Raw genomic sequence first — 144,179 nt, forward strand, 5'->3', positions numbered from 1 at the left:
TTCAAGTAATCATCAACATGATCTAACCTAGATCTTTGTGATTTCTTGCCAAGTGGATTTATACTTCTGAATCTTTGAACTAGCCAAACAGATTCAAACTTATTTCACTTTGAGTAAATAAACCTATATTCGCTCAAATCTATGTGAAATAATAAAGTCATAAAACCTTTCTTTAGCTTTGAACTCTATTGTCTAGGCGTTCTAACAATAGTTCATATCTTTTGTTACTTACAACAAGTAAGACTAGTTGTCCTAAATTGATCTAGAAGTCAATGAACTTTCAAAAGTCCATCAAAATAGAACTTTTGAATGTTAACTTGTTGATATGGTCTAAGAAACATGCCAAAGATTAGTGGAACTCAAATCAAGGGGTTGATTTGAACCTAGTAAAGTTCTTATTGTTAAAGAGTTGTTTGTTTTAATCAAGCATATTGACTCAACCCGTAATTGACCATTTCATTCAAATAAACAAACAAACATTATTTTTGTTTTTCTTGAATGTGAGTCTTTCTGTGTTTGAAAACTTAAATTTAGGTATGCTGATTATGGAACAAAATAGCCATTAAGTTCCAGCCTTGAAAGGACTTAAAACAAACTAGATGACCCTACAACTAATGTAGCATTGCCATGCTTCATTTCCCACTTGTAGGCCACTAGTGTAGCCTAGCTTCCATTGTTTGAGTTATTATCGAAGTAAGAACCTCAAGCGGTATATGATACCAAGGAAGTTTGATTTCTAGGTCACTGCTCTTTAAACATAAACTTATAGGTAGAAACGGAATTGTAAATTCCTTTCATTTGTCCCTTTGTTTTCCTATTTCTTGTACCCTTTCTAATAGCCTTAAGAATTGAATTCTCTAGTGTTGACTTTTATACTTTGTTTAGACATGTCCAATGTCACTCCAACAAAGTTCTTACCATTTATGTTGAATATTCTGTTCAACTAGATGATCTTACCAGAAGCTTCTTAAGTTCTCTAAGCATCGATCTATTCGAATGTCTAGGGACTAGATTCATTCGAGAATTAAATGGAAAAAGGATTTTAGGTTGTTAACCATTGGTAAAGCTGAACGCTTAAACTCAATGCTTTATGATCTCAAAACTACATTATATTTTGAATTCACAAGCACCAATCGGTTTGCCATTCGACTTTGATATTCGAAAACAACCATAAAAGTCGCTAAAAGAAACGTACATTTTAAATTGCTCATTTTCTCTCATTTCCGTGAATCGTTCTTGGATTCACTACCAATCGAGGAAATTTACTGTTACCTTTCTAAAAGGGTTTACTGCAGTGCAAGATATTTAATTATAAACAATAATTAAAACATACATTGAAGCATGCAAAGTCTAAACATTTATCATGAGTAATAACTTGAAAATTAAAGCAATCATGCAATTTGAACAAGTTATTGGCATTTTATTCGAATTTATTGTTCCGGAAGGTGTGAATAAAATGATTCCAAGATCCTAAAATCATTGAAGAATTAAGCACATTATGTATTTTGACTCAATTCTAAAATATTTTAGGTAAGCAAAAGCCTTTTGCTAATAGTCTAGAAACTACTCTTGGTTGATAGGTACGTCTAAGAACTTATTAGGTAAACCTATCGATTTTGCCACGACATAAAATGACTCCTTACTTATATCGTTGAGTTTCACCAAAACTAACATGTACTCACAATTATTTGTGTACCTTACTCCTTTAGTATCGATAAGTAACACCTCGCTATGGCGGAAAACTATTACTAAGATCGATGTAAAGGATATATAAGTAAGTGTTATTTTGGCATGGCACCTTTTAACTCAATTTTTTTAAGTTTGGAACTTAAGGCTCTTACTATGTTGGTTAGATTTTAAATGAAGTAAAATCCTTAATCATGCAACATAATCAAGCTTTGATCACATGCATATTTAAGACATATTTAATAGCAATAAATAACTTAAAGCATGCATAAGATATAAATGTGATCTAGTATGGCCCGACTTCATCTTGAAGCTTCAACTTCAAAGTCCGTCTTGAAAATGGATTGGAAACTCCGTCTTGAATTTCATCGTGGGATGCGCCATTTTCTTCAAGTAAGATAAGCTATAATTAAACTAATTACAACTATTTGATGGTACGCAGACCATATTTTCTATCCTATTTGGGCCATATTAGTCACTTCATAACCTGCAAAACAGTACATATACAATATATACCATTCACCCATTCGTTATCATGAATGGCCCACATAGCTGGTTAGTAAAACACGTTATGCATCACATAAATATTTGTAGCAATTAATCAAGGGCACCAATAATCTACCAATTATTCAGTCTTTATTAATTCTAATCAAGTTGTTTAACCTTAAAGGATTTGTAGACCTAATCAAGAGTTTATGACTAAAATTGCTCCACTTAAACCAATAAATTCATATGCTTTACTAATTTTAAACATAAATATGTATTTCTAGTCTAACCGGAAACATACAAATTTGATTAAAATTTAAAGCTCGTATAAATTTATAATTGAATCCACTTATTTAATTTATTTTCAGTCGAATTTAAATTAATTCAAGGTTTTTAATTTTAGTAAAATAATTATAATAAATTAAAATTTATAATAATTATAATATTCAAAATTAAAATCCAAGAAAACAATTTAAATTATTAATTTTAAAATTAATTAAAATTACTTGAACTGAAAACCTCAAATTAAAATTTAAAATGCGACAATCGTAACACGACGAGCACTTGGGCTTGCGCCCAAGCCCCGTCGAGTGCACGAGGCTTAGCGCCCCTCGACTCTTCGTGTAGCAGGCCACACGCAACGCAGCAGTGCAGGCCACGCTGCGCGCGCCCGCTCGCTCGTCGCGCCTGCTTGCCTCGCGTCTGCTTGCTTGCTGGGCGTGGCAGCGCACGCTGTGGCGCAGCACGCTTGCTGCCCACACGCGTCTGTCCGATGGCTTGCGCCTTGGCCCTTCGCCCTTGCCCACTCGCCCATATGCGCACAGCACTCGACACAGGGCAGCGTGCTGCCTTGTGCTCGTGTGCCATGGCTCTTGCCATTCAAATCTAGGTAATAAAAATTAAAAATTTAACATCAATTAACAATTTTTATGGTGGATTTTAATCATGGATACCTAATTAAATTATTAATTAATTATTAAAATCAAATCAATTCTAAATTATTCGAATTTCAACAAATTAATCATAGTTACAAATTAGTTTGTATAATTAACAAGTCTAGGCATTCATAATTGTTAAACATATACAGTAGGTCAATCAAAAACTCAAGATTTATCAACAAAAATCGTAAATACTTAATTTAACATCTTAAATTTACAAACTTTTGCGTTCGAAAAACTAAAACCTCCGAAAAGTCATTGTTACGCTTCGAATTTGGGAATTCTGGGTTCGGCCGAAAAGTACTATTTTTGTAAAATTTTTAGAATGCCTTTTACATGCGGAATTGACACAAAAATCACTCGATTTGGATGAGTAACGAAGAAACAGCCGAAAAACTGCGTACATATAATTAAATAAACGCAATTTGCAATTAATTATGAAAATTAATCACCCCTTTAATTCTTTGCAAATTTGTAAAATTTAACCATGTTCATGCAATTTAGATTATGAAAATAATAAGAGGCTCGTGATACCACTGTTAGGTTATGATACATATGAATAAACATAAATCATGCGGAAAAACCATAAAGCCAGGAAACATATTATTTACAAATAATCATTTAGCATAATTCAGATGCATACACTTTGTAGCGTGCCCTCCCTAGCTGCGCCCGAACCGAACAAGAAAAAGTCTTTAGGACTCCAAGTGTCGTCCCTCCGTAGATAGTCCACAGCACGTCCGGATACGCCTTAAGTTTGACCAACTAGAATCGCCCTTAAGGATACTAGGAATTTCGGCTATTTGGGTTGCAAGTGTTTGGCTGATTTTTGCTTGAAAATATTACCTTTTGAATACTTCAAATCTCGATGTAAATATGTGACCCTAGGCACCTATTTATAGAGTTTATGGAAAGGAATTATAATCCTACTAGGATATGGATTTATTAATTAGAATCCTATTAGAACTCTAAATAATAAATTTAATCTTTTAGGATTAGGATTTAATCAATGCACGAATTCCGATAGGATTAGGATTCGTTACGAACACAAGCGTCGCACGACCACGAGGGAAGCACGCTCCGCGCAGGCCTTGCGGCCCACACGCATGAGCGCTGCCTCGCAGCCCACGAGCACGCTCAGCGCGCGCGCCAACAGCCTTGCTGGGCCTGGCCTTGCACTGGGCCTGGCCTTGCGCAGGGCTTGGCGAGGCTTGTGGCCTTCGTGTTGGGCGCTCGGCTTGCTGGGCGTGGGCCTGGATTCGTGTTGGTCCTTCGTCTAGCAAGCCTCGTCCGATGCTAATTCGTATGATGCGCTTCCGATTAAATTCCCGGTTCCGTAATTCATTTCCGATACGAACAATATTTAATATTTCCGATTCCGGAATTAATTTCCGTTTCGAACAAATATTTAATATTTCCGTTTCCGGAATTATTTTCCGATTCCGATAATATTTCCGATTCTGACAATATTTCCGTTTCCGGCAATATTTCCGATTCCGACAATATTTCCATTTCCGATAGTATTTTCCGATACGTACCATGTTTCCATTTCCGGGAACATCTACGACTTGGATAATATTTATATTTCCGGTACGATCCATATTTTCGTTTCCAGCAATAACATCGTTTCCGGAGTATTCATTTCTTGCTTGTGACGATCACAGCTCCCACTGAAACCAAGATCCGTCGATTCCGAATATCCATAGATGGAGTATTTAATTCCATTAAATACTTGATCCGTTTACGTACTATTTGTGTGACCCTACGGGTTCAGTCAAGAGTAAGCTGTGGATTAAGATAATTAATTCCACTTGAACTGAAGCGGCCTCTAGCTAGGCATTCAGCTCACTTGATCTCACTGAATTATTAACTTGTTAATTAATACTGAACCGCATTTATTAGACTTAACATAGAATGCATACTTGGACCAAGGGCATTATTTCCTTCATATACCAGTCAGACCCAGGAGAGGCACATTGGACTGCTGCCAAGAATATTCTAAAGTACCTGAAAAGGCACAAAGATGATTTCCTGGTCTATGGTGGAAATAATGAATTAATTGTTAAAGGCTATACGGACGTAAGTTTCCAAACCGAGAAAGATGATTTCAGATCACATTCTGGGTTTGTCTTCTACCTCAATGGAGGTGCAGTAAGCTGGAAAAGTGCTAAACAGAGCACCATTGCGGATTCTACAACTGAAGCGGAGTACATTGCTGCACATGAAGCAACAAAGGAAGCTATTTGGCTAAGGAAGTTCATAGGTGAACTTGGTGTAGTCCCCTCCATTAAAGGACTAATAGCTCTAAATTGTGATAATAATGGAGCTATTGCACAGGCAAAGGAGCCTAGACACCACCAGAGAGTCAAGCATGTACTTCGTAGATTTCACCTTCTACGAGAGTTCGTTGAAAGAAAAGAAGTCGAGATAAGCAAGATTGGAACTGACGACAATATCTCAGATCCATTGACTAAACCTTTGCCGCAAGCGAAGCACAACTCGCACGCTGCAGCTATGGGAATCAAGCATATTGTAGAATGGTTGTGATGTCCTTAAATGTTTTAAAGTTTTAGAGCTTAATACTTTATAAAACATTTTGGTTAACCATTTATATAAATAAAAAGAATTCATTTTTCCATTTAATTTTGTGGTTTATTAAATGATGTGTCCTTTCAAATTGACGATATATTCAAGATAGACTGTCAAGACCAGTCATGTGACTAAGAAATGTCTATCAAGTGAACTTGAATGTCAAAAGTTGAAAAAGGTCCCTAGTCGGAAGTTTTCTATAAAGGTGGACGCATAGAAAACGGTAGACGACTAGAATGCAAGATGACTAGTAGTTCTGTTTCTTGAACTCACTACTACAAAAACACCTTATGGAGTCGGACTTTTCGAGTCGCCTCAAACAAATAGGCGACACATAAGCTTTTAGAGTCCCCTGGTATAGAGCAGGCGACTCATAAGGCTCTATAAATCGAAATAAAAACCCAAATAAAAGGCTTACGTGTCGCCTGCAACTTATCAGGCGACACATAAGCTTGTAGAGTCGCCTTTTATTTAGTAGGGGACTTGAAAAGTACACTTTTACGAGTCCCCTCTCCTATAAAGAGGGACACATATACTTTATGTGTCGCCTTGTACATTGCAGGGGAGACATATAGTTTACGTGTCGCCTCTTATATTGTAGGCAACACTATAGAGTTGACCTTATGTGTCGCCTTTTATTTATAGGCGACTTGTTAGATAAAAATTAACTTTTTTTATTAAATTCCCTCCTCGGATAGACTATTGAACGCACTTAAAAAAATTATAAAAAATACTTTTTTTTGAACGTAATTATAAAAAATACTTCAAAAAAAAGGAAGCACATCCTTGACTCATTATGATGTAAACTGATTCATCAAGTCAGAAAAATTTCCCCAAAATAAAAGCCCTTACAAAAATTGAAAACCCTCCATCAACCTAAACCCTCATCCGCCAAAAACCACCATCAGCGAAAAACCTCCCCCACGAACAACCTCCATCAACAAATTGAGAACAAAATTGCTGCAAAATTTTCAGACACAATCACTTGGGCACCGCACGAAGCCGTCGGAGAACCCTTCCAAAACCGTCTTCGTTTTCGTCCTCTTCCTCTTCTCTATTTGTAATTTGATTTAGTGATTTGGTTTAGTTTTCTAGGCTTGTATTTGTGTTAGTAGGTTCATTATTGCTATTTACAATGAGGAGTAATTTTATGATTTGTTGCTTAAAGCTTCGAATTTTGAATTTAAATGGATTAATAAGAGTTGAGGGGTTGCTATATTGTGTACATGATTAACATTGTTGGATGATTTAGGCTTTAAATATATGTTCTGTGTTTTAATGTACTTGGTTGTTTAGTTTGAGCTTAATTAATCCTACGGTGATGGTTATTTCTGTATCTGAAGCACCTTATTAGTTGTTTATTTGTTATTTGTTTTATGATGAATGAAGTGTGTGAACTTTGGGTTTTATGTAACGTTGTTGCAGTGGCGATTGAATACCGGAAACAATCTCTGAGTTTTATCGAATTTTCTTCACTCGAGCATATAGGTATTTTGCCTTGTGCTTCTAAATTTCTGTTGTTGAACATAGGTATTTTGAATATAGTTATGCTTCTTTGATGGTATAGAATATATTGTTGCTTGTCCCTGGGGAAGGTTTCCTTCCTATCTGCGTCTCTCATGGTCCTGTTATGTATCAATATTGTTCCCCTTAACCTTTAGCTTCAGGAAAAATATTCTTTGGGTTAGTGAATAATATGATCATAAGGAGTACTTTGGAATTGGTCATATGATTCTTCCATCTCCACCCATCTTGCTTTATTTTCATGTATAATGAGAGTCATTGTCGTTACCTCTGTTCCATGTTGAAGGTTCAATATCGACGTTAGTCGACTTTGATTTTGACATAACCTTGTACACAAAACTTCATAAGTGTTAGGTTATGATACATATGACAATTCATAAATCATGCGGAAAAACCATAAAGCCAGGAAAGCATATTATATTCACATAATCATTTAGCATAGAATTGATGCATACATGTTGTAGCGTGTCTTCCCTAGCTGCGCCCGAACCGAACAAGAACAAGTCTTTAGGACTCCAAATGTCGTCCCTACGTAGATAGTCCACAGTACGTCCGGATCCGCCTCAAGTTAGACCAACTAGAATCGCCCTAAAGGTTACTAGGAATTTCGGCTATGTGTTTGCAAGTGTATGGCTGATTTTTCTTTCAAAAACTTACCCTTTGAATACTTCAATCGTACCTGCAAATAATGACCCCAGGCCCTTATTTATAGAGGTATGGAAAAGGAACTGGAATCCTATTAGGATACTAATTAGTTAAACTAGAATCCTAGTAGGACTCTAACTAATTAATTTTATCCTTTTAGGATTAGGAATTTAATCATCAAACAAATCCTATACAATTTAGGTTTCGTATGTGAACACAAACTCTACACGAGCATGACCCACGAGCGTGCAGGCCATGCCCGCGCACAGCCCACACGGCCGCTCGGCCCACGCGAGCCGCAAGCCCACGCGAGCAGCAGCACAGCTCGCAGCCCATTGCTGCGCGCGCTGCCATGGCCTGCTGGGCCTGGCCTTGCGCTGGGCCTGGCGTGGCCTTGGTTGTTCGTGTGGCGCGCTTGGCTTGCTCGGCGATGGCCTGGCTTCGTGCTGGGCCCTCGTCCGGCAGGCCTCGTCCGATGCTTATTCGTATGATACGCTTCCGATTAAATTCCCGGTTCCGGAATTCATTTCCGATACGAACAATATTTAATATTTCCGATTCCGGAATTAATTTCCGTTTCGAACAAATATTTAATATTTCCGTTTCCGGAATTATTTTCCGATTCCGATAATATTTCCGATTCTGACAATATTTCCGTTTCCGGCAATATTTCCGATTCCGGCAATATTTCCATTTCCGATAATATTTTCCGATACGTACCATGTTTCCGTTTCCGGCAACATCTACGACTTGGATAATATTTATTTTTCCGATACGATCCATATTTCCGTTTCCGGCAATATCATCGTTTCCGGAGTATTCATTTCTTGCTTGTGACGATCTCAGCTCCCACTGAAACCAAGATCCGTCGATTCCGAATATCCATAGATAGAGTATTTAATGCCATTAAATACTTGATCCGTTTACGTACTATTTGTGTGACCCTACGGGTTCAGTCAAGAGTAAGCTGTGGATTAACATCATTAATTCCACTTGAACTGAAGCGGCCTCTAGCTAGGCATTCAACTCACTTGATCTCACTGAATTATTAACTTGTTAATTAATACTGAACCGCATTTATTAGACTTAACATAGAATTCATACTTGGACCAAGGGCATTATTTCCTTCAGTCTCCCACTTGTCCTTAGGGACAAGTGTGCATTTCCTAATTCCTTTGTCGCTCGATGCTTGCTCTTGAACATAAGGTAAGAGTTGTCATCCTTATTATGTCCAGAGGTGTTTCTCGGTTTCAGAGTTCAACTGATCAAATAAACAGATAATCATAGCCTACGATTCATCCGAGCACGGCCATGCATTTCACAGTTTCTAGCTCTCCGAGTGGCCTTGTACAACTTTTAAGCATCTCATCCCGATTTATGGGAGGACAATCCCAATCTTGCGATCTTGAGATTAGACTTCGTTTGATAGGTGATTACCTGAGCGTTGCCTTTATAGCCTCCTTTTACGGTGCGACGGTTGGTCAACGTCAAAGCAACCAGTTCTCAAACAAGTAATCTCAAATCACTCAGGTATTGAGGATTTAGTGTCTAATAATTTTAATGAAATTTACTTATGACAGATTTTCATCTCTTACAGTAAAGTTTCATAGGTCTTGTCCGATACTAGTCTTCCCAAAGTAAGTATCTATGCAAATGATTATGACATTGCCATGTCCACATAGTTCAAGAAACAGAACTACTAGTCATCTTGCATTCTAATCGTCTAACGTTTTCTATGCGTCCAATTTTATAGAAAACTCCGACTAGGGACCATTTTCAACCTTTGACATTCAAGTTCACTTGATAGACATTTCTTAGTCACATGACTGGTCCTGACAGTCTATCTTGAATATATCGTCAAATTGAAGGGACTCATCATTTAATAAACCACAAATTAAATGGAAAAATGAATTCTCTTCATTTATTGTGAATGATAAACCAATAATGTTTTACAAAGATTTAAACTCTAAAACTTTAAAACATTAAACAAGGATATCAAAGCCATTCTCCAATATGCTTGATTCCCATAGCTGCAGTGTGCGAGTTGTGCTTCGCCTGCGGCAAAGGTTTAGTCAATGGATCTGATATGTTGTCATCAGTTCCAATCTTGCTTATCTCGACTTCTTTTCTTTCAACGAACTATCGTAGAAGGTGAAATCTACGAAGTACATGCTTGACTCTCTAGTGGTGTCTAGGCTCCTTTGCCTGTGCAATAGCTCCGTTATTATCACAATACAGGGCTATTGGTCCTTTAATGGAGGGGACTACACCAAGTTCACCTATGAACTTCCTTAGCCATATAGCTTCCTTTGCTGCTTCATGTGCAGCAATATACTCCGCTTCAGTTGTAGAATCCGCAATGGTGCTTTGCTTAGCACTTTTCCAGCTTACTGCACCTCCGTTGAGGCAGAAGACAAACCCAGACTGTGATCTGAAATCATCTTTGTCGGTTTGGAAACTTGCGTCCGTATAGCCTTTAACAATTAATTCATCATCTCCACCATAGACCAGGAAGTCATCTTTGTACCTTTTCAGGTACTTCAGAATATTCTTGGCAGCAGTCCAATGCGCCTCTCCTGGATCTGACTGGTATCTGCTCGTAGCACTGAGTGCGTACGCAACATCCGGGCGTGTACATATCATAGCATACATTATTGAACCAATCAATGATGCATATGGAATCCCACTCATTCGTCTACGCTCATCAAGTGTTTTTGGGCACTGAGTCTTGCTTAGAGTTATTCCATGAGACATGGGTAGGTAGCCTCGCTTGGAGTCTGCCATCTTGAACCTATCAAGCACTTTATTGATATAAGTGCTTTGACTAAGTCCAATCATCTTTTTAGATCTATCTTTGTAAATCTTGATGCCCAATATGTACTGTGCTTCTCCTAGATCCTTCATCGAAAAACATTTCCCAAGCCAAATCTTGACAGAGTTCAACATAAGAATGTCATTTCCGATAAGTAATATGTCGTCGACATATAATACTAGGAAAGCAATTTTGCTCCCACTGACCTTCTTGTATACACAAGATTCGTCTGGGTTCTTGATGAAACCAAAGTCACTGACTGCTTCATCAAAACGTATATTCCAGCTCCTGGATGCCTGCTTCAATCCGTAGATTGACTTCTTTAGCTTGCATACCTTTTTAGCATTCTTTGGATCCTCAAAACCTTCAGGCTGTGTCATAAACACAGTTTCTGTTAAAACGCCGTTTAAGAAAGCAGTTTTGACATCCATCTGCCATATTTCGTAATCGTAATATGCAGCGATTGCTAACATTATCCGAATAGACTTTAGCATTGCAACTGGTGAAAAGGTTTCATCGTAATCCACGCCGTGGACTTGCCTGTAACCTTTTGCAACCAATCTAGCTTTGAAAACTTCAAGTTTCCCATCCTTGTCCTTTTTCAGTTTGAAAACCCATTTGCTTCCAATGGCTTGGTAGCCATCTGGCAAATCGGCCAAATCCCATACTTGGTTTTCAAACATGGAGTCTAATTCAGATTGCATGGCTTCTTGCCATTGCTTGGAGCTAGGGCTCGTCATAGCTTATTTGTAAGTCGCAGGTTCATCACTTTCAAGTAATAGAACGTCATAGCTCTCGTTCGTCAAAATACCTAAGTACCTTTCCGGTTGAGATCTATACCTTTGCGATCTACGCGGGGTAACATTTCTAGATTGACCATGATTCTCACCAGATTTTTCTAAAGATCTCTGAGTTTCATCCTGAATGTCATCTTGAGCATTCTCTAGAGTTTGTTGTTCGACTCGAATTTCTTCGAGGTCTACTTTTCTCCCACTTGTCATTTTGGAAATGTGATCTTTCTCCAAAAAGACACCATCTCGAGCAACAAACACCTTGTTCTCAGATGTATTGTAGAAGTAATACCCCTTTGTTTCCTTTGGATAGCCCACAAGGATACATTTGTCAGATTTTGGATGAAGTTTGTGTGAAATTAATCGTTTGACGTATACTTCACATCCCCAAATCTTAAGAAAAGACACTTTTGGAGGCTTTCCAAACCATAACTCATATGGAGTCTTTTCGACAGCTTTAGACGGAGCTCTATTTATAGTGAGTGCAGCTGTATTTAGTGAATGTCCCCAAAATTCTAATGGAAGTTCGGCCTGACCCATCATTGACCTGACCATGTCTAGCAAGGTTCTGTTCCTCCGTTCCGACACACCGTTCCATTGTGGTGTTCCAGGAGGAGTCAATTCTGATAGAATTCCACATTCTTTCAGATGGTCATCAAATTCATAGCTCAGATATTCACCGCCTCTGTCAGACCGCAGTGCCTTAATCTTCTTGCCTAATTGATTCTCTACTTCACTCTGAAATTCCTTGAATTTGTCAAAGGATTCAGACTTATGCTTCATTAGGTAGACATAACCATATCTACTGAAGTCATCAGTGAAAGTGATAAAGTAGCTGAAACCACCTCTAGCATTTGTACTCATTGGTCCACATACATCTGTATGGATTAAACCCAATAGTTCATTTGCTCTTTCTCCAACTTTAGAGAAAGGCTGCTTTGTCATTTTGCCAAGTAAACATGATTCGCATTTACCATAATCCTCTAAGTCAAATGGTTCTAGAATTCCTTCCTTTTGAAGTCTTTCTAAGCGTTTCAAGTTTATATGGCCTAATCGACAATGCCACAGATAGGTGAGATCTGAATCATCCTTTTTGGCCCTTTTGGTATTTATGTTATAAACTTGTTTGTCGTGATCTAATAAATAAAGTCCATTGACTAATCTAGCAGATCCATAAAACATCTCTTTAAAATAAAACGAACAACTATTGTCTTTTATTAAAAAGGAAAATCCCTTAGCATCTAAGCAAGAAACTGAAATGATGTTTTTAGTAAGACTTGGAACATGGAAACATTCTTCCAGTTCCAAAACTAACCCGGAGGGCAACGACAAATAATAAGTTCCTACAGCTAATGCAGCAATCCGTGCTCCATTTCCCACTCGTAGGTCGACTTCACCCTTGCTTAACTTTCTACTTCTTCTTAGTCCCTGTGGATTGGAACATAAGTGTGAGCCACAACCTGTATCTAATACCCAAGAAGTTGAATTAGCAAGTATACAGTCTATAACGAAAATACCTGAAGATGGAACGACTGTTCCGTTCTTCTGATCTTCCTTTAGCTTCAAGCAATCTCTCTTCCAATGCCCCTTCTTCTTGCAGTAGAAGCATTCAGATTCAGAAGTGGGTTGACTGACCTTCCTCTTTACAGATTTCGCGCCAGTTTGCTTAGTTGGGCTGGCCTTGTTGCCACCTTTCTTAGCATTCCTCTTCTTTCCAGATTTCTTGAACTTGCCCCCACGCACCATAAGCACATCTTGCTTATCACTTTTGAGCGTCTTTTCAGCGGTTTTCAGCATACCGTGAAGCTCAGTGAGCGTTTTGTCCAGACTATTCATACTGTAGTTCAGTTTAAACTGATCATACCCGTTATGAAGAGAATGGAGGATGGTGTCTACAGCCATTTCTTGAGAGAATTGCTGATCCAGCCGACTCATATTCTCAATGAGTCCAATCATTTTGAGAACATGTGGACTTACGGGCTCGCCTTTCTTAAGCTTGGTCTCAAGAATTTGCCTATGAGTCTCGAATCTTTCGACTCGAGCCAGATCTTGGAACATGTTCTTCAACTCACTGATGATTGTGAAAGCATCTGAGTTGATGAACGTTTTCTGCAGATCTGCACTCATGGTGGCGAGCATTAGACATTTCACATCCTTGTTGGCATCAATCCAACGATTGAGGGCTGCCTGAGTGACCCCGTCGCCTACGGCTTCGGGCATCGCCTCTTCCAGGACATACTCCTTTTCTTCCTGCATAAGAACTATTTGCAAGTTCCTTTGCCAGTCAAGGAAGTTTTTCCCGTTCAACTTCTCCTTTTCGAGAATTGACCGAATGTTGAATGAATTGTTGTTTGCCATAATTAAAACTACAATTGAAAAGAATAAACAAATAAATAACCATTCACAGTTTCTCTTAATAAACTTTAAAATCCAGCATACGTGCATAATTCAATGTTCATTAAGCATTTTATTCAAGTTATGTGTTCCGGCAGGTGTGAATAAAATGATTCCAAGATCCTAAAATCATTGAAGAACTAAGCACAGTTTGTCGACTTAATCCTAAAACATCTTAGGTAAGCAAAAGCCTTTTGCTAATAGTCTAGAAACAATTCTTGGTTGATAGGTACGTCTAAGAACTTATTAGGTAAACCTATCGATTTTGCCACGACATAAAAGGACTCCTTACTTATATCGTTGAGTTTTACCAAAACTAACATGTACTCACAATTATTTGTGTACCTTGCCCCTTTAGGTCCAATATGTAACACCTCGCTGAGCAAAAACTATTACTAGATTGATGTAAAGGATATCCAAGCAAGTGTATATTTTGGCATGGCACCTTTTAACTCAATTTTTAAGTTTGGAACTTAAGGCTCTTACTATATTGGTTAGATTTTAAGTGAACTAAAATCCTTAATCATGCAACATAATCAAGCTTTGATCTCATGCATTTTAAGACATATTTAAAAGCAATAAATAACTTAAAACATGCATAAGATAAATGTGATCTAGTATGGCCCGACTTCATCTTGAAGCTTCAACTTCAAAGTCCGTCTTGAAAATCTCCGTGGGAGGCACCAAAATAGGATAAGCTATAATTAAACTAATTACAACTATTTGATGGTACGCAGACCATATTTGAATTGAAAAACAATTTTGGTACTTTAGACCAATTACATTCAAATTAATGGTACGCAGACCATATTTTCTATCCTATTTGGGCCATACTAGTCACTTCATAACCTGCAAAACAGTACATATACAATATATACCATTCACCCATTCATTAATCAAGGGCACCAATAATTTACAAATTATTCAGTCCTTATTAATTCTAATCAAGTTGTTTTAACCTTAAGGATTTGTAGACCTAATCAAGAGTTTATGACTAAAAGGGCTCCCACTTAAACCAATAAATTCATATGCTTTACTAATTTTAAACATAAAAATGTATTTCTAGTCTAACCGGAAACATACAAATTTAATTAAAATTTAAAGCTCATATAAATTTATAATTGAATCCATAAATTTAATTTAATTTCAGTCGTATTTAAATTAATTCATGATTTTAATTTTAGTAAAATAATTAGAATAAATAAAATTTATTATAATTACAATATTCAAAATTAAAATCCAAGAAAATAATTTAAATTATTAATTTTATTAATTAAAATTACGTAAACTGAAAATTTCAAATTAAAATTTCAAAACGATCTAATCGCAACGCAACAACCCCACGCCACGCACGCCCATGGGCCACACGCACACAGCCATCGCTGGCCATGTGCGCGCAGCCCATGCGCTGCGTCGCATCGCTGCTGCTCCCCATCGCAAGGTGCGCGCCAGCGCTTGTCGCAACAAGCATGCTGCTGACCATCGCTGGGCGCAGCGCTCGTCGCACATCGCAACAAGCACGCTGCACGCCATCGCTGGGCCCAGCGCTCGTCGCACGTCGCAACAAGCACTTGCTGCGCGCGAGGCTCCGTGCGCTTGCGCGAGGCAGTGCGCGCTGTGGCGCAGCACGCTTGCTGCCCACACGCGACTGCTCGTGCCTTGCTCTCGCCCTTGCCCATGCGCCCATTGCTCACAGCCCACGACACAAGGCAGGGCTGCTGCCTTGTGCTCGTGCACCATGCCCTTGCTCGCTGCATTCGTACCGCATGGGCGACGAGCTCCCTTGCTCGTCGTCGCATGCCCGCACTATACAACACCCCTTAAGGGTAACATGTAGCGTCCATTGCTTTGTGCGTGCAAGTTATATGAGCGAATCGCATAAAAATTTAGAATTTATTTTCAAAATTAATGACAAATTAATAAATAATATTAATTTCATAATTTTAGGGCGAAAAATCAAAAATTTATTATTTAATTGATTTTCGATTAACATGGATTCAAGTCTAGGTCATAAAAATTTAAAATTTAACATAAATTTACAATTTTTATGGTGGTTTTTAATCATAGGTATCTAATTAAATTATAACTAATTATGAAAATCAAATTAATTCTAAATTACTCCAATTTTCAACAAATTAATCATAATTACAAATTAGATTGCATAATTAACAAGGCTAGGCATTCAAACTTGTTAAAAATATACAGTAGGTCAATCAAAAATTCAAGATTTATCAACAAGAATCGCAAATATTTAATTTAACATCTTAAATTTACAAAATTTTGCATTCGAAAAACTAAAACCTTCGTAAAGTCATAGTTAGGCTTCGAATTTGAGAATACTGGGTTCGGCCGAAAAATTCTATTTTTGTCAAAATTTTAGAATGCCTTTTACATGGGGAATTCACACAAAAATCACTCGATTTGGATGAGTAACGAAGAAACTGCCGAAAAACTGCGTACGTATAATTAAATAAACGCAATTTGCAATTAATTAACAATTACGAAAATTAATCACCCCTTTTAATTCTTGCAAATTTGTAATATTTAACCATGTTCATGCAATTTAGATTATGAAAATAATAAGAGGCTCGTGATACCAATGTTAGGTTATGATACATATGACAATTCATAAATCATGCGGAAAAACCATAAAGCCAGGAAAGCATATTATATTCACATAATCATTTAGCATAGAATTGATGCATACATGTTGTAGCGTGCCTTCCCTAGCTGCGCCCGAACCGAACAAGAACAAGTCTTTAGGACTCCAAATGTCGTCCCTCCGTAGATAGTCCACAGTACGTCCGGATCCGCCTCAAGTTAGACCAACTAGAATCGCCCTTAAGGTTACTAGGAATTTCGGCTATGTGTTTGCAAGTGTATGGCTGATTTTTCATTCAAAAACTTACCCTTTGAATACTTCAATCGTACCTGCAAATAATGACCCTAGGCCCTTATTTATAGAGGTATGGAAAAGGAACCGGAATCCTATTAGGATACTAATTAGTTAAACTAGAATCCTAGTAGGACTCTAACTAATTAATTTTATCCTTTTAGGATTAGGAATTTAATCATCAAACAAATCCTATACAATTTAGGTTTCGTATGTGAACACAAACTCTACACGAGCATGACCCACAAGCGTGCGAGCCATGCCCGCGCACAGCCCACACGGCCGCTCGGCCCACGCGAGCCGCAAGCCCACGCGAGCAGCAGCACAGCTCGCAGCCCATTGCTGCGCGCGCTGCGCGCGCTGCCATGGCCTGCTGGGCCTGGCCTTGCGCTGGGCCTGGCGTGGCCTTGGATGTTCGTATGGCGCGCTTGGCTTGCTGGGCGATGGCCTGGCTTCATGCTGGGCCCTCGTCCGGCAGGCCTCGTCCGATGCTTATTCGTACGATACGCTTCCGATTAAATTCCCGGTTCCGGAATTCATTTCCGATACGAACAATATTTAATATTTCCGATTCCGGAATTAATTTCCGTTTCGAACAAATATTTAATATTTCCGTTTCCGGAATTATTTTCCGATTCCGATAATATTTCCGATTCTGACAATATTTCCGTTTCCGGCAATATTTCCATTTCCGATAATATTTTCCGATACGTACCATGTTTCCGTTTCCGGCAACATCTACGACTTGGATAATATTTATTTTTCCGATACGATCCATATTTCCGTTTCCGGGAATATCATCGTTTCCGGAGTATTCATTTCTTGCTTGTGACGATCTCAGCTCCCACTGAAACCAAGATCCGTCGATTCCGAATATCCATAGATAGAGTATTTAATGCCATTAAGTACTTGATCCGTTTACGTACTATTTGTGTGACCCTACGGGTTCAGTCAAGAGTAAGCTGTGGATTAATATCATTAATTCCACTTGAACTGAAGCGGCCTCTAGCTAGGCATTCAGCTCACTTGATCTCACTGAATTATTAACTTATTAATTAATACCGAACCGCATTTATTAGACTTAACATAGAATGCATACTTGGACCAAGGGCATTATTTCCTTCAATAAGAGCAGTAAAGTATGATTCATGGATGGTTTACTTATTTGAAGCTGAGTTTTTGTCTCGAATAGGTGCCACAAAATTTCTGAAGGTGATTATATCTTTTTCTAAAAATATTCAGTATTCTAATATACTCTTGCATATTGACTTGAAGAAGGAGGAGCACTTATTCTGCAATCTACTAATATGTTTAAGAACCTATGTTATTTGAGTTCAACAGGTTTGACATATCAGAAAATAGTTGCATAGAGGTAAGGTTGTCATAGTGAGCTTTGAAGATGCTGTGATCACACTATGTTTGGACTTGCTTCGAGCTCTCCTGTTCTGAAACCATACAGAGATATGTCGAGTTCGAGCTGGCCAGCAATCCGCTGCTTTGTTTATGACCCTGCTCCTCACTAAATCTTCTCTTGTTGCAGTTCTTATTTGTTTGCTTCGTTGCTACAGGATCAGTATCCATACCTGTGGCTTGTGTGTGTTTGTGTGGCTAATTTGAATGTTGATTTTGTTTTAAGTGGTTAAGACCTTGACAAGAGATCCATGTGCTTCGTTGCTACAGGATTAGTATCCATACATGTGGCTTATGTGTTGCTCATGACTCCCTTCCTAATGTTTTAAGTGGGGGGGGGGGGGGGGGTGAAGGGTTGTATGCTTGTATCAACCATGCTCATGAAGTGATGAAACCCAAACCCGTTTACAGGTGACTTTCGTTTGATAAGATGAACTAACATATTAGGTTCTAAGGAAATGAAATGTTTTAGGCTGCCAAAGAATATTATTTCTTACTTGTTTCTAGTGTGTGCAAATAATTTGATTCCCATGCTTGTTTGTGTCTGTTGTACAGTTTCTCACTAGTAGTTTGATACTTTGTCACTGCAGAAAAAGCTGGATTTGACTCTTAAGGTGGAGACATTTCTGCAATCCCAGGGATGTCTGATGCTATTGAGGTTTGGTGTTTTTACTTTTTATTTATTTAATTTATTTATTGTTATTTAGTTCTTGTGGTCTGGCTGTGCGATATTAGGTGCTGAAACTGGATTGTATGTTGAATGCTCTTTGCTCCCATTTCCTCTTTGTATGTGTTCATGCGAGAGCTTAATTTTACCTCTTATTTGTATATGGCACCAGATTACCAGCCATACGAGCTAACTTTTATTTTCCCTCCTCTCGCGTATGTTCTTCCACTTGACAAATGATTGTCTGGTGTCAGATGCACAATGGGGGCACAGGTCTCTAGATAACATGTCCATAACAATTACATAGTACCATTTAGTTAGAATCATGCTATAGGCAAAATTTGTGGATATTCACACGTGTAGGCTAATCAAATTAGGCCTCTAGAGAAAAGACATGTGTATTGTGTCAGTAAGTAATCATAAAGATACTACGAGTATTTACAAGGAAAAATCTAGCGGTCTGGCCAACTAGTTGTCACTTGTCTGTGTTAGTTATCCCGAATTTGGATATGTGGGGTGGACCCAATAAGATCTTGGGTGATCTTGGTATGGCTGCATTTTTTCTTATTTGCAACTATAATCTAGTAGGATATTAATTTTAGGTTCATGCTAGTAGTGTTTTAGAGTTTTGGTGTTCTAGGAATCTAGTGGTACTGAACAAAATATTCTTTTTTCAAATGTATTACTCCTCTAGCTAACTCACTTATCTTTCTCCTCGAGATATTACTAACTGAATTATATGGCATTACCCAATATGCCCCTCCCCATTTGTCAGTTCAAGCAGATAATGACATGGAAAAAAGTACTTTGGTCTCTACAGGTTCTGCTACGCATCTTTCTTTCCCAATAACATTTCACAAAAATATTTTTTGAAGACATAGTACAATTACAGTGCCTGAAGTTCATGAAATTCTTAGGAGCTGTTGCATATTTGTGAAAAAGAAAAGACTATGTTGTCAATTTGTCATGATACCAATCCTTGCCCTGAAAAGACCTGGATCTGCCTTCAGAAAACTCCATAGAGAAGGGAGTGGGCAATGAAATCACAGTTACTAGGAAAAGAAGATGCAGCCTACCTGCATCGTGATATCAACAAGTCTTTCGCACCGAAAGATGGACTGAAACTTGTTGAACATACAAATCTGGTATTCAAACCTCCACACTCTGATGGCTTTTTTGGTGTCGGCAATGGATAGGTAATGGAACAGCTTTTGTCTAAACTTAGTTGGAAATCTGCTAATGGGTTCCTTTGCACCTAATATTTAGTTAGTACATGAACCTATACACATCTGTTGGGTAATAGTTTGGTTGCATTTTCCTTATTGAATTGTAGCCTGGATAATTGGATATACCAATGAAGCCTTCAACTGTTAAATTAACCAATAAACTACATGAGGTAGGTGAAAAAAGAATGCTAGGACTCGAAGTAATGGCCTATTAACCTGGTGTTATTCTTTTTCCTTTGATGTTCAGCGCATATAGGACTTTAATGATCCCGGAAAACAAAGCTAACGTGGAAGGTGGTTAAGGTACATTTTTATTAGATTATATTTTTTGCTGTGAGAATAAAAACTTTATTTATTTATGTGTTCGATATCATTTTTTTATTTTTTTTATTATATGTGGTTAAGTGTCCTCGTTCTCAACAAGTTGGGGTAGTTGAGTCCGTCTATTATGTCATGAAGTATATGGATCAAATAGTATCACTTGTATCGAAAAAGGAACGTAAATTTCAAAAGGTAATTACCGCTTCATATTTTTATCTTTAAATTGGCACTTGTTTGTTTGAGTGTACTTGCATCGTTTCTAATATGTCTATGCATTTGGTTTTGTGTATGTAGCATTTCACTCTAGAGGAATATACTCAAGAAGTTATCGATGATGTTCGTGAAAGATGATGTAGATTTTTCATTGATAATTGTCTGTAGTTAATTAATTTCAGTTTGACACTTAGTTGACATAAACTTCTTATATTCGTGTCCGGTATTTTCTAACATGTAAAAATACAAAAGTATTACGTATGACTTTTATCAATGTTGGAGATTATATTGTAGTGGCTTGAATTTTTATTTATGCCATTTAATGTCGATAGGTCAGAATGTGGCCAATTAGAAAAAAATGTGGCGCATCTACAACATCGTCGACATCCATTTTCGTCGCTTCTCAACTTTATAGGCAACATCGTAAATTACTGTATACGTCGCCTCTTAAAAAACAGGCAACACCATAGCCTACCATATACATCACCTCAAATGAAGTAGGCGACACTATAGAGTATCATATGCATCGCCTCGGATAAAGGAGGTGACACCATAGAGTATCATATGCATCGCCTCGAACAATGGAGGCGACACCATAGAGTATCGTATACATCGCCTCAATGAAGTAGGTGACTCTAAAGAGTACCATATGCGTCGCCTCTAACCAAGTAGGGGACTTCATAGACTACCATTTGAATTGCCTCAAACTAAGCCGCTGACACCATAGAGTACCATTTGAATCGCCTCAAACGAAGCAGGCGACACGATAGAGTACCATATGCGTCGCCTAAAACGACGTAGGCGACTCAGAAAAGTACATACAAATCCATAGATTTCCTCTATGGAGTCGCCTCCAACATAAGAGGCGACACATAAACCGACCTACAGTGTCGGGTCACACGCGACACGTAAAGGGGGTACCTATAGAATCTCCCCCTGTGAAGTCGCCCATGAGGCGACTCCATAAGGTGTTTTTGCATAGATACTTACTTGTGAAGATTAGTTTCGGACAGACTTATGAAACTTTACTGTAAGAGATGAAAATATGTCATAAGTAAATGTCATTAGATTATTAGACACTAATCCTCAATACCTGAGTGATTTGAGATTAGTTGTTTGAGAACTGGTTACTTTGACGTTGTTAAACGTCGCACCGTAAAAGGAGACTATAACAGCAACGCTCAGGTAATCACCTATCAAACGAAGTCTAAACTCAAGATCACAAGATTGGGATTGTCCTCCCATAAATCGGGATGAGATGCTGAAAGTTGTAGAAGGCCACTCGGAGCTAGAGCTAGAAAATGAAAAATGGATGGTCGTGCTCAGATGAATCATAGGCTATGATTATCTTTTTATTTGATCAGTTAAACTCTGAAACCGAAAAATACCTCTGGACATAATACGGATGACTACTCTTACCTTATGTTCATGAGCAGGCATCCAGCAACAAAGGAATTAGGCAATGCACACTTGTCCTTAAGGACAAGTGGGAGACTGAAGGAAATAATACCCTTGGTCCAAGTATGCATTCAATGCTAAGTCTAATAAATACGGTTCAGTATTCATTAAACAAGTTAATAATTCAGTGAGATCAAGTGAGTTGAATGCCTAGCTAGAGGTCGATTCAGTTCAAGTGGAATTAATAATATATATTACTCCAAAATTTACTCATGACTTAACCCGTAGGGTCACACAAATAGTACGTGAACGGATCAAGTATTTTAGTGAATATGTTATTCATTAAATACTCTATTTATGAACATTCGGAAACGATGGATCTCGGTTCCAGTGGAAGCTGAAATCGTCTAAAGGCAAAATATAGAATGCTCCGGAAATGATGATATTGCCGGAAACAGAAATATGGATCATGATGGAAATATAAATATTATCCAAGTCGTAGATGTTGCCGGAAAAGGAAACATGGCTCGTATCGGAAAATATTATCGGAAATAGAAATATTTTTTCGAATTGAAAATGAATTCCGGAATCGGAAAACAAATTGGAAGCACGACGTGCAAACGCTCGACGAACGAGCTTGCGAGACGCAAGGCCCTGCGCAAGCGCCAGGCCCAGCGACAAGCAAGCCCGCGCACAGAGCAGCGAGCAAAGGGCCGAGCAGCAGCACCAAACAAGTGGGTCGTGTGCTGCTTGCTGCCAACGCCCAGCGCGCATGGGCCGAGCAAAGCAGCAGCGCCCACTCGTGGGCTGCGGGCTGCATGCTACACGACCAAAGCAACGTGGGCTCAAGGCCACACGAGCAAAGCCTTGGCCCGGCTAGGATTGCTTGCTTGTCAAGTAATCGTGTTTTCCTAATTCTACTAAAATTAGATGTTTTAGTTAAATCTGAAATACTTAGTATTTGATTAAACCTAAAATTCTAATGTTATTAATTAACTAGAATCCTAATGGATTTAGTTAATCGATTCCTAGTAGAATTCAAACTCCTTTATTTCCACCCTATAAATATATGGTTCATGATCACAATTTATAATGCAATTCAATATACTATTCTAACATATTAGATTAAATAGAGAATTTAATACTTGCCTAATATTATTGTGAGTTTTCCGAGTGCACATAAAACTTTAGAGAATATTCTAGTTAGTTGAATCTAAGGCGGATCCGGACGTGTTGTGGACAATCTACGAAGGGGCGATATTTGGAGTCATGTACTTGTTCTTGTTCGGTTCGGGAGCAGCTAGAGAAGGCACGCATCACATTGTATGTATACTAATTATGCTAATTGACTATGTGGCAATTAATTTGGATTCTTGGCTTTGTGGTTTTTCCGCATGAATTATATTGTTTATATTATTCATAACCCTACACTTTAATCAATCCCAGCCACGATCTTGACCATCTAAGTATCAACCCATACATGCTTTCCCTGTGCTCCTACTCCATGAACCGTCTACCACCATGACTCCCGTGGCTATCCCTCCCCCTTTATCGCAGAGAACTTCAATTAATGGTATGAAAACAATGATATTTCGCCCAAAAGCCCAAAGGTGTCTAGTCAATCAAAATGACATTTTCGTATATTTTATCTTTATATAAAGGAACGATGGGAGCGTCAAAATGTGAACTCCCATAATTTAATTTCTTAATCAAAAAAAAATTTTAAAAAAAACCTATATTTTGCTAACCATAAAGTGGTTGTTGAATAACTTGAAGTTATGGTCTGTTCTATTCGTTTTTTTTCGTAATTTTTATATCTGAAATATCTTATCTGAATTTATCTTAATACGAAATATATGTTAACTTATCTGAACTTATTTTATTTGAAAATAACTTATTTTGTCTGAAATAAATATTTTTTTGGTTGTTTGACATTATCTTAACATACATAAGAAAAGAGTGATACACAATTACATACTACAAACTATAACAACACTGAGGTTTTTAAAGAACATCACACTATTATAATAACGCTAACAAAATACACATACCTAAACTTCGGCAGGGCTATGGCCTCTTCTGGTTGATTGGAAAATTATTCTTATTTTTTCTAAATTTATCTTATTTAAACTTATCTGAATTTATATTTATCTTATATGAACTTATTTTTCCTGAAATAAGTAAGTCAAAATAAACTGGAATCAAAGAAGTAGTAGGCGAACTCGGAAAACAATGAATCCAAAGCAATCAAGTCGCTCGTGTTAGGTTATGATACATATGACATTACATAGATCATGCGGAAACAACCATTAACCCAGGACAACATATTATTTACACATAATCATATAGCATAATTTAGATGCATACTCTTTGTTGCGTGCCCTCCCTAGCTGCGCCCGAACCGAACAAGAACAAGTCTTTAGGACTCCAAGTGTCGTCCCTCCGTAGATAGTCCACAGCACGTCCGGATCCGCCTTAAGATTGACCAACTAGAATCGCCCTTAAGGTACTAGAAAATTTCGGCACTTTATGAGCAAGATGTGTGTTTTAATTTTCTCTCAAAAAACTCACTTTTTGAATACTTTGAAACTTATTATAAATTGTGAGCCCTAGCCTCATATTTATAGGGGTATGGAAAGGGAATCGAAATCCTATTCAGATACAAATTAATTAAACCTAGAATCCTACAAGAACTCTAATTTAATTAATTTAGGAATTTAATCATTAACCGAACTCTGCATGTTTTAGGAAACGTGCACGAACACAAACACTTGCACACACACGCACGGCAGCCACGATGGGCCCCCATGCGTGCGCGCGAGCAGCAGCCCACGCAGCGCCCGCGCGCGCTGCGCGCTGCGCGTGCTGTGCGCGCTGTGCGCGTTGCGCAGCCTGCTGGGCCTGGCCTTGCGCTGGGCCTGGCGTGGCTGTTTGTGCGGCGCGCTTGGCTTGCTGGGCGATGGCCTGGCTTCGTGTTGGGCCTCGTCCGGCAGGCCTCGTCCGATGCTTATTCGTACGATGCGCTTCCGATTAAATTTTCCGATTCCGGAATTCATTTCCGATACGAACAATATTTAATATTTCCGATTCCGGAATTAATTTCCGTTTCGAACAAATATTTAATATTTCCGTTTCCGGAATTATTTTCCGATTCCGGTAATATTTCCGATTCAGACAATATTTCCGCTTCCGGCAATATTTCCGATTCTGGCAATATTTCCATTTCCGATAATATTTTCCGATACGTACCATGTTTCCGTTTCCGGCAACATCTACGACTTGGATAATATTTATATTTCCGATACGATCCATATTTCCGTTTCCGGCAATATCATCGTTTCCGGAGTATTCATTTCTTGCCTGTGACGATCTTAGCTCCCACTGAAACCAAGATCCGTCGGTTCCGAATATTCATAGATGGAGTATTTAATGCCATTAAATACTTGATCCGTTTACGTACTATTTGTGTGACCCTACGGGTTCAGTCAAGAGTAAGCTGTGGATTAATATCATTAATTCCACTTGAACTGAAGCGGCCTCTAGCTAGGCATTCAGCTCACTTGATCTCACTGAATTTATTAACTTGTTAATTAATACTGAACCGCATTTATTAGACTTAATATAGAATTCATACTTGGACCAAGGGCATTATTTCCTTCAGCTCGGCCCAGAATTCTTCTTCGTTCTCCACTAGGCGAACCCGCCGGGTTAACTCAACTTAAAGAAAGCTCATTTACTCTTCCTAATGCGCTATGGGTTGAGGTGTTATGTAGTAAATACATGAGAAAGAAGGTTGGTGTTCCTCAACCCGGACGCCGTAGCCAAAACGAATCCTATTTCGGCTATTACCTTCTCTATTTCAATTCCTAAAGCGTTGTGGGAGGCGATGTTAGCCTGATTGAATTAAGACGAAGCAGTCTCCTAATCGCTAAGCATTTCTTGGACTAATGGCTTAAGTCGCTGTTCCCATTTCCTGAAAAATGACTTGATAAAGTGTTCCGTTTGCCAAACTGAAATAGGCAAACCACATCCTCCACGGAAGACCTTCGGATAGAGTGAAGTCAAGTTATATCTTGGAGGATGAAAGTTCTCGGGCCGCCTAAGTACCATGGGAAGCGCGACGCTAGGGAATAGGGAAGTCGACAAAAAAGACTCGCATTTCCCAGTCGAAAAGAGGGGTTCCTTTTTCGTCTCGAATTTTTCATCGTTTGCATTGTATACGTGGGTAGGGCCGACCTTACTCAGTCAGTCATTTCGCCAAGGAAAGCTGATTGATTTTCCATCCACTCAATCTATCTCGAACCCTATCAACAATATATTTCGAATTTTCACGATCTACTAAAGGTATCGGAGATTGATTGGTTCGAATCCAATCCGTGAGATGTCGAACAAAATGACCCTTATTTTGCTAACCATATATATTCAATTTCTCATAGAAGTATCTTTAGCTTTATATAAAAAATGTATTTGATTATAAAAAAGAAAATCATGATTAGTTAATTAAGTTATGATGCTTGGAAAGGGTATTTAACCATTGATTAGTGTTCAAAAAGGGAAAAAAGTAGTCATTCTTCGATATGGTTTTAGGATAAAGACAAATTTACCAAATACTCTTATAATCAAATAGTTAAGCATTTTGGATCAAATAGTTAGGATCTTAGTATTCTAATTGGAAATATACTTTCCAATCAATACTATACTTTCTAGTCTAACAAGTAGTTGAGTAGTTTCAGATACTATATATAAAAGGGAATTGAAAGTTTCAGCCTAAAACCCAAATGTACAGTGGTGACTTTTCCAAAAATATCTTCCATGTCCCTCTTGTGAATAATCATAAGTTCATAACATCATGTGAATTTGTGGGCCTTGTATTTATGTAAGCCAATGATATCTTATCTTTTTACTTTGTGTTTTCATTTTTTAAAGAAAAATTCATTCGGAGTACTATTCTTTGTTCTACATAATCGGATATTATTACTCCCTCGAATTTTGTTAGGAGTCACTTACTATTTTTGTCCATATTTTATTAAGAGTCTCACTTTAATTTTTAGTAATTTTTTTATCTCACTTTCTAATTATTTAATATATCTAACTTTCATTAGGGACCACCACTAGAATAAACGCCCTTACTACTTTGATTAAAATACTTTTCACATCAATTTTTTACGGAGTATTTGTTTATTAATCCCTCACTAAACTAAAATATTACCCAGAAAATATTATTTGAAGATGAGATATAACCTGAAGCTTGAAATTGTTTAAGTACTTACATTATTCGCTATAAGGGATGGGGGTAAATGATTCATTATTCCTTAACCATTGAATTGTAATGGACAACGTTATAATATCGTAACTAGATTAGATCTCGTGCACGCACAGATTATGAACAGTTTTTTCAAAAGTTTTAACTTAATATCTCCAAACTACTGCATAATTATAAAGTTTTGAATATACTTATTTAAATTTATTTATCTAATGTGACCAACATATCGAGTGAATATGTTTTCCATATTAATATACGGATTTGACTAAAATATTACCAAAAAATATTTAGCAAAATTATTATTACGTAGTATCTATTATTAACGTAATTTGTAAACTAATATTTTTTCCATACATAAATAGTTTTTAAAAAAGGATAGAGAGTAAAAATAAAATAAAACATATTTTTTTTTAGGAAAATGATTTTTGGCGGGAAAATTTTACACCAGAAAGTGACACGTATCATTCCTGGTATCTGTTTATTATAACGGTTTTTTCATGAAATGCCCCTGAGGTTTGCAAAAACGCACCAAATACCCTCGCGTCTTTTGAATCACATAATATACCCCTATTTTTGCCTAAGTTTGCACCAAATACCCCTAAGCCGACCTTCCGTTAGTCCTCCGTTAAGTCATGTTTATAATTCATCAAATGCACCTATTTATAAACGTATTACACAATATACACCTACTTGTAAACTTATTTGCACGAAATACCCAAACTGCTTTTAAACGGCAGAATTTGATTCAAATGGCTAGTCCAGTAAGTTTTATACTATCAAAAGAAAGAAAGTTGCGTAACAACCATGTTTAATACAAGTGGTCTGCAAAGTAGCTTCTACCAGTAACATTTTGAATTCTAAGCAAAGCTACAAACAAAATGAATTCACTAGTAATTCGGCCTGCTGTGCTAGGATAAAGAGTAGCAGGAGATTGTGTATTCCAAGTTGGAAAATCAAACTCACTGCTGCTGCTAGAAGAGTAAATATTTTCATAATTTGATGCAGCATTACTTAATTGGTACTGAGCATATTCCTCTGTCAAAGTATCCCCAGAAATGAAGAGCAAAAGTAACATAGCCAGTGACATATCGGCTCACCATCACCTTATAAAAATTCTAGAACTGCATATTGATTTTAAGGCCAAAATTCTAGAGCTGTATATTGACCACCAATCCACCAGAGCCACCAGCATGTTACAACAAAAACATCAGACCACTCGTTATTGAAGCTTGGGTTCCTGTTATCAAGATTAGATATAAACCAATCTCTAAATGTACCCCCCAACCTTATATCTTTGTCACTCCAATTCAGCTTCCGCCACACCAAGCGTGCAGCAGGACAAAATGAATCTCAGGTTGCACCCTTGCAAACTTTGCAATCAATCTCAATAGTTGCACCCTTGCAGACTTGCAATCAATCTCAGGAGAAAAAACCAAATCCATCCCTAGAACAGATATAGAATTCAAATTCTGGCAATTTTGTAAAGCAAAAGCAAACCCAGTTTGAGTCACGAAATTGCAATTGTTTACTATAATCTCCTCCAAATTTAAGCATTTCTCAGAAAGATTAATAAGAGATTTATCAGAAATGAAGTAATTACTAGACAAATTAACTTTTCTGAGATGAGGGAGCTTCGAAGCAATCAAATCAACGCCTTCATCAGTGATCCCTAAAGCAGCACCACCACCACCAGAAACACCAGTAACGCAGTAATCATCCTTTGGATTACTTACATCCAACTCCTCCAAATTTGTGATGAACTGGGAAATAACCCCCAAATCGGAATCAGTAACAATTGAAAAATTGTGCAACTTGAGCGATTTAATCGACTTGAGAGATGAATTGGGAAATTGTTGAATCGAATTCGAAGGGAAATCGGTGTGATTAGATAGGCCAAGGAAAGTGAAATGAATTGAAGAATTGAAGTGGGTTCGCCATGGAAATCGGAAAGGGAGATATGTTTGAGGTTAGGGAATCGAAGGAAGAGTTTGGAGAGAAGTTTGAGATTTTTTTTTTTTTTGATTTTAGGTCGAAAAATATATATTAAGGGCAAAATGGTAAACTGCAGCTAACGGAGGACTAACGTCCGTTAACTCCAAGTGCATCTCATGAACAGTATGAAAAAATAGGGGTATATTATGTGATTCAAAAGACGCGAGGGTATTTGGTGCGTTTTTGCAAACCTCAGGGGCATTTCATGAAAAAACCGTTATTATAAAGTAACAGATATATATCTCATTAAACTACCTGCATTTTTTTAGGGACTTTGGGTTTTTTTTCTTTAGGTAATTTCATGGGATTTCTTATTTAATTAATGTGTGGATTTTTTTTTAATATTTATTAATTAATTATATTAATTAAAGTATTGTTAATGATTAATTATGATGGGATTATTTAAACTGTTACTAATTCAACTTAACATCTGTTCTTATTTACTTTGTTGTTATATTTGGTTGACGATGTATTGACTATTGAGATTAAGGATTAGGGTAGATTTATAATTTAAACTATAAACTTTATTTGAAGGTGAATTTGTATACTTGAATATATATTAATCGGGTAAATGCATGTTCAACTGATACACTAGAAATAACAAGGTGTTTAATATGATAGTTTTTTTTATATATAGATGGTAAACTAAGAGTACTTAACTATAAGTTAGCCAACAAAGACTTAGTATATATTGAGATAGATTTTTTTGTGAGTAGTGGAGGAAGTAAGAATATTAATTAATTTGTTTTGATTTTCTACTTAGAAGACACTTTGTCATGAGTCATGTTGCCACAACGTAACGTACGTGTAGATGTTGCAGAATCAAAAGGAAGATACGTTATACATAGTTAATCAATAATTTGGTCATTCCTATCCAATTTACTAATACACTAAAAATAACGAGATGTTACATGATAAACATGGTGCATAGAATTTTGGTAAACAATAAACTAAGTGTATTTAATCATAAGTTGACCATCAAAAGACTTAGTATTGAGATATATTTTTTGGTAAATAGGGGAGAAAGTAAGAACAACAATTAATGAGTTTTGATTTACTACATACAAGACACTTTGTCATGAGCCGTGATGCCACGTTGCGAAACCGAAAAGAAGACATATAAAGTATAGTTCTAATACGGTGTTTATTCTTATCCAACTTTAATTTAAAAGTACCTACATATTGATAGATGGTGTGATCAGAAAATAAAGGCAATATTTCGACTGTATTTTCCAGCAAAGGAAGGTTTAAGAGCGAGAACAAGAGACCATTTTTAAAAAGTATACTTTTTTTCTTCAATAAGAATTTGGTTTGCTTGAAACATAAGATTTAAGTTTGCGTAAACCACACGATTCTCATAGGTACAACTCTAGAGTGTGTGAAATATGTGACATTAAGTCTTGCAGTCAGGGCCGGCTCCGGCAATTTGGTGGCTCGGTGCTAAGCTTATCAATGAAGCTCATATGAGGCCCCTAAAAAAAAAAAATTTGCGCAATTATTAACTAAAAGCATTATTTATTTATTTACTTTGTAAATAAGACATACTCCGTGTTTTTATTACACAAGCAAATGCAAAACACTATCCAATCAACACAAAATACTAAACTGTAGTGGACACGGCTACTTAAAAAAAATGCAGTAGAGCACGCAACATAACACACAGCAGTAGCCAGTAGAGCAAGCAGCAGTAGCCAGTAGCCAACAGAACACGCAGCACAGCAGTAGAGTACGCAGCACAGCAGTAGAGTACGCAGCACATCAATTAGCAGAGCAAGCAGTCAGACTGCACACTAAGCAAGCAGCACTGCACAGTACACCAAGCAAGCAGCAGAGCAGTCAGCACAGCAACAATAGAGCACAGCAGCAGTAGTTAGTAGAGCACAGCAGGCCAGCCTTTACACAGTGCAACAGTTGCACCAATCAGGCAGCCTGTGCACCAGTCAGGCAGTAGATGAGCAGTACAAGCAGCAGATGAGCATCAGTAAGCCTGGCAGCCTGCACAACATGAACAAATCTGAACAAGAAGCCTGCACAACAACTGGCGTACACAACAACAACACTACAACAGATTGGCCTAAGCAAACCAGAATCTAAGGCAACAAAACCAGAATTATGTCATATGCTAATTAAAACCAAGACCAGAATTATGAAGTATGTTTGACGAATAAAATTTAACCAGTTTTTGCTGAATTTCAAAACATTAAATCCAATTTCCACCTACAACACTAAATCCAATTTCCACAATCTTAAAGAAAATGAAGAAGATTACAGAAATCTCAGAGTATAAACGAATCACAGAAATCTCTGGAGCACGATCACTACACCACTACAAATATGCATTTAAGTTAATAACAATAGAGCAAAGAAGAAAATGGTGTGATAATTCCGGTTAAGAATGCATGCATATGAATTATGATGAAAGAAAATAGAAGATTACCATCACAAGTGTTTTCAACAGCAAGGGTAAACCAAGACCAAACTACAAAACCAAAGAGATTGATCTTTTATTACTTAAAAAGACACATCCTCCTAACATTCTTTGAAGCAAAATCATCAATTATATCTTCATAATTAATTGTTTCCAAAATATCGTTCTCAATTGCCATCATCGCCAATCCATTGAGTCTTTCTTGTGTCATCGTAGATCGCATATATGACTTCAACAACTTCAATTTGGAAAAACTTCTCTCGGCTGAGGCAACAGTCACAGGTACAGTCAACAAAATTCTGTATGCAACAAATGTGTTCGGAAAAAAATCATGACCTTTCAAGAACATTAAGATATCTAATGGTCCCATGTTTTGTTGAGGCAAAAATTCTCTAAGTAACCTTAACTCGACATACAATTCGTCCCCATTAATATCAGATTGCCCACTATTATCCTCAAGTGCAATTACAAAGTTAGCACAACATGACTTCAAACTTTCATCATCAAGTGACTACAACTTATAAGAAGTAAATAGAAAGCCAAATAGATTTTCATATTCTTGAAATTGCTCAAATCTCCTCTTAAGAGAAACAATGGCTTGATCAATAATGAATAAAAAATAATTCACTCTAAATGACTCCTCTGCAGATTGTGAAACAGATGGTGCATCATCTGGATTCTCATCAAAAAAACGTTTTCTTCTAATTTCACGTTTTTGAGGAAAAACAGGGTCAACATTCATCTCTATAGCAATCTCCTTGGCAGTGTTAAGGGCATCTTTAAAACCTGTTTCTCTATATTTCTCAAAAAAAGAAGCCAGACCCTTTATTTTTTCAATAGCAACATCAAGTAGCATATCATCCGATTGTAAATTTTTACTAACCAAGTTAACAGCATATAGTATTTCATACCAAATAACTATTGCTACCAAAAACTCAAAATCACAAAGCTCATTTTCTACTAAAGATTTAGCTTCACTCAATCCTTTGTTATCATAATCAGGGGTTTCTTCTGCTACTTGGAGTAAAGCTTCACGTATATCAATCATTTGAAATCTAATGGCTTTAACACTATCAACACGACTTTCCCAACGAGTGGATGATAAAGACTTAGGAGTCAATCCTTTAACATTATCTTTCAAAATTTTCCACCTTTTTGTGGAATTTGCAAATATCGTATAAATTCGTTGAATGATCCCAAAAAAATCCCTAGCTTTACCACAAGTATTAGCCATATCACATAGCAACAAGTTTAGACTATGGCAACCGCAAGGAGTATAAAAAGCTCTAGGATTTATATCTAAAAGTCTCTTTTGTACTCCTTGATGTTTTCCTTTCATATTAGCTCCATTATCATAACCTTGTCCACGCACATTATCTATGTCAAGACCAAGATCTTTCAACTCTTTTTGTAAAACATCAAAAAGCCCTTGACCACTTGTGTCATTCACAGTTAGGAATCCTAAAAAAGACTCTTCAATAATAACGGGTTTTGAAGAAACATCAACATATCTTATTATTAAAGACATTTGCTCTTGGTAGCTAATATCAGGAGTACAATCAAGAATAACAGAGAAATACTTTGCTTGTTTAACTTTCTTGATAATTTCAGATTTGATTGCAGAACCAAGCAAACGTATTAACTCATTTTGGATGTTATGGCCAAGATAATGAATATGGATTTCATCGTTAGTAATACGCCGAGCATGCTCTTGGATAACAGGATCAAATTCTGCCAACGTTTCAACAAAGCCCAAGAAAATTCCATTATTACTTTGATATAGTCGCTCATTTGTACCACGAAATGCTAAATTATATTTTGCTAGAAATTTTGTAATTGCAATGATTCTTTGTATAACTTTTTTCCAATGTTCTTTTTCTTTATTAAGTTGTTTTTGAGCGACTTTATCAATAGTCTTATTCTTTTGCAACCTCAAACGCAAATCATACCAAATTCCCATGTTCTTAAAATGCTCAGGACTTGTTTCATGCTCTTTTAGTCTTATACTAACATGTGTCCAATCCCCAAAACCTTCATTAGTTAATTGACTTCTTCCATAACCTTTTTAAAACAATTTGCAACAAAAACAAAAAACTCTATCAAGCTCTTTCGAATAAACAAGCCACTCTCTATCGCACTTCTCTCCATTAGATAAGACTCTATAGTATAAAGTTGCAGAAAATCGCTTAGATAATCTATCTTTGGGACCTTTATCAAAGGACAAATCTCTTTTAGGGCCTTTGACTGCCAAAATATCAATCATTTTAGAATCAAGACCATCCCAATTTCTCGGATCAAATATATCTACTGTATAAAAAAAATCAGATTGGTTTGCATTGTTTTCTTGCCTCACATTATCATCCACATTATTCCCACCATCATTATTTTCATTTTCAAGGTCCATTTCATTGTCAATAGGATGATTATGATCGGATTCATTATTTTCATCTCCACCAACACTATTGTTTTCGTTTAAAAGCACATCATCACCATCATTTCCATTAGCACAATTATCATTTTCATTTAAAGTTTCTACATTCTGCTGCTCTATACCACTAGGTCCACCAGTATTATCATTCTCTACAGGTGGTTCCCTTACAACAAACTTATCCAGAGATCCTCTTAGAGACAAATCTAACTCTTCCATTCTTTTTTTCCATTTACGTTTTTCAGAACCAGATTTATATTTTCTGATTTTAGGAGGCATAATTGATAATTCAATAATCGAAAACTTAAATAGAATAACTACAATTTAACAATTACAAATACATATTAAATATTTCAGCATTGAAAAATCAAACAACAATTCAAAAATACATAAAAATTATAGCAATAAAATTAGAAAAATATAAACGATTAAAATCATTAAGAACAGAAGAACGAAGAACGAAAGAATTAAAGAAAGATACAACCTGGATTCCTTGCCAAACGAAGAACGGATTAACGGAAGAAAAAAAAGAAATCCGAAATTGCCTTCCCGCAGATGCTTCAGGCCCAGTTCAGTTTCACACAAATTTCCCCAATTCGTCAATTCCCCTCTTTTGAATTGAAAAGAATTCGAAATTTTGAATTGAAAATAATTCGGAATTGTAGATGAATAGATCTTGAATCTTGATTCATATATAAATATATGAAATTGATCCGTTGAACACCACAAATTTAGGTGGGTATTCTCAAAAAATGAATTGAATGGGTAGATAGATCTGTAAACGAAGATGAACGGTATTTTTTTCATAATTGTAGGAGAAGAAATCGGTGTTTAGGAGAGATAATTAAGGAAATTAATTGTCTAATTGACTGATTTTTGGGAAATCAAAGAATGGGAAGGAGAGAGAATTTGAAGCGTTATTGAGTTTGAGGAAGAACTGGAATCACGGGATACGGGGAAGGGAAGTTAGAAGGAAGGTGCTCATTTTCTTTTTTTTTTTAAGCTTTAAAACCGGGAAGAAAAAAAAAATTTGGGCCCCCTAAAATTTTGGGCCCGGTGCTGTAGGTCCGACCAGACCTCCTAATGGCCGGGCCTGCTTGCAGTATTCTCTAGGTCTCCACACTTTAATAGAGTTTGATTTGATTTAGGCTTTGTTCTCCACATTTTAGTAGAGTTTGATTTGATTTAGGCTTTGTTCTGTTGGATTTGTTTTGACTTATTTTAGACGAAATAAGTTCAAATAAATTCATATAATATAAAGTTTAGAAAAAATAAGCTTTTTTCAAACACTTATTCACACAAATAAGTTTATTTGATCAGTCAAAATAAGTTTTTTTATCTCCAGATAAAATAAGTTTAAAGTTAAGTTAAGTTAAGATAAGTTCAGTTAATTTCAAAAAAGTTCAGATAATATAAGTTCAGACAAAATAAGTCGAATAGAATAGAGCCTTAATAAAATATTCGGTTGATCTTTCCCTAAAAAGTAGTGCAATATTGGGTTAATTTTTAAAATTATTTTATTTCTAAATATTAATTAACTTATTACTAACAATTTTATTTTGTATGGACATATACTGAGTAGTTGGAACTTGGAAATTATTTGAAATAACATTCTTACAAATTATAAATGCGCAGGGCAATTTGAACCTGAAACCTACGCATGCATAAGCCTTTTAGTCTTAACCACTGATCTAATGCTTATTATTAACATTAGACTCTTGAATATTTACTTAATAACCATACGAATTAAATTTATTACTAGGAAACCAAGTTGGCTACCGCGTGCATAGCACGCGGATGCTCAACTAGTCTATTCAAGAGTTGGATTCTTAATGTTAACTATCAACGGTCTTATGCGTATGCCGTTATTATAGGTACTTAACGACTTGTTTTATAATCGGATATATGGTGTCAATAGAAATGAATTTGTATGTAAATTTGTAAGAAAAGTCAGAAAATTCAATATTCATTTCCATGCTAATGATATTTCAATTAAAACTAGTTTTTGAACCCGTTCAAAGAACGGACTGTTGTATAGTGATTGTTCAGCTGTCTTTTGAAATTTAATTAGTGAGGACTTGTGATTTTTTATACTATATGAATTAGATAGATGTGTAATTTGAAAGATGAAAAAAAATATTATAATTATATGTTGAATTAATATTGAATGCTTGGGTGGAGTGGAAGAGGCTAATGAGTATATTGAAGTAATTGGACTATTGGTAACTTGATGTTGAATAAGGAAGAAGAATTAAAAAATGCTCTGAAGTTGTAAAACATGGAACAATAAACACAATTGAAAAAAAAAACAAAGTGATGGATGAAATGAGAGGTGACGCATGACTTTTAATAATCTATGGTTTTCTAGGTATAGATTATCTCTTTCTCTTCATAAAATTTCATTACCATTCATTACCATTTGGGGAATAGTATTAGGTAGGAATGCAAATTTATGAAGAAAAACACCAATTCATTAAGTTTGACACAAATTTCATTACCGTAGACATCATTATGTTATTTTCTTATTTGTTCTCGTTCCCACCATTTATTACCGGCTACCAAATGTGCATTGTATAATATTTACTAGTATTGTATGCACACGATGCGTGCGAAACATATATAAAAATTAATTTTGTTTGTCAATTCAACTAATCACCACAAATAATAGGCAAGAAAAAGTTGTTCACAAAGTTCATATTAAAAAAAAATTAGACAAAATAATGAAACAATGTAATACATACTACGTATTCTTTAATGGCGAAAGTTTTAAATTGTACGTAGTAGTACAAAAGTAATTGAACATATCGTAGTTACGAATCAATCGAATTCGTACATCATATCGATGTACCCCTTTAAAAAAATGCATAAAAGGTGGATAATGTTACTCCGTCATCATGTAAAAATTTTCAAATGTAAAAATTTTTAAAGTGAAAAATTAAAAAATTTCAATATTTAATGTTAATGTGCAAAGAATTACTTACGTGTATCAGGTGCGACGTTGTCAATCGGTTGAAAATGATGGTGGTGGAGTTGTACTATATGTTAGGTTATGATACATATAAAGCATATATATTTCATGCGAAAAACCATAAAGCCAGGAATCCAAATTAATTGCCACATAACAATTAGCATAATTTAGGATGCATACATTTGTAGCGTGCCCTCCCTAGCTGCTCCCGAACAGAACAAGAACAAGTTTAGAACTCCAAGTGTAGTCCCTCCGTAGATAGTCCACAGCACGTTCGGATCCGCCTTAGATTTAATTAACTAGAATTCAACCTAAGGTTTTAAGTTATTCGAATATATTTTGTGGCAAATTATTAACTTTAGTTTTAACCGTAAAACTATATATGAATACTTGAATTGATTGATTAGAAATTGTGAATGCCATCACCTATTTATAGGGTAGGATTATCGGAACTAGAAACCTACTAGGATTCTATTAATCTAATCTTATTAGAATTAGATATCAATTAAAACTATTAAGTTAATGTTTAATTCAACAACTAACTCTAGTAGTTTTAGGAAATTAATCTTTAATCTAATCCTAATCGCTTAAGGATTCGATGCATGCACAAACTCAACGCACGCACGCACAACCCACGAGGAGCGCAAGGCGCGCGCGCGCACGGAGAGGGCTCGGCCCAACAACTGCTCGCATACCACGAAGGGCGCGCGCTCTGCTGGCCTCGCTGGGCCTGGCCTTGCGCTTTGCTTGGCTGGGCCTTGCGGTGCTGGCGGGCTGCCTTGCTGCCTTGCGTGCATGGGCTTTGCTAGGCGCAGGCCTGGCTTCGTGTTGGGCCTTGCGTCTAGCAAGCTCTCCGGTGTTTATTTCGTACGACGAGCTTCCGATTAATTTTCCGATTCAGGAATTCCGATTCGAACAATATTTAATATTTCCGATTCCGGAATTATTTTCCGTTTCGAACAAATATTTAATATTTCCGATTCCGGAATTATTTTCCGATTCCGATAATATTTCCGATTCTGACAATATTTCCGTTTCCGGCAATATTTCCGATTCCGGCAATATTTCCATTTCCGATAATATTTTCCAATACGTACCATGTTTCCGTTTCCGACAACATCTACGACTTGGATAATATTTATATTTCTGATACGATCCATATTTCCGTTTCCGGCAATATCATCGTTTCCGGAGTATTCATAATTTGCCTTTTGACGATTTCAGCTCCCACTGGAACCGAGATCCGTCGATTCCGAATTTCCATAAATGGAGTATTTAATTCACTTAAATACTTGATCCATTCACCTACTATTTGTGTGACCCTACGGGTTCAGTCAAGAGTAAGCTATGGATTAATATTATTAATTCGACTTGAACTGAAGCGGCCTCTAGCTAGGCATACAGTTCACTTGATCTTACTGAATTATTAACTTGCATAATTAATTAATACTTAACCGCATTTATTAGACTTAGCATTGAATGCATACTTGGACCAAGGGCATTATTTCCTTCAGTCTCCCACTTGTCCTTATGGACAAGTGTGCATTTCCTAATTCCTTTGTTGCTTGATGCTTGCTCATGAACATAAGGTAAGAGTTGTCATCCTTATTATGTCCAGAGGTATTTCTCGGTTTCAGAGTTCAACTGATCAAATAAACAGATAATCATAACCTATGATTCATCTGAGCACGGCCATGCATTTTACAGTTTCTAGCTCTCCGAGTGGCCTTGTACAACTTTTAGCATCTTATCCCGATTTATGGGAGGACAATCCCAATCTTGCGATCTTGAGATTATACTGTGTTTGATAGGTGATTACCCGAGCGTTGCCATTATAGCCTCCTTTTACGGTGCGACGGTTGACAACGTCAAAGTAACCAGTTCTCAAACAAGTAATCTCAAATCACTCAGGTATTGAGGATTCGTGTCTAATAATTTTAATGAAATTTACTTATGACAGATTTTCATCTCTTACAGTAAAGTAGGTCTGCCAGATACTAGACTTCCCAAAGTAAGTATCTATGCAAATGATTGCGACATTGCCATGTCCACATAGTTCAAGAAACAGAACTGCTAGTCATCTTGTATTCTAGTCATCTAGCGTTTTCTATGCGTCCATCTTTATAGAAAACTCCAACCAGGGACCTTTTTCAACTTTTGACATTCAAGTTCACTTAATAGACATTTCTTAGTCACAGGACTGGTCCTGACTGTCTATCTTGAATATATTTTCAAATTGAAGGGACTCATCATTTAATACTAAACCAAGATTAAATGGAATATGAAAATATATTTCATATATGATAAATGTTCAACCCCAATGTTTTACAACCATGGGCCTCTAACCCATCTTTTAAAACAGTTCATGTAATTCAAAGCTATGCTTGATTTCCAGTGGCACAATGTGAGTGTTGTTTATCACTTGTTGCATAGGTTTAGTTATCATGCTTGGCCAATCTTAATATCCTTTTCATCGAATGTTCTTCGAGATAGATGATAAGATCTTTTGAGTATGTTTATTTTGTGATCTAGTCGTTCTTGCTACAATAGTGGTTCTACGCATTTTACAATGAAAAACCATTAAGCCAGTAGACATGTGATCCACCCAAGTTCAGGGAAGAAATATTTAACGTAAACAACCCTGTTTTATTGCTTCTTAGGCAATAAGTACTTTTACTTCAACTGTATAGGTTGTTAGTGATGCTTTGTTTGGATTTACCTATCTAAGCAGTTCATAGATATGTGGAAGACTTCCATCTGTATCTCGGAACATAGAAATTAATTAATATTTAATTTCCCACGCAACAACTCATGGTCTCTAATCCATGTTGCCATTTCAAAACACGATGCGTATAGCTCGTTCTTGCAAATGGTTAACTCCAAATGGATCTTTCTTGATCCTTTGCCAGTGTTCATGCGTGTAGCATCAATATTTAGCATATCTTTATTTCCTTGAATCAAGAACTATTCCTATGTACCTTTTCAAGTACCATAAGTTTTTCTTGACCTCAATCTAGTTGATCTTTACTTAGATCAATAGAGATTGGTATATGTTCGTCATGCCTAAAGTCATACGATACATTTTTGGCGATCCTCATATTATATTATACATGATAAATTATTTTGCAGAATAATTCCCAATTGAATTTTATTCATGTAACTTTAGCTCATCTAGTTTCAGTAGATACTAAATCCAGCTAAATACCCATGACATATAATATAGGTTAAGAATCCCATCTAGACTCTTTGATGTTTAACTCAGTAAATGCTTATACATAGTTCAAACATTCATTATTTAGATTTATTCATATGGGTCGAATATCTCCTAAGGAGACTTTCGTGTTTGATTTAGTAAATGCCATTACTTAATCCAAAGCAATTTTCTAAGATCTTTGTAAATAGATCTTAATACCCAATATGTACTAAGTTTCGCCTTGGTCCATCATTGATGAATAATTTCAAATCTAAGTCATTAGCATTTGAATGTTATTTCACAATAGAGAGATATGTGTGTGATACACATATGACCAATTAAATTTTATGTACTCCCACTAAACTTCTTATATATATATATATATATATATCTATAAGAATCATGTACATTTTATGAAACTAAAATACTTATTAGTTTCACTAAAAATACAATTCCAATTCCCAATTGCTTGCTTAAATCTGTACTTAGATTTCATAAGCTAGATTTCCCTTTCAAGTATTTATTTGGATCCACAAATCCTATGACATGCCATGTACATAGTTTATTCCAACATTTGATTGAGGAATACGTTTTGTCATCCAATTGCCATATGTACCAATATGCAATCATTGCTTGATTTATATACTTGAGCATTACGATTTTGCATGAGGTTTCAACACAATCCACATCGTGAATTTGATTGTAACCTTTAGCAACTAATCTAGCTTTGTGAAGACACCATTCCATGTTTGATGGTTTTTATCCTTAAAACCAATTTGCAACCAATAAGTGTGAAACTTATTCTTGCAAATAAACAAAATTTCAATTTTGTCATCAAAACATTGATTCTGTTTTATGGCCTTTAACCAGTTAAAACGTTAAGTCTATATATGGCCTCTAACCATTTTAGGGAATCTGGGTTTCGTCATAGCTTTCTTACAAGTCACATACTCATTATTATTTTGATAATAGTTTGACTGCAAGTTGTAGGTTTCTTCACTATCTAATAGAAGATTCTCATAGTTTCAGTTACCTGAACTCCATGTTTCTTTACTATCTAATAGAATAATCTCATAGTTTCAGTGACTTGAACTTTATGCCTACTTGGGTATAGAATATCAACAGGCACTTTGAGAGTCCTTTGAATATTCTTTTCTCCTTGAAGCACTTTTTAAAGTCTTCTAAGAGATGTCTATTCTTTAAAGCCACTTCTAAAGTCCTTAAAGAATATGTATTCGGATTTTCTAAAGAACTTCAAAAAGCCTCCGGAATTTCCGTTTATGTTTGTTGTTTGCCTCGAATACTTTCGAGGTCTATTTTCTCCCACTTGTCATTTTGGAAACGAATCTCCAAAAGGATATTATTTCGAGCAAACAAACATTATGTTCTCAAAACTTCGTGGTAGAAACAATACCCTTGTGTCTCATTTGAATAAATCACAATGAAACATATATCTACACTTGGGCCTTAGTTTGTTGAATAACAAACACTAAGCTCCCACTGAGTTTATATATATATATATATATATATATATATATATATATATATATATATATATATATATATATATATGGAAAAAGTATTCTGAAATTATTTTTCAATAGCTTTGACGAATTTGGTTTAGTTTGGTGGTAGTTTGAGCATTTTGTTTTAGAAATTATAGGAAAAGTCTTTATGATTCATCATTGATCGAATCAAGTACTAATTGACTTCGCTCATTCCAACTTAGATATGCCATATCTTATGGAGCTAGATCGTGAAATTACAACACACAATCATCGATGATCATTTTTGGTCTCAAGTAATCATTAACATGATCTTACCCTAGATCTTTATGATTTCTTACCAAGTGGATTTTATACTTCTGAATCTTTGAACTAGCCAAACAGATTCAAACTTATATCACATTGAGTAAATAAACCTATATTCACTCAAATCCACGTGAAATAATAAAGTCATAAAATCTTCCTTTAGCTTTGAACTCTATTGTCTATGAGTTCTAACAATAGTTCATATCTTTTGTTACTTTCAACAAGTAAGACTTGCTTGTCTTGAATTGATCTAGAAATCAACCAACTTTCAAAAGTCCATCAAAATAGAGCTTTACAACGTTAACTTGTTGACATGGTCTAAGCAACAATGCCAAAGATTAGTGGAACTCAAATCAAGAGATTGATTTGAACCTAGTAAAGTTCTTATTGTTAAAGAGTTGTTTGTTTTAATCAAGCATATTGACTCAACCCGTAAATGACCATTTCATTCAAATAACAAACAAACATTGTTTTTGTCTTTCTTGAATGTGAGTCTTTCTGTGTTTGAAAACAGAAATTTAGGTATGCTGATTATGGAACATAATAGCCATTAAGTTCCTGCCTTTGAAAGGACTTCAAACAAACCAGATGACCCTACAACTAATGTAGCATTTCCATGCTTCATTTCCCACTTGTAGGTCATTAGTGTAGCCTAGCTTCCATTGTTTGAGTTATTACCGAAGTAAGAACCTCAAGCGGTATATGATACGTACCAAGGAAGTTTGATTTCTAGATTACTTTTTCTTTAAACATAAACTTATAGGTAGAAACGGAATCGTAAATTCCTTTCATTTGTTCCTTGTTTTCCTATTTCTTGTACCCTTTCTTATAGTCTTAAGAATTGAATTCTTCAGTGTTGACTTTTATACTTTGTTTAGACATGTCCAATGCCACTTTAACCCAAGTTCTTACCATTTTATTTATGTTGAATATTCTGTTTCAACTAGATGATCTTACCAGAAGCTTCTAAAGTTCTCTAAGCATCGATCTATTCGAATGTCTAGGGAATAGACCTATTCGAGAATTAAATGGATAAAAGATATTAGGTTGTTAACCATTGGTAAGGCTGAGCGTTTAAACTCAATGCTTTATGATCTCAAAACTACATTGTATTTTGAATTCACAAGCACCAATCGGTTTGCCATTCGACTTTGATACTCGAAAACAACCATAAAATTCGCTAAAAGAAACGTACATTTTAAATTGCTCACTTTCTCTCATTTCCATGAATCGTTCTTGGATTCACTACCAATCGAGGAATTTTACTGTTACCTTTCTAAAAGGATTTACTGCAGTGCAAGATATTTAATTATAAACAACAATTAAAACATACATTGAAGCATGCAAAGTCTAAATATTTATCATGAGTAATAACTTGAAAATTAAAGCAATCATGCAATTTAAACAAGTCATTGGCATTTTATTCGATTTTATTGTTCCGACAGGTGTGAATAAAATGATTCCAAGATCCTTAAATCATTGAAGAACTAATTAGGTAAGCAAAGCCTTTTCTAATAGTCTAGAAACTACTCTTGGTTGATAGGTACGTCTAAGAACTAATTAGGTAAACCTATCTCATTTGCCACGACATAAAAGGACTTCTTACTTATATCGTTGAGTTTCACCAAAACTAACATGTACTCACAATTATTTGTGTACCTTACCCCTTTAGGATCAATAAGTAACACCTCGCTATGGCGGAAAAATATTACTAAGATTGATGTAAAGGTTATCAAAGTAAGTGTTATTTTGGCATGGCACCTTTTAACTCAAGTTTTAAAGTTTGGAACTTAAGGCTCTTACTATGTTGGTTAGATTTTAAGTGAACTAAAATCATTAATCATGCAACATAATCAAGCCACAATCTCATGCATAATTAAGACATATTTAAAGCAATAAATAACTTAAAGCATGCATAAGATATAGATGTAATCTAGTATGGCCCGACTTCATCTTGAAGCTTCAACTTCAAACTCCGTCTTGAAAATGGATTGAAAAATCCGTCTTGAATTTCACCATGGGAGGCTCCATTTTCTTCAAATAGGATAAACTATAATTGAAACTAATTACAACTATTTGATGGTACGCAGACCATATTTAAATTAAAACTTTGGTGCATTAGACCAATTTTACATTTAAATTAATGGTACGCAGACCATATTTTCTATCCTATTTGGGCCATACTAGTCACTTTCCATAACCTGCAAAATAGTACATTTACAATATACCATTCACCCATTCATTTATCAATGAATGGCCCACATAGCTGGTTAGTAGAACATATTATGAATTACATAAATATTTGCAGCAATTAATCAAGGGCTCCAATAATCCACCAATTATTCAATCCTTATTAATTCTAATCAAGTTGTTTTAACCTTAAAGGAATGTAGACCTAATCAAGAGTTTATGACTAAAACGCTCCCACTTAAACCAATAAATTTACATGCTTTACTAATTTTAAACATAAAATTGTATTTCCTAGTCTAATCGGAAACATAAAAATTTAATTAAAATTTAAAGCTCATATAAATAACTATTTGCATCCTTTAATTTATTTTCAGTTTATTAATTTAATTAATTTAAATTTAATAAAGGTTTTAATTTTAGTAAAATAATTAGTATAAATAAAATTTATAATAACTAAATTATTAAAAATTAAATTCCGAGAAAAAATTAAATTACGAATTTTAAAATTAATTAAAATCGTTTTTCCAACTGAAAATCAAAATTAAATTCAAAGCGCATCAATCGGATCAAGACGAGGCCATGGGCTTGCGCCCATTCCCCGTCGAGTCCACGAGGCAACATCGCCCCACACGAGTGACCGCACAGCAAGGCACGAGCAGCAGCCACACGCAAACGCAGCAAGCCAAGCCACGCTTGCGCGCAGCATTGCCCGTTGGCTTCGTAGCGCAGCAGCTGCTTGGCGAGGAAGCGCTCGCTGTGCGCGAGCCATCGCTCGCTGGGCGAGCCATCGCTCGCTGGGCGAGGCAGCGCTCGCTGCTGCGAGGCATCCCCCGATGCCCGCGCGCGCGCCTGCCTTGCTCGCTTGCCTTGCTTCTTCGCTCATCCGCCCATGCCCATCGCAGCACTCGACGCAAGGCAGGGTTACTGCCTTGTGCTCGCGCGCCACTCGTCTTGCTCGCTGCATTCGTACCGCATGGGCGACGAGCTCCCTTGCTCGTCATCGCATTCCCGCACTATACAACACCCCTTAAGGGTAGCACGTAGCGTCCATTGCTTTGTGCGTGCAAGATTCATGAGCGGATTATATAAAAATCAAAATTTTTAATTTAAATTTATAGACAAATTAATAAATCATATTAATTTCATAAATTTAGGGCGAAAATTGAGAATTTATTATTCAAATTAATTTTCGATTATCATGGATTCAAATCTAGGTCATAAAATTTAAAAATTACCAAATTTAACAAATTTTATGGTGGTTTTTAATCATGGATACCTAATTAAATTGTCAATTAATTATGAAAAACAAATCAAATTCTAAATTATTCGAATTTCAACAAATTAATTACAATTACAAATTAGGTTGTATAATTAATAAGCTTAGGCATTTAAATTTGTTAAAACATATACAGTAGGTCAATCAAAAATTCAAGATTTATAAACAAGAATGGCAAATATGTAATTTAACATCTTAAAAATTACAAATTTTGCCTTCGAAAAACTAAAACCTCCGAAAGGTCATAGTTAGGCTTCGAATTTGGGAATTCTAGGTTCGGCATGAAATCTCTGATATTAGTCAAAATTTTAAAACTCCATTTACATGCGAAATTCACTATAAAATTATACGATTCCGACCATTATTGACTAAACTGCCGAAAATTCTGCGAACATATAATTAAATAATCGCACGAATTTCCAATTAATTACAAAAAACAAAATTAATCACTCCTTTAATTCATTGCAAATTTATAAAATTTAACCTTGTTGACTATAATTTATTATAGAATTAATTAGAGGCTCGTGATACCACTGTTAGGTTATGATACATATAAAGCATATATATTTCATGCGGAAAAACCATAAAGCCAGGAATCCAAATTAATTGCCACATAACAATTAGCATCATTTAGGATGCATACATTTGTAGCGTGCCCTCCCTAGCTGCTCCAGAACCGAGCAAGAACAAGTTTAGGACTCCAAGTGTAGTCCCTCCATAGATAGTACACAGCACGTTCGAATCCGCCTTAGATTTAATTAATTAGAATTCAACCTAAGGTTTTAAGTTATTCGAATATATTTTGTGGCAAATTAATAACTTTAATTTTATCCTTAAAACTATATATGAATACTTGAATTGATTGATTAGAAATTGTGAATGCCATCACCTATTTATAGGGTAGGATTATCGGAACTAGAAACCTACTAGGATTCTATTAATCTAATCCTATTAGAATTATATATCAATTAAAACTATTAAGTTAATGTTTAATTAAACAACTAACTCTAGTAGTTTTAGGAAATTAATCTTTAATCTAATCCTAATCGCTTAAGGATTCGATGCATGCACAACCTCAACGCACACACGCACGCACAGCCAACGAGGGGCGTTGGGCGCGCGCGCACGAAGAGGGCTCGGCCCAGCAACTACTCGTAGCCCACGAAGGGCGCACCCTCTGCTAGCCTCGCTGGGCCTGGCCTTGCGCTTTGCTTGGCTAGGCCTTGCGGTGCTGGCGGGCTGCCTTGCTGCCTTGCGCGCATGGGCTTTGCTAGGCGCAGGCCTGGCTTCATGCTGGGCCTTGCGTCTAGCAAGCTCGTCCGATGTTTATTTCGTACGACGCGCTTCTGATTAATTTTCCGATTCCGGAATTCATTTCCGATTTGAACAATATTTAATATTTCCGATTCCGGAATTATTTTCCGTTTCGAACAAATATTTAATATTTCCGAATCCGGAATTATTTTCCGATTCCGATAATATTTCCGATTCCGACAATATTTCCGTTTCCGGCAATATTTCCGATTCCGGCAATATTTCCATTTCCGATAATATTTTCCGATACGTACCATGTTTCCGTTTCCGGCAACATCTACGACTTGGATAATATTTAAATTTCCGATACGATCCATATTTCCGTTTCCGGCAATATCATCGTTTCCGGAGTATTCATAATTTGCCTTTTGACGATTTCAGCTCCCACTGGAACCGAGATCCGTCGATTCCGAATATCCATAAATGGAGTATTTAATTCACTTAAAATACTTGATCCATTCACCTACTATTTGTGTGACCCTACGGGTTCAGTCAAGAGTAAGCTATGGATTAATATTATTAATTCGACTTGAACTGAAGCGGCCTTTAGCTAGGCATACAGTTCACTTGATCTTACTGAATTATTAACTTGCATAATTAATTAATACTGAACCGCATTTATTAGACTTATTGAATGCATACTTGGACCAAGGGCATTATTTCCTTCACTATAAACAACAAATTAGGTATACCCCCACTACTTTTCTTACCATTGGCCATATGATCCTGAAATGTTCAATTTGTAAATCTCAGTAAAAAAAATTGTTTTTAGTTTGTTAATTTGTTCATTACCATCGGATACAACATCATGAATTGTTCAATTTATTAACACAATTTCTGTTTTTATTTTGTTAATTTATGCATGAATTCGGGAGAAAAACATATCTTCGCGACATCAAGAGAAACGTTGGGAGGAAATTTTGGGTGAACTCGTTTCTTTTATGTACTCTTTAAAGAAATTTTGATTTTCCATATAAATAATAGAGATTTTGATATTTGTAAGTAATTTGTACTCCGTAATTTTATTTTTATTTTTGTCTTCTTTGACTTATTTTATTGTCCCGGGAAAGAAATTGAGATATTATATGACTGATTTCCACAATTTTTGACTTTCAATTCTCACTGTTTTTATGTTTTGTGGAGAAACAATTTAATTCTTGTTGACTTTTTACCGTTACATTGCCTGATTTTATGAATGATAATTACTTGGGATCCTAATTTGAAAGATTGAAGCAAATCATCAGTTTTTTAAATTAGTAAAGAATCACAATTTAATTTCATGCATGATTTATGCATGTCTGAATTATATGGTTTTCCTAATTTGTTATTACAATAAGTTTTTTAAATTAATAAATAATCAGCTTTTTTTAATTGAATTGAATTGAATTGTGAAGGCGTGGGGATTTTATCGTCTATTCCTAGGGGGACACCAAAAGTGAGATTACGTTATTGCCCCTCCCCTCTTCCCTTATGTAATAGAGATTTTAATATAATTACTAAAATGCCACAATGATTGTCAATCAATTGACCAGCCTCTTCTCCTATACTCCATGATCCATCCATTGCTTTTTTTTTTTTTTAATAAACATCCATCCATTGCTTAAACCATCTGAAATCCGCTAAACAATAGCAGGAAATTAAAGCAGAAATTACAAATATGGCAGAAATTGAATCCGTTGATCAAAATCAGAAGAATGATAAAGATGAAGATGTGCTCAAATTCATGGATTCCATCAATTCTTACATCCTCTTACTCGATTCTCTCTCCTCCACACTTCGTCAGGTTTTTTTTTCTTCAAATCCCCCCTCCCCTTTCTCCTAAACCCTAATTTATTTACGAAGTAATTATCTGCAATCTTGAAGTTCCAATGTTGTATTCATATCTTCTTTCAGTTGATCGAATTTCGATCATTTTTATTTTCTACTGTGATTAAAACTTCAGACTGCTGTAAATCTTGCTTGTTGAATGTTGATCAATTTAAATGATTAGCAGATTAGGGTTAGTAAATTGACTTCCCTGTTTGAGACTAAATAGTTAACATTACTGAAAATGCAAACTTGTTAGTTTGTTGGCTTGGTATTGTAGCAGTGCCAATCTATTGTTTCTTTTATATGTTTTGTGGTGATTGATAAATGTGTACATTTTAGTTAGTTGAAGATGTCACCTTTTCGGGGTTTTCGGGTGGTAGCTTGTGGGATGATGTGCAAATTAGCTGTAAATTGGTTGTGATGTCACACTATGAATCTATGATGAATTGGTGACTATTCGCTACGAGTTCCTATACAGCTTGTGAGGAACTTGAATGATGTGTAAATTTGGTGTCAATTACTCAATTGGTTGTAATGTTTTGCTATGATAAATTGCTGACTGTTTACGGCGAGTTCCTATTGTGTTGATGTATTCAAATAATGTTTGTACTTAGGACAGCCCCTTAAAAAGGGGGTAAAGTAGGAGCAACAACAGAGCAAGGAAGTGTTGTCATATGCTTTTATTTTCTTAATCCAGTCATGAATTGTTATCTTATATTGTGTTACTTTTTTGTAACATTAATGCTTTCTCGAACATGTTGGTTTCAGGGATGGTTTGATTTTTCTAGTGCTCGCTATTCCATGGGAACCTCACGCGTCAATAGTGTGTTATTAGATCTTAAAGAGCATTCAGCTGCTACCCATTTGGAAGTAGCCAAAGGTGATGGTGAGTGTTTGAAATTTGAATACCTTGACTTGAATTTTATGTTGTCGGGAAGGAATATAGGGATAGAATCATAGAAAAGAGGAGTTGGGGATGCAATATACTTGCATTTTATTGTTTTCGAATGGTAGTCTGAAAGGAGTTTTACTTATAAAGTGAAATTGAGGGTTCGAGTACAGAACAGCATGCTAGTTACACAGACTGAAGCTTAGCATTTCTCATGGATACAGCTTGCTTAACAGTTCTATTCAAGATAGTCTTTTTACTTGCTATGTTGAATCATTGCAGAACCACATTTCACTCTTTGCAAGTGGGTATCCGATGATGCTACAGATCCGAAGAAAATGAAAGACACATCTCAATCAACTGGTAATAAAACTAGGTTTCATTTTATGAATTTGTGATGTTTCTTGAGAATTCAGTTGTGTGTTATGTCGTGTAAACTGTTAAATAAGGTGACCCAGGACAAGCTATAATCACATAATGGTTAGCTGGATCCTCATTTCTTTATATTCGATATCAATTTTTGCCTTTTTATAAAATCATTTCGTATCTTTCAGATGTTTATGTCTTGCCATCTTGTGTCCTTTCTGGTTTGGTCTAGCTGTCCAGAGATCTACTGACCGTCTCCTTGTTGTTTGTCTGAAGAAGTTGAGGAGGATAGCTCGCCAAGTGGATCCTTAATTAGTGTTGACAATCAAGTAAGTTACTGTAGACTGCTCACATAAACACGTGCGCGCACATTATATTTGTTATTTCAAGTAACTTCTTCATTATTTTTACAACTTAGCAGGGAGTAAATATCATCAAGGAATAGGTGTTTACTGTTATGACTGACCTGATTAAAAAAACCCAGAATGAGGTTCTGAAAGGGTTTTCATTTGTGTAGGGTAAGAAAGTTTAATGTTTGACCATAAGGGGGGTGAGGTCCTGGGTTGCTACCCCTGATATGAACCCCGGGGTACTTGCTGATGCACTTACAACTTTTTTCTAATTTGAAGATTTTAATCCTCGTATTGCTTTCTGTTAACTTTGCCTTTTTCTTATTTCTCCAGAAAAATGACACTCACCATAACTTCTGTTGTTTATAGAGTCATAGACCTTTTTTCAAGGGGAAAATGAGTTGGTTCATTAATGTAAGGACAAAAAGTGCTCATAAGTACATAAAGAGAGAGATCTGAAGGACAGTGATTCTCCCATATATGTTCAACTCCAAAAAGAACTAGCCTTGCAAGGTGATGGGCTATTAGGCTATAGCATTGTCATCCCTTCAATAACATGTGACCAACAAATAAAACTAAAGAAAGTGCTAAACGACAAGATATCACCTAAAACTGAATCAAGATCAGAAAAATAAATGGCAACTTCGACAAACAGGAAATCAGTAGTTGGCAATCGGACTCTAAAATCACCTCCTTGAACCCATATCTATGCACAAGCTTATTGAAATGTGACTCTAGAGTTACATTGATGAAACAATACGGTGAACCAAATGGCCTTCTGTATATAGTGATTTATCAAAATCCTTTTACCCAGGTACGAAAGGAAAGATCAAAGTCACTTGCTGTTTTCGGCGCATTTGTTTCTCCCAAGTTGGGAGCTGCTCAACTTTCATTTGAGACAGGTTTGAGTGTTACCGTCTTTTTTCTTTAGAATTTTACTCATCATGGGTTCTCTGAACTTTTAGCATCTATGATATTTTTTGTATTTCAGTATTTTTCTTTCTCAATGTGACATTATCTTATTTTTCTGATATACAGCCTTGGAAAAACTGGTAGAGATAGCAAACGTACGGGCATCAATGCTACATGCTTTTGAGCAAGTACAAGAACACATAGATGGCGTTGAGGATTAGTGAAAGTCCTCTGGTTTGAACGATGTTTTCATATGATTGGTCATTTTCAGTAGTGTTTTATGATCTTGTACATCTTATTCCATTTACATAAGTTCTAGCCTTCTATAAACAGCCATTTTTCTTGACAGTTATCTTACAATTTTTGTGGATGTTCAAAGTCTCATGACTCTCAACTTATGAAATTAGCAAAACTTAAGCAAAGAATGTTCATCAGGGAACTTTTTACCTTTGGAATTAGTAATTTCTTAGCTCATGAGTCATGACCAAACTATATGTTTGACTTCATTTTCAAATCCTGACTTTTTTTAGAACCATTTCCAGGCGTTCAAGTCCTCAGCTCCTCATAATATTTTGCTGCCTCTGCCAATGAATTCCTGTTGTTTATTTGGAAAAACTCAGATTATTTTGCTGCCTCTTTTCTTTTTTTTCTGCTTATTTAATCACCTATGACTTATGTTGGTTTGAGCTTAGAAAGAAATCAATGCCTTAAATTAAGGCCGTCATTGATTTGTGTGAACCCTTTACTTCTGTTAGCCCGTTACGACGTGCATGCATGATTTATTCTTCCTGAATTCTTGGTTGTTAAGTAGTGAGTCCAGGAAAAAAATCATTTACAGGAGCCCATTTCAATAACTTGGTGGGTATCATCTGTTAAAATTTGTTAGTTTTAGTGACTTTTAGCAACATAAGGCATTGAGGGAAATCTCTGAAAATTGGTGTTTCATTGATCCAAGTCTTCTGATTGTTGGGCTGCCTCCTAATAAAATCTGTATTTTCTTTTCTAGGTTTGTTCACTCTTGGAGGAACTGCTAGATTCGTGACAGTTTAATGCGTCATGTTACCATCAAAAGGTTCAGATTGACTCAAGCATCACGCACAGCTCGGAAGGGTGAGTGATGTTGAGTTGAATCAGTTTCCGTCACTGTGTGGGACTGGTTTGTGGTGTTGTCACCTTGTTACCAAAAAGATCATAACTGTTGTTTCTCTCATAATATGATTGCCAGCAACATTAGTGACCATTTTCAGAGTTTGTAGCCATGTCTTGTTTACCATTAGTGCAGAATAATTAATTCCTTCGATACTAAATAAATAGGCTAGGCCATGTCTTGTTTACAAGAAACCTTGCTATTTCCACAACGATTATTTTTACCAAATGTAATATTTGTGTAGATTTTATGAAGTTTAAATTTTAACTTTCTTAATGGCTACTCCCTCCGTCCCGGAATACTTGACCTGTTTTCCTTATCGGGCCGTCCCTTAATACTTGACCTGTTTCTAAAAATGGAAATATTCTAACAATATTATATTATTTCTCACTCCACCCCTATTAACCCACCTACTCCCTACTCCATACAAAAAATAATTAAAAATTCAACTCATACTCTCCCCAACCCCACCTCTTAACCCACCTCCCACTAACTACATTAAAATAATACCCCACTATCAACTACTACCTATTAAAATAAATAAGTCAATTCAAGTCCCTTAAACTCTGTGCCGGTCAAACCGGGTCGAGTATTCCGGGACGGAGGGAGTATTATCATTATTTTTATTCTTAACTAGGAGTAGCTTATTAATTCTGAATTGAACTAGAAATTAAAAATGCGACCCCCACCTATCTTCTCTCTTTAAGAGCTAGCTCTTAGTTAAAATTTGGTAAATAAGAGGGGGTTTATGTTTGATTTTCTTTTTTAAAGGAAAAATATCTGAAAAAAAAGGTAGTTAAGAGGTAAATAAAGAGAGAGTCTATTTCTTGGATTTTTGGATGGGCATTGTTTATAAGAGATGGTTATGAAGGGGGGAAATAAGAGTTAGCCCACTATTGATGATACCCCTCTTTATAATTTTTATAGCCTCCTTTCTATTGATGATGATAATTTTGCCATGCAACGGGATAGATTGCCAAGAAACTACGGAGTAATATTCAACCTACACAACTCAAACAAATATTTTTATCAAATACAATGTAAATTTTATGGACCACAGTTTCATCGAGTTTCTTTTACTATCCTATACTCTCAACCCTTGACATAGAAGGGTGCTGTCGATTCACAAATAAAAAATAATGCACAAAGTTCAGGAGAAAAAATGTTGATGAGTCTACAAAACATTACAAAGGCACAAATACTGACGAATTTACAACACCAACTAGAGCTCTTTACTATACAAACACACAAAAAATGGCTGCTATAATTATATATGACTTTGCCCAGCCAATTGAAGATGGGAGTTGATCTTATCTAGAATGAACTCCAATTATCTGAAGCTTTCTTGGGTGTTTCAGAGACCTTAAAAGGTCCAGAAGACCCGAATGGATCTGCATCATCAAATGAATTAAATCCTCGATTATGACCACCAAAACCACTCCTGTTGCTGCTTATGGAGTCAAACCTTGTAAGATTTTCACGTGGTGGAGAAAACCGGCTGCTTTCATTCATATTGAAGGAATCAAACCTTGAATAATTATCAAACAAGTTGTCCCCAGTCTCGCTGCTGTATCTTGGAGACTTAGAGAACGATGGTGTTCCTGGCACGGAATCAGCAAATGGGCTTCTTTTATTGTAACTGCTTCCCCCTTGCGGTGAATCTGTTCGAGGACTTAAACCAAAGCCACCAGATTCAAACAGGCGATCCCCATGCTGCTCCTGCAACGGTGGAAAATCATATCAAATCAATAGATAGATAGAAACATACTTGATCCAGAATTAGGATCATCTTTCCTAATATAGTAGTGGTTTATGATTAAATTTCTCAATTAGTCTACAAATTCTTGTTGTAAATTACACAGGGATCTCAACTGATGCAACTGGCCTACCTTGGAACTAAATCCCCAAACTGAATCTGCATCATCAGTACCATCGAAATTGCCCCAACCCTGGTCCTCAAAGCTTCTGTGAAGGACAAAGGAGAAATTAAAATTAGGACCCAAATGAAACCGTGTCAGATAAGAAAACAACCAAGGCAATTGAGTATAGTATACCGATTGAAATCTGTATCTGCTTCACTCTGAGCAAAAATATCTGAAAAATCTTGTGATGGGCTTTCCGGTGTGGCTCGATGTGCTGGGCTTCCATGTGGGCTTCTTGCAGAATCATCTTCACTGTGGCCGTGTGCGGACTCACTATAAAGAGACTGTTCACCTTTACTGTATTGCTTCTCTGACTTGGCATCCACATTTGATGAGGAATCAATGCTATATTCATCATCATGAGAGTATGTTCCATTCTCGAATAATGTGGATCTCGGAGAAGCCCTGACATTTTGTGTGTCCGTTCCGACCTCCTTGTCAATTTGGAGTCCTGGAGAAATAATCAAAATGATTAAACACCAACTTTCTCCCTTTCTCTTCGTCCAGGAGGGGAGAGATGTGAAGCTCTCTAGAAATAAGCAAAGTTGAAGAACAAAAGGTGAGCAAGAATCACAACTGCACATACCTTCATCTTCGAACTTGTCCCATTCTTCATCCCAGACAGAAGCTTCTTCTTGAATTCCAGGTTGCCAACCTTAAGATACATAACGTCAAGGTCAGTTCGCAGCTAGGTTCAACAGCATTATCAGACTATAAACAACTAAACGAGCACCAAACAGTTCCCCATTACAGGATATAATTTAGAAAAATACATAAGGTGTCAGTCATGTGACTAGTGAAATATGAAAATAATAAGGTTAATAGAGAAGCAAGATCAAGAGATTCTTGAACTACCTTTAGGAAGCTCAATCAATGCTGCTGACTTAACCTCTATTCCATGTTTTTTGCAGCGTTCAGACAAAGCTTTTAGGAGATCCTCAAAATCTGACTGTATCCTATCAGCGCGGACCTATAAAAAGAGAAACTCAAGGATACAAGTCAAGAATTGAAAGCCAAGCATGCGTTAATTATCATTACCTAAATGTTAAAGTTTACCTGAAGAATACCGTCCACACTTCCACCTTGTTCCATGTTAATAATTGCTTGCTGTAACTCTGCTTTTCGCCCCTAAACAGAATCAAGTTTGGAAAAGAAAATAACTTAACCTTGAAGACTAAGTGACTAACCAATTCTTTTGTCACTACAAACTTATCGTATAATCCTAAAAAAAAGCTGTCAAGGCAACAAGTGGACTCAAAACACAGTAGCAGTAAATTGATAATGTAAATCAGGTAAAATATTCAGATATAGGAATATTTTAGATTTTTGAGAAAAGAAAGGTGCAATAATAGAAGAGGAAAAAAAATACTCTCTAAGGAAGAGGTGGGGGACAAGAAATAAAGGAATTGCAGAAATGGCATAGTATAGAAATCAGTAAAAATATGGTGCCATGCCATGGAATAGTCAGAGTACACTCGAGCACAAGATAGAGAGGGAAAAGGTACAACACAAACATGGATATATTTCCAAGAAGAAATATAAATTTGGTAGATTGAATAAATTTACACATGACGAGACCTCAACCACACAACAATAAGGAACTCAAGTTAAGGGCTGCCGAGGATTGCAATTAACGGATTCACAAAAAGTCATCGACTACCAGTCTTGCGCACGTTATAATAATAAGCATTTCCATATGCGGGAAAGTTGTCAAAAATATGTCAATTTCAAGATGGTATTACCTGAGATTCTCGGAAATTAGCCTCTTCAATAGTTAGCTTGGAGGCTATTTCTGCAACTTGCTTATACTTTTCTTCATATTTCTTTCCAAGTAAATCCGCCTGAGAAATCATTCTGTTAGATACATGCACGTTGAATAATAGTGCAATGTAATATGGGATTCCCTGGATACATGATATACCTCACGCTTGTCTGCAGATGCCCTCTCGATGATCTCATTCAGTCGGTTATCACATCGACTTTTGTACAGAACCTAGAAAACAACCAAGATTGACGTTTATAAAAAAGATATAAAAAAAATTGTGGAGATACAAGTGCCACTTGAGCATATTGTGGACATATCGAAAGTCCCCCGCCCAGTTCAACGAAACTATACATCAGAAACAGAACTAGCAGCATTCTAACTGCTTAGAAAACAAAAAGAATGGATATAGAACACAGATAATAAACCGCTATAGGATTAAGATAATATAATCCAGGTGAACGTTTACTCAGATTTGTTTTGTTTAGCATAGGGTATATACAATTACCAAAGTCCTCTTAAAAGAAAGAATGTACCAACAACCTATGTTACTCGGACTCTTCGTTTTACCTCAAGTACCCGTGTCGGATCCTCGACACTTGGACATGGGTATGGATACTCCGACACTTCATTTTGGTCTAAAATTAAGGAAAATTTCCACAATTTAGACGTGTCGGACACTTGGACACGTACCCGTATCCGACACTCGTAATCGAGTCTGAGTAACATAGCCAACAACCCATATAAGAGAAGATGAAAGTTCAGTCAGCTAAGCCAATAGAAAACCGTGAAATTGTTTGCAAAAGTGGTAATTCAGAAGAAGCTACTTACAAGTTCCTGCATTTTTGTACGGTAGAACTCAAGCTTTTCCCTGGAATCTAGATATACTTTCTCCGCCTTTTCAACCTTCAATTCATATGTAAAGGAAGTTATAGAGATTTTGGTGAAAATTGTCAAATCTTTGTTGAAACAGGGAAACAAAAACAATATCAATAATTAAAACAATATAAGCAGTGTTCTAAAGGTTTGTGTAAGCAACCAATGTGATTATACAAGTAGGAGGATGAAAACTTGAACCATTTTAGAGTAAAGTACATACAGTGGCTAGACAAGTAGTAGTTTTCCTGTCTCGAAATTGAGATCAAGGCCATCAAGCAAGCACTCGATTTCAAAGATGTTATCCAAATCGCAAACGTAAGAAATACTACTATGTATAAAGCTGGAGACATTTGAGCATGTGAAGTTAGGGGACAATGTGATGTAGGAATTAGCATCCCGTGCACTACAATAATCAAACTCTGAGTGCAAAATATCTACTAGCATCTCAATCTCAAAAAATTTCCCTCGACTACCGAGAGTCCTTTTCTTTGTTATAATGTCACCAGAAAGGTTCGAATTCTTTATGAAGTGGAAACTTCTTCAACCATGTACACCATGTTCTACCTACATTTCATGCATCCTTGACATAATCAACATGTAAAAGCTATTGCATCAGTTGTAGCACGTACAGTGTACTACTCAAATTTCTTAAAAGGTGTGTCCCTTTATAAAATGATGAACATAATTGCACAGGAAAAAAAAGCATAACATTCATACTAACAGCTTTGTGTTACGGTATATTGCAAGGTATGAGACTTCAGTCCCACAGCGGTCGTACGGGAGGCTGATGTGGGCTTTATGTAATATCATCGGCTCCTACCCTTGAGCTAGCTTTTGGGTCCTAAATGGCAAAGACTAGCAGTTTATGGGAGGAGTTATTAGCTGTGGTAATTGCAGTACAAAAACAGGAGCAGTACCTTTTTCAAGCCAGAAGTTCACAACAAAAACTGATCAAGAAGGCCTTAAATGGTTGTTGCAGCACAAAATATCAACCCCGTTTCAGCAATTTTGGCTATCTAAGCTGATGGGATTTCAAGAGTGGTACAGAAACTTTGTGGCAGATGCTCTAATCAAGAGCTTCTGGTTCTGAAATGTTGATGATTGCTATTTCTGTCTTGGACTACTCAAATCTGAGTACTTTGATTCAGGAAAGCTATGACTTGGACATTAACTTTTCCCAGTTAATTGACAAATTAAAGTAAGGTCAAATGGTACCAAACTTCACTTTCATTGATGGCTCGAGGAAAGGCAAGATTCTTATAGGCCCCGGTGATAAAAGTATTTTTTGTTTCTCAAACCCAAGACTTCAAAACACTAAGCTCATTGTCTAAGTTATACTCCCTCCGTCCCAATTAATTTCGCAATAAGGTTTTCACGGAGTTTTATGCGAAAAGTTGTTTTTCGTATATTTTAATAGAAAAAGTGGATGTGATAAGAGATAGTGGATGAGTTTTTTAATTAAATGAGAGAGAATATGGGTCCATAACTTTTGGTAGTGGGAGGAGAGAGGTAATAAAATATTAGTGGGCCCATGCTATAAAAGGAAATGTGACAATAAAATCGAGATGGGCATAAATGGAAATTGTGACAATTAAATTGGGATAGAGGAAGTATAAGTATTAGATTTGTGAAGTTTTTATTATGTTATACTTCTCCGTTCTTTTTTACTTGTCTTGTATTCCTTCCTAGGAAGTTTGTCTTTTACTTGACCCATTTCCGTTTTTGGCAAATTTTTACTTCCTCCATTTTTTTTATTATTGCACCATTTTCCTTTTTCGGAAGTTGCATATTAATTGCACCATTTCCTTTTTTTAGTAAGTTTACCTACATGAAATGTCATTTTTATCCTTATATGGATGGTGGGGACCAAACCCCACTTGTTCTTTACCTACAATCACATGGGTATTTTTGTCAATCTCTCACCTTTTACCACCTTTCTTAATTCTTGTGCCCAATGTAGATGGTGCAATAATAAAAAAATGGAGGAAGTATAATATAAATTCTTGCTTTACCCAATAACCCTTACTTGAAGACATTACTCACCCAAAATTTACTTCGTATTTCAATTCTATAATTTTACTCCCTCCCCTTTCTCCGCTTGTTCCTAGCTAGTAGCTACCTCCTAGTCTTCTTTCCTTTCCGTGGAAGGCACCTCCACCAACAGAAGTAATCATCCTATCTGATCCTCTTCATGGCCACCACCACCGCCTATCTCCCTCTCTCTCCTCGAATCACTACCATCTTCCTCCTCCTTCCTCTGCTCATCCACGGAGCACTCCGTCGATTTATGGTGGTTACGCTCGTGGTTGGGATGGTGTTCATTGTCGCAAGACTCCTCTCTCCTCAATTGACGATGCTAACTCGTAGTCTTCCTTTTCTAGATTTGTGGTGTATTTGCTTGTGCACGGTGGTTTCTCTCTCCTCCCTCGTTTCCAACTGATTTTCTCCTCAATTGCCCTTTCCATCTCTCTTTCTCTCTCCGGCCACCGACTTTGGGTTTTACCAATGAGAACAAACGTCCTGGTGTGGCCAAATAATGAGCACATGAGGACATACCAATTTCTGCATATGTCATTGAAAATGGAGGATGATTCGATCTCGTCAATCAGTGCTTAATCTACCTTATCTTTTGGGGGCTTTGTTTTTTAAATTAGGCGGTGGTGACACGGCTACTTGGGTCTGTTAATTTGGGGGAAGGAGAAGGGTAGGTGGCAGGGGTTATTTTGTCTTTTGACTTCTTAATCCAATTTCCTTAATATGTATGCTTATTTGCAACGGGTTAACTAAAAAATAACATAAAATTGACAAAATTTTAGTTCACTTAAAATTTTGTTAATTTATTTTTTCGTATGATTGACTTATTGCATGAATAATTGATAACTTTTTAAAATACTAGTATAAAATGGGGAGGGTGATTTAATTGGGAAGTGGGTTTTGAAGTGTTATTAAACACCACAAAAGAAATAGCCAATGAAATCGAAATTGATCCCAGTAATGTATGAATCGTGACTCAACGGGACTTCTGTTTCCTTTGCAAACTTCTCTCCCTTTAGCAATTGTTTATTAACATCTTTGTGATTTTCTTTAAATTGACCTTTGTTTTCTTGTTACCTGTTTTTCGTGTCTCCTTACCCTCACCTTCCGTTTCTGAATGTTGCTTGTTTATCCTCTATAACATAACCACCTTTACTTTTGTTGCTCATGTTTCGCCAACGGTTCCTTACGGCTGTTCATGTTAGCTGACCCCAAATCATTTTGAGAGTAAAGCTTTACTGTTGTTGATGTAATGTTGAATCGGGAATAAGATCCCTATTTCATGAAACCGCGGAGGGCCCACAATATCTTTTCCATATTGCCGGCCAACCGTACCTCCCGGTTCTCCAAGCCCTCATCAAGTAAAGCCCCAATATTTGACACCTTAGTAAGTGTAGAACAACTTCTATAGGAAGATAAGGCAGCTGCTCAAACCCTAGTAAAAACTTCATCATCTCCTCTCCTCGCAATTGAATTAGACAAAATGATTCTCCCTTCACATGCCAACGGAAGCCCCGTGATTTGAAGAATCCAATTCAACACTGTACGAGTTCCAAACTTCGAGTATTCGAGTATTCAAGCAATTTGGCATAGGCAAACTAAATCGTAGTTCACTAGGAGGCAGGAAAATTGGTGATGTGTGACCATGCATGGGGTTGCATGCATGGGATGCCAAAGTGGACGGCTTCTTGAGTTGGATTCTACTCCTAGTAGGATTCTCCATATCCTAGCTTAGATAGAGTTTAATTGTTTTTGGAATTGTAATCAGGTAGGATTTGTTTTTAGCCAAACCGATTCCAACTCAGTTTAGGATCCGTTTTTCTTAATTCTTATCTTGTGTTAATTCTGATTGTTTTTAGGTTATCCCTAGGGTCATTACGACTTTTAGTTGTGGCTTATGTGAATATTTAAAGGCATAGTCGTTTACTAATAAAGTAGAGAAGTTTTTGTTTAAAATTACTCCCTCCGTCTCTTTTTATTCTTTACGTTTTCGTTTTTGGGTGTCCCAAAATGTTCTTTACATTTCCTTTTATATTATCACCTAAATGCTTTAATATTCTATCAAAATTTGTGTCCAATGATTTATTTTAACCAGTTAAATTCATTGGGTCATTTAATCTCTCCCACTTTTCCATTGGGACTGTAAATTTTTCTCATTTTCTCAATATCAGAGTTTTGATAAAAGTGAAAACATTATAAATAAACGTAATTTTCCTCGTTTATATAAAAAAAATAGAGGAATCTCAATGCACATTAATTATTCGTTAATACGCGTGCAAAATAGCAAACGTAAAGAACAAAAAGAGACGGAGGGAGTTGCTTTTATGCTTTTAAAGTTTGGAACGTATTTCCAGATTTGATCTTGTGTTTGACGAATGAAGTTAAGCATAAAATCCTTAGATTAGGAGAGTGAAACCTAATTTAAGAGAGGTTAGATTAGTTAGTGTGTGAAACTAATTCATTCCATCTCCATCCTCAAAGCCTGAGTTTGTGGTGAGTTGAAGCCATTCAGGCTAAAACAAACGAGTGAAGCTAGTTAGATCCCAAGTTCAAACACACCAAGATCCACGTCAATTAGAAACCTTAGTCCCGTCTAGAAGAAATTTATACATTAATTCCCAGCCTCCCACTAATTATGACATGCCTACATGTTGAACAAATGAGGATGTCTAAGATACGACGAAAATCGCAAAAGAATCCGGCTTATGCATGTTTGCACTAAACCAAGAGGTGCCTCCTCTTCACTCAAATTCCAAGATATATTAAACCTCCCCGAGGTCCAGCAAGGGCCAAAAATTCCTCAAAAGAAAAAAGAAAAGACTGTTGACCGTCACTAAGCCCTGCCCCCTGTTTCTGTTTCTTCCATCACAGAAAATGACACCCATATAAGAGGATCTCTCATTTCAAAGCAAATCTAAGACATAAATCTCTAACTTCAAAGCAAACCTAGAGCACGAATCCTGAAGGTCCTACAAACTGTCTTAAAAAGAGAATATGCGTTAGCACTTGCATTTATTGCTACATGAAATGGGGAACTCCAAAAAAGCTGCTTGTGAGGTCATGAGTGCGTGAAGATGCACTCAAAAGAACTATAGCTACTAACGAATTTTATTGCCATGTAATTTGAAGGTGAAGGGTCCTTTTTCTAAGTAATGAAGAGATATGGTAGAAAGACACATAGGGGGGTCACTCACGGAGTCGTGCGCTAAAGAGAGGACCCCCAAAAAATGCCCTCGGGCTACCATAATGCACTTTATCAATAAACGTCAAGAATCACTAAGAACCTAATACTTGACTCCAGTCTTCAGCTATACAAAATCAAGAAAGCACGTACTTTATCTATAAAACCAACAAACGCCAAGTATCACCCACGTAATTTGCATGGTCAAAGCAAATACCTTGTTTTCCGCATAATTTGTTTCTGGAGCATTTGGTTGTAGAATATTCTTCTCACCGTCACGGAAATGGTTTACTTGGGAATTATCCAATACAGGTGCTCTTGACTTTGGCTGCTGGAATTGTCCGGTCATGTCAGGCTGAGGAGATGGCTGCATGACTGGCCTTAAACCAGCTGCAGGCACCACAGGTGAAGAAGCAAGGCTTCCCAGAACTGGCCTGTAACCTAAGTTCCAAATAAAAGGACCACTGAAAAAAATTCAACAAAAAGAAGAAAAGAACAGACGGTCAAAGAAGTAGTGTGTTACCCATACCAGTACCAGATGTTGCTCCCAAGGCTGCATTACCATGCGATGAATTTGGAAGACCTGGCACCCGCATCAGAGCTTCATCAAACATAATGTTATTGGGAAGTGAAGATGGAAGAGGACGGCCTTCTCTATACCGCTCCATCAAATATAGGGCTATGCAGAACTCCCTCAAAGATAGCATGCTGTCATTATCCTGGTCAGCTAAGTCCCACACCTGCTTTAAAACCTCTGAAAAATAAAATTGGATCATTCAATAAGCAGAATATAAATAAGATCAAAAGAATGCTTGTTTCTAAAATAATAGAAACGAGACAAGAAAACATGAGGGAGTAATATGCTGTTATATAAATCAATGAATCATGCCAGTGAAATACAAACCTAACAAGATGCATGCATTTTCTAACTTCCTCTAGAGCATGTTTTGCACTGACACTGAATACAAAATCCAGCACACAGCATATAGTCCTTCAGTTGCTCTTTTTGGTAAACTTGCCACCTTATACAGATAGACAAAGGATCCCATCTGTCCCTTGTGCGATGCTGATGAGTGCACCCAGCACCTTCTGCCCATTATCAAGGGAAAGACACTCAAGAAAGTTTTGGAACACAATGTTACAGACCATCCCTAAAGTACCCCACCAGGCACGCAGGGGCATCGCTGTGCATGGTTGCTGGGCGCCGAGGCAGCATGATAAGGCAAAAATTAACAGTGAACAACCCAACTTACAGTGACATAATAATGGGCTGTTTGGTAGGCTTATAGGGCTTTGGTTGGGCTGAAACATGGGAGTCCAGCATACTTTGGCCCAACGAAGACAATGGTCAGGGAAGAATTGGGCTTTGAGACCCAGAAATCCCCGATAGTGCAGCAAGGTTCTCGGTGATGCTTCCGGAAGATTCTAGAGTGCTCTTGGGCATTCTAGTTTAGTTTTTCCTAGAAGGTTCTAGCATAGAATGATGGAAGTGCCTAAACTCCCTTATACAGATTTGTATAGAGATTTCTAGAATCCTCCTTGTATTTACTGGTTCATTCCTCATTCATTAGTACATAGCAACCAAACACTTGTAAAACTCTCTCAAGCAATACAAAGCATTCTTTACAAGCTTACTCACTTTGTGCCTTTATATTTTCCACACTTAGCTTTCTTTGCATCACTTAGCTTAGCTCAAAGTTTGAAGTGCCTTGACTAGTTAGTATGATCACTTAGCTTTGCATCACTTAGCTTAGCTCAAAGTTTGATAATAGTAGGCAGCGTGCGAGACTTAGGGCAATAGTCAGCACCTGACAACACATATGAAATGGTCTGGAAGTCTAGATAAACATTCAGTTCTGAATTTTGAGCTGCTACAATGCTTCACTTTTTTTTATTTTTTAATATCAAAATGTGCCAAGTCCTTGCACACAACTCTCTCTGGAAGATGAGTGTGTTTTGGACCCTGATGCAAATTCTGTGATACGTACAGGTAATATGCATATGTGCAAAAAGGCATATTAAACCGTGAACCGGAATATTGAATCCATAAAATAGGTTAAACCGTGAACCGGTTACCCTGAGTATTTGGTTCGGTTCGGGTAATAGCTAATATGGTCATTATGAATTACTCAAAAGCAAAGAACATGTTATTATCAATTCAAGCAATTAGATCGATTAGATGTACATCTCACAACGGGAAGATCAACATCAATGTCATAAAAACCTTTTATTTTTGAAGATCAGAGTAGTACAGTTGTAAGAAGTAGGTTGATTTAGTACGAACTTAGCTATATAAATTATAAACTATATAAGGAATGCTTTTTTTTAGTAGTTTAGTGTTAGTTTGTGGTTTGTTGTTTTAGTTATGTTTAGTTTGCTCTTTTCTTTTACTAAACTAAAACTAAATATATAATAAACAAGTTTTCGTATAAAATGGATGTTAACCTTCAATGTTTTATCAACTATCAAAAATAAATCAAAAAAGTGCAACACCTTAAACCTAAACTTTTGGTTCGGTAACCGGATTTTCAGCTCGGGTTTTCAGTTTTCGGGTTTGGTTTTGGATTTTTTGGTTTTCGGGTTTGGTTTCGGGTTTTCCGGATTTTTTGCATAACACAATTCAGACTCTAAAAACAAACATCAAACTTAATCTTATATCTGAAAGCTAGCAATAAAAATTACTCATTCTACCCTGTAAATCATCGTCGCAATTAAAGGCAACTTAGAAAGAACAATATTCTTATTCTTATTACAATATATATATAGGTCGCGTAATTATTGTGTATGACATCTCAATTTCATTCTCTTTGTTTTCATGTTAGTGAACTCGATATACTTCATTACCCTAAACCATATACGGTGTACCTTACAGGCTTACACATACTTTCGATGTATATAAAATTAGCTATCAATTTACTAGAGATGACACATCAATAAAATACAGTACCTCAACATTAAAGGGGGGAGAACGTTCACTTCAAATAAGTTTAATAAACCAGCAAGTTGGGTGTTTATTGCAATTGGACTGGAAATCATGCAAAGCATGGGAATGGTTTTACTTTAAGATTCGGCAGGGGATAGAAAATGATTGGAAGATGGCACTCTAACAAGTAGCTACTACCTACTACCATGCCACCAGATATACTTTATCCAGATAGTGATTGAAAGACAGCAACAATGATGTGTTTTAACTGTGCATTGTGCAAAGAATCAAATTAAGCCACCAATGCTCAAAGTAAGAGAGTAGTGAAGGGTAAAGCAGTAAATGACCTAGAAGGTTGTTACATAAACGGTTACAAAGGTATAAAAGGAAATCAATAAAGAGATTGTTTGGAAGATTCAAGTTAGAGCTAAAATATGGACGAAGGTCGAAGGGTGTAACAAATAGTGGAGAAGAATCGGACACTTACTGTAATGTTCATTGACAAATGATTTGTAATTCGTAGCTCCGAGAGTGTCAACCTCTCAAATGTTGGTTAGCTTGTATTAGGTGATTATCACTTTAACTATTGCTTAATAAATTCATATCTTACCCTAATTCCCAAATCACTTATGTTTTTCCTCTTTTTAACTCTTTGCTTCTCTCCTACTTATTCTTACTAATTTCAAGTGATTGAATGAGAAAAGCTAAGGTTGATTGGTCTCTTAGAATGTAGCTCATTTCTCCCTTTTAATTTAATTTCCTTCACTCTCCAGTCTCCCCCTCATCCAAATTATAATTCAGATTCTTAACCACGTAATTCAGAAGAATAAATACAAAGTATAACATACATATCGAGTCATAGTAACAAAACAAAACAGTTGTCAGCCTTTGAAAAAGCCTGATCTAAAAGCAAGAATCGCCAAAAAAAAACGTGTAATGAAGACAGTGCATTGTTTCTACTACAGGGAGGGCTACATTGTGGAAATGGAGAATGTGACATACTACAGATCAGAGTTACCTGGTTCGTGGTTCGTTTCGGTACGGGGTACGGGTTCGGGTTCGCGGTTCGCAGGTAGCTGATTTTAGGTTCGCGAAAGAAGTATGGATTTTTTTTTTAGTTACATTTTAAAGTACGAAGTGTAATATGCGATTGAAAATAATAATAGTATTAAAGTTGATAAGGAAAATTCATTGTGTCTAATTACACAATCCTTAGCAAAGTCGCGTGAAAACTGAAAAAGGCAGAAGTTAATTGGCAAAAAGAAACTTAATAAAATCATTGATGACCCATGTGCAATACACAGCCATGACAAAAGGTATAATAATAAGACAAAAAGTATTATAATAAAACAAAAAGTGCAAAACAAAGTAAAAAAATAAAAACAAAAAGTATAATCCATCATCTACATTCTTCACCATCGACATCTAGAGTTTCAGTCTCTCCCATGGTGCTTAGATTCAACAAGAAGAAAGAATAACAAAAAAACAACAATTGACGATCACAATCAACGCGTATGTACTTCTCAAACAAAAGCCCCAACATATTTTATCTTCTATCGCCTTCCCGGACCTTAAATCGTTAAACTAGGATTTTGGTTTGGTTCGTGAAAAATCGCGAATTGGATGGTCGGCAAACCGCGAATCGGTACAGGCGAACCGGTTCGCGGTTCGCGGGGGTTAGGGGCGAACCAGGTAACACTGCTACAGATTATGACTTCAGTAAAGAACAGGGGAGAGCACACAAGACACGAGCATCACTGAAGGTTAACCTACATATTTCAAATAACAATAAAAATTAAAGTGAAATTCTTTCAAAAGTGAAATGTTGGTATACATTCTGTATGTCAAATACCATGTAGTTGTTGCCATTATTTTTTCCTCGTCAATTTTTTAACATAGTTTCTAAATGCAGAAAAAAAATTCTTTATGCAAAATAGAAAAGGTCCATATTACCCTTATTAAAAATAAAAAATAAAAGCCCTATTCCGTATACTCCCTCCTCTCTATATCCTCACATGTAAATCTGCACCTTTCTAAAGTCATACCTGCTTACTCTCCATGCTTCCATATTTACAAATTACAGCTATTTATAACTTTCTATGAATTTTTCCGGAGAAAGAATCATTAATAGAAACCAAGAAGTACAATGAATTTCTTTTTCAGAAACATCAATCAGAAACCATATTAGATTCAGACCAAAAATAAACTGTTTAATCTTGATTAGGGAAAATGATTAAATGAAGGCAAGTTAACAAAATCAGTTGATTAGCTTTGAATGAAATATAACAATGGCGGGTTATATTGGCAATTATCATCAAATGCAAATGGGCGACCACTGACTATGGAAAGTAAGAAATGATGGATTATCCGTAAAATCAAACGGGTTGGAAGTTAAGAGTTTGTTTTTACCTTTCTTTTTTAGGGCAGTTTTGTCATTTCATATTTTGCATAAAGAAATTATTTTCTACCTTTAGCAATACCCTTTTTTAATGGGTATTTTACAAATTCATAAGGAATGCTGAAATTAGTAAAGCATACACATGGAGACTTCTTTTTCATTGGATTGGGGACTTTGAAATTGAGACTGTACGGGATACTCCCGTGGGCTAATCTAAGTACAAGGTAACATACTCCCTTGAGCCCAATTAAGGGTCCCAAGGCCCATAGACTAAAGGCCCAAACCATGTAACATAAATTGGTCTATAAATACTGGTTTATGGGGGAAGGTAAAGGGAGGTCTCCACTCTCATTCTCTACTCTCTACTTTCTCTCTCTATATTATCTAATGGATACTAATGTTCCGGGGAACCTCCCCCGGGCTCGGGGTTCACTTTGCAGGAACTCACTCCACGCTCAAGATCTTGGAGCCCGACCACACCACCTGATTCCAATACCGGAACAGAGACTATAATAATTCCAGTACTTTGTAATACGAGTACTTAATGGGTATTTTACAAATTCATAAGGAATGCTGAAATTAGTAAAGCATACACATGGAGACTTCTTTTTTATTGGATTGGGGACTTTGAAATTGAGACTATAATAATTCCAGTACTTTGTAATACGAGTACTAAATACTTCACTCTTTACCATCAAGTGAGTTGAGTTTTTTACTTATTAAAGAAACTACGTACTTATTCCTAAATTTTATCCACTTAACGTTTACCGCAAGTGGGCTTCCTTTTAAAATAAAAATAAAACACTTTACTGCTTTCCAACAAGGTTGGCGTAAACACCGAAATTTTGTGAATTCATGGTGCCAATTACATTTCAATAAAAAGATAATATCACAAATAAACGTGATAATATTTAAAAGATTTCGGGAATCTAAAGCTAGTAGGACTCTTAATTCTTCTATATAATGGAGATCTAGCCCTAGGGTTTAAATAGGTTCAGAAGGAATAAGTCACAAAGACCCCATCGGACCTCAGCATTACAAACAGATATCAAACCCTAAACTCTAGAAGAGAGGAATCAAGAGAGTTACGAGAATTGTAATCCCAAAAACACCAATACAAATAGGAAAAATTGTCAAAAGGTACCTTGTTTTTAGGTCAATTTGTGAACTACTACCTTATTAGTTTGCTTTTGTCAAAAAGTACCTAAAATTAAAATTTTGTATTAAAATAGGACCTTTGGCCAACATTCGGGCTAAAAAGTCCACATTTCGTCCATTGACACCGACAGTTGGCAAAAATTATGTGGGAAAATAGCGCATGTGCACATGCGCAATTGTATAAGAACCAAATTCAAAGTATTTGCCACCAAAACACACAAATGGCACTTTTGGATATGAGATTTTTGGTGTGTTACTGCCTATTCTTATAACATAATTAGGGGTGCATCTATTTGCTTGATCAAGTGTGTTACACACACATTTTTTTGGAGGGAAAGTGAAGTCAATGGACGGAATGTTGACCGTTTGGCCAGAATTTGGCCAAAGGTCCCGTTTTTAACACAACTTTTTAATTCAACGTACTTTTTGACAAAATCAAACCAATAAGGTACTTGCCTCTTTAATTTATTTTGCAGGTTTTAATTTTTATGGTTTACATTTGGTTTTGAAGAACTTCAAGAAATACAATTGGGAGGACAAAGAATTAAAAAGCAACTGTCTAATTCTTCCTCATGCTCAGAAATACTGCACCTGATAGGAACTTTTGTAGGAATTATTTCCTTCGTGGTTGCCTCAGTAAAAGAATGGAAGTAAAAGAATGGAACTACGGAGAGCCTACATATTTTTACAAGAATATTTTGAAGTTTAGTATTTCCAACTCTTTGTGAATGTTAAAAGAACAAAAAAGCATATAAAAAAATTAAAAATAAAAACCAACACAAAAGTATCACTACATTTATTCAATGAGACCACAACTACATCAGTTTTTAGATCAACATTAATTCTGTAAAGCACATCCAGCAAAGTCATGACATGATCCTCTTCCAACGATTTGGAATTCTGAAGGGGGGATCATATTGTAGTGCATTTAATTCCCATAATGAGATACTATTTTGGTCTCCAGTTACTTTAAACAACTTGGGAACTCAACTTTTAACAGAAGATTCCGCACCAATGTTGGTGGAACTTGGGGATACATACCGAACAAGGGGGTAGATTAAAGTATCCAATCCTTGGTGTAAAAATAATCCGTAAAAATAATCCAAGATACAGGGACTCGGTTCAAAAATAAGGGGTCAAATTCAAAATACATCTTATGGTTCAACTTGATGCTAAGAAATATTGTGATTTGTGAGTGATTACAGGAGATGTTGAATTCCTTAGCAACATGAAATAACGGTGTTCCACACTTCGATGTAGCTTAGCTTTGTACAGTAGGAAAAAAAATATTCCAAGGCAAAGGTGAGAGCCAGATTTGCAAAATTATCATTTCCTTCCACCGTTTATTTTTTAGATGCAATGTTTTCCTTCTTTGGCTGGGCAACCTTTCCATTCTTAGTAACTTTTAAGTGATGATATTCCTAAAATGCCCTTATAACTAAATGTTAAATTAACTAACTACAATTATTTAACTCCACAAAGTAATAATTATACCATCGCTTACAAGTTACCCACTATCCCCTATTTCATCGTCATCATCTCATTAAATTCTAGTAACCCACCTCCATCACCTCTCTACTTGACCCCTCTCCTCCACTACCTCAAATTCCCAATTCTAATTCCAATAATCTCTCTCTTCCATCATCAGAGCAACCTTTCCACTTCCTTCGACGACAATGAACAATAACAACAACAACAACAACAACAACAACAACAACAACAACAACAACAAATAATGGAACACAAACTCCTTGAATCTATTGTCTTTCCTGATCTCCTCTTTCTCTCTCCTTTCCGTCGATCACCTTTCTCTCTCCTATTAATCTCCTTTCTCACTCACCCAATCATGAAATGGTTTAATTTGGTGGTTGGGGCTATTGTGGGCCGGTGGATAATAGGGGTTTTAAGTACCTATATGCGTTGGGGTTTTATTTGTCGGTTATTGTTGCGGTGTGGCCGTGTAGGTTTGGACTTGGTGGTGGTGGGATTTGTGGAATATTTAGTGCCTGGTTGGGTAGGAAAGATGATCCAATTTTGGTGAAGGTGGTCAGAAGGTGAGGTGGCGATGGACTGATGGTACCTCGGTGGTTGTTCAAAGGTGTAATGGGAGTGCTAATTATGTTACCCGCTTTATCTCTCTTCCTTTTTCCTTAACCACATGGGTTAATTTGACACTTAATTTCTATTAACTATTTCTCCTAAATCATGTGCCCAAAACAAGTTTGCAAGCTTGCAACTAAAAACGGAGGAAGTATGTCATTGATTTATCTATCAATTAGTGAATCTATAGATGTTTGATCCAAACCCTAGATCTAAATTTCTTCATCAAATGTCACAATTGACAGCCATTCATAACAGGAAGAAAGAATGTAGCAAAAACACAACCGGATAAAAGGAGGTAAACAAGGATAATGCCATGAAAACAGTCAGACCCTAAATTCACGATGCAAGAACTAATTATTCAGATGAGGAACACATAAGAAAAAATGGTGAGAGAGAAAATCCAAGGATGTTGAAACCTATTACTACACTGGAACCTTTTTTCACATAAGTATAAAAATGCTTTGGCAAATAAATTTTCACAGGCTCACATCATAAGAACTCACTGTCCAGAAAGCCACCATCACAACATACAGAAACAAGAACAACTTAAATTTGGAAATTTCTTCCAAGAAGAAGTGAAATAGCATCCTACCTCTTGGTAGTCTCCAGCTCAGAAACAGGTTACGTGCTTGTTCACCGGTGATTTTTCCATCTCGATCAGTGTCAACCTCCATGAATACTTTGGTATATTTCTGAATACCAGGAGTAGTCATCTTTGGCCATGGTGGCTGGGATTGTTCTAATGTAGACTTACCGGGTGAAACACCAGAGAAACTGACTTGAGATAAAGACTGAGACGGGTTTGAGAAAGCTTGTGGCTGACCACCCACAGGTTGCTTCACAAAGGCGCTCTGTAATGAATCAAGAGAACTTGATCTTAATGGAGGCTGAGTTGCAGAGGCTACCGGAACAATTGCTGATGAAGTCGTCATAGAGGATGCTGGAGGTGAAATAGATACAGGAACTATAGCCGAAGATGTTGCTGGAGAAGCACCTGGTTTGCTCATTGAAAAGGCAGCAAAAGGGTCACCTCCAGAAACTGGATTGGAAGGAGAAGCAGCAGTTGCATTAAAACTGTTGTTTGCAGTTTGAGAGGTCACTGGCATAGTTTGTGGTGTTGATGGAGTAGTCCCCTTATTAGGAACCTGAGACATGTGTCCATATGGAACCCCACTCATGTTTCCACCCATCCAATTGGCTGAGACACTAGTGTTTGGATGACCAGGAGTTGATATTCCTGAATTTGGAACAACAGATGGAGACATTCCAGAACTTGGGACACCAGGAGCCGACAAACCTGATCCTGGAAAACCAGAACTCGACATGCCGGGGCTTGGAAAACCAGGATTCGACATGCCAGAGCTTGGAAAACCAGGATTCGACATGCCTAGGCTTGGACGACCAGGAATTGACAAGCCAGAGTTTGGAACCCCAGTTGGTGAGACACCTGAATTAGGAAGACCGTGACCACTTTGAATAGGAAGTGAAGCAGAACTAGAAGGAAGGCCTTGAGCGGGCCTCATGAACTGGTTCCCTGGAGATGGGAAATATTGCTGCTGCATGTTCTGGTTAGGAGGTAAAGGTCCTCTATAACCAAGATTTTGTGACGCAGAAGGCATCCCAGAACCCATCTGCATTGCAGGTGAACTAGACACGGAAGATGACTGAGGTGTAGGAGCAGGTGGAAGATTTATTTGTGGGGGAGGGATCCTAGATGCAGCTGGTCCATGCAATGCTGACCTGACAATATCTGGGGTCAATTCTCGCTTACTCTGTGCAACGGTTACCAGTTTGAGAGCATTAAAAAACTCTTGACGACCAAGGAAACCACCACGATTCTGATCGGCATGCATCCATATCTACAACCAGTAGAACGGAAACATATCAGTAGTAGCTATTTCAGTAGGCAATTGTTAAGAGCATGACAGAGTGAACTTTCCAACCTCCATATCAATACAGGACGAAGACCAACTTGATTACATTATGACCACATTATTATGTCCAGCACGAAAGTCCTATTATAATTAATGAAAATACCTACTCCGGTACAAATTTTCTCTGAAATTATGATCTCTTGAAGACTAGAAACTATTGATCTCACTAACGGGTCTTGACTTTCGACGTTCAATCATGGATAACCATCTTAACATTTCTTGGATAACTAGTTATTTTAACTACTACAACTGCCTATAGAAAGAGCACAACAAACCAGCAAAATTGAGTAATTCCTTTTATTCAGCCAACAAATCGTAAAACATCTTTTCATTCCCAGGTAATATATTTCGACTAGGATATAAAAATAATTTAATAATTACGAATTTTCAACATTTAGCATAAAATTATAAGATTAATGTAATGTCTACACTTCATAGTACCCAAAATCACAATCTTACCCATTTTAATCAAATTCTAAAAACAATTAAGAGCCCAATTTTGAATAATAACTCGGAACCTTTAGTAAAACAACAAAAATTCAGCAATTCACATTATGAACAAACAATCCCAATTCACAGAAATGCCCTAGTAATTACATCTTATCAAATATACAATATAAAGCCTGAAAAAGGTAGTAGTGAAAAGGGGCAAAACCTGGGCAAGAACTTGTTTATTCAAGCCAGATCCTTGAAAAAAAGCGACGGCTTCGGCACCACTAATCCGACCATCATGATCCAAATCTGCCCTCTTAAAAAACGCCTCAAATTGATCCATATTTACTCCTTGATTCTGACCCGCCATTTTTCAAATGCTTTCGAACCCAGAATCGATTTCAACCAATTGCTCAAGTAAAAAATACTTCGGGAAGTTTCGTTAATTTAGGGATTAATTCTTGAACATTTTTCACCCAGCAAAAGAAGTTGGGAAATTTGGAGGGGTCAGAATGTCAGATCAGAGAGAAGGAGAAAGAAAGAGTGAAGAGTTGAGGAAGATGAAGAAAAAGTGCACAGCTAAGAAGAAGGTGTTGGCAGATTCGGCATTTTGCATTTTCCATTTTCCATTTTCCATTTTCCAGATCAGTTCATGCGTTTGCCGTACCTGTGATTTTTATTACATGTTGCCCGTTACTCCGTAAAACATTACAGTATGTATTTTTCAATTTTAATACATTTGAGTCACTACCATCCTGCCTAGGGTGTCAAATCGGATCATCGGCTCGGTTTCGATTCGAATTTATCGGTTCGGGTTAAAACCAGTTTATTTTGCTATCGGTTTGCGTCGAGTCGGGTTGAAAAATTAACGGTTCGGGTTCATAACAGGTCGAGTTCGTATCGGGTCGGATTCATAACGGGTCGGGTTCGTATCGGGTCGGATTCATATCGGGTCGGTTCATATTTGGTCGGATCATAAACAGGTTAAGCCGGGTTCATATCGGTTCGGGTTCATATCGGGTCGGGTTCATACCGGGTCGGGTCAGATCGGGTCGGTTTGTAGTAGGGTCGGGTCAATTCGGTTTGGTTTGTTAACGGGTTTAGCCAGATTGTAATCGGGTCGGGTTCATATCGGGTTGGGTTCATGTTTAGTCAGATCAATTCGGATATAAATTACAAACAATGTCGAGTTATTACTAAAATCACAATTTTCAATACGTTTATACTATAATATCTACATTATTAAAGCAAAGTGACAGGTAAAAGAGGTCATATAATTTGATTACGTGATTTATAACTAATGTTATTTTCTTTTTTGACGAACAACTAATGTAGTAATGTTCACTATCCAATTAATTTCATAAACTTAATTAAGAAAAGTCAGTCAATGTCTTTTATTATGTCATGTAATATTTACCAATCAAATGATTCAAATGGAATCAAAATCATCTATGCCCTCCCCCACCATGCCAGATTATTACGAAACATGTATTGATGAACTAAATACTAATAACGTAGTAATTAATAATCGATAATGATGAATTAATACGTAATGAATTTGTAAAGTTTGTAAATACAAGTTTGTCATATATTCATATATATTGGTTTAAACAACAACGAGACTAACATGTTCATAAACGAAACGAGACAAACAAGTTTAATTGTTAATGAATTAAGTCGATTCAATTAAAATAGCATAGTTTTTCGATTAGTTCTTAGGTTACAAGCTTATAACGTATTGAAGATCAATTTAGTTTAATGATCGATTAGACGATTAGTCAGTTGAATACGAGTCAATAAAATAGTGCACATTCAATTCTACAAGACTATAACTAAACAGTAATATAGTTATATTGGAAATACATCTAATAAAGAACAATATGTTAATTGATAACATGTTTAGTTACTTAGTCGGTTGATAAACAACAGTTCGAATACTCGGTTGAACAACGCACATTGAATTATATCTTTGGTTTATAAAGGTTTAAGAAGTACAATTACTTACGAATTATATCATTTGATATCTTAGCATTTCGGCTTTGTTTGGTTTGATGGAAAACATTTCATGTAAAAACTTATTTTTGAGGCGGGTTATGAACGGTTTGAATTAAACGGGGTGTAAACGGGTTACGGGTTGTAAACGGTTCGTGTTGTAAACAGTTCGGGTTGAAACAGTTTGGGTTGTAAACGGTCCGGGTTGAAACGGTTCAGATAGAAACAGTTCGGGTTGTGAACGGGTTTTCCCCGGGTTGAAACGGTTCGGGTTGAAATAAATCGGGTCATTAACGGTTTTCGGTTCCATTCGGTTCGGGTAGAAACGGTTCCGGGTTGACGCATGACGGTTTGTTATCGGGTATCGGGTCTTAATCGGTTTAATATTTTTGAGACGGTTCGGGTTGAATGTATCGGTTCAGTTAGTTTTCGGGTTCCAACTAACGGGTTATTAACGGTTCGGGTCCTTAACGAATCGGATTAACCCAGCGGGTTCAACGGTTCGGGTTGAGATTTGACAGCCCTAATCCTACCTCATTTAAGGCAGGATTATTGGAGTCTTCTACACTCTCTCCTTTTCTACTTTTGACACATCATATTCTCTTTCTTCCACATCACTTCTCACTATCTTCTTCTTTTCATCTTTCTATTTTTATTTTTTCAAAAGGTCTTGTGTGTAACAGGTGCACATTAATATTAATGTGCACCAACACTTCACACGTGCGAAATAGGCTGACTCCCCAACAACGCTGACTCCCCCAAACACTGACACAAAATTTCACGCAAAAGAAAGTGCAACCAGAGGAGAGAGGAAAAAAAAGAAAAACGCAACCAGAGGAGAGAGGAAAAAAAGAAAAATGCAACCACAGGAGAGAGAAAAAACAGAAAAACGCAACCAGAGGAGAGAGAAAAAAATCCTAGACGAGAGAGATCGAAATCGCGAGAGATCAATTGAATTCTCGAACAATTGTAAGATGGAAAACCTAATTCGAAGTGTTATTCAATCAACACAAAAACATTCAAGTTTCAGTTGAACCTGATATTCAAGATGCAACAGTGGAGGACGTTCTCAACGATTGTATGGAAAACAATGCTTTGGCAGAGGAACGTGAAGAAGAAGAAGAGTCAAATAACGAAATCGAAGTTTGAAGAACAACATATTATTTCTGATTTTGGAGTTATTTTAATTTTAGCTAATGTAAATGTGATTTATTAGTGAAAAAGTTAGAGCAATAAAAAAATGTTAGAGAGAGAGAGAGCGAGAGAGAGAGAGAGAGAGAGAGAGAGAACCCCCCCCCCCAACCACCGGATCCCACCACGGAGACCGTCGTCCAGCCAGTGAAGTTCTCAACGGTCATCAACAACACCACCAGCCACACCCAAGCTAAACCAACCTTAACCAAACCCAACCCACCAAAACCTAACCTATCCTACGCCGCAATTCTCCAGAACCAAACAACATTTACTCACACCACCGCCGCCACTATCAACGCCGCTAACCAAACTCTGTTATCAACCATAATCTCCACCACCCCACCCCCTAATTATGACCCCTCCATGGAAGCTTTTATAAGCTTAGACCAAGACAAAGCCTCTCCAATCTCAGAACGATGGGTTCACTCCCTCATCATTAAGGTAATTGGGAAATCCTTCTCGGTGGAATTCTTGAAAACATCTCTTCAGAGAATTTGGAAATTACAACAACCATTGCAGCTCATTGCGTTAGGAAGAGGTTTCTACAATGTGTCTGTCCCATCAGAAGAAGCAAGAGAAGCAATTCTCTCAAATGGCCCATGGTTCATTACAGGATACATGTTAATTGTCCAACCATGGGTACCGGGGTTCAAACCGTCTCAAGCGGTTATCTCAAAATCCCTTGTTTGGGTGTCGCTACCAGAATTACCAATTGAGTTTCACTCTTTACCAATTTTGCAGAGAATTGCGAACGAAATTGGGAGCTTTATCAAGACATATATGAACGCAATAGAACAAAACAAAGTTAGGTTTGCAAGAATCCAGGTCCTACTGGACCTTGCAAAACAGAGGAAGGAAAACGTTTGTTTAAGAGCTTTTAAACATACGATTCAGTATGAAGAATTCCCATAATTCTGCAGTGTGTGTAAAATAATTGGCCATGGAACTGAGAGATGCCCTTAGAGACCAGTGGACAGAAAATAAGGAAAGAACGGCGATGAAGAAGAAGAACTCTTAACCAACAAAAAAACAGAGCAACACGTGGTAGAATCCCAACAAGCTAGTGAAAAGGAGGAAGCGGGAAACCCTTAGATCCATGTCTCCAGCAAGGGAGCAACGGACAAGATTAGAACAAAAAGAGATGCTTTGAAAAGTGGGATGGCAGAAGGAAACAAAAAAGAAGGTGAAAAGCAGAGAGAAAAAAAGGAGAAGGGACAACCGCAAAAAGGACAAAACAGGAAAATAAACGGATCGTTGAAAAAACATACGGTCTTGGTACATAAGGTTGTAACAAGGATGTCAACCCAATTGGAAAAGAAGGATCTTGCAAAAGCCCAAAAAACAAAAGCCCAATGGCCAAGTTGGTAGCAAGTCCAGTCCAACAAGCTCGAGCCAGTTGGAAGTTGGAAAGAACACTGATACCCACCCACATCATTTACTCCCACCTCCACTCAAACCAATCACATTCTCACAATCTAAACCAATCTCTACCCTCCATTCTTCACCGCCATCTAAACCAATCCTAGCCACCCAAAATGAACCTTTCACCTTCTCATCCACAGTAAAACCCAGCAGTAAACCAAATCAAAACGCCATAACTCTACCCTCTCTCCCCCTTCCATCTCCCTCCTTCCCTCTTTCAAAAAATAACCAACCAGAAAACATCACTCTATCTAAAGATGTCGAATTCCTTGGACGAACAAATGATCGATCTTGGAAGCGAGTCGGAGGAAACCGACCTCACAAAACCACCACCCTACATCTAACGATACTCCAAGAGCCGCCACACACCAAACCCCAAGTTCATTCTTCCCTTCCAACCTCTCCCACTCGACTTCCCATTTCCGATCATCGAACCCACCGTAGATCACTCTCTCAACCACTATGTGTGCAAGGAGGCACCGATCCCGGCCTACCCGGAGTTTCATGTGAACAACATGAGGTTCACGCTTAGAACACCCTCTCAATGGATAGATGTCAACCCGCCGGCGGTACGTCAATTAATGATGGAACCGCAGTGGCTAGACCATCCCTTCAACGACATGGAAATGTCGCCAAAAAAAGGAGGTATGATGATACCTTTCATTTGCCGGACCTCAAAACCCTGAAAGCTTTATCCCCTATTCTGGAGAAGTTCGTGAGGTGGTGGATGAACAACAAGGAGGCAAGATCGGGACATAATGTCTTCTCACCGGAGTTGGAGTTTCTTAGCGACCCCGTCCCAATCCTACCTCAAGTGAGGAAAACTTGGCAATTTTCAGCAAGGAATACACTTAAGGGGACCTTTGGAGAGGGAACAAATGCACTGATGGTGATATCAACAACAAAGGTTGTCCCACATGTGAAAATCAAGGTCCTCTCTGTGAAGGAGATAGAGGAAGGGGATTGCGAGACGGAGCTGAAATTCGTAGTCAGGAAGAAGTTCCTATGGAGCAAGTGTTAGGTTATGATACATATGACATTTACATAAATCATGCGGAAACAACCATTAACCCAGGAAACATATTATTTACACATAATCATTTAGCATAGTTTAGATGCATACTCTTTGTTGCGTGCCTTCCCTAGCTGCGCCCGAACCGAACAAGAACAAGTCTTTTAGGACTCCAAGTGTCGTCCCTCCGTAGAAAGTCCACAGCACGTCCGGATCCGCCTTAAGATTGACCAACTAGAATCGCCCTTAAGGTACTCAGAAAATTCGGCACTTTTGGGGCAAGATGGGTGTTTGAATTTTCTCTCAAAAAACTCACTTTTGAATACTTTGAAACTTGTATATAAATTATGACCCCTAGGCCTTTATTTATAGAGTTATGGAAAAGGAATCGTAATCCTAGTAGGATGCGAATTAATTGGAATTAGAATTCTACATGAATTCTACTTAATCAATTTATCCAATAGGAATAGACATTTAATCATACACTGACTCTTGCAGATTCAGGAATCTCGCATGAGCTCAAACTCACACACACACGGCAGCCACAAGGGCTGCCCACGCATGCGAGCAGCAGCCCACGCAGCGCGGCCCACGCATGCGCGGCCTTGTGCGCGCTGGGCTGTGGCGTGCGTGCTTGCTGGGCGATGGCCTGGCTTCGTGCTGGGCCTTCGTCCGGCAGGCCTCGTCCGATGCTAATTCGTACGATACGCTTCCGATTAAATTTCCATTTCCGGAATCTATTTCCGATACGAACAATATTTAATATTTCCGATTCCGGAATTAATTTCCGTTTCGAACAAATATTTAATATTTCCGTTTCCGGAATTATTTTCCGATTCCGGTAATATTTCCGATTCTGACAATATTTCCGTTTCCGGCAATATTTCCGATTCTGGTAATATTTCCATTTCCAACAATATTTTCCGATAAGTACCATGTTTCCGTTTCCGGCAACATCTACGACTTTTCATATTTCCGATACGATCCATATTTCCGTTTCCGGCAATATCATCGTTTCCGGAGTATTCATTTCTTGCCTGTGACGATCTTAGCTCCCACTGAAACCAAGATCCGTCGGTTCCGAATATTCATAGATGGAGTATTTAATGCCATTAAATACTTGATCCGTTTACGTACTATTTGTGTGACCCTACGGGTTCAGTCAAGAGTAAGCTGTGGATTAATATCATTAATTCCACTTGAACTGAAGCGGCCTCTAGCTAGGCATTCAGCTCACTTGATCTCACTGAATTATTAACTTGTTAATTAATACTGAACCGCATTTATTAGACTTAACATAGAATGCATACTTGGACCAAGGGCATTATTTCCTTCAGTCTCCCACTTGTCCTTAGGGACAAGTGTGCATTTCCTAATTCCTTTGTCGCTCGATGCTTGCTCTTGAACATAAGGTAAGAGTTGTCATCCTTATTATGTCCAGAGGTGTTCCTCGGTTTCAGAGTTCAACTGATCAAATAAACAGATAATCATAGCCTATGATTCATCCGAGCACGACCTTGCATTTCACAGTTTCTAGCTCTCCGAGTGGCCTTGTACAACTTTTAAGCATCTCATCCCGATTTATGGGAGGACAATCCCAATCTTGCGATCTTGAGATTAGACTTCGTTTGATAGGTGATTACCTGAGCGTTGCCTTTATAGCCTCCTTTTACGGTGCGACGGTTGGTCAACGTCAAAGCAACCAGTTCTCAAACAAGTAATCTCAAATCACTCAGGTATTGAGGATTTAGTGTCTAATAATTTAATGAAATTTACTTATGACAGACTTTCATCTCTTACAGTAAAGTTTCATAGGTCTTGTCCGATACTAGTCTTCCCAAAGTAAGTATCTATGCAAATGATTATGACATTGCCATGTCCACATAGTTCAAGAAACAGAACTACTAGTCATCTTGCATTCTAATCGTCTAACGTTTTCTATGCGTCCAATTTTATAGAAAACTCCGACTAGGGACCATTTTCAACCTTTGACATTCAAGTTCACTTGATAGACATTTCTTAGTCACAGGACTGGTCCTGACAGTCTATGTTGAATATATCGTCAAGTTGAAGGGACTCATCATTTAATAAACCACAAATTAAATGGAAAAATGAATTTCTTTCATTTATTGTGAATGATTAACCAATAATGTTTTACAAAGATTTAAACTCTAAAACTTTAAAACATTAAACAGAGACATCAAAGCCATTCTCCAATATGCTTGATTCCCATAGCTGCAGTGTGCGAGTTGTGCTTCGCTTGCGGCAGAGGTTTAGTTAATGGATCTGATATGTTGTCATCAGTTCCAATTTTGCTTATCTCGACTTCTTTTCTTTCAACGAACTCTCGTAGAAGGTGAAATCTACGAAGTACATGCTTGACTCTCTGGTGGTGTCTAGGCTCTTTTGCCTGTGCAATAGCTCCGTTATTATCACAATACAGGGCTATTGGTCCTTTAATGGAGGGGACTACACCAAGTTCTCCTATGAACTTCCTTAGCCATATAGCTTCCTTTGCTGCTTCATGTGCAGCAATGTACTCCGCTTCAGTTGTAGAATCCGCAATGGTGCTTTGCTTAGCACTTTTCCAGCTTACTGCTCCTCCGTTGAGGCAGAAGACAAACCCAGACTGTGATCTGAAATCATCTTTGTCGGTTTGGAAACTTGCGTCCGTATAGCCTTTAACAATTAATTCATCATCTCCACCATAGACCAGGAAGTCATCTTTGTGCCTTTTCAGGTACTTCAGAATATTCTTGGCAGCAGTCCAATGCGCCTCTCCTGGGTCTGACTGGTATCTGCTCGTAGCACTGAGTGCGTACGCAACATCCGGGCGTGTACATATCATAGCATACATTATTGAACCAATCAATGATGCATATGGAATCCCATTCATTCGTCTACGCTCATCATGTGTTTTTGGGCACTGAGTCTTGCTTAGAGTCATTCCATGAGACATGGGTAGGTAGCCTCGCTTGGAGTCCGCCATCTTGAACCTATCAAGCACCTTATTGATATAAGTGCTTTGACTAAGTCCAATCATCTTTTTAGATCTATCTCTGTAAATCTTGATGCCCAATATGTACTGTGCTTCTCCTAGATCCTTCATCGAAAAACATTTCCCAAGCCAAATCTTGACAGAGTTCAACATAGGAATGTCATTTCCGATAAGCAATATGTCGTCGACATATAATACTAGGAAAGCAATTTTGCTCCCACTGACCTTCTTGTATACACAAGATTCGTCCGCGTTCTTGATGAAACCAAAGTCACTGACTGCTTCATCAAAACGTATATTCCAGCTCCTGGATGCCTGCTTCAATCCGTAGATTGACTTCTTTAGCTTGCATACCTTTTTAGCATTCTTTGGATCCTCAAAACCTTCAGGCTGTGTCATAAACACAGTTTCTGTTAAAACGCCGTTTAAGAAAGCAGTTTTGACATCCATCTGCCATATTTCGTAATCGTAATATGCAGCGATTGCTAATATTATTCGAATAGACTTTAGCATTGCAACTGGTGAAAAGGTTTCATCGTAATCCACACCGTGGACTTGCCTGTAACCTTTCGCAACCAATCTAGCTTTGAAAACTTCAAGTTTCCCATCCTTGTCCTTTTTCAGTTTGAAAACCCATTTGCTTCCAATGGCTTGGTAGCCATCTGGCAAATCGACCAAATCCCATACTTGGTTTTCAGACATGGAGTCTAATTCAGATTGCATGGCTTCTTGCCACTGCTTGGAGCTAGGGCTCGTCATAGCTTGCTTGTAAGTCGCAGGTTCATCACTTTCAAGTAATAGAACGTCATAGCTCTCGTTCGTCAAAATACCTAAGTACCTTTCCGGTTGAGATCTATATCTTTGCGATCTACGCGGGGTAACATTTCTAGATTGACCATGATTCTCACCAGATTCTTCTAAAGATCTCTGAGTTTCATCCTGAATGTCATCTTGAGCATTCTCTAGAGTTTGTTGTTCGACTCGAATTTCTTCGAGGTCTACTTTTCTCCCACTTGTCATTTTGGAAATGTGATCTTTCTCCAAAAAGACACCATCTCGAGCAACAAACACTTTGTTCTCAGATGTATTGTAGAAGTAATACCCCTTTGTTTCCTTTGGATAGCCCACAAGGATACATTTGTCAGATTTTGGATGAAGTTTGTCTGAAATTAATCGTTTGACGTATACTTCACATCCCCAAATCTTAAGAAAAGACACATTTGGAGGCTTTCCAAACCATAATTCGTATGGAGTCTTTTCGACAGCTTTAGACGGAGCTCTATTTATAGTGAGTGCAGCTGTATTTAGTGCATGTCCCCAAAATTCTAATGGAAGTTCGGCCTGACCCATCATTGACCTGACCATGTCTAGCAAGGTTCTGTTCCTCCGTTCTGACACACCGTTCCATTGTGGTGTTCCAGGAGGAGTCAATTCTGATAGAATTCCACATTCTTTCAGATGGTCATCAAATTCATAGCTCAGATATTCACCGCCTCTATCAGACCGCAGTGCCTTGATCTTCTTGCCTAATTGATTCTCTACTTCACTCTGAAATTCCTTGAATTTGTCAAAGGATTCAGACTTATGCTTCATTAGGTAGACATAACCATACCTACTGAAGTCATCAGTGAAAGTGATAAAGTAGCTGAAACCACCTCTAGCATTTGTACTCATTGGTCCACATACATCTGTATGGATTAAACCCAATAGTTCATTTGCTCTTTCTCCAACTTTAGAGAAAGGTTGCTTTGTCATTTTGCCAAGTAAACATGATTCGCATTTACCATAATCCTCTAAGTCAAAATGGTTCTAGAATTCCTTCCCTTTGAAGTCTTTCTAAGCGTTTCAAGTTTATATGGCCTAATCGACAATGCCACAGATAGGTGAGATCTGAATCATCCTTTTTGGCCTTTTTGGTATTTATGTTATATACTTGTTTGTCGTGATCTAATAAATAAAGTCCATTGACTAATCTAGCAGATCCATAAAACATCTCTTTAAAATAAAACGAACAACTATTGTCTTTTATTATAAAGGAAAATCCCTTAGCATCTAAGCAAGAAACTGAAATGATGTTTTTAGTAAGACTTGGAACATGGAAACATTCTTCCAGTTCCAAAACTAGCCCGGAGGGCAACGACAAATAGTAAGTTCCTACGGCTAATGCAGCAATCCGTGCTCCATTTCCCACTCGTAGGTCGACTTCTCCCTTGCTTAACTTTCTACTTCTTCTTAGTCCCTGTGGATTGGAACATAAGTGTGAGCCACAACCTGTATCTAATACCCAAGAAGTTGAATTAGCAAGTATACAGTCTATAACGAAAATACCTGAAGATGGAACGACTGTTCCGTTCTTCTGATCTTCCTTTAGCTTTGGACATTCTCTTTTGTAATGGCCTATTCCATCACAATAAAGACAGCTTGATGTGGACTTGTCCTGCTTTGATTTAGCATTGCCCTTGGACTTTCCACCTTTCTTGAATGGTCTCTTTCTAGCCTTGAGTAAATCCTTGGCTTCACAGTCCAGTACTATTTCAGCCTTTCTGACAAGGTGAATAAATTCTGCAACTGTTTCTTCTCTTGGTTCACTTAGGTATTGTTGCTTGAAGCGACCAAACCCACTGTGTAGTGAATTGAGCAAGACAGAGACTGCCATCCTTTCGCTTATTGGTGTTCCTAGTAGACTTAGGCGATCAAAATATGAACACATAAGATCCACATGGAACCTCAGTGGGACGCCTACCCTCTGTTTAGTGCGAAGGAGCTGAACATGTGTTTCTTGGACCTCCATCCTATAACACCTGTTGGGAGAACTAACCTTTAGTCCAGACATTGATTCAATCAACTCATGGACGTTCAGGTCCCTGTCCTCCGTACTTCCACGACAGATATCCCTCAGATTCTTGATGAGCGTAAAAGGTTCATAGGCTACAAACCTTCTAGCCCAATCATCAGGGATATTGTTCAGCATGAGACTCATAACCTTTTTGAGATCCGCATCCCAGGCGTAAAATCTCTCAGGGGTCATGTCTCTGGCATAGTAGCTTGGCATGGGATGTGATAGTACATACTCAAGTCCATTGAGTTTGACTATTTCAACTAGCTTAGCTTCCCATTCAAGAAAATTTGTCAGGTTCAGCTTGACCATAAGCTCAGAACCCATGATGATGTTTTGATTGTTGTTTGCCATATTAAAAACTACAATTGAAAAGAATAAACAAATAAATAACCATTCACAGTTTCTCTTAATAAACTTAAATTCTAGCATTCATGCATAATTCAATGTTTATTAAGCATTTTATTCAAGTTATGTGTTCCGGCAGGTGTGAATAAAATGATTCCAAGATCCTAAAATCATTGAAGAACTAAGCACAGTTTGTCGACTTAATCCTAGAACATCTTAGGTAAGCAAAAGCCTTTTGCTAATAGTCTAGAAACTATTCTTGGTTGATAGGTACGTCTAAGAACTTATTAGGTAAACCTATCGAATTTGCCACGACATAAAAGGACTCCTTACTTATATCGTTGAGTTTCACCAAAACTAACATGTACTCACAATTATTTGTGTACCTTGCCCCTTTAGGACCAATAAGTAACACCTCGCTGAGCGAAAACTATTACTAGATTGATGTAAAGGATATCCAAGCAAGTGTATATTTTGGCATGGCACCTTTTAACTCAATTTTTAAGTTTGGAACTTATGGCTCTTACTATGTTGGTTAGATTTTAAGTGAACTAAAATCCTTAATCATGCAACATAATCAAGCTTTTGATCTCATGCATTTTAAGACATATTTAAAGCAATAAATAACTTAGAACATGCATAAGATATTTGTGATCTAGTATGGCCCGACTTCATCTTGAAGCTTTGACTTCAAAGTCCGTCTTGAAAATCTCCGTGGGAGGCACCATTTTCTTCAAATAGGATAAGTTATAACTAATTACAACTATTTGATGGTACGCAGACCATATTTGAATTGAAAAATAACTTTGGTGCTTTAGACCAATTACATTCAAATTAATGGTACGCAGACCATATTTTCTATCCTATTTGGGCCATACTAGTCACTTCATAACCTGCAAAACAGTACATATACAATATATACCATTCACCCATTCATTATCATGAATGGCCCACATAGCTGGTTAGTAAAACACATTATGCATCACGTAAACATTTGCAGCAATTAATCAAGGTCACCAATAATCTACCAATTATTCAGTCCTTATTAATTCTAATCGAGTTGTTTTAACCTTAAGGATTTGTAGACCTAATCAAGAGTTTATGACTAAAAGCACTCCCACTCAAACCAATAAATTCATATGCTTTACTAATTTTAAACATAAAATTGTATTTCTAGTCTAACCGGAAACATACAAATTTAATTAAAATTTAAAGCTCATATAAATTTATAATTGAATCCAAAAATTTAATTTTAATTTCAGTCACATTTAAATTAATTTATGATTTTAATTTTAGTAAAATAATTAGAATAAATGCCATTTATTATAATTATAATATTCAAAATTAAAATCCAAGAAATTAATTCAAATTATTAATTTTAAAATCAATTAAAATTACGTGAACTGAAATTTTCAAATTAAACATTCAAAAACGATCTAATCGAAACGCAAACATCCTACGCGTTGCACGCCCATGGGCTGTACGCACACAGCCATTGCTGGCCATGTGCGCGCAGCCCATGCGCTCGTTGCATAGCTGCTGCTGTCCCATACGCAAGCCTCCGCACAGCGCCCACCGCACGCGAGCTATCGCTCGCAGCGCGCGTGCGTTACCGCGCTCGCTGGTGCGCGAGATCGCTCGCTGGTGCGCGCGAGCCATCGCTCGCTGGGGCGCTGCATCGCTCGCTGGTGCGCGCGAGCCATCGCTCGCTGGCGCGCGAGATCGCTCGCTGCGCGCGCGCGAGATCGCTCGCTGCGCGCGCGCGAGCCATCGCTCGCTGGCGCGCGAGATCGCTCGCTGCGCGCGCGCGAGCCATCGCTCGCTGGTGCGCGACATCGCTCGCTGGGCGGGCGACGTCGCGCGCTGTGTGCGCGAGTGATGCTGTGCGCAGCGCTCGTGGCACGCGAGCTTGCGCTCGCTGCGCGCGAGGCTGCGCGCACTTGTGCGAGGCAGCGCGCGTTGTGGCGCAGCTCGCTTGCTGCCCACACGCGACTGCCTTGGCTCGCCCTTCGCCCATGCCCATACGTTCATTGCTCGTGGCACACGACACAAGGCAAGGCTGTTGCCTTGCGCTCGTGCACTACGCCCTTGCTCATTGCATTCGTGCCGCACGGGCGACGAGCTCCCTTGCTCGTCGTCGCATGCCCGCATTATACAACACCCCTTAAGGGTAACACGAAGCGTCCATTGCTTCGTGCGTGCAAGTTATTTGAACGAATCGCATAAAAATTTAAAATTTATATTTAAAATTAATGACAAATTAATAAATAATATTAATTTCATAATTTTAGGGCGAAAAATCGAAAATTTATTATCCAATTGATTTCCGATTGATATGGATTCAAGTCTAGGTCATAAAAATTTAAAATTTATCGTAAATTTACAATTTTTATGGTGGTTTTTAATCATAGGTTTCTAATTAAATTACAATTAATTATGAAAATCAAATTAATTCTAAATTATTCTAATTTTCAACAAATTAATCATAATTACAAATTAGATTGCATAATTAACAAGACTAGGCATTCAAACTTGTTAAACATATGCAGTAGGTCAATCAAAAATTCAAGATTTATCAACAAGAATCGCAAATATTTAATTTAACATCTTAAATTTACGAAATTTTGCATCCGAAAAACTAAAACCTCCGAAAAGTCATAGTTAGGCTTCGAATTTGAGAATTCTGGGTTCGGCAGAAAAATACTATTTTTGTCAAAATTTTAGAATGCCTTTTACATGCGGAATTGACACAAAAATCACTCAATTCGGATGAGTAATGAAGAAACTGCCGAAAAACTGCGTACATATAATTAAATAAACGCAATTTGCAATTAATTAACAATTACGAAAATTAATCACCCCTTTTAATTCTTGCAAATTTGTAATATTTAACCATGTTCATGCAATTTAGATTATGAAAATAATAAGGGGCTCGTGATACCACTGTTAGGTTATGATACATATGACATTTACATAAATCATGCGGAAACAACCATTAACCCAGGAAACATATTATTTACACATAATCATTTAGCATAGTTTAGATGCATACTCTTTGTTGCGTGCCTTCCCTAGCTGCGCCCGAACCGAACAAGAACAAGTCTTTTAGGACTCCAAGTGTCGTCCCTCCGTAGAAAGTCCACAGCACGTCCGGATCCGCCTTAAGATTGACCAACTAGAATCGCCCTTAAGGTACTCAGAAAATTCGGCACTTTTGGGGCAAGATGGGTGTTTGAATTTTCTCTCAAAAAACTCACTTTTGAATACTTTGAAACTTGTATATAAATTATGACCCCTAGGCCTTTATTTATAGAGTTATGGAAAAGGAATCGTAATCCTAGTAGGATGCGAATTAATTGGAATTAGAATTCTACATGAATTCTACTTAATCAATTTATCCAATAGGAATAGACATTTAATCATACACTGACTCTTGCAGATTCAGGAATCTCGCATGAGCTCAAACTCACACACACACGGCAGCCACAAGGGCTGCCCACGCATGCGAGCAGCAGCCCACGCAGCGCGGCCCACGCATGCGCGGCCTTGTGCGCGCTGGGCTGTGGCGTGCGTGCTTGCTGGGCGATGGCCTGGCTTCGTGCTGGGCCTTCGTCCGGCAGGCCTCGTCCGATGCTAATTCGTACGATACGCTTCCGATTAAATTTCCATTTCCGGAATCTATTTCCGATACGAACAATATTTAATATTTCCGATTCCGGAATTAATTTCCGTTTCGAACAAATATTTAATATTTCCGTTTCCGGAATTATTTTCCGATTCCGGTAATATTTCCGATTCTGACAATATTTCCGTTTCCGGCAATATTTCCGATTCTGGTAATATTTCCATTTCCAACAATATTTTCCGATAAGTACCATGTTTCCGTTTCCGGCAACATCTACGACTTTTCATATTTCCGATACGATCCATATTTCCGTTTCCGGCAATATCATCGTTTCCGGAGTATTCATTTCTTGCCTGTGACGATCTTAGCTCCCACTGAAACCAAGATCCGTCGGTTCCGAATATTCATAGATGGAGTATTTAATGCCATTAAATACTTGATCCGTTTACGTACTATTTGTGTGACCCTACGGGTTCAGTCAAGAGTAAGCTGTGGATTAATATCATTAATTCCACTTGAACTGAAGCGGCCTCTAGCTAGGCATTCAGCTCACTTGATCTCACTGAATTATTAACTTGTTAATTAATACTGAACCGCATTTATTAGACTTAACATAGAATGCATACTTGGACCAAGGGCATTATTTCCTTCAGCAAGAGGAGCCAAGAATTCATGGACAAGATCGACCCTCTCACCCAGAATGTAATACCTCGTATTTTTATAATAATTATAAATATATTTTATTATATTTATAAAGCATTTTATGATTTTTAGAATTTATTTCGCATTTAAATATTATTTAAATGTATTTTTAATTAATTAGAATATTTATTATTTTAATTAATTATGAAACAAATTTAATTTTCAAGTCGGGAAATTTAATGGAGTCGCAAGTAATTTTAAAGGTTTGGGTTTTTAAATAAAAGTCCAACTCGTTTTAATTAATCGAGCCTAATCAAAAGAATTTAATTCTAAACTCTAAAGCTAGCCCAATCATTTAATTGCTAAGCCCAATATCAAATTCCTAAGCCTAGCCAATTAGGGATTTGGGAGCCTATAAGTAGGACTCTCCTCATTAAATGATCCCCTTATTTTTCATTAAACCCTTCCTCCTTTACTTGCCCAACACTCCTCTCTCTCTCCTCTCCCTTGTGCCCGGCTCCCCTCACCTGCACACGACCGAGCAGCGTGCTCGTCGTGCCTTGCTCCCTCGCTCGCAGCCAACGCTGCTCCCCTTCCCCTTGCGCGCTACTGCTGTTGTTGTTGTCTTGCGCTGCTGCCCCTCTCGCCCAACCACACGCACACCCCTCTCTCTTGCTCGCCCAGCACACCCCTCACCCCGCTCGCGTGCCGCGCCCAGCGCGCACCGCTGCTGCCTTCACCCTTCGTCCGCGCGCGCACACACGCATTGTGTGTGTGTGTGTGTGTTTTTGTTTGTTTGTTCAATTTTTCGCCCAATCACATTTCATTCGTGATTGTTCCGTGCTATAGGCCGGATTGGTATGATTCTCTTCTTCCTTACCTATTCTATTTCAATTCCGTATTTCAAATTATATTATTATTATTGTTTTGAATAATTAAAATGATGGGAAACGGTTATGAACACCGTATTGTAATGATTTACATGTTTTGATTCTTGAGGCGTATTTTAATTATTAAAGTATGAAATTTCAGATTTGTTTATTTAATAAAGACTTGATTTTTATGATGTTAAATTGGTTTTATTGGAGAATTAAAGTTAGGATTTTAACCTAGACCTAAAGGGTCAATTGATTAGCATAATTAGGTGATTGATTTAATTATGAAAATCAATTATATTTTCAGATTTATAAAAAGGTTTGAAGTGTCAATTTTTATTGATTTTAAGGGTGGAAAAAGTATGTTTTCATACTAGGGAGTAGTTTTTCAAATTGAGACGATTAATTTATTAAAGAACGATTAAATTCTAATTTCGTCAAGGTTTTATATTTCATAAAAGTTGCTGGAAATTTAATGAATATGGAAATAATTAAGGTTTCATTATTTTGATGATAGGAGGTGATTTCTAAGTGAGTGATCGTGTTTGCAAAGTGGCCCCTATGCTTAGATATTCAAGGTACGTACAAGTCTCGGGCGATCACATTATTTGTCAAGGGACATTACATGATTATTTATTGATGTGCATTATATTACGTGAACTTGGTGAATTCAAATTTGATTTGGTGAACGATCATGTGAATTATTATTATTGGAGTTATTGATTTGTTGATTGAACAAGCATGTTGGGACTATTGTGAGTATGGATTTCATTGTCAATCATGTTGTTCAATATTTATGCATGTATGGTTTGTTTCACATGCAAGGGATGTATTATTTATTGTTATGCTATTGTACGGGATGTCTAACATACTTTTGAGCCAATTATTCGTACCTCGTTGTACTATTTATTTTACCGCATGTGAAGGGTTCGCTCACGTAAGCCACCGCACATGTAGGGTTCAATTGGGAATACTTTATATGAAATGAATTAAGATTTGTCGTGCTAGGGAACAACCCTCATGTTAACAAACATAATTGGGAATCTCACCTTTTGTGAGAAGGAACTTGGTAGTAATTTCACTACGTCTTGATTGATTGATCACAAGTCCTAAAGGATTAAAATGAGATTGTTTTGGTTGTCATTTATTAAATGTATATTTGTTTGAGTCTTGAGTTTGCTATTAATAAAATATTAATAAACGTAAAGTGCAACCAGAACAAGCTTCAAAACTCTTGTAACGTATATACCTCGAGTATGAACAATGGGGGAAGACTTGCCGGAAAACTCGATCTCCTATTAATGATACAAGACGTTGTTTCATTTAATTTACGCGCTGGAATTCCGTCGGTATGGCCCGACACTCGGTATGGTCCGATATTCATTATATTATTTATTATGGTGTTTGGTGGGCTCCCAACACCCTTCCTTTTATGGGAACTTCTTTTGGCCCGTTCGAAGCTTATTCTAATTAAATTGTGAGTCAAGAGTCGAGTCTTGTATTCATGAATTGTTTGTTATTTATTAAATGGCTTTTGCGTGTGGATTAGTATTTTAGCGAGTGATGCATGTTTATAGTTTTCTTTCACTCTAGCCTTGTAAGTACTCAGCTTTTGTTGACTACGTGCTTTATGAAGGAAATGATGCCCTTGGTCCAAGTATGCATTCAATGATAAGTCTAATATATGCGGTTCAGTATAAATTAACAAGTTAATAATTCAGTGAGATCAAGTGAGCTGAATGCCTAGCTAGAGGCCGCTTCAGTTCAAGTGGAATTAATGATATTAATCCACAGCTTACTCTTGACTGAACCCGTAGGGTCACACAAATAGTACGTAAACGGATCAAGTATTTAATGGCATTAAATACTCCATCTATGGATATTCGGAATCGACGGATCTTGGTTTCAGTGGGAGCTGAGATCGTCACAGGCAAGAAATGAATACTCCGGAAACAATGATATTGCCGGAAACGGAAATATGGATCGTATCGGAAATATAAATATTATCCAAGTCGTAGATGTTGCCGGAAACGGAAACATGGTACGTATCGAAAATATTATCGGAAATGGAAATATTGCCGGAATCGGAAATATTGCCGGAAACGGAAATATTGTCAGAATCGGAAATATTATCGGAATCGGAAAATAATTCCGGAAACGGAAATATTGAATATTTGTTCGAAACGGAAATTGATTCCGGAATCGGAAATATTAAATATTGTTCGTATCGGAAATGAATTCCGGAATCGGGAATTTAATCGGAAGCGTATCGTACGAATTAGCATCGGACGAGGCCCGCTAGACGAAGGCCCAACACGAAGCCAGGCCATCGCCCAGCGAGCCAACACGCACCATCGCATGCCAAGCCTCGACCAGGCCCAGCGCAAGGCTAGGCCCAGCCAAGGCCTGGGGCACGCGCGCGAGAGCACAACAGTGGGCCGAGCGCTGTGCGCCTAGCGTGGGCCGCAAGGCTTGCGCGGGTGTACGGTGCTAGTGCAATGCTTGTGCGGGAATCCTGAAGCAATCGGGATTCGAAATATGATTAAATCCTAAAACTATTAGATAATGATTATTTAATTAGAGTCCTAGTAGGGTTATAATTAAATAAATTAGTATCCTAATAGGATTCCAAAACCTTTTCCATAACTCTATAAATAGGTGCCTAGGGTCACATATTTACATAGATTATTCAAGTATTCAAAGTGAGTTTTTGAGAGAAAAATTCAGTCACATTCCTTGCCTAAAAGTGCCGAAAATTATTAGTACCTTAAGGGCGATTCTAGTTGGTCAATCTTAAGGCGGATCCGGACGTGCTGTGGACTATCTACGGAGGGACGACACTTGGAGTCCTAAAGACTTGTTCTTGTTCGGTTCGGGCGCAGCTAGGGAAGGCACGCAACAAAGAGTATGCATCTAAACTATGCTATATGATTATGTGTAAATAATATGTATTCCTGGCTAAATGGTTTTTCCGCATGATTTATGAATTGTCATATGTATCATAACCTAACAGTGGTATCAGAGCATCTTATTATTTTCATCATCTAAATTGCATGAACATGGTTAAATATTACAAATTTGCAAGAATTAAAAGGGGTGATTAATTTTCGTAATTGTTAATTAATTGCAAATTGTGTTTATTTAATTATACGTACGCAATTTTTCGGCAGGTTCTTCGTTACTCATCCAAATCGAGTATTTTTTGTGTCAATTCCGCATGTAAAAGGCATTCTAAAATTTTGACAAAATTAGTATTTTTCTGCCGAACCCAGAATTCTCAAATTCGAAGCCTAGCTATGACTTTTCGAAGGTTTTAGTTTTTCGAATGCAAAATTTCGTAAATTTAAGATGTTAAATTAAATATTTGCGATTCTTGTTGATAAATCTTGAATTTTTGATTGACCTACTGTATATGTTTAACAAGTTTGAATGCCTAGCCTTGTTAATTATGCAATCTAATTTGTAATTATGATTAATTTGTTGAAAATTAGAATAATTTAGAATTAATTTGATTTTCATAATTAATTATAATTTAATTTGATACCTATGATTAAAAACCACCATAAAAATTGTAAATTTATGATAAATTTTAAATTTTTATGACCTAGACTTGAATCCATGTTAATCGAAAATCAATTGAATAATAAATTTTCGATTTTTCGCCCTAAAATTATGAAATTAATATTAATTTATTAATTTGTCATTAATTTTAAATATAAATTTTTTAAATTTTATGCGATTCGTTCATATAACTTGCACGCACAAAGCAATGGACGCTACGTGTTACCCTTAAGGGGTGTTGTATAGTGCGGGCATGCGACGACGAGCAAGGGAGCTCGTCGCCCATGCGGCACGAATGCAATGAGCAAGGGCATGGTGCACGAGCACTGAAGGAAATAATGCCCTTGGTCCAAGTATGCATTCTATGTTAAGTCTAATAAATGCGGTTCAGTATTAATTAACAAGTTAATAATTCAGTGAGATCAAGTGAGCTGAATGCCTAGCTAGAGGCCGCTTCAGTTCAAGTGGAATTAATGATATTAATCCACAGCTTACTCTTGACTGAACCCGTAGGGTCACACAAATAGTACGTAAACGGATCAAGTATTTAATGGCATTAAATACTCCATCTATGAATATTCGGAACCGACGGATCTTGGTTTCAGTAGGAGCTAAGATCGTCACAGGCAAGAAATGAATACTCCGGAAACGATGATATTGCCGGAAACGGAAATATGGATCGTATCGGAAATATGAATATTATCCAAGTCGTAGATGTTGCCGGAAACGGAAACATGGTACGTATCGGAAAATATTGTTGGAAATGGAAATATTACCAGAATCGGAAATATTGCCGGAAACGGAAATATTGTCAGAATCGGAAATATTACCGGAATCGGAAAATAATTCCGGAAACGGAAATATTAAATATTTGTTCGAAACGGAAATTAATTCCGGAATCAGAAATATTAAATATTGTTCGTATCGGAAATAGATTCCGGAAATGGAAATTTAATCGGAAGCGTATCGTACGAATTAGCATCGGACGAGGCCTGCCGGACGAAGGCCCAGCACGAAGCCAGGCCATCGCCCAGCAAGCACGCACGCCACAGCCCAGCGCGCACAAGGCCGCGCATGCGTGGGCCGCGCTGCGTGGGCTGCTGCTCGCATGCGTGGGCAGCCCTTGTGGCTGCCGTGTGTGTGTGAGTTTGAGCTCATGCGAGATTCCTGAATCTGCAAGAGTCAGTGTATGATTAAATGTCTATTCCTATTGGATAAATTGATTAAGTAGAATTCATGTAGAATTCTAATTCCAATTAATTCGCATCCTACTAGGATTACGATTCCTTTTCCATAACTCTATAAATAAAGGCCTAGGGGTCATAATTTATATACAAGTTTCAAAGTATTCAAAAGTGAGTTTTTTGAGAGAAAATTCAAACACCCATCTTGCCCCAAAAGTGCCGAATTTTCTGAGTACCTTAAGGGCGATTCTAGTTGGTCAATCTTAAGGCGGATCCGGACGTGCTGTGGACTTTCTACGGAGGGACGACACTTGGAGTCCTAAAAGACTTGTTCTTGTTCGGTTCGGGCGCAGCTAGGGAAGGCACGCAACAAAGAGTATGCATCTAAACTATGCTAAATGATTATGTGTAAATAATATGTTTCCTGGGTTAATGGTTGTTTCCGCATGATTTATGTAAATGTCATATGTATCATAACCTAACAGTGGTATCACGAGCCCCTTATTATTTTCATAATCTAAATTGCATGAACATGGTTAAATATTACAAATTTGCAAGAATTAAAAGGGGTGATTAATTTTCGTAATTGTTAATTAATTGCAAATTGCGTTTATTTAATTATATGTACGCAGTTTTTTCGGCAGTTTCTTCATTACTCATCCGAATTGAGTGATTTTTGTGTCAATTCCGCATGTAAAAGGCATTCTAAAATTTTGACAAAAATAGTATTTTTCTGCCGAACCCAGAATTCTCAAATTCGAAGCCTAACTATGACTTTTCGGAGGTTTTAGTTTTTCGGATGCAAAATTTCGTAAATTTAAGATGTTAAATTAAATATTTGCGATTCTTGTTGATAAATCTTGAATTTTTGATTGACCTACTGCATATGTTTAACAAGTTTGAATGCCTAGTCTTGTTAATTATGCAATCTAATTTGTAATTATGATTAATTTGTTGAAAATTAGAATAATTTAGAATTAATTTGATTTTCATAATTAATTGTAATTTAATTAGAAACCTATGATTAAAAACCACCATAAAAATTGTAAATTTACGATAAATTTTAAATTTTTATGACCTAGACTTGAATCCATATCAATCGGAAATCAATTGGATAATAAATTTTCGATTTTTCGCCCTAAAATTATGAAATTAATATTATTTATTAATTTGTCATTAATTTTAAATATAAATTTTAAATTTTTATGCGATTCGTTCAAATAACTTGCACGCACGAAGCAATGGACGCTTCGTGTTACCCTTAAGGGGTGTTGTATAATGCGGGCATGCGACGACGAGCAAGGGAGCTCGTCGCCCGTGCGGCACGAATGCAATGAGCAAGGGCGTAGTACACGAGCGCAAGGCAGCAGCCCTGCCTTGTGTCGTGTGCCACGAGCAATGAACGGATGGGCATGGGCGAGGGGCGAGCCAAGGCAGTCGCGTGTGGGCAGCAAGCGAGCTGCGCCACAGCGCGCGCTGCCTCGCACAACAGCGCGCAACCTCGTGCGCAGCGAGCGCAAGCTCGCGTGCCACGAGCGCTGCGCACAGCATCACTCGCGCACACAGCGCGCGACGTCGCCCGCCCAGCGAGCGATGTCGCGCACCAGCGAGCGATGGCTCGCGCGCGCGCAGCGAGCGATCTCGCGCGCCAGCGAGCGATGGCTCGCGCGCACCAGCGAGCGATGCAGCGCCCCAGCGAGCGATGGCTCGCGCGCACCAGCGAGCGATCTCGCGCACCAGCGAGCGCGGTAACGCGCGCGCGCTGCGAGCGATAGCTCGCGTGCGGTGGGCGCTGTGCGGAGGCTTGCGTATGGGACAGCAGCAGCTATGCAACGAGCGCATGGGCTGCGCGCACATGGCCAGCAATGGCTGTGTGCGTACAGCCCATGGGCGTGCAACGCGTAGGATGTTTGCGTTTCGATTAGATCGTTTTTGAATGTTTAATTTGAAAATTTCAGTTCACGTAATTTTAATTGATTTTAAAATTAATAATTTGAATTAATTTCTTGGATTTTAATTTTGAATATTATAATTATAATAAATGGCATTTATTCTAATTATTTTACTAAAATTAAAATCATAAATTAATTTAAATGTGACTGAAATTAAAATTAAATTTTTGGATTCAATTATAAATTTATGTGAGCTTTAAATTTTAATTAAATTTGTATGTTTCCGGTTAGACTAGAAATACAATTTTATGTTTAAAATTAGTAAAGCATATGAATTTATTGGTTTGAGTGGGAGTGCTTTTAGTCATAAACTCTTGATTAGGTCTACAAATCCTTAAGGTTAAAACAACTCGATTAGAATTAATAAGGACTGAATAATTGGTAGATTATTGGTGACCTTGATTAATTGCTGCAAATGTTTACGTGATGCATAATGTGTTTTACTAACCAGCTATGTGGGCCATTCATGATAATGAATGGGTGAATGGTATATATTGTATATGTACTGTTTTGCAGGTTATGAAGTGACTAGTATGGCCCAAATAGGATAGAAAATATGGTCTGCGTACCATTAATTTGAATGTAATTGGTCTAAAGCACCAAAGTTATTTTTCAATTCAAATATGGTCTGCGTACCATCAAATAGTTGTAATTAGTTATAACTTATCCTATTTGAAGAAAATGGTGCCTCCCACGGAGATTTTCAAGACGGACTTTGAAGTCAAAGCTTCAAGATGAAGTCGGGCCATACTAGATCACAAATATCTTATGCATGTTCTAAGTTATTTATTGCTTTAAATATGTCTTAAAATGCATGAGATCAAAAGCTTGATTATGTTGCATGATTAAGGATTTTAGTTCACTTAAAATCTAACCAACATAGTAAGAGCCTTAAGTTCCAAACTTAAAAATTGAGTTAAAAGGTGCCATGCCAAAATATACACTTGCTTGGATATCCTTTACATCAATCTAGTAATAGTTTTCGCTCAGCGAGGTGTTACTTATTGGTCCTAAAGGGGCAAGGTACACAAATAATTGTGAGTACATGTTAGTTTTGGTGAAACTCAACGATATAAGTAAGGAGTCCTTTTATGTCGTGGCAAATTCGATAGGTTTACCTAATAAGTTCTTAGACGTACCTATCAACCAAGAATAGTTTCTAGACTATTAGCAAAAGGCTTTTGCTTACCTAAGATGTTCTAGGATTAAGTCGACAAACTGTGCTTAGTTCTTCAATGATTTTAGGATCTTGGAATCATTTTATTCACACCTGCCGGAACACATAACTTGAATAAAATGCTTAATAAACATTGAATTATGCATGAATGCTAGAATTTAAGTTTATTAAGAGAAACTGTGAATGGTTATTTATTTGTTTATTCTTTTCAATTGTAGTTTTTAATATGGCAAACAACAATCAAAACATCATCATGGGTTCTGAGCTTATGGTCAAGCTGAACCTGACAAATTTTCTTGAATGGGAAGCTAAGCTAGTTGAAATAGTCAAACTCAATGGACTTGAGTATGTACTATCACATCCCATGCCAAGCTACTATGCCAGAGACATGACCCCTGAGAGATTTTACGCCTGGGATGCGGATCTCAAAAAGGTTATGAGTCTCATGCTGAACAATATCCCTGATGATTGGGCTAGAAGGTTTGTAGCCTATGAACCTTTTACGCTCATCAAGAATCTGAGGGATATCTGTCGTGGAAGTACGGAGGACAGGGACCTGAACGTCCATGAGTTGATTGAATCAATGTCTGGACTAAAGGTTAGTTCTCCCAACAGGTGTTATAGGATGGAGGTCCAAGAAACACATGTTCAGCTCCTTCGCACTAAACAGAGGGTAGGCGTCCCACTGAGGTTCCATGTGGATCTTATGTGTTCATATTTTGATCGCCTAAGTCTACTAGGAACACCAATAAGCGAAAGGATGGCAGTCTCTGTCTTGCTCAATTCACTACACAGTGGGTTTGGTCGCTTCAAGCAACAATACCTAAGTGAACCAAGAGAAGAAACAGTTGCAGAATTTATTCACCTTGTCAGAAAGGCTGAAATAGTACTGGACTGTGAAGCCAAGGATTTACTCAAGGCTAGAAAGAGACCATTCAAGAAAGGTGGAAAGTCCAAGGGCAATGCTAAATCAAAGCAGGACAAGTCCACATCAAGCTGTCTTTATTGTGATGGAATAGGCCATTACAAAAGAGAATGTCCAAAGCTAAAGGAAGATCAGAAGAACGGAACAGTCGTTCCATCTTCAGGTATTTTCGTTATAGACTGTATACTTGCTAATTCAACTTCTTGGGTATTAGATACAGGTTGTGGCTCACACTTATGTTCCAATCCACAGGGACTAAGAAGAAGTAGAAAGTTAAGCAAGGGAGAAGTCGACCTACGAGTGGGAAATGGAGCACGGATTGCTGCATTAGCCGTAGGAACTTACTATTTGTCGTTGCCCTCCGGGCTAGTTTTGGAACTGGAAGAATGTTTCCATGTTCCAAGTCTTACTAAAAACATCATTTCAGTTTCTTGCTTAGATGCTAAGGGATTTTCCTTTATAATAAAAGACAATAGTTGTTCGTTTTATTTTAAAGAGATGTTTTATGGATCTGCTAGATTAGTCAATGGACTTTATTTATTAGATCACGACAAACAAGTATATAACATAAATACCAAAAAGGCCAAAAAGGATGATTCAGATCTCACCTATCTGTGGCATTGTCGATTAGGCCATATAAACTTGAAACGCTTAGAAAGACTTCAAAGGGAAGGAATTCTAGAACCATTTGACTTAGAGGATTATGGTAAATGCGAATCATGTTTACTTGGCAAAATGACAAAGCAACCTTTCTCTAAAGTTGGAGAAAGAGCAAATGAACTATTGGGTTTAATCCATACAGATGTATGTGGACCAATGAGTACAAATGCTAGAGGTGGTTTCAGCTACTTTATCACTTTCACTGATGACTTCAGTAGGTATGGTTATGTCTACCTAATGAAGCATAAGTCTGAATCCTTTGACAAATTCAAGGAATTTCAGAGTGAAGTAGAGAATCAATTAGGCAAGAAGATCAAGGCACTGCGGTCTGATAGAGGCGGTGAATATCTGAGCTATGAATTTGATGACCATCTGAAAGAATGTGGAATTCTATCAGAATTGACTCCTCCTGGAACACCACAATGGAACGGTGTGTCAGAACGGAGGAACAGAACCTTGCTAGACATGGTCAGGTCAATGATGGGTCAGGCCGAACTTCCATTAGAATTTTGGGGACATGCACTAAATACAGCTGCACTCACTATAAATAGAGCTCCATCTAAAGCTGTCGAAAAGACTCCATACGAATTATGGTTTGGAAAGCCTCCAAATGTGTCTTTTCTTAAGATTTGGGGATGTGAAGTATACGTCAAACGATTAATTTCAGACAAACTTCATCCAAAATCTGACAAATGTATCCTTGTGGGCTATCCAAAGGAAACAAAGGGGTATTACTTCTACAATACATCTGAGAACAAAGTGTTTGTTGCTCGAGATGGTGTCTTTTTGGAGAAAGATCACATTTCCAAAATGACAAGTGGGAGAAAAGTAGACCTCGAAGAAATTCGAGTCGAACAACAAACTCTAGAGAATGCTCAAGATGACATTCAGGATGAAACTCAGAGATCTTTAGAAGAATCTGGTGAGAATCATGGTCAATCTAGAAATGTTACCCCGCGTAGATCGCAAAGATATAGATCTCAACCGGAAAGGTACTTAGGTATTTTGACGAACGAGAGCTATGACGTTCTATTACTTGAAAGTGATGAACCTGCGACTTACAAGCAAGCTATGACGAGCCCTAGCTCCAAGCAGTGGCAAGAAGCCATGCAATCTGAATTAGACTCCATGTCTGAAAACCAAGTATGGGATTTGGTCGATTTGCCAGATGGCTACCAAGCCATTGGAAGCAAATGGGTTTTCAAACTGAAAAAGGACAAGGATGGGAAACTTGAAGTTTTCAAAGCTAGATTGGTTGCGAAAGGTTACAGGCAAGTCCACGGTGTGGATTACGATGAAACCTTTTCACCAGTTGCAATGCTAAAGTCTATTCGAATAATATTAGCAATCGCTGCATATTACGATTACGAAATATGGCAGATGGATGTCAAAACTGCTTTCTTAAACGGCGTTTTAACAGAAACTGTGTTTATGACACAGCCTGAAGGTTTTGAGGATCCAAAGAATGCTAAAAAGGTATGCAAGCTAAAGAAATCAATCTACGGATTGAAGCAGGCATCCAGGAGCTGGAATATACGTTTTGATGAAGCAGTCAGTGACTTTGGTTTCATCAAGAACGCGGACGAATCTTGTGTATACAAGAAGGTCAGTGGGAGCAAAATTGCTTTCCTAGTATTATATGTCGACGACATATTGCTTATCGGAAATGACATTCCTATGTTGAACTCTGTCAAGATTTGGCTTGGGAAATGTTTTTCGATGAAGGATCTAGGAGAAGCACAGTACATATTGGGCATCAAGATTTACAGAGATAGATCTAAAAAGATGATTGGACTTAGTCAAAGCACTTATATCAATAAGGTGCTTGATAGGTTCAAGATGGCGGACTCCAAGCGAGGCTACCTACCCATGTCTCATGGAATGACTCTAAGCAAGACTCAGTGCCCAAAAACACATGATGAGCGTAGACGAATGAATGGGATTCCATATGCATCATTGATTGGTTCAATAATGTATGCTATGATATGTACACGCCCGGATGTTGCGTACGCACTCAGTGCTACGAGCAGATACCAGTCAGACCCAGGAGAGGCGCATTGGACTGCTGCCAAGAATATTCTGAAGTACCTGAAAAGGCACAAAGATGACTTCCTGGTCTATGGTGGAGATGATGAATTAATTGTTAAAGGCTATACGGACGCAAGTTTCCAAACCGACAAAGATGATTTCAGATCACAGTCTGGGTTTGTCTTCTGCCTCAACGGAGGAGCAGTAAGCTGGAAAAGTGCTAAGCAAAGCACCATTGCGGATTCTACAACTGAAGCGGAGTACATTGCTGCACATGAAGCAGCAAAGGAAGCTATATGGCTAAGGAAGTTCATAGGAGAACTTGGTGTAGTCCCCTCCATTAAAGGACCAATAGCCCTGTATTGTGATAATAACGGAGCTATTGCACAGGCAAAAGAGCCTAGACACCACCAGAGAGTCAAGCATGTACTTCGTAGATTTCACCTTCTACGAGAGTTCGTTGAAAGAAAAGAAGTCGAGATAAGCAAAATTGGAACTGATGACAACATATCAGATCCATTAACTAAACCTCTGCAGCAAGCGAAGCACAACTCGCACACTGCAGCTATGGGAATCAAGCATATTGGAGAATGGCTTTGATGTCTCTGTTTAATGTTTTAAAGTTTTAGAGTTTAAATCTTTGTAAAACATTATTGGTTAATCATTCACAATAAATGAAAGGAATTCATTTTTCCATTTAATTTGTGGTTTATTAAATGATGAGTCCCTTCAACTTGACGATATATTCAAGATAGACTGTCAGGACCAGTCTTGTGACTAAGAAATGTCTATCAAGTGAACTTGAATGTCAAAGGTTGAAAATGGTCCCTAGTCGGAGTTTTCTATAAAATTGGACGCATAGAAAACGTTAGACGATTAGAATGCAAGATGACTAGTAGTTCTGTTTCTTGAACTATGTGGACATGGCAATGTCATAATCATTTGCATAGATACTTACTTTGGGAAGACTAGTATCGGACAAGACCTATGAAACTTTACTGTAAGAGATGAAAGTCTGTCATAAGTAAATTTCATTAAATTATTAGACACTAAATCCTCAATACCTGAGTGATTTGAGATTACTTGTTTGAGAACTGGTTGCTTTGACGTTGACCAACCGTCGCACCGTAAAAGGAGGCTATAAAGGCAACGCTCAGGTAATCACCTATCAAACGAAGTCTAATCTCAAGATCGCAAGATTGGGATTGTCCTCCCATAAATCGGGATGAGATGCTTAAAAGTTGTACAAGGCCACTCGGAGAGCTAGAAACTGTGAAATGCATGGCCGTGCTCGGATGAATCATAGGCTATGATTATCTGTTTATTTGATCAGTTGAACTCTGAAACCGAGGAACACCTCTGGACATAATAAGGATGACAACTCTTACCTTATGTTCAAGAGCAAGCATCGAGCGACAAAGGAATTAGGAAATGCACACTTGTCCCTAAGGACAAGTGGGAGACTGAAGGAAATAATGCCCTTGGTCCAAGTATGCATTCTATGTTAAGTCTAATAAATGCGGTTCAGTATTAATTAACAAGTTAATAATTCAGTGAGATCAAGTGAGCTGAATGCCTAGCTAGAGGCCGCTTCAGTTCAAGTGGAATTAATGATATTAATCCACAGCTTACTCTTGACTGAACCCGTAGGGTCACACAAATAGTACGTAAACGGATCAAGTATTTAATGGCATTAAATACTCCATCTATGAATATTCGGAACCGACGGATCTTGGTTTCAGTAGGAGCTAAGATCGTCACAGGCAAGAAATGAATACTCCGGAAACGATGATATTGCCGGAAACGGAAATATGGATCGTATCGGAAATATGAATATTATCCAAGTCGTAGATGTTGCCGGAAACGGAAACATGGTACGTATCGGAAAATATTGTTGGAAATGGAAATATTACCAGAATCGGAAATATTGCCGGAAACGGAAATATTGTCAGAATCGGAAATATTACCGGAATCGGAAAATAATTCCGGAAACGGAAATATTAAATATTTGTTCGAAACGGAAATTAATTCCGGAATCAGAAATATTAAATATTGTTCGTATCGGAAATAGATTCCGGAAATGGAAATTTAATCGGAAGCGTATCGTACGAATTAGCATCGGACGAGGCCTGCCGGACGAAGGCCCAGCACGAAGCCAGGCCATCGCCCAGCAAGCACGCACGCCACAGCCCAGCGCGCACAAGGCCGCGCATGCGTGGGCCGCGCTGCGTGGGCTGCTGCTCGCATGCGTGGGCAGCCCTTGTGGCTGCCGTGTGTGTGTGAGTTTGAGCTCATGCGAGATTCCTGAATCTGCAAGAGTCAGTGTATGATTAAATGTCTATTCCTATTGGATAAATTGATTAAGTAGAATTCATGTAGAATTCTAATTCCAATTAATTCGCATCCTACTAGGATTACGATTCCTTTTCCATAACTCTATAAATAAAGGCCTAGGGGTCATAATTTATATACAAGTTTCAAAGTATTCAAAAGTGAGTTTTTTGAGAGAAAATTCAAACACCCATCTTGCCCCAAAAGTGCCGAATTTTCTGAGTACCTTAAGGGCGATTCTAGTTGGTCAATCTTAAGGCGGATCCGGACGTGCTGTGGACTTTCTACGGAGGGACGACACTTGGAGTCCTAAAAGACTTGTTCTTGTTCGGTTCGGGCGCAGCTAGGGAAGGCACGCAACAAAGAGTATGCATCTAAACTATGCTAAATGATTATGTGTAAATAATATGTTTCCTGGGTTAATGGTTGTTTCCGCATGATTTATGTAAATGTCATATGTATCATAACCTAACAAGCACAAGGCAGCAGCCCTGCCTTGTGTCGTGGGCTATGAGCAATGGACGAATGGGCATGGGCGAAGGCAAGGCACGGCAGTCGCGTGTGGGCAGCAAGCGAGCTGCGCCACAACGCGCACTGCCTCGCGCGCAGCGAGCGCAAGCTCGCGTGCCACGAGTGCTGCGCCCAGCGTCGATGCCGCGCGCAGCGAGCGCTGGCTCGCACCAAGCGATCGCTAGCGAGCGCGCACAGCATGCGCTGGCGAGTGCACGAAGCGAGCGCTGGCCCGCGTGCAGCGAGCGCTAGCGAGCGAACGCAGCGAGCGATGGCTCGCGTGCATCGAGCGCTGGCGCGCGTGCAGCAAGCACATGCTCGCGTGCATCGAGCGCTAGCGCGCGCGCAGCGAGCACCAGCTCGCGCGATTGCTTGCGAAGGGTAGAAGCAGCAGCTATGCGACGCAGCGCATGGGCTGCGCGCACATGGCCAGCGATGGCTATGTGCGTGTGGCCCATGGGCGTGCGATGCGTAGGGTGTTTGCGTTGCGATTAGATCGTTTTGAATGTTTAATTTGAAATTTTCAGTTTACATAATTTTAATTAATTTTAAAATTAATAATTTAAATTATTTTCTTGGATTTTAATTTTGAATATTGTAATTATAATAAATTTTATTTATTCTAATTATTTTACTAAAATGAAAATCATGAATTAATTTAAATGCGACTGAAATTAAATTAAACTTTTGGATTCAATTATAAATTTATATGAGCTTTAAATTTTAATTAAATTTGTATGTTTTCGGTTAGACTAGAAATACATTTTTATGTTTAAAATTAGTAAAGCATATGAATTTATTGGTTTAAGTGGCAGCTCTTTTAGTCGTAAACTCTTGATTAGGTCTAAAAAACCTTAAGGTTAAAACAACTTGATTAGAATTAATAAGGACTGAATAATTGGTAGATTATTGGTGCCCTTGATTAATTGCTGCAAATGTTTACATGATGCATAATGTGTTTTACTAACCAGCTATGTGGGCCATTCATGATAATGAATGGGTGAATGGTATATATTGTATATGTACTGTTTTGCAGGTTATGAAGTGACTAGTATGGCCCAAATAGGATAGAAAATATGGTCTGCGTACCATTAATTTGAATGTAATTGGTCTAAAGTACCAAAGTTGTTTTTCAATTCAAATATGGTCTGCGTACCATCAAATAGTTGTAATTAGTTTTAATTATAGCTTATCCTATTTGAAGAAAATGGTGCCTCCCACGGAGATTTTCAAGACGGACTTTGAAGTTAAAACTTCAAGATGAAGTCGGGCCATACTAGATCACATTTATCTTATGCATGTTTTAAGTTATTTATTGCTTTTAAATATGTTTTAAAATGCATGAGATCAAAAGCTTGATTATGTTGCATGATTAAGGATTTTAGTTCACTTAAAATCTTACCAACATAGTAAGAGCCTTAAGTTCCAAACTTAAAAATTGAGTTATAAGGTGCCATGCCAAAATATACACTTGCTTGGATATCCTTTACATCAATCTAGTAATAGTTTTCGCTCAGCGAGGTGTTACTTATTGGTCCTAAAGGGGCAAGGTACACAAATAATTGTGAGTACATGTTAGTTTTGGTGAAACTCAACGATATAAGTAAGGAGTCCTTTTATGTCGTGGCAAAATCGATAGGTTTACCTAATAAGTTCTTAGACGTACCTATCAACCAAGAATAGTTTCTAGACTATTAGCAAAAGGCTTTTGCTTACCTAAAATGTTTTAGAATTGAGTCGACAAACTGTGCTTAATTCTTCAATGGTTTTAGGGTCTTGGAATCATTTTATTCACACCTGCCGGAACAATAAATTCGAATAAAATGCTAATAACTTGTTGAAATTGCATGATTGCTTTAATTTTCAAGTTATTACTCATGATAATGTTTAGACTTTGCATGCTTCAATGTATGTTTTAATTATTGTTTATAATTAAATATCTTGCACTGCAGTAAATCCTTTTAGAAAGGTAACAGTAAATTTCCTCGATTGGTAGTGAATCCAAGAACGATTCACGGAAATGAGAGAAAGTGAGCAATTTAAAATGTACGTTTCTTATAGCGACTTTTATGGTTGTTTTCGAACATCAAAGTCGAATGGCAAACCAATTGGTGCTTGTGAATTCAAAATACACTATAGTTTTGAGATCATAAAGCATTGAGTTTAATACGCTCAGCTTTACCAATGGTTAACAACCTAATATCTTTGTCCATTTAATTCTCGAATGAGTCTAGTCCCTAGACATTCGAATAGATCGATGCTTAGAGAACTTTAGAAGCTTCTGGTAAGATCATCTAGTTGAAACTTAATATTCAACATAAATTAAATGGTAAGAACCTTGTTGGGGTGACATATGACATGTCTAACAAAGTATAAAAGTCAACACTAAAGAATTCAATTCTTAAGACTATAAGAAAGGGTACAAGAAATAGGAAAACGAGGAACAAATGAAAGGAATTTACGATTCCGTTTCTACCTATAAGTTTATGTTTAAAGAGAAGTGACCTAGCAATCAAACTTCCTTGGTATCATATACCGCTTGAGGTTCTTACTTCGGTAATAACTCAAACAATGGAAGCTAGGATACACTAATGACCTACAAGTGGGAAATGAAGCATGGCATTGCTACATTAATTGTAGGGTCATCTAAGTTTGTTTTAAGTCCTTTCAAAGGCTGGAACTTAATGGCTATTTTGTTCCATAATCAGCATACCTAAATTTCTGCTTCAAACACAGAAAGACTCACGTTCAAGAAAAACAAAAACAATGTTTGTTTGTTTATTTGAATGAAATGGTCAATAACAGGTTGAGTCAATATGCTTGATTAAAACAAACAAATCTTTAAAGAACTTTACTAGGTTCAAATCAACCCCTTGATTTGAGTTCCACTAATCTTTGGCATTGTTGCTTAGACCATATCAATAAGTTAACATTCAAAAGCTCTATTTTGATGGACTTTTGAAAGTTGATTGATTTCTAGATCAATTCAAGACAAGCTAGTCTTACTTGTTGAAAGTAACAAAAGATATGAACTATTGTTAGAACGCCTAGACAATAGAGTTCAAAGCTAAAGAAAGATTTTATGACTTTATTATTTCACATGGATTTGAGTGAATATAGGTTTATTTACTCAAATGTGATATAAGTTGAATCTGTTTGGCTAGTTCAAAGATTCAAAAGTATAAAATCCACTTGGCAAGAAATCATAAAGATCTAGGTTAGATCATGTTGATGATTACTTGAGACCAAATATGATCATCAATGATTGTGTGTTGTAATTTCACAATCTAGGTCCATAAGATATGGCATATCTTAGTTGGAATGATCGAAGTCGATTAGTACTTGATTCGATCAATGATGGATCATAAAGACTTTTCCTTTAATTTCTAAAACAAAATGCTCAACTACCACCAAACTAAACTAAATTCGTCAAAGCTATAGAAAAGAAATTTCAGAATATCTTTTCGATAATATATATCTAGGATTTGCTAATCTCAGTGGGAGCTTAGTGTTTGTTATTCAACAAACTAAGGCCCAAGTATAGATATATGTTTCATTATGATTTATTCAAATGAGACACAAGGGTATTGTTTCTACCACGAATTTTTGAGAACATAATGTTTGTTTGCTCGAAATAATGTCCTTTTGGAGATTCGTTTCCAAAATGACAAGTGGGAGAAAATAGACCTCGAAAGTTTTCGAGGCGAACAACAAACATAAACGGACATTCCGGAGGCTTTTCGAAGTGCTTCAGAAAATCCGAACTTATTCTTTAAGGACTTTAGAAGTGGCTTTAAAGAATAGACATCTCTTAGAAGACTTTACAAGTGCTTCAAAGAGAATAGAATATTCAAAGGACTCTCAAAGTGCCTGTTGATATTCTATTGTTCGATGTTCTATACCCAAGTAGGCATAGAGTTCAAGTCACTGGAACTATGAGATTCTTCTATTAGATAGTAAAGAAACATAGAGTTCTGGTCAATGAAACTATGAGATTCTTCTATTAGATAGTGAAGAAACCTACAACTTGCAGTCAAACTATTATCATGTAGATTAATGAGTTTGTGACTTGTAAGAAAGCTATGACGAAACCCAGATTCCCTAAAAAGGTTAGAGGCCATATATAGACTCAAATGTTTTAGATGGTTAGAGGCCATAAAACATACTCAATGTTTTGATGACAAAATTGAAATTTTGTTGATTTGCAAGAATAGTTTCACACCTATTGGTTGCAAGGATAAAAACCATCAAATATGAAATTGTGTTCACACACAAAGCTAGATTAGTTGCTAAAGGTTACAAGCAAATCACGATGTGGATTGTGTTGAAACCTCATGCAAAATCGTAATGCTTAAGTCTATAATTCAAGCAATGATTGCATATTGGTACATATGGCAATTGGATGACAAAACATCTTCCTCAGTCAAATGTTGGAAGAAACTATGTACATGGTATGTGGATCCAAACAAATGCTTGAAAAGGAATGCTAGCTTATGAAATCTAAGTACAGATTTAAGTAAGCAATTGGGAATTAGAACTTATTTTAGTGAAGCTAATAAGCATTTTAGTTTCATAAAATGTACATGATTCTTATAGATATATAAGAAGTTTAGTGGGAGTACATAAAAACTTAATTGGTCCTGTGTGTATCACACACATATCTCTCTATTGTGAAATAACATTCAAATGCTAAATACTTAGATTTGAGATTATTCCTCAATGATGGACCAAGGCGAAACTTAGTACATACTGGGTACTAAGATCTATTTACAAAGATCTTATAATATTGTTTTGGATTAAGTAATGGAATTTACTAAATCAAACACGAGATACTCCATTGGAGATATTCGACCCATGTGAATAAATCTAAGTAAAAGAATGTTTGAACTATGTATAAGCATTTACTAAGTTAACATCAAAGAATCTAATGAGATTCTTCACCTATATTATATGTCAAAGAATTTAGCTGGATTCAGTATCTACTGAAATTGAATGAGCTGAAGTTACATGAATAAAATTCAATTGGGAATTATTCTGCAAAAGAATTTATCATGTATGATATAATATGAGGATCGCCAAAAATGTATCGTATGACTTTAGGCATGACGAACATATACCAATCTCTATTGATCTAAGTGAAGATCAACTAGATTGAGATCAAGAATACTTATGGTACTTGAAAAGGTACATAGGAATAGTTCTTGATTCAAGGGAAATAAAGATATGCTAAACTTTGATGCTACACGCATAAACACTGGCAAAGGATCAAGCAAGATCCCTTTGGAGTTAACCATTGATAAGGACGAGCTATAGAGCATCGTGTTTTGAAATGGCAACATGGATTGGAGACCATGAGTTGTTGCGTGGGAAATTAAATATTAATTTCTATGTTCTAAGATACAACTGGAAAGTCTTCCACATATCTGTGAACTGCTTGGATAAGTAAATCCAAACAAAGCATCACTAGCAACCTAAACAGTTGAAGTAAAAGTACTTATTGCCTAAGAAGCAATAAAACAGGGTTGTTTGTTTATGTTAAAGAGTTCCTTCACTGAACTTGGGTAGATCATATGTCTTCTGACTTGATGGTTCTGCATTGCAAGATGTGTAGAACTACTCTTGTAGCTAGAAGGAATAGATCACAAAATAAACACACTCAAAAGATCTTATCATCATATCTCGAAGAACATTCGATGAAAGGATATTAAGATTGGCAAAGCATGATAACTAAACCTATGCAACAAGTGAGAAACAACACTCACATTGTGGCACTGGAAATCAAGCATAGCTTTGAATTCCATGAACTGTTTTAAAGATGGGTTTGAGGCCCATGGTTATAAAACATTGGGGTTGAACATTTATCATATATGAAATGTGTTTTCATATTCCATTTAATCTTGGTTTAGTATTAAATGATGAGTCCCTTCAATTTGACAATATATTCAAGATAGACTGTCAGGACCAGTCCTGTGACTAAGAAATGTCTATCAAGTGAACTTGAATGTCAAAAGTTGAAAATGGTCCCTAGTCGGAGTTTTCTATAAAATTGGACGCATAGAAAAGTTAGACGACTAGAATGCAAGATGACTAGTAGTTCTGTTTCTTGAACTATGTGGACATGGCAATGTCATAATCATTTGCATAGATACTTACTTTGGGAAGACTAGTATCGGACAAGACCTATGAAACTTTACTGTAAGAGATGAAAATCTGTCATAAGTAAATTTCATTAAAATTATTAGACACTAAATCCTCAATACCTGAGTGATTTGAGATTACTTGTTTGAGAACTGGTTGCTTTGACGTTGACCAACCGTCGCACCGTAAAACGAGACTATAAAGGCAACGCTCAGGTAATCACCTATCAAACGAAGTCTAATCTCAAGATCGCAAGATTGGGATTGTCCTCCCATAAATCGGGATGAGATGCTAGAAACTGTGAAATGCATGGCCGTGCTCGGATGAATCATAGGCTATGATTATCTGTTTATTTGATCAGTTGAACTCTGAAACCGAGAAACACCTCTGGACATAATAAGGATGACAACTCTTACCTTATGTTCAAGAGCAAGCATCGAGCGACAAAGGAATTAGGAAATGCACACTTGTCCCTAAGGACAAGTGGGAGACTGAAGGAAATGATGCCCTTGGTCCAAGTATGCATTCAATGATAAGTCTAATATATGCGGTTCAGTATTAATTAACAAGTCAATAATTCAGTGAGATCAAGTGAGCTGAATGCCTAGCTAGAGGCCGCTTCAGTTCAAGTGGAATTAATGATATTAATCCACAACTTACTCTTGACTGAACCCGTAGGGTCACACAAATAGTACGTAAACGGATCAAGTATTTAATGGCATTAAATACTCCATCTATGGATATTCGGAATCGACGGATCTTGGTTTCAGTGGGAGCTGAGATCGTCACAGGCAAGAAATGAATACTCCGGAAACGATGATATTGCCGGAAACGGAAATATGGATCGTATCGGAAATATAAATATTATCCAAGTCGTAGATGTTGCCGGAAACGGAAACATGGTACGTATCGAAAATATTATCGGAAATGGAAATATTGCCGGAATCGGAAATATTGCCGGAAACGGAAATATTGTCAGAATCGGAAATATTATCGGAATCGGAAAATAATTCCGGAAACGGAAATATTGAATATTTGTTCGAAATGGAAATTGATTCCGGAATCGGAAATATTAAATATTGTTCGTATCGGAAATGAATTCCGGAATCGGGAATTTAATCGGAAGCGTATCGTACGAATTAGCATTGGACGAGGCCCGCTAGACGAAGGCCCAGCACGAAGCCAGGCCATCGCCCAACGAGCCAACACGCACCATCGCATGCCAAGCCTCGACCAGGCCCAGCGCAAGGCCAGGCCCAGCCAAGGCCTGGGGCGCGCGCGCGAGAGCACAGCAGTGGGCCGAGCGCTGTGCGCCTAGCGTGGGCCGCAAGGCTTGCGCGGGTGTACGGTGCTAGTGCAATGCTTGTGCGGGAATCCTGAAGCAATCGGGATTCGAAATATGATTAAATCCTAAAACTATTAGATAATGATTATTTAATTAGAGTCCTAGTAGGGTTATAATTAAATAAATTAGTATCCTAATAGGATTCCAAAACCTTTTCCATAACTCTATAAATAGGTGCCTAGGGTCACATATTTACATAGATTATTCAAGTATTCAAAGTGAGTTTTTGAGAGAAAAATTCAGTCACATTCCTTGCCTAAAAGTGCCGAAAATTATTAGTACCTTAAGGGCGATTCTAGTTGGTCAATCTTAAGGCGGATCCGGACGTGCTGTGGACTATCTACGGAGGGAAGACACTTGGAGTCCTAAAGACTTGTTCTTGTTCGGTTCGGGCGCAGCTAGGGAAGGCACGCAACAAAGAGTATGCATCTAAACTATGCTATATGATTATGTGTAAATAATATGTATTCCTGGCTAAATGGTTTTTCCGCATGATTTATGAATTGTCATATGTATCATAACCTAACACTTTATGTCTCTTGGTCATGGCCTTCGCCTTAATGACCCTATGATGATCCATCATTGCACTTGCATTGTTGGGGAGTAGATTAATTTAGCAGGTTGGTAGAACAAAGTACGACCGAAATCATGTAGCTTGGTATGGTTGAGAGTTGCATTCTTTTGTGCTTTGGAAACTATTTTAATATTTTAATTTTGTATTGCTGTAGGGGGTGTTTTTTTCATCCCGTTTCCTACAAGGGGGGGGGGGGGGGGGGGGGTTGGCCGGCTCGTTTAGAGAACCATTTGAATTTTGCACCTCGAAGGAGTCGCCACCAAACTTTATTTAAGGTCTTGTTTGGAAAGACCGCAAATGACTCTATTTTTGGATAAGGCCTTGAATCCTTGAAACGGATGGGTGAGATCCGGGCTCGGGAACGAAAATGCTTATTCGGCGAGCTTTAGAAATATTCAAGTACGTTGGCACAACATTAATTCGAAAATAAACCCTAGATTAGACTATGTGGGTTTGAATTTTAGAGGAAAATAGAATTTCTAATTGTACGATGGTCACTTTGCTTTAAAGATTGATTTAAGGAACCTAAGGCCGGTTTGTCCAAAAATATCTTCGTTAAGCGTGATGTAACCTTTGTATTTTGTTGTATTTAGCATGTTGGTGATGAAAGTGATAAAGCACATAAAGCAACATCACAATACTAAATAAAGTGCGGAATTAGTAAATACAAGACCCCCTAGAAAAGGACTAGGGAGTAGGTCCACATTGCCTAGAAAATGGACTAGGCAAGTAAAGATGCGGAATTGAAAGTGCGGAATTGAAATTGCGGTATTGAAATTGCGGTATTGAAAGTGCCATATTGAAAGGTGCGATATTGAAAGGTGCGATATTGAAATTGCAATATTGAAAGGTGCATAATTGAAATTTGTACTTGGGCACATGAGATTCGAACGCCAAGCGGCTCCTTAAAAATAAGTGCGCCCGACACGAATTCAAAGCCAAAAATCTCAACTTGGGAGAGGATGCTCAACCCAAATATCCTAGATTTTGCATATTGAACTTGAAATTGAAAGCTCGAATATTGAAATGTTTGAACTTGAAATGATTGAAATTTGAACTTGAAATGATTGAAATTTGAACTTGAAATGATCCTAGTTTAGGGAAATAACTATGAATAACCCTAAACATGGCAAGATCTTTGAAAATTGAAGACTTGAACTTGTATATTGAAAATGGAGTTTTGAATCTCAAAGACTAAACCTTTAAATGTTAAAAGGTGTTTATCTTTGATTACCCCATGTTTGATGGTGATTCTAGCCCAAGAGATGATTGTAAACAACTTGGACATACTTGAATCTTTGAAAAATGTATTTTGTATTTTGAAAAAGTTTGTATTTTTGGAAAACATGTGTGATTGTTGCAAGTGGTGTTTTTTTATTGATTAAAAAACACCAACTTGCTAATCATTTAGAAATGAAAGCAACATAGTAGATTAGAATGGGAGGATTTACCTAGTTATATTTAGGCAAGAGCTCCCAATTGCTTTGGATTTTAGGAATTTTGTATGTGTTTTTGAGGAGTTTTGAGTTGTATTTTGAGACGTAATGTCGAAATTACGACGTTGTATTGTTGTGCTCCCCCCTTTTTTCTATGGAAATGAGGGGTATTTATAGGAGGGAATGGTGCAAAACGCCAGCACACGCCAACGCCTGGCGCCAGGCCAGCGCTGTGTGTTAGGTTATGATACATATGATATTACATAAATCATGCGGAAACAACCATTAACCCAGGATTACATATTATTTACACATAATCATATAGCATAATTTAGATGCATACTCTTTGTTGCGTGCCCTCCCTAGCTGCGCCCAAACCGAACAAGAACAAGTCTTTAGGACTCCAAGTGTCGTCCCTCCGTAGATAGTCCACAGCACGTCCGGATCCGCCTTAAGATTGACCAACTAGAATCGCCCTTAAGGTACTAGAATTTTCGGCACTTTTGAGCAAGATGTGTGGCTGAATTTTTCTCTCAAAAACTCACTTTGAATACTTTGAAACTCGTTCTAAATTGTGAACCCAGGCCACATATTTATAGGGTTATGGAAAGGGAATTGGAATCCTATTCAGATACAAATTAATTAAACCTAGAATCCTACAAGAACTCTAATTTAATTAATTTATCAAATAGAATTAGGAATTTAATCATTAACCGAACTCTGCACGTTTTAGGAAACGTGCATGAACACAAACACTTACGCACACACACACGGCAGCCACGATGGGCCGCCCATGCGTGCGTGCGAGCAGCAGCCCACGCAGCGAGGCCTGCGCGAGCCACAAGCCCACGCAAGCACCCGCGCGCGCTGCGCGCGCTGTGCGCGCTGCCACGGCCTGCTGGGCCTGGCCTTGCGCTGGGCCTGGCGTGTCTGTTTGTGTGGCGCGCTTGGCTTGCTGGGCGATGGCCTGGCTTCGTGCTGGGCCCTCGTCCGGCAGGCCTCGTCCGATGCTTATTCGTACGATACGCTTCCGATTAAATTTCCGATTCCGGAATTCATTTCCGATACGAACAATATTTAACATTTCCGATTCCGGAATTAATTTCCGTTTCGAACAAATATTTAATATTTCCGTTTCCGGAATTATTTTCCGATTCCGATAATATTTCCGATTCTGACAATATTTCCGTTTCCGGCAATATTTCCGATTCTGGCAATATTTCCATTTCCGATAATATTTTCCGATACGTACCATGTTTCCGTTTCCGGCAACATCTACGACTTGGATAATATTTATATTTCCGATACGATCCATATTTCCGTTTCCGGTAATATCATCGTTTCCGGAGTATTCATTTCTTGCCTGTGACGATCTCAGCTCCCACTGAAACCAAGATCCGTCGATTCCGAATATCCATAGATAGAGTATTTAATGCCATTAAATACTTGATCCGTTTACGTACTATTTGTGTGACCCTACGGGTTCAGTCAAGAGTAAGCTGTGGATTAATATCATTAATTCCACTTGAACTAAAGCGACCTCTAGCTAGGCATTCAGCTCACTTGATCTCACTGAATTATTAACTTGTTAATTAATACTGAACCGCATTTATTAGACTTAACATAGAATGCATACTTGGACCAAGGGCATTATTTCCTTCAGTCTCCCACTTGTCCTTAGGGACAAGTGTGCATTTCCTAATTCCTTTGTCGCTCGATGCTTGCTCTTGAACATAAGGTAAGAGTTGTCATCCTTATTATGTCCAGAGGTGTTCCTCGGTTTCAGAGTTCAACTGATCAAATAAACAGATAATCATAGCCTATGATTCATCCGAGCACGGCCATGCATTTCACAGTTTCTAGCTCTCCGAGTGGCCTTGTACAACTTTTAAGCATCTCATCCCGATTTATGGGAGGACAATCCCAATCTTGCGATCTTGAGATTAGACTTCGTTTGATAGGTGATTACCTGAGCGTTGCCTTTATAGCCTCCTTTTACGGTGCGACGGTTGGTCAACGTCAAAGCAACCAGTTCTCAAACAAGTAATCTCAAATCACTCAGGTATTGAGGATTTAGTGTCTAATAATTTAATGAAATTTACTTATGACATACTTTCATCTCTTACAGTAAAGTTTCATAGGTCTTGTCCGATACTAGTCTTCCCAAAGTAAGTATCTATGCAAATGATTATGACATTGCCATGTCCACATAGTTCAAGAAACAGAACTACTAGTCATCTTGCATTCTAATCGTCTAACGTTTTCTATGCGTCCAATTTTATAGAAAACTCCGACTAGGGACCATTTTCAACTTTTGACATTCAAGTTCACTTGATAGACATTTCTTAGTCACAGGACTGGTCCTGACAGTCTATCTTGAATATATCGTCAAATTTGAAGGGACTCATCATTTAATACTAAACCAAGATTAAATGGAATATGAAAATACATTTCATATATGATAAATGTTCAACCCCAATGTTTTATAACCATGGGCCTCAAACCCATCTTTAAAACATTTCATGGAATTCAAAGCTATGCTTGATTTCCAGTGCTACAATGTGAGTGTTGCTTTCTCACTTGTTGCATAGGTTTAGTTATCATGCTTTGCTAATCTTAATATCTTTTTCATCGAATGATATTCGAGATAGGATGATAAGATCTTTTGAGTTTGTTTATTATGTGATCTAGTCTTTCTTACTTCGATAGTGGTTCTACGCATTTTGCAATGAAGAGCCATCAAGTTAGCAGACATGTGATCCACCAAAGTTCAATGAAGAACTCATTAATATAAACAACTCTATTTTATTGCTTCTTAGGCAATAAGTACTTTTACTTCAACTGTTTAGGTTGCTAGTGATGCTTTGTTTGGATTTACTTATCCAAGCAGTTCACAGACATGTGGAAGACTTTCCAGCTGTATCTTAGAACATAGAAATTAATATTTTAATTTCCCACGCAACAACTCATGGTCTCCAATCCATGTTGCCATTTCAAAACATGATGCTCTATAGCTCGTCCTTATCAATGGTTAACTCCAAAGGGTCTTGCTTGATCCTTTGCCAGTGTTTATGCATGTAGCATCAATATTTAGCATATCTTTATTTCCTTGAATCAAGAACTATTCCTATGTACCATTTCAAGTACCATAAGTATTCTTGATCTCAATCTAGTTGATCTTCACTTAGATCAATAGAGATTGGTATATGTTCGTCATGCCTAAAGTCATACGATACGTTTTTGGCGATCCTCATATTATATCATACATGATAAATTCTTTTGCAGAATATTTCCCAATTGAATTCTATTCATGTAACTTTAGCTTATCTAGTTTCAGTAGATACTAAATTCAGCTAAATTCTTTGACATATAATATAGGTTAAGAATCTCATTTAGACTCTTTGATGTTTAACTTAGTAAATGCTTATACATAGTTCAAACATTCTTTACTTAGATTTATTCACATGGGTCGAATATCTCCAATGGAGACTTTCGTGTTTGATTTAGTAAATGCCATTACTTAATCCAAAACAATATCATAAGATCTTTGTAAATAGATCTTAATACCCAGTATGTACTAAGTTTCGCCATGGTCCATCATTGATGAATAATTTCAAATCTAAGTCATTAGCATTTGAATGTTATTTCACAATAGAGAGATATGTGTGTGATACACATAGGACCAAATAAGTTTTTATGTACTCCCACTAAACTTCTTATATATCTATAAGAATCATGTATATTTTATGAAACTAAAATGCTTATTAGCTTCACTTAAAATACAGTTCCAATTCCCAATTGCTTGCTTAAATCTGTACTTAGATTTTATAAGCTAGCTTTCCTTTTTAAGCATTTACAAATTCTATGACATACCATGTATATATTATATTCCAACATTTGATTGAGGAATACGTTTTGTCATCCAATTGCTATATGTACCAATATGCAATCATTGCTTGAATTATAGACTTAAGCATTACGATTTTGCATGAGGTTTCAACACAATCCATGCCATGAATTTGCTTGTAACCTTTAGCAACTAATCTAGCTTTGTGTGTGAACACAATTCCATGTTTGATGGTTTTTATCCTTAAAACAAACTTGCAACCAATAGGTGTGAAACTATTCTTGCAAATCAACAAAATTTCAATTTTGTCATCAAAACATTGAGTATGTTTTATGGCCTTTAACCAATTAAACATATAGTCTATATATGGCCTCTAACCATTTTAGGGAATCTGGGTTTCATCATAGTTTTCTTACAAGTCACAAACTCATTAATCTACATGATAATAGTTTGACTGCAAGTTGTAGGTTTCTTCACTATTTAATAGAAGAATCTCATAGTTTCATTGACCTGATCTCTATGTTTCTTCACTATCTAATAGAAGAATCTCATAGTTTCAGTGACTTGAATTCTATGCCTACTTGGGTATAGAACATCAAACAATAGAATATCAATAGGCACTTTGAGAGTCCTTTGAATATTCTATTCTCTTTGAAGCACTTGTAAAGTCTTCTAAGAGATGTCTATTCTTTAAAGCCACTTCTAAAGTCCTTAAAGAATAAGTTCGGATTTTCTGAAGCACTTCGAAAAGCCTCCGGAATGTCCGTTTATGTTTGTTGTTCGCCTTGAAGACTTTCGAGGTCTATTTTCTCCCACTTGTCATTTTGGAAACGAATCTCCAAAAGGACATTATTTCGAGCAAACAAACATTATGTTCTCAAAAATTCGTGGTAGAAACAATACCCTTGTGTCTCATTTGAATAAATCACAATGAAACATATATCTAGACTTGGGCCTTAGTTTGTTGAATAACAAACACTAAGCTCCCACTGAGTTTAGCAACTCTTTAGATATATATATAATTGAAAAGATATCCTGAAATTACTTTTCAATAGCTTTGACGAATTTGGTTTAGTTTGGTGGTAGTTGAGCATTTTGTTTTAGAAATTATAGGAAAAGTCTTTATGATTCATCATTGATCGAATCAAGTACTAATTGACTTCGATTATTCCAACTACGATATGCCATATCTTATGGACCTAGATTGTGAAATTACAACACACAATCATTGATGATCATATTTGGTCTCAAGTAATCATCAACATGATCTAACCTAGATCTTTATGATTTCTTGCCAAGTGGATTTTATACTTCTGAATCTTGGAACTACCCAAACAGATTCAACTTATATCACATTTGAGTCAATAAACCTATATTCACTCAAATCCATGTGAAATAATAAAGTCATAAAATCTTTCTTTAGCTTTGAACTCTATCGTCTAGGCGTTCTAACAATAGTTCATATCTTTTGTTACTTTCAACAAGTAAGACTAGCTTGTCTTAAGTTGATCTAGAAATCAACCAACTTTCAAAAGTCCATCAAAATAGAGCTTTTGAATGTTAACTTGTTGATATGGTCTAAGCAACAATGCCAAAGATTAGTGGAACTCAAATCAAGGGGTTGATTTGAACCTAGTAAAGTTCTTTAAAGAGTTGTTTGTTTTAATCAAGCATATTGACTCAACCCTTAAATGACCATTTCATTCAAATAAACAAACAAACATTGTTTTTGTTCTTCTGAATGTGAGTCTATCTGTGTTTGAAAACAGAAATTTAGGTATGTTGATTATGGAACAAAATAGCCATTAAGTTCCAGCCTTTGAAAGGACTTAAAACAAACTAGATGACCCTACAACTAATGTAGCATTGCCATGCTTCATTTTCCACTTGTAGGTCATAGTGTATCCTAGCTTCCATTGTTTGAGTTATTACCGAAGTAAGAACCTCAAGCGGTATATGATACCAAGGAAGTTTGATTGCTAGGTCACTTCTCTTTAAACATAAACTTATAGGTAGAAACGGAATCGTAAATTCCTTTCATATGTTCCTTTGTTTTCCTATTTCTTGTACCCTTTCTTATAGTCTTAAGAATTGAATTCTTTAGTGTTGACTTTTATACTTTGTTAGACATGTCCAATGTCACTAACAAGGTTCTTTACCATTTTAATTTATGTTGAATATTTTGTTTCAACTAGATGATCTTACCAGAAGCTTCTAAAGTTCTCTAAGCATCGATCTATTCGAATGTCTAGGGACTAGACTCATTCGAGAATTAAATGGACAAAGATATTAGGTTGTTAACCATTGGTAAAGCTGAGCGTTTAAGTTCAATGCTTCATGATCTCAAAACTACAGTGTATTTTGAATTCACAAGCACCAATTGGTTTGCCATTCGATTTTGATATTCGAAAACAACCATAAAAGTCGATATAAGAAACGTACATTTTAAATTGCTCACTTTCTCTCTTTTCCGTGAATCGTTCTTGGATTCACTACCAATCGAGGAAATTTACTGTTACCTTTCTAAAAGGATTTATTGTAGTGCAAGATATTTTAATTATAAACAATAATTAAAACATACATTGAAGCATGCAAAGTCTAAACATTTATCATGAATAATAACTTGAAATTAAAGCAACCATGCAATTCAAACAAGTTATTAGCATTTTACTCGATTTTATTGTTCCGGCAGGTGTGAATAAAATGATTCCAAGACCCTAAAACCATTGAAGAATTAAGCACAGTTTGTCGACTCAATTCTAAAACATTTTAGGTAAGCAAAAGCCTTTTGCTAATAGTCTAGAAACTACTCTTGGTTGATAGGTACGTCTAAGAACTTATTAGGTAAACCTATCGATTTTGCCACGACATAAAAGGACTCCTTACTTATATCGTTGAGTTTCACCAAAACTAACATGTACTCACAATTATTTGTGTACCTTGCCCCTTTAGGACCAATAAGTAACACCTCGCTGAGCGAAAACTATTACTAGATTGATGTAAAGGATGTCCAAGCAAGTGTATATTTTGGCATGGCACCTTATAACTCAATTTTTAAGTTTGGAACTTAAGGCTCTTACTATGTTGGTTAGATTTTAAGTGAACTAAAATCCTTAATCATGCAACATAATCAAGCTTTTGATCTCATGCATTTTAAGACATATTTAAAAGCAATAAATAACTTAAAACATGCATAAGATATTTGTGATCTAGTATGGCCCGACTTCATCTTGAAGCTTTAACTTCAAAGTCCGTCTTGAAAATCTCCGTGGGAGGCACCATTTTCTTCAAATAGGATAAGCTATAACTAATTACAACTATTTGATGGTACGCAGACCATATTTGAATTGAAAAATAACTTTGGTACTTCAGACCAATTACATTCAAATTAATGGTACGCAGACCATATTTTCTATCCTATTTGGGCCATACTAGTCACTTCATAACCTGCAAAACAGTACATATACAATATATACCATTCACCCATTCATTATCATGAATGGCCCACATAGCTGGTTAGTAAAACACATTATGCATCACGTAAACATTTGCAGCAATTAATCAAGGGCACCAATAATCTACCAATTATTCAGTCCTTATTAATTCTAATCAAGTTGTTTTAACCTTAAGGATTTGTAGACCTAATCAAGAGTTTATGACTAAAAAGCGCTCCCACTTAAACCAATAAATTCATATGCTTTACCAATTTTAAACATAAAAATGTATTTCTAGTCTAACCGGAAACATACAAATTTAATTAAAATTTAAAGCTCATATAAATTTATAATTGAATCCAAAAAGTTTAATTTAATTTCAGTCGTTATTTAAATTAATTCATGATTTTAATTTTAGTAAAATAATTAGAATAAAAAACATTTATTATAATTACAATATTCAAAATTAAAATCCAAGAAAATAATTTAAATTATTAATTTTAAAATTAATTAAAATTACGTGAACTGAAATTTTCAAATTAAACATTCAAAACGATCTAATCGTAACGCAAACACCCTACGCATTGCACGCCCATGGGCCGCACGCACACAGCCATCGCTGGCCATGTGCGCGCAGCCCATGCGCTCGTCGCATAGCTGCTGCATTTCCATCGCAAGCCATCGCACGCTGCGCGCGCGCCAGCGCTCGTCGCACGCGAGCCATCGCTCGCAGTGCGCGCGAGCCATCGCTCGCTGTGCGCGCGACATCGCTCGCTGGGCGCGCGACATCGCTCGCTGTGCGTGCGAGCCATCGCTCGCTGGGCGCGCGACATCGCTCGCTGGGCGCGCGACATCGCTCGCTGTGCGCGCGAGCCATCGCTCGCTGTGCGCGCGAGCAACGCTGGGCGCAGCGCTCGTGGCACGCGAGCTTGCACTCGCTGCGCGCGAGGCTGCGCGCTCTTGCGCGAGGCTGCGCGCGTTATGGCGCAGCTCGCTTGCTGCCCACACGCGACTGCCTTGGCTTGCCTTTCGCCCATGCCCATTCGTCCATTGCTCGTGGCCCACGACACAAGGCAGGGCTGCTGCCTTGTGCTCGTGCACTACGCCCTTGCTCATTGCATTCGTGCCGCACGGGCGACGAGCTCCCTTGCTCGTCGTCGCATGCCCGCATTATACAACACCCCTTAAGGGTAACACGAAGCGTCCATTGCTTTGTGCGTGCAAGTTATATGAACGAATCGCATAAAAATTTAAAATTTATATTTAAAATTAATGACAAATTAATAAATAATATTTATTTCATAATTTTAGGACGAAAAATCGGAAATTTATTATTCAATTGATTTCCGATTGTTATGGATTCAAGTCTAGGTCATAAAAATTTAAAATTTATCATAAATTTACAATTTTTATGGTGGTTTTTAATCATAGGTTTCTAATTAAATTATAATTAATTATGAAAATCAAATTAATTCTAAATTATTCTAATTTTCAACAAATTAATCATAATTACAAATTAGATTGCATAATTAACAAGGCTAGGCATTCAAACTTGTTAAACTTATACAGTAGGTCAATCAAAAATTCAAGATTTATCAACAAGAATCGCAAATATTTAATTTAACATCTTAAATTTACGAAATTTTGCATTCGAAAAACTAAAACCTTCGAAAAGTCATAGTTAGGCTTCGAATTTGAGAATTCTGGGTTCGGCAGAAAAATTTTATTTTTGTCAAAATTTTAGAATGCCTTTTACATGCGAAATTGACACAAAAATCACTCGATTTGGATGAGTAACGAAGAAACTGCCGAAAAACTGCGTACGTATAATTAAATAAACGCAATTTGCAATTAATTAACAATTACGAAAATTAATCACCCCTTTTAATTCTTGCAAATTTGTAATATTTAACCATGTTCATGCAATTTAGATTATGAAAATAATAAGGGGCTCGTGATACCACTGTTAGGTTATGATACATATGATATTACATAAATCATGCGGAAACAACCATTAACCCAGGATTACATATTATTTACACATAATCATATAGCATAATTTAGATGCATACTCTTTGTTGCGTGCCCTCCCTAGCTGCGCCCGAACCGAACAAGAACAAGTCTTTAGGACTCCAAGTGTCGTCCCTCAGTAGATAGTCCACAGCACGTCCGGATCCGCCTTAAGATTGACCAACTAGAATCGCCCTTAAGGTACTAGAATTTTCGGCACTTTTGAGCAAGATGTGTGGCTGAATTTTTCTCTCAAAAACTCACTTTGAATACTTTGAAACTCGTTCTAAATTGTGAACCCAGGCCACATATTTATAGGGTTATGGAAAGGGAATTGGAATCCTATTCAGATACAAATTAATTAAACCTAGAATCCTACAAGAACTCTAATTTAATTAATTTATCAAATAGAATTAGGAATTTAATCATTAACCGAACTCTGCACGTTTTAGGAAACGTGCATGAACACAAACACTTACGCACACACACACGGCAGCCACGATGGGCCGCCCATGCGTGCGTGCGAGCAGCAGCCCACGCAGCGAGGCCTGCGCGAGCCACAAGCCCACGCAAGCACCCGCGCGCGCTGCGCGCGCTGTGCGCGCTGCCACGGCCTGCTGGGCCTGGCCTTGCGCTGGGCCTGGCGTGGCTGTTTGTGTGGCGCGCTTGGCTTGCTGGGCGATGGCCTGGCTTCGTGCTGGGCCCTCGTCCGGCAGGCCTCGTCCGATGCTTATTCGTACGATACGCTTCCGATTAAATTTCCGATTCCGGAATTCATTTCCGATACGAACAATATTTAACATTTCCGATTCCGGAATTAATTTCCGTTTCGAACAAATATTTAATATTTCCGTTTCCGGAATTATTTTCCGATTCCGATAATATTTCCGATTCTGACAATATTTCCGTTTCCGGCAATATTTCCGATTCTGGCAATATTTCCATTTCCGATAATATTTTCCGATACGTACCATGTTTCCGTTTCCGGCAACATCTACGACTTGGATAATATTTATATTTCCGATACGATCCATATTTCCGTTTCCGGTAATATCATCGTTTCCGGAGTATTCATTTCTTGCCTGTGACGATCTCAGCTCCCACTGAAACCAAGATCCGTCGATTCCGAATATCCATAGATAGAGTATTTAATGCCATTAAATACTTGATCCGTTTACGTACTATTTGTGTGACCCTACGGGTTCAGTCAAGAGTAAGCTGTGGATTAATATCATTAATTCCACTTGAACTGAAGCGGCCTCTAGCTAGGCATTCAGCTCACTTGATCTCACTGAATTATTAACTTGTTAATTAATACTGAACCGCATTTATTAGACTTAACATAGAATGCATACTTGGACCAAGGGCATTATTTCCTTCACTGTGCGCTGCTGATGTGGCTTGAATGTTGCCAAAGCAAGGACGGGGAATCGTCCTTGTTTCGTCTTGTAGCGTTGTACATGTTGTACGAATAGTACTAGGTTTAGCGTTTTGTATTTGCTTGGAGGTTAAGGCATCGTTTAGCGTCTAAAAACAAGCCTTTCTCGGGTTTTTGAATTCCGGTTTTACGGGACGGGGCCCGGCATGCTCGGTTTTGTGGGTCGGCGCCCGAATTTGACTTGCCTTATATGATTTTTATTGGAAAAGGCTTAGTAAAACCAAAGGGATGGTCTACTAGTTGAGATTGTACTTGGATTTTGAAATTGGATTTTGGAAGTTGTATTTTGTACCAGGTGGGGAACGGCCTCGGGGATTGGATTTTGGACCTTGGATGTTGGAGGTATTCTTAGCAATTGGGATTTCCGCCTGGAGTTACTCCAATCACCTAACAAAGATAATGGTATCGTCATCATCCCAAAGGGGAGACACAAATTAGGTGTCTACAGAAGCCCCCACTTTGACTGAGCGTTCGGTTAGGAAAGCGCAGGTCAAAGTATTTCGAAAGGGACGGAGAATGGTCAAGATGTTTTGCAATCAAGACCACTCTTTGTACGCCGGTACCTGCATAAAACAGGCGTTAGAAAAAAGGATAGAGTCTACCTCAGTGCGGTTGGTGATGACTACGGTTTGTACTTGTACCTTCCCGCCTTCAGTTCAGGACGGAGCTTGGCATCGAAAATTTTGAATTCTTGAATTTTGAATTTTTGAATACCCGAAGTTAGTCCGCTGGGGATGTGCTTTGCTGCGGAAGACCGTAGCAGCAAAGGACGTGCAATCAGCACGGGAGACCGCGCGCGCGCAGATTCGCGCATGCAGCAGGGCAGCGTAGTGCGCTGGGGCGGTGCCTGGCGTGGGGTTGAGCTATAAAAGCTCCCTTTGCCGTGCCATTTTGAGGCACATTCACCTGAAATTCTTTTGATCTTTCTCTCAAAGGTCGATTAAGCTCTTCCCTTGGTCTTGTTCTTGCCTTGTCCATGTAAGTATTCCATGTTTTTGTTTATGAAATAACTCTAGGATTGCATGTAGTTTTGATTTTCTCGTACTTTGAAATGATGCTCGTATACTTAGGCTTCTTGAATCTTGTAGAAAACTGTTTGATAGCCATGAGAACTTGAACTGTTGGAAATTGTACCTTTGAATTTTTTGAACTTGTATCTGCTTCGGCATGGATAGCCTAGGCGTTGATGTAGAACTTGTATACCTGCTTCGGCGTGGGTAGCCTAGGCGTTGGTGTAGGAACTTGAATACCTGCTTCGGCGTGGGTAGCCTAGGCGTTGGTGTGGGAATTTGTATCTTGAACTAGAGGTCCACTGGGGATTGTTATTTCGAATCTTTTGACTTTGCATAGGCCAGCATAGGGTAGCCCCCAGTTTAGAATTTTGACACTTTGTATGCTACTTGGTTTAGTATGCCTCGTCACACTCTGAGGAAACTCGCTGATGAAGGAAATAATGCCCTTGGTCCAAGTATGCATTCAATGTTAAGTCTAATAAATGCGGTTCAGTATTAATTAACAAGTTAATAATTCAGTAAGATCAAGTGAGCTGAATGCCTAGCTAGAGGCCGCTTCAGTTCAAGTGGAATTAATGATATTAATCCACAACTTACTCTTGACTGAACCCGTAGGGTCACACAAATAGTACGTAAACGGATCAAGTATTTAATGGCATTAAATACTCCATCTATGGATATTCGGAATCGACGGATCTTGGTTTCAGTGGGAGCTTAGATCGTCACAGGCAAGAAAAGAATACTCCGGAAACGATGATATTGCCGGAAACGGAAATATGGATCGTATCGGAAATATAAATATTATCCAAGTCGTAGATGTTGCCGGAAACGGAAACATGGTACGTATCGGAAAATATTATCGGAAATAGAAATATTGCCGGAATCGGAAATATTGCCGGAAACGGAAATATTGTCTGAATCGGAAATATTATCGGAATCGGAAAATAATTCCGGAAACGGAAATATTAAATATTTGTTCGAAACGGAAATTAATTCCGGAATCGGAAATGTTAAATATTGTTCGTATCGGAAATGAATTCCGGAATCGGAAAATTAATCGGAAGCGCGTCGTACGAATTAGCATCGGACGAGCTTGCTAGACGAAGGCCCAGCACGAAGCCAGGCCCACGTCCAGCAAGGGAAACGCGCGCCACAACACGCCAGCCCAAGGCTGCGCCAGGCCCACCGCAAGGCAGGCCTAGCGCGCGCCCAAGGCTGCGGCAGTCGTGGGCTGCATTGCTCGGGCTGTGCGCGCGCGCGCATGGCGCCCCTCGTGGGCTGCTGTGCGTGCGTGTGTGTTTGTGTTCACATACGAAACCTAAAACGTACAGGATTCGTTTAATAATTAAATTCCTAATCCTATTTGATAAATTAATTAAATAAGAGTTTCACTAGGATTCTAATTTAATTAATTCGTATCCTATTAGGATTCCAATTCTCTTTCCATACCCCTATAAATATGTGGCCTGGGTTCACAATTTATAATGAGTTTTCAAGTATTCAAAGTGAGTTTTTGAGAGAAAAATTCAGTCACATACCTTGCCTAAAAGTGCGGAAATTATTAGTACCTTAAGGGCGATTCTAGTTGGTCAATCTTAAGGCGGATCCGGACGTGCTGTGGACTATCTACGGAGGGACGACACTTGGAGTCCTAAAGACTTGTTCTTGTTCGGTTCGGGCGCAGCTAGGGAAGGCACGCAACAAAGAGTATGCATCTAAACTATGCTATATGATTATGTGTAAATAATATGTATTCCTGGCTAAATGGTTTTTCCGCATGATTTATGAATTGTCATATGTATCATAACCTCACAGTGGTATCACGAGCCTCTTATTATTTTCATAATCTAAATTGCATGAACATGGTTAAATATTACAAATTTGCAAGAATTAAAAGGGGTGATTAATTTTCGTAATTGTTAATTAATTGCAAATTGCATTTATTTAATTATACGTACGCAGTTTTTCGGCAGTTTCTTCGTTACTCATCCAAATCGAGTGATTTTTGTGTCAATTCCGCATGTAAAAGGCATTCTAAAATTTTGACAAAAATATTTTATTTTTCTGCCGAACCCAGAATTTTCGAATTCGAAGCCTAACTATGACGTTTCGAAGGTTTTAGTTTTTCGAATGCAAAATCTCGTAAATTTAAGATGTTAAATTAAATATTTGCGATTCTTGTTGATAAATCTTGAATTTTTGATTGACCTACTGTATATGTTTAACAAGTTTGAATGCGTAGCCTTGTTAATTATGCAATCTAATTTGTAATTATGATTAATTTGTTGAAAATTAGAATAATTTAGAATTAATTTGATTTTCATAATTAATTATAATTTAATTAGATACCTATGATTAAAAACCACCATAAAAATTGTAAATTTATGATAAATTTTAAATTTTTATGACCTAGACTTGAATCCATGTTAATCGGAAATCAATTGAATAATAAATTTTCGATTTTTCGCCCTAAAATTATGAAATTAATATTATTTATTAATTTGTCATTAATTTTAAATATAAATTTTTTAAATTTTATGCGATTCGCTCATATAACTTGCACGCACAAAGCAATGGACGCTACGTGTTACCCTTAAGGGGTGTTGTATAGTGCGGGCATGCGACGACGAGCAAGGGAGCTCGTCGCCCATGCGGCACGAATGCAATGAGCAAGGCCATGGTGCACGAGCACAAGGCAGCAGCCCTGCCTTGTGTCGTGGGCTATGAGCAATGGACGAATGGGCATGGGCGAAGGCAAGGCACGGTAGTCGCGTGTGGGCAGCAAGCGAGCTGCGCCACAACGCGCACTGCCTCGCACAAGCGCGCGCAGCCTCGCGCGCAGCGAGCGCAAGCTCGCATGCCACGAGTGCTGCGCCCAGCGTCGATGCCTCGCGCAGCGAACGCTGGCTCGCACAAAGCGAGCGCTGGCGAGCGCGCACAGCGAGCGCTGGCGAGCGAACGCAGCGAGCGATGGCTCGCGTGCATCGAGCGCTGGCGCGCGCGCAGCGAGCACAAGCTCGCGTGGAGCCTTGCGAAGGAAAGCAGCAGCAGCTATGCGACGCAGCGCATGGGCTGCGCGCACATGGCCAGCGATGGCTGTGTGCGTGTGGCCCATGGGCGTGCGATGCGTAGGGTGTTTGCGTTGCGATTAATTCGTTTTGAAATTTTAATTTAAAATTTTCAGTTTACGTAATTTTAATTAATTTTAAAATTAATAATTTAAATTATTTTCTTGGATTTTAATTTTGAATATTGTAATTATAATAAATTTTATTTATTCTAATTATTTTACTAAAATTAAAATCATGAATTAATTTAAATACGACTGAAATTAAATTAAACTTTTGGATTCAATTATAAATTTATATGAGGTTTAAATTTTAATTAAATTTGTATGTTTCCGGTTAGACTAGAAATACATTTTTATGTTTAAAATTAGTAAAGCATATGAATTTATTGGTTTGAGTGGGAGCCCTTTTTAGTCATAAACTCTTGATTAGGTCTACAAATCCTTAAGGTTAAAACAACTTGATTAGAATTAATAAGGACTGAATAATTGGTAGATTATTGGTGCCCTTGATTAAACGCTGCAAATGTTTACGTGATGCATAATGTGTTTTACTAACCAGCTATGTGGGCCATTCATGATAATGAATGGGTGAATGGTATATATTGTATATGTACTGTTTTGCAGGTTATGAAGTGACTAGTATGGCCCAAATAGGATAGAAAATATGGTCTGCGTACCATTAATTTGAATGTAATTGGTCTAAAGTACCAAAGTTGTTTTTCAATTCAAATATGGTCTGCGTACCATCAAATAGTTGTAATTAGTTTTAATTTTAGCTTATCCTATTTGAAGAAAATGGTGCCTCCCACGGAGATTTTCAAGACGGACTTTGAAGTTAAAACTTCAAGATGAAGTCGGGCCATACTAGATCACATTTATCTTATGCATGCTTTAAGTTATTTATTGCTTTAAATATGTCTTAAAATGCATGAGATTAAAAGCTTGATTATGTTGCATGATTAAGGATTTTAGTTCACTTAAAATCTAACCAACATAGTAAGAGCCTTAAGTTCCAAACTTAAAAATTGAGTTATAAGGTGCCATGCCAAAATATACACTTGCTTGGATATCCTTTACATCAATCTAGTAATAGTTTTCGCTCAGCGAGGTGTTACTTATTGGTCCTAGAGGGGCAAGGTACACAAATAATTATGAGTACATGTTAGTTTTGGTGAAACTCAACGATATAAGTAAGGAGTCCTTTTATGTCGTGGCAAAATCGATAGGTTTACCTAATAAGTTCTTAGACGTACCTATCAACCAAGAATAGTTTCTAGACTATTAGCAAAAGGCTTTTGCTTAGCTAAGATGTTTTAGGATTAAGTCGACAAACTGTGCTTAGTTCTTCAATGATTTTAGGATCTTGGAATCATTTTATTCACACCTTCCGGAGCACATAACTTGAATAAAATGCTTAATAAACATTGAATTATGCATGTATGCTAGAATTTAAGTTTATTAAGAGAAACTGTGAATGGTTATTTATTTGTTTATTCTTTTCAATTGTAGTTTTTAATATGGCAAACAACAATTCATTCAACATTCGATCAATTCTCGAAAAGGAGAAGTTGAACGGGAAAAACTTCCTTGACTGGCAAAGGAACTTGCAAATAGTTCTTATGCAGGAAGAAAAGGAGTATGTCCTGGAAGAGGCGATGCCCGAAGCCGCAGGCGACGGGGTCACTCAGGCAGCCCTTAATCGTTGGATTGATGCCAACAAGGATGTGAAATGTCTAATGCTCGCCACCATGAGTGCGGATCTGCAGAAAACGTTCATCAACTCAGATGCTTTCACAATCATTAGTGAGTTGAAGAACATGTTCCAAGATCTGGCTCGAGTCGAAAGATTTGAGACTCATAGGCAAATTCTTGAGACCAAGCTTAAGAAAGGCGAGCCCGTAAGTCCACATGTTCTCAAAATGATTGGACTCATTGAGAATATGAGTCGGCCAGATCAGCAATTTTCTCAGGAAATGGCTATAGACACCATCCTCCATTCTCTTCATAGCGGGTATGATCAGTTCAAACTGAACTACAGTATGAATAGTCTGGACAAAACGCTCACTGAGCTTCACGGTATGCTGAAGACCGCTGAAAAGACGCTCAAAAGTGATAAGCAGGATGTGCTTATGGTGCGTGGGGGCAAGTTCAAGAAATCTGGAAAGAAGAGGAATGCTAAGAAAGGTGGCAACAAGGCCAACCCAACTAAGCAAACTGGCGCCAAATCTGTAAAGAGGAAGGTCAGTCAACCCACTTCTGAATCCGAATGCTTCTACTGCAAGAAGAAGGGGCATTGGAAGAGAGATTGCTTGAAGCTAAAGGAAGATCAGAAGAACAGAACAGTCGTTCCATCTTCAGGTATTTTCGTTATAGACTGTATACTTGCTAATTCAACTTCTTGGGTATTAGATACAGATTGTGGCTCACACTTATGTTCCAATCCACAGGTACTAAGAAGAAGTAGAAAGTTAAGCAAGGGTGAAGTCGACCTACGAGTGGGAAATGGAGCACGGATTGCTGCATTAGCTGTAGGAACTTACTATTTGTCGTTGCCCTCCGGGCTAGTTTTGGAACTGGAAGAGTGTTTCCATGTTCCAAGTCTTACTAAAAACATCATTTCAGTTTCTTGCTTAGATGCTAAGGGATTTTCCTTTTTAATAAAAGACAATAGTTGTTCGTTTTATTTTAAAGAGATGTTTTATGGATCTGCTAGATTAGTCAATGGACTTTATTTATTAGATCACGACAAACAAGTATATAACATAAATACCAAAAAGGCCAAAAAGGATGATTCAGATCTCACCTATCTGTGGCATTGTCGATTAGGCCATATAAACTTGAAACGCTTAGAAAGACTTCAAAAGGAAGGAATTCTAGAACCATTTGACTTAGAGGATTATGGTAAATGCGAATCATGTTTACTTGGCAAAATGACAAAGCAACCTTTCTCTAAAGTTGGAGAAAGAGCAAATGAACTATTGGGTTTAATCCATACAAATGTATGTGGACCAATGAGTACAAATGCTAGAGGTGGTTTCAGCTACTTTATCACTTTCACTGATGACTTCAGTAGATATGGTTATGTCTACCTAATGAAGCATAAGTCTGAATCCTTTGACAAATTCAAGGAATTTCAGAGTGAAGTAGAGAATCAATTAGGCAAGAAGATTAAGGCACTGCGGTCTGATAGAGGCGGTGAATATCTGAGCTATGAATTTGATGACCATCTGAAAGAATGTGGAATTCTATCAGAATTGACTCCTCCAGGAACACCACAATGGAACGGTGTGTCGGAACGGAGGAACAGAACCTTGCTAGACATGGTCAGGTCAATGATAGGTCAGGCCAAACTTCCATTAGAATGTTGGGGACATGCACTAAATACAGCTGCACTCACTATAAATAGAGCTCCGTCTAAAGCTGTCGAAAAGACTCCATACGAATTATGGTTTGGAAAGCCTCCAAATGTGTCTTTTCTTAAGATTTGGGGATGTGAAGTATACGTCAAACGATTAATTTCAGACAAACTTCATCCAAAATCTGACAAATGTATCCTTGTGGGCTATCCAAAGGAAACAAAGGGGTATTACTTCTACAATACATCTGAGAACAAGGTGTTGTTGCTCGAGATGGTGTCTTTTTGGAGAAAGATCACATTTCCAAAATGACAAGTGGGAGAAAAGTAGACCTCGAAGAAATTCGAGTCGAACAACAAACTCTAGAGAATGCTCAAGATGACATTCAGGATGAAACTCAGAGATCTTTAGAAGAATCTGGTGAGAATCATGGTCAATCTAGAAATGTTACCCCGCGTAGATCGCAAAGATATAGATCTCAACCGGAAAGGTACTTAGGTATTTTGACGAACGAGAGCTATGACGTTCTATTACTAGAAAGTGATGAACCTGCGACTTACAAACAAGCTATGACGAGCCCTAGCTCCAAGCAATGGCAAGAAGCCATGCAATCTGAATTAGACTCCATGTCTGAAAACCAAGTATGGGATTTGGTCGATTTTCCAGATGGCTACCAAGCCATTGGAAGCAAATGGGTTTTCAAACTGAAAAAGGACAAGGATGGGAAACTTGAAGTTTTCAAAGCTAGATTGGTTGCAAAAGGTTACAGGCAAGTCCACGGTGTGGATTACGATGAAACCTTTTCAGCAATTGCAATGCTAAAGTCTATTCGGATAATGTTAGCAATCGCTGCATATTACGATTACGAAATATGGCAGATGGATGTCAAAACTGCTTTCTTAAACGGCGTTTTAACAGAAACTGTGTTTATGACACAGCCTGAAGGTTTTGAGGATCCAAAGAATGCTAAAAAGGTATGCAAGCTAAAGAAGTCAATCTACGGATTGAAGCAGGCATCCAGGAGCTGGAATATACGTTTTGATGAAGCAGTCAGTGACTTTGGTTTCATCAAGAACGCAGACGAATCTTGTGTATACAAGAAGGTCAGTGGGAGCAAAATTTCTTTCCTAGTATTATATGTCGACGACATATTACTTATCGGAAATGACATTCCTATGTTGAACTCTGTCAAGATTTGGCTTGGGAAATGTTTTTCGATGAAAGATCTAGGAGAAGCACAATACATATTGGGCATCAAGATTTACAGAGATAGATCTAAAAAGATGATTGGACTTAGTCAAAGCACTTATATCAATAACGTGCTTGATAGGTTCAAGATGGCGGACTCCAAGCGAGGCTACCTACCCATGTCTCATGGAATGACTCTAAGCAAGAATCAGTGCCCAAAAACACTTGATGAGCGTAGACGAATGAATGGGATTCCATATGCATCATTGATTGGTTCAATAATGTATGCTATGATATGTACACGCCCGGATGTTGCGTACGCACTCAGTGCTACGAGCAGATACCAGTCAGACCCAGGAGAGGCGCATTGGACTGCTGCCAAGAATATTCTGAAGTACCTGAAAAGGCACAAAGATGACTCCCTGGTCTATGGTGGAGATGATGAATTAATTGTTAAAGGCTATACGGACGCAAGTTTCCAAACCGACAAAGATGATTTCAGATCACAGTCTGGGTTTGTCTTCTGCCTCAACGGAGGAGCAGTAAGCTGGAAAAGTGCTAAGCAAAGCACCATTGCGGATTCTACAACTGAAGCGGAGTACATTGCTGCACATGAAGCAGCAAAGGAAGCTATATGGCTAAGGAAGTTCATAGGTGAACTTGGTGTAGTCCCCTCCATTAAAGGACCAATAGCCCTGTATTGTGATAATAACGGAGCTATTGCACAGGCAAAGGAGCCTAGACACCACCAGAGAGTCAAGCATGTACTTCGTAGATTTCACCTTCTACGAGAGTTCGTTGAAAGAAAAGAAGTCGAGATAAGCAAAATTGGAACTGATGACAACATATCAGATCCATTGACTAAACCTCTGCCGCAGGCGAAGCACAACTCGCACACTGCAGCTATGGGAATCAAGCATATTGGAGAATGGCTTTGATGTCTCTGTTTAATGTTTTAAAGTTTTAGAGTTTAAATCTTTGTAAAACATTATTGGTTAATCATTCACAATAAATGAAGAGAATTCATTTTTCCATTTAATTTGTGGTTTATTAAATGATGAGTCCCTTCAATTTGACGATATATTCAAGATAGACTGTCAGGACCAGTCCTGTGACTAAGAAATGTCTATCAAGTGAACTTGAATGTCAAAGGTTGAAAATGGTCCCTAGTCGGAGTTTTCTATAAAATTGGACGCATAGAAAACGTTAGACGATTAGAATGCAAGATGACTAGTAGTTCTGTTTCTTGAACTATGTGGACATGGCAATGTCATAATCATTTGCATAGATACTTACTTTGGGAAGACTAGTATCGGACACGACCTATGAAACTTTACTGTAAGAGATGAAAATCTGTCATAAGTAAATTTCATTAAAATTATTAGACACTAAATCCTCAATACCTGAGTAATTTGAGATTACTTGTTTGAGAACTGGTTACTTTGACGTTGACCAACCGTCGCACCGTAAAAGGAGGCTATAAAGGCAACGCTCAGGTAATCACCTATCAAACGAAGTCTAATCTCAAGATCGCAAGATTGGGATTGTCCTCCCATAAATCGGGATGCGATGCTCAAAAGTTGTACAAGGCCACTCGGAGAGCTAGAAACTGTGAAATGCATGGCCGTGCTCGGATGAATCATAGGCTATGATTATCTGTTTATTTGATCAGTTGAACTCTGAAACCGAGGAACACCTCTGGACATAATAAGGATGACAACTCTTACCTTATGTTCAAGAGCAAGCATCGAGCGACAAAGGAATTAGGAAATGCACACTTGTCCCTAAGGACAAGTGGGAGACTGAAGGAAATAATGCCCTTGGTCCAAGTATGCATTCAATGTTAAGTCTAATAAATGCGGTTCAGTATTAATTAACAAGTTAATAATTCAGTGAGATCAAGTGAGCTGAATGCCTAGCTAGAGGCCGCTTCAGTTCAAGTGGAATTAATGATATTAATCCACAGCTTACTCTTGACTGAACCCGTAGGGTCACACAAATAGTACGTAAATGGATCAAGTATTTAATGGCATTAAATACTCCATCTATGGATATTCGGAATCGACGGATCTTGGTTTCAGTGGGAGCTGAGATCGTCACAGGCAAGAAAAGAATACTCCGGAAACGATGATATTGCCGGAAACGGAAATATGGATCGTATCGGAAATATAAATATTATCCAAGTCGTAGATGTTGCCGGAAACGGAAACATGGTACGTATCGGAAAATATTATCGGAAATAGAAATATTGCCGGAATCGGAAATATTGCCGGAAACGGAAATATTGTCTGAATCGTAAATATTATCGGAATCGGAAAATAATTCCGGAAACGGAAATATTAAATATTTGTTCGAAACGGAAATTAATTCCGGAATCGGAAATGTTAAATATTGTTCGTATCGGAAATGAATTCCGTAATCGGAAAATTAATCGGAAGCGCGTCGTACGAATTAGCATCGGACGAGCTTGCTAGACGAAGGCCCAACACGAAGCCAGGCCCACGTCCAGCAAGGGAAACGCGCGCCACAACACGCCAGCCCAAGGCTGCGCCAGGCCCACCGCAAGGCAGGCCCAGCGCGCGCCCAAGGCTGCGGCAGTCGTGGGCTGCATTGCTCGGGCTGTGCGCGCGCGCGCATGGCGCCCCTCATGGGCTGCTGTGCGTGCGTGTGTGTTTGTGTTCACATACGAAACCTAAAACGTACAGGATTCGTTTAATGATTAAATTCCTAATCCTATTTGATAAATTAATTAAATAAGAGTTTCACTAGGATTCTAATTTAATTAATTCGTATCCTATTAGGATTCCAATTCTCTTTCCATACCCCTATAAATATGTGGCCTGGGTTCACAATTTATAATGAATTTTCAAGTATTCAAAGTGAGTTTTTGAGAGAAAAATTCAGTCACATACCTTGCCTAAAAGTGCCGAAATTATTAGTACCTTAAGGGCGATTCTAGTTGGTCAATCTTAAGGCGGATCCGGACGTGCTGTGGACTATCTACGGAGGGACGACACTTGGAGTCCTAAAGACTTGTTCTTGTTCGGTTCGGGCGCAGCTAGGGAAGGCACGCAACAAAGAGTATGCATCTAAACTATGCTATATGATTATGTGTAAATAATATGTATTCCTGGCTAAATGGTTTTTCCGCATGATTTATGAATTGTCATATGTATCATAACCTCACAGCTGAATCATCTGTGGTTCGAGCTGCCGAGGAAGACGCTTCAGATGATGAAGCGGCTGCAATAAATGCGCCAGGTGGGGGTATGGTTCCCCGAGATGCACCTGCTTTCCCTAGTACTGGTTGGATCCCTTCCGACCTGGTATTTCGGCCTGATTGGCACTTGTCTCAGCGGCCTCGCGCTGGCATGGTGAGTCTTGTACTGTGTTTTGGGTTTGTATCTTGTAATTGTATAGGTCTTGAGTTAACTCGTTCACCTGTAGGCCGATGGAAAGCCATTCCGTACTTACTGGTCCTTGGTGGAGGTTCAGAGGGCCTTTAAAGCTCTTTGTGCTGATGTAGAGGCTATGGAGATTTGGTCGCAGACGGGCCTGGCCGATTTCTGGCGCACCATGGGAGGTTCTCTGAGGAGAATGGGGATTAAGAACCGCTTGTGGACTTTGTTAGAGCGGTGGTGGGATACCTCCAACACTTTCCACATGGCATGGGGGGAGATTACTATCACCCCTCTTGAATTTGCTATGATTACAGGTCTTCCTTTTTCTGAGAGGAATGTGACCTTTGACTTTGAGCTGACGTGGCGCTCGGCCGCTGCCAGGGACTTGCTCGGCCCTGTTGTTGACTTGTCTGATGATGATGCTCACGCTTCCGTGAAGGTGATTGTGGAGGCTATCTGCGGTGGGGATGTGTCCGCGGAGTAGAGGGTTAGGCTTTTCCTCCTAGCCTTGGTGAGCAGAGTGATGGCCCCGAGTAGGAATAGTCGGGTGCACATCAAATTCTTGTCCGCTTTGCGGGACTTGGGAGCTGTTTCGAGCTATAACTGGGGTGGCTTGGCATACAACCACCTTTTCTACGAGATGAAGCGGGCCTCCCGCGCTGCACTGGGGAATGACCCGAGCATGGCTGCTCTGTGGAGCGTGTTGGAGGTATTTGAGACTCCTTGTACTTTGTACTTTGTACTTGTATGCTTGTATTTTGAACTTGAATGATGTTTTGCTTATTCCTTGAAAGATTTGGATCTATGAGCACTTTCTGACTTTGGCGCCGGAGCGTACTAGAGATGCGGCTTACCCGTATGTTGCCTCTTGGATAGGAGCGGTGCGCGTTGGTGCGTCTTTGGCGGCTTCTCGCAGGGCTTGGAGAGTTCTATCCGCTGAAGATGTAATCTTTTGTACTGTTTTGCTTTCTTGTATTTGTATTTGTACTGTTGCCTGAATTGTTTGCTATGCAGGTGGTATGGCGTCCTTTTGCCAACGCGGTTGTACCTGTCTCGGCTGCTCGTGCCCATTTCCTATCTGGGCGGCGGGTTTTGCTTCCAGGGGTGTACGACCATATGTGGTATCTGGGGGAGCGAGTGCCCTTCAACACCATTCAGGGGATAGGCTTGTCCTCAAGGACCCATCGGAGTCCATGCTGGCTCTGGATGAAGATCTTGCCCGGCTCTATGCGGAGGCTAGGGGCGAGGCTGTTTGCCGCTCTTGGAGGGAGTTTGTACACAGGAAGGGTATCTATGATGACTTCCTGAGGAGGTTGGCCCCACCAGTACGCTTCGTACTGCCGGTGATCTTTTGATTCTTGTATCTTGTATCCTTGTATTCTTGTATTCTTGTATTCTTGTATTGATTATATGATTGTATGATTGTATGATTGTATGATTGTATGTAGGAGGAGGAGGTTGATCCTGAGGACATTCCTCATGCTGATAGGATCCTCCGCTATGAGAACTCGGACGGGGAAGAGGTGGTGGAGACCATTCCTTGGGCTTCTCCTTCGCACCGAAAATCATATGATACTGTACCCGAGCGTTACGCCCCTGTAAGTACTGTTGCATTTTTGAAACTGTTTGTAACTTTGTAAGACACGAATTGATCTTGAACTTTGTATGCAGGCGCCTCGGGTGAGAGTGCGTCGCTGGATGCTCTTGCTTGATTCTTGGAAGAGGCAGTGCGCCAAGCTGACCCGGAAGCTTTCTGGCCGGAACAGAGAGGTACCTCACTTGATCTTGAAACTTGTATACTGGAAATTCCAACTGGGAAATTGATTCTTGAAATTGTATTTTGTATAGGAGCTCCGTCGAGACCGTAGAGACTCTGTTGACAGGGAGCCTCAGGCGAAGACGTCCTTGGGACAGGAGGGACTGAGCTTGGAGCTGGGACAGGGGTCCGGTGCTGGTGTTCATCAGAGGCATTCTGATGCTGAGCGGGGATCTTCCCCTTTTATACATGTTGATCCCACCAGGCATTCATTTGGAGGTGCTAGCGGTTCACGGCCCTTTGTTCCTCCTTCCGGTTACTACTTCGGAGGAAGTGGTCCTCAGCCTTGGGGTGCAAGTTCATGGGCTTGCTATGCGGAGATGGAGATGATGCGCCAGGCTCAGATATATGTTTGGGTCGTACCCGTATATGCCGATGCCGCCTCCTTATCAGTATTCCTCTCCTCAGCAGGGAGTTCATCCCTCCACTGGCACACTTCGTATCTCGGAGGAGGATCCTAGTACCCCTGGGACGGAGCTGGATCGGGAGCTGGAGCGCCTTAGGAGGCGTAACAGGGACAAGGCGCCTGTGGTTGAAGTCACCGCTGATGATGAATCAGACTGACCCTGCTTGGTAGCGAGTTCCAGCTTGCCTGGGTTGATTTTGTATAGGCTGGATTGTATTGTATTTGTATGGATTGAAACTTGAATTTTTGTATGGTTTGTATGGCTTTGAACTTGAATTGGTTTGAAGTTTTTTGAAGATAGGCTTTGTATGTTTGAATGCTTGAAATTGTATGCGTAGTGTGTGCCTTGAAATTTTGTAGCTATATGCATGCATGATAATTTTGCAAAAAATTTGAAAAAAATTGCCCATTTTTTCGGGTGTATATACCCACTATAAGCCCCCACTTTGACTGAGGTTTTTTGGTTAGGAAAAGCGCAAGTCAAAGTATATTCAACGTTTGCTAATGCACATGCAGACTCGACTTTGGACGCCGATTTAGGATTAGAATGCTTGAATTTTGAAAGAATTGACCCAAAATCTGCCCGCAACGTTGATCCGGGCTGCTTGAAATTGCGCGGCTTGCGGCTTTGGAATCTTGAATAATGGAGGTTGTACTCTGCTGTCCAAAACACTAAAGAGTGTGTACTCGGAGTCATAAGAGAGGACGGTGGCCTCGTCCATTGGTGCAGGCTCCCGGCGTCTGGTGCGGGCTTGGTGCCTGGCGCCTGTGGGCTGACGTACAAGCCAACTCTTGTATAAATAGGGAGCTTGTTGGATCATTTCTTGCATCAATCCTTCCCTGCTATCATTGCATACCGCTTCCTCTCGAAAAGAAAAGAAAGTATGGCTGTGTCCTTTGAAAATGCCTTGAACTCGTGGCTTGGTTCGCTAGGCAATTGGAGAAAAGGGAGCTTGATGGCATGCATCTTGGGGTGCTCGTCTCTTTCCGATTTGTAAAATTGGACTTGCACTTCATTCTTGCTGCTCTGGAGGCTTGGGACCCGAATCATCATGTCTTCCGTTTTGGAAATAATGAGGTATGTCCCCTCCCTGAGGAATTTAGTGCCATATTAGGGTGGCCCTTGATGATGGAGCCATGCATGCCTAGTGTTGAAGAACACTTTTTCTTGAGTTTTGAAAGGTATTTGGGCTTGAAGCCCCCACTTTTGAGTGCTGTTGTATATGGCAGAGGGGTGGATTTGTCCCTCTTTGTCACCTACTTTGCTGGGCTTGATGTTTCCAAAGTATTCCGCCTGAGAGCCTTGAGTTTTTGTATATTCGCTCGCTTACTCTTTTCGAAGCAGGGGTTTGGCAATGGTGATGCGTCCCTAATAGAGATTGTAGAGCAGTTTGCTAATGGTCGGGACCCAATGCCGCTTGTGGTTGGCGAAACATTGATGGGCCTTGATATGCTGAAGTCGGACCCCTCTTCTTTGCCATCGGGAAGTCCGGTGTTACTCCAAGTAAGGATATGGAGCTCTCTTGTATGTTGAATTTCGTATTTGTATTTGAATTTTGAATGTTGAATTTTGAAATGTGCTTCTTGTATACTCCCCAAGGTTTGGCTTATGGAGAGGCTCATGTTGGTGGCACCACCGGAGAACATGGCGAGCTATAATAGAAAGGATTCACTATGCGACCCATGCTGCATGGTCGGCTTTCATTGGATGAGTGGCGGTGTACACTCTCTGGGGTTGAATCTTGTATAAGGTGGGTAGTTCCTTGGTGGGGGATTGCTGTTATGAAACATGCCCCTGGTTCTATTGCTTTGAGGGTGCCAAGCCTCACAATGTTGGTCTTCTACTCGCCTGCCCGAGTGATGAGACAGTATGGCTTGAAACAGGAGATCCCGGACTGTATTGAAGAGAACCCGAAACCTGTTGCGCTGAATGCAAATCGACTTGAAGTTTGGAGGCGGTATTGGGTTGCCAAACCGTTCTTGAGTATCCAGTTCCCACCTGAGTCAGTTACTCTGTCTACGGGGTACATTGTATGGATGAGAGGCCTAAGCCAGAGGGACATTTCTCTCTCCGGACCAGCTAGAGTCCGAGGTTCTAGAGCTAGACATCCTGCATCAACTGACTATGAAGAAGGTGACGGGAGTGTGGCCCATCCGGTGCTTGATCGTTTGGAATCCAAAGGAGATTCGTCGTCCTCCCGTCTTGGAAGGCTTGCAAGTTCCTTCTCCCGCCGCTTGGGCAAGGGGAAGATTGATGATTGATTGCGGGAGGCGCCAGGGGATAGTATTCAAGGTGCCAAGACTCGAGAGCATAGTCGCCTGACCCTAGATCTTTATAGGCTAAATGTGTTTGGAATGAATTGTGTTTGGAATGTGTTTGTAATGTGTTTGGAAGATGTGTTTAGGAAGTGAAAAGGCTTTCAACTTTGCTTCACTTGATCCTGACTTTGTATTTGAATTAGCTTTGAAGGCCTTAGGGCCAAATAAGTTATTGTGTTAAATTCCGCTTGAACATGCTTTGCTTTGAATTGGCACATTTGGAATAAAGACGACAACAACTGAGTTTTGAAATTTGATTTGATTTGATTTTTAGGATGCCCTTAATTGAGGAAATTTTGAATTTTTTTGTATTAAAGTGCCCGAGCCTTGAAATGAGGTTGCCTACGTGTCCCGTTAGGGAATCAGGCCGGACGTAGTTCTGACTACCTTACAAGACCTGAATTTGGATTCTTGAATTTGAAAATGGAACTTAGACATAGAACTTCTTGAGTTGATCGAGGTTGGGCAGAGATCTGAATTCTATTCCGTCGATGTCTGTTAGTTCGACTGCTCCCCCTGAGAGGATCTTCTTGACAATGTATGGGCCTGCCCAGTTGGGTTTGAATTTCCCCCTTGGGTCCATGGTGCTTTTGCGAAGGGCTTTCAGGACAAGCTCGCTTTCCTTGATGTTTCGGGTTCTGACCCTTTTGTTGAAATGTCTGGCCACTCGGCGCTGATAGACTTGTACATGGTGAGCGGCTTGAAGCCGTCGCTCGTCGAGCATGACTAGCTCGTCATATCTTGCTTGTACCCATGCAGCTTCTGGGATTATTCTTTCGAGGACTATCCTTAGAGAAGGTATATCCAGTTCGATAGGTTGTACTGCTTCCATCCCATAGACCAATGAGAACAGAGTTGCACCAGTTGAAGTGCGAATTGAAGTTCGATATCCCCACAATGCGAAATGCAGCTTTTGGGGCCAGTCCTTGTAATTGGTAGTCATTTTCATGATGATGGTCTTGACATTCTTGTTGGCTGCTTCGACTGCCCCATTGGTTTGTGGGCGATAAGGTGAAGAGCGATGATGTTGAATCTTGTACTCGGTGAGTAGATCTTCACACTCTCCTTGAAAATGGGTTCCTTGGTCACTGATGAACTCGTGAGGAACGCCATATCTGCATATGATGTTTTCTTGTATGAACTGGGCCACTTGCTTGGAACCCAATACTTTGAATGATCTGGCCTCGACCCATTTGGTGAAATAGTCGATGGCGACCAGTACGAACTCATGACCCCCGGTGCCTGTTGGAGTGAATTGGCCGATGACGTCGATACCCCAGGCTGAGAATGGCCACGGTGATGATTGAGAGTATAGTAATGATGGAGGAATGTGCTTCAGATTCGCACACTTCTGACATGTAGGACACTTCTTGACAAAGAAGTAGCAGTCCCGTTCGAGGGTAGTCCAATAGTATCGTGCCCTAATGATCTTGAGGGCTAGCATCTTCCCATTCATGTGGGTGCCACAGACTCCTGCATGTATGTTGTCCATGACTCTTTGAGCTTCGTGCTTGTCAACACATCGGAGGTTAGGACCTCTAAGGGACCTTTTGTATAGAATGCCGCCTTCTATGACGAAATTGGCTGATTGTAGTCGCAGAGCCCTTTGATTCTTGCTTGAAAAGTGTGGAGGATACTCTAAATTTTGTAGATACCTTTGAATAACTGTAAACCAAGGCTCATCTTCGTCTTGCTCGACGTTGTCAATAGCATGGACATATGCTGCTTCTTGACGGGTTTCAATTGTAAGTGGTATTTCAGCCATGCTGCTTGGAATGTTGATCATTGAGGCCAGTTTTCCAGTGCATCGGCGAATTTATTCTCCTCTCCTGGGAGGTATGTATAGCGAAGCTCTTCTATTTGTTCAGACAGCTGTTCGACATATGACTGATATGGAGCTAAACTCTCGCTTCTTACTTTCCATTTGCCGGAAATTTGATTGATGATTAGGGAGGAATCCCCGTACACTCGAAGTTTCTGGACGCCCAGTGCTAAGGCGGCTTCCAGGCCCATGATACATGCTTCATATTCTTCCGCATTGTTTGTGACGTTGAATTGCAGTTTTGCTGATATAGGAATGTGCGTGCCGTCTGGGGCTACTAGAATTACTCCAACACCACATCCGTTCTGATTGGAAGCACCGTCAAAATGCATTGACCAACTGTCATCACTGGTCATTAAAATTTGCTCGTCGGGTAAGTCGTAATCTTCCTCTTCTGCCTCGACAGGACAGTCGGCTAGGAAATCTGAGACTGCTGAACCCTTGATAGACTTTTGTGGAATGTATTTAAGGTCGAATTCTGTTGCATGACCAACCATCTGGACAACCGCCCGTTGAGTGCTGGTTTTTCGAATAGATACTTGAGAGGATCCGCTTTGCTGATCACATGGACTGTATGGGAGAGCATGTAGTGCCGTAGTTTCTTTGTTGCCCAAACCAAGGCGATGCTGAGTTTCTCGAGCTGAGTGTATTTGGTTTCGTACTTGATCAGCTTTTTGCTTATGTAGTATACGACGTTCTCCTTGCCTTCAATTTCCTGGGCGAGCATAGCCCGCACTGCTGAATCTGTTGTTGTGAGGTAGAGCATGAGGGGAATCCCTGGCATTGCTGGTTTTAGTACTAGTGGGTTGGAAAGGTAGCTTTTGATTGTTTCGAATGCATGCTGACAATCATCATCCCACAATTTGGGCTCGCTTTTTCGGAGCTTTCGAAATACTGGTTCACAGATCATTGTGAGTCTTGAAATGAACCTGCTGGTATATTGTAGTCTGCCGAGAAAACCCCGAATTTCCTTTTCATTCGTTGGTGGTTGCATCTCGAGAATTGCTTTGATTTTCGAAGGATCAGCCTCTATGCCTCGAGAGCTGATAACATATCACAGTAACTTGCCTGACGTTACCCCGAATGCGCACTTTTGAGGATTGAGCCTCATGTTGTATTGTCTGAGCCTGTTGAAAAACTTTCGAAGTACTGAGGTATGCTCATGCCGTTCTTTGGATTTGACAATCATGTCGTCGACATATACCTTAATTTCCCTGTGAATCATATCGCTCATGATAG

At 38.1% G+C, this 144,179-nt stretch overlaps 3 protein-coding genes, 1 long non-coding RNA gene and 1 pseudogene across 7 annotated transcripts; 3 read left to right on the forward strand and 2 right to left on the reverse strand.

The window, feature by feature from the left end:
• The first annotated feature begins 19,464 nt into the window (after positions 1-19,464).
• On the forward strand, positions 19,465-20,888 carry LOC130461042 (uncharacterized). The gene is made up of 2 exons (XR_008921336.1): positions 19,465-20,031; positions 20,309-20,888. It is a non-coding gene; the product is annotated as an uncharacterized lncRNA (long non-coding RNA).
• Positions 20,889-31,168: 10,280 nt separating this feature from the next.
• On the reverse strand, positions 31,169-34,323 carry LOC110798085 (uncharacterized; annotated as a pseudogene).
• Positions 34,324-48,387: 14,064 nt separating this feature from the next.
• Positions 48,388-52,611, forward strand: LOC110798088 (uncharacterized). 4 transcript variants are annotated; one of them, XM_022003227.2, is made up of 7 exons: positions 48,390-48,639; positions 49,434-49,551; positions 49,837-49,917; positions 50,197-50,249; positions 51,085-51,172; positions 51,309-51,442; positions 52,189-52,611. In XM_022003227.2, exons 1-6 carry the CDS (start codon positions 48,514-48,516, stop codon positions 51,401-51,403), a joined length of 561 nt encoding a protein of 186 aa, XP_021858919.1. In that variant the 5' UTR covers positions 48,390-48,513; the 3' UTR covers positions 51,404-51,442; positions 52,189-52,611. The 4 variants fall into 4 exon arrangements, with proteins under 4 accessions (XP_021858921.1, XP_021858919.1, XP_021858918.1 ...); XM_022003226.2 differs by having other exon boundaries at positions 48,391-48,639; positions 51,309-51,416; XM_022003229.2 differs by having other exon boundaries at positions 48,388-48,639; positions 50,200-50,249; positions 51,309-52,611.
• A 730-nt stretch (positions 52,612-53,341) lies between these two features.
• Positions 53,342-73,751, reverse strand: LOC110798090 (uncharacterized). The gene is made up of 13 exons (XM_022003231.2): positions 73,279-73,751; positions 71,282-72,548; positions 62,637-62,861; positions 62,325-62,548; positions 56,845-56,919; positions 56,173-56,244; positions 55,994-56,092; positions 55,308-55,379; positions 55,107-55,221; positions 54,838-54,906; positions 54,384-54,702; positions 54,219-54,294; positions 53,342-54,048 (listed from the first exon to the last, which is right to left on the reverse strand). Exons 1-13 carry the CDS (start codon positions 73,423-73,425, stop codon positions 53,644-53,646), a joined length of 3,165 nt encoding a protein of 1,054 aa, XP_021858923.1. The 5' UTR covers positions 73,426-73,751; the 3' UTR covers positions 53,342-53,643.
• Positions 73,752-76,604: 2,853 nt separating this feature from the next.
• Positions 76,605-77,153, forward strand: LOC130461816 (uncharacterized). The gene has a single exon (XM_056830042.1). It carries the CDS (start codon positions 76,605-76,607, stop codon positions 77,151-77,153), a length of 549 nt encoding a protein of 182 aa, XP_056686020.1.
• The last annotated feature ends 67,026 nt before the right edge of the window (positions 77,154-144,179 follow it).

The sequence above is a fragment of the Spinacia oleracea genome, chromosome 5 (genome assembly GCF_020520425.1).
Source record: "Spinacia oleracea cultivar Varoflay chromosome 5, BTI_SOV_V1, whole genome shotgun sequence".
NCBI lineage: Eukaryota > Viridiplantae > Streptophyta > Magnoliopsida > Caryophyllales > Amaranthaceae > Spinacia > Spinacia oleracea.

What these genes read in the sequence shown, in the direction of transcription:
- LOC110798090 (XM_022003231.2), bottom strand. Translation starts at nt 73,425, where the DNA reads ATGGCGGGTCAGAATCAAGGAGTAAATATGGATCAATTTGAGGCGTTT. An exon ending in GTACAAAAATGCAGGAACTT is followed by an intron (nt 56,245 to 56,844) that starts GTAAGTAGCTTC and finishes GTTGTTTTCTAG; the next exon opens with GTTCTGTACAAAAGTCGATG. An exon ending in GTGTGGACGGTATTCTTCAG is followed by an intron (nt 55,222 to 55,307) that starts GTAAACTTTAAC and finishes CTCTTTTTATAG; the next exon opens with GTCCGCGCTGATAGGATACA.
- LOC130461816 (XM_056830042.1), top strand. Translation starts at nt 76,605, where the DNA reads ATGGAAGCTTTTATAAGCTTAGACCAAGACAAAGCCTCTCCAATCTCA.
- LOC110798088 (XM_022003227.2), top strand. Translation starts at nt 48,514, where the DNA reads ATGGCAGAAATTGAATCCGTTGATCAAAATCAGAAGAATGATAAAGAT. An exon ending in TAATTAGTGTTGACAATCAA is followed by an intron (nt 50,250 to 51,084) that starts GTAAGTTACTGT and finishes CCTTTTACCCAG; the next exon opens with GTACGAAAGGAAAGATCAAA. An exon ending in TCAACTTTCATTTGAGACAG is followed by an intron (nt 51,173 to 51,308) that starts GTTTGAGTGTTA and finishes TCTGATATACAG; the next exon opens with CCTTGGAAAAACTGGTAGAG.